Raw genomic sequence first — 116070 nt, 5'->3', positions numbered from 1 at the left:
GAAACAAAGAGGGGAAAAATAGAAGAAAAAAACCAAGTGGCAATCAAGACTAAAAGTTGACGCCCCCATCTTATTGTTCAATACAATACTAACCAGAAAACATTTTCAATTAATAAAATACACATAATTCAAAAGAGCGTATCAGAATGACCAAGGAGGAAACGCTTTACCTGACACTCTCATGACCTATCTTAAGCACTTAACCATGTATAATAACAATAATAATTTTAAGCGTCCCTTTATTTTAGCATAACAAACACAAATGTTAGGCTGATACAAGGGTTGTGTGCTCATAAGCGTAAAGCTAAATTTTCCTTTTCAAACTAATTATTATTGCATTAGATCAACCCAACTCCATCCGAGCAACCGATACAGAACACAATGGAAAGCCAAACGAAAAAGAAATTAATTGTTAATGTTGAATATGTTTGGTATGTTTACATTTAATTGTATACATTAAGAATAGGCACTGCTCACATTCCATGACGTTATAAACATCAGAAGAAAACTAAAAACTCAAAATGAAATTTGATTTAAGCATCAAATAGTGAACATTCTACTGCGTATGCATACTAGCTTTTGAGAAATACTCAGTCTCCTAAGAAATTAAAGCAATTCAGAGCACACAATAAAAAGATATAGGATATAGGATAATCACGTTAAAAGGAACAAGCTACCCTATCTTCACACAGAAAAAGGAAACAAATTATGAACTACTAGAGTAATGTTAAATGTTGCAGTTGGGGGGCGGCCTCTAGCTCACCCAGAAAGAGCATGCACCCCATGTAGGCGGAGTCCTTTGCTGCATGACATCCCTCATCTCTCTCCCCCTTTCCTGTCTATCCACTGTCACTATCTAATAAAGGGAAAAAGCCCCAAAAAATAATCTTTAAAAATAAAAAAATAATGTTGCAGTGGGAATAAATGATTTGATGATAAAAGAAGGCAAATTGGTTCTAGTTTTCTGCAATATTGGTTTTGTTTGCTTTATTACCTAAAAAGTACTAATTATAAAATGGTAATTTAAAAATATAAGGTTAAGGTGTTGCGGGTATTGAAACATCATAAATAAGACACTGAAGTGGATTTCATGGTAAAACTTGTTTGCCTCTGAGCACACAATCCTTTTTGCTAAGAAACAGTGACAGTAGAGAAAATGTAACAGCAACAGAGATGCACAGTTTAATCAGTTTGATTTCCTAAGTAATCTGACATAATAGCAGGAAATCAATGAAGTCAAAAAGAAAGAGTAAAAGCAACATATATCACGAAATACATTTGTTACACTTCCTTTGCATTTACAGTGATATTACATTAAGTTTCATGCCATTGAAAGCATGCTATGAAGCAACTAATGCATCCAGCTGTTTCCATTGAGTAATGTCTTTCAAATCATACAAATTAGAGAGGGCAGCTTCACATGAACAGTTCAAGTTTTGTGTAACAATAAATACAATAAAACACACTTAGTTTTGATTTGTGACATTCCACTTTGATTATCCATGTCTTAAAAACACTATCAACTAACACACAGTGTAATCCATAGCAAAACCTACCGTCAATACAATCTACAGGTACAGCAATGCCTTGTAGGATCCATTGAAATACTCATTATACATACACTACACTAAACACAGCTTGGGCTTTCATAAGAGCCTGGATCATGTGGGAGGGCACAAACACTAGTAACAGTTAACCTTGTCTACGATGCTGTTGTTACAAGCATGCTGATTAAATGTAGCTGAGACCACCATGCCTCAGTACTGAGACAATACAGAGATCTAAACAGAGGCCAGAGAAAAAGCTGTCACATCAGAAACCAAGAGGGGATTTTTTCCCACTGTGTTCCTAAACTGTTTGTCATCATCTTGCAGTTTCACCGAGTCAGTCGAGTAACTCATAGGCACCTCTCCTCATTAAACCCTGCATGATCTTGTTACTACACATACACAACACACTCACACACTGTATGCAAACAAATACATTCACACTGCACACAGCTCAGCCCCGTCTGCCCTTAGCCTGTATTGATTAGTCTCTGCTGTGCCTTTCATGAAGAGTTTTCTGGTTCTCATAAAGAACATGGAAACAGGCTCTGTTGCATTCTAGTGCAGATTTTACTAATACATCTCATGGTGTACCGTCTTATTTCCCTTCACTTGACACGCATTGCGATTCTCCTCATGTTGAAGCACTTTCCACGGTGAGGTTTTCTTTGATAAAAGGCAAAATATCATAGCAAAGCATAGTATACAATGTAAAGTTGTAACAAAAGCTAAGCAGTTTTTCCAAAAAGATTGCTTATTGACAATTTTCCCTTTATGTTATTCTTCCCTTACTCCAAAAGGCTTAGTCTACACATTATACTACATTATATCTACTCTAAAGGCACTTAAAAGACATACAAAAGAAATAATTAAGATTAAAGGTGTACAGATAATCAAGTAAGTTAATGAGAGACAATGGGATCTGTAGCAGGCAAGAGAAGGTTCAGAGTCATCACATCTTCCCATTTCCTCTGCGTGCTCTTGCCTGACCCTCACTTTGTGGTTCAGCCAGCACCCTCCACTGGTAATATCGGCCAATCAGATTTAAACTAAAAACAACCAGCTGCCTGGCTGATGCAGAGAAGAGGCCAGCGGGTTTTTTTCTCTGATTCTACCTGGGGTAGGACCAAATCTACAGCAATTCTACAAATGCCAACCGGCAGGAACAAGCGCTTAAAGGGTAGAGGATTTATGATAAAAACGCAACTGTAGCAAATTCTTAAAGTCTGGTTAACTCTCCAACATTACTGTCATAATCATCATCACATTTGTCTTTCTGGGAATTTTGGAGTGTATTTTGCTGGGCCGAGGATGAGATGATGAGCTGTTTGTTATTTGCAGAAGAAGGAGGTCCTTCTAGGTGAGACGTAGATTGCCTGGCATGAGAGGTCTCTGTAGAGGAATGTCTTTCATGGCTGTCCGCCTCTTTCCCATGGCTAAGCCCTGTGGTAGTAGAGGAACCAGCGCTGGCACTGGGTATGGTAGTATTGGTACTGCTTGCAGCCATACTGGTTGTGGGCACCATGCTGGCAATTTCATCAGTGGGCGAGCGGCCGATGCTACCATCCACCTGTACCCGGATCTCTGGTGAGACTGACAGTTGGTACTGAGGCACAGGACCACTGTCACTGCTCTTCGGGTAAAGGAAGGTCTTCATCTGACCTTTTCCTTTGACGTTAACTGTGCCCCGATAATCAAACTCATAATCCATGGCACTGAGCACACAGTAGCTCTCCTCGCTGACCTGGACACGACACTCCACACCTGTAGTATCCATGCGACTGGCGATGTTGACTGTGTCGCCCCAGATATCGTAGAGAAGTTTAGTGGTGCCAATCACCCCCGCTGTTAGAGGCCCATGATTGAATCCAATGCGAAGCTTGAAGCCAAAGCCCAGCATGTTCTTGTTGAAGTCGTCCACCACACACATCATTTCAAGGGCAAATTCGAAAAGAGCGCGGAGGTGGGCATGAGGATGTGCCGCATCTGCACACTGCTGCGCATTGAGTCCTGCTGCTGCCATGTACGTGGCACCGATGGTCTTGATCTTTTCCATATTTGAGAAGGCAGGCTTCCGTAACAGCTCATCAAAGTCTCCAATTAGCTCGTTGAGGACACGGTAGCACTCCTTGCCTCCTTCGTAGCTTTCCTCATAAAACTCACTGAAATTAACAATACTGGCAAATATTACACCCACATTGTCGTGGTTCTTGGAGTAGCTCTGGGTGACTTTCAGCTGCTCGGCCACATGGATGGGGATGATATTGCGAAGCAGCCAGTCGGCCTGGTCCCTCATGTTCTGGATCTTGATGCGGTGTTTATCAGCCTCCACGTTGCCATGGTAATGCAGGCGGTGACTGACTTCAAATTCACGGTTAAGAAACCAGATCAGGAGGAGGACTAGAAAAAAGGCCACGCAGGCCTCAGGCCCCAGCAGGTCCTGTGGGTCTGCTCTTTCAGACATGACCATGGAGCTGTTGCTGTTGCTGTTATTGCCCTGGCCATCCGACCTGGTGGAAAGAGAGGAAAAAGAAATGCAGGAAAACATTTAAACAGGAGGGTAGAATACATTTTTGGCTTCTCAAAATAAATTTGCATCTTCTATAGCTGAAAGAAAACACCATAACTACAGAAGCTTTTGGCATAAGTTGCTTGCACCTCACCAAAATTTCAACTCTGCATCATGCAGGCAACACACAAGAGTTGATTACCAGAAACTGTCTACCAAAAAGAAGTAAAGTGGCTGGTTGATACTGACAATGCTTACAATAATCATTGTACTTACCAAAAAACCAGACTTTTAGCCACACTGGAAGAAATAAAACATAAATGAATGCATCAAGTGCATGTACATATCCAGCACTATCCAACAAATACTTGTTCTCTTTTCTTGAAATTTCAATTAGTAGCCCAGTGGGTCAGTGTATCTTTTGGTCATTCAATTTTCATTTCATAAACAGGTATTAAAAAACAAAAATTGAATGGTTGTTTGATTTTCGTTTTAAAATACAAAATTTGAACATTGAAATATAAGGTGTTTTTTCCTTTTCATGGTCAAAAGGGGATGAGAGAAATTTAAAATATGCTTTGATTTTCATTTTCTATTTCATATAACAAAAAATAAAATCACTTGAAAACAGAAATGAAAAAAGGCCTGTTTTTTTATATTCTGAGACCGGATGTTGTCATTTCCAAGGCAACAGCGCCAGTGTACCAGTGTTGCTGTCACCACAGGCTAAAATTACTTTGGATTCCTACTCTGATGAGATTTTAGACATGGCGAAAAAAAGGCCTGTCATGTGCAGAAATCTCTGCGCATATCACAGGGAAGTGGGGGTGCAAGAGGATTTTCTGCAAGAAATGTGAGGAGATTTTGCACTGAAAATGGCTCAAACTTGATGTGACCATAGAACTGTATGGACTCATCTGACACCACGCTGAAGTTAGCTTCCGCTTCGCAGCGTCTGATTCTGCAGTTGAGGGAAACTTGTACCCCAACTTCCTGAGCAACTGATCCTCTGTTTTTTTGCACCGCTTTACATAATAAATATGGCTATGAAATACATCTTGAAATGAATAAATGAGGCAATATAAAGATATAAATTAGTCAATATAGTTCAAAAGCTTAAATACATATGTTTTACTTTTATTTATTTCAGTGATCTTTATTTTATATGTAACGACAAAACGCACCTAGCTAGCCTCCCTGGCATAGTGCATCAAACCATATCACTATCTGCCAAAGGAAATAAAACCTTAATACACCCATGAATAAAAACACGAGCTCAGCAGATTCGTCTGATACCCAGCTAATGTTAGCTAGTGCGGGTCACACTAGAGCCTCGCACACGGACCAGAATCAGTCAGCACTGGGGAACCGGGTCACAACCTATGGTCACAACGGGCTGATGGATAGCTGCTAGCTAGCTGCTACTTGAAGAAAACGGCAGCAGCTAATATTAGACCCAACACCGGAGACTTTTATGAGACTAGATCAGTTGAAAGAGTTTCTGTTGCAATTTGTGTGGGGTCATGTTGCATAATGCCAGTACTAAGAGACGGAGGCAGGGAGAGGGAAATAAATAAATGTGACATTTTGAAATAAAAGTCTGCTCAAGCATCATCAGAGTAGGGTTCCAAAGCATAGACTGTAAATATTAATATTAACAGTATACATGTTCCAAAGTCATTTTAGCCTGTGCTGAATCTCTGAATATGAAAAAACAGAAACTTTTTTTCGTTTCTATTTTCGAGTGATTTTATTTTTTGTTATATGAAATAGAAAATGAACATCAAAGCATATTTTTAAATATCTCTCATCCCCTTATGACCAGGAAAAGAAAAAAATTCAATTTTGTATTTTAAAACAAAAATCAAATAACCATTTGTTTTTTGTTTTTCAATACCTGTTTATGAAATGAAAATCGAATGACCAAAAGACACACTGACCCGAGTGTCATCACATTATCTCTACACCATTATTGAAAACACAATTCAATTGTATCACATTTTTCAAATCAGTTTTTTTTCTTTTCATTGTCTCTTTAGTATGTCATACCTGCAGGGGGAGCCGAAAAGCAATGCAAGCAGTGCTAGTCCCACCAAAGTCGCTAGAACTGAGCGCATCCAGTAGCTGAGTTGGCAGAAGTTAGAGTACTGAATGATAGCTATGATGCCAGCACAGCAGATGAACATGGTGAACTGGGGAAAATATGAGGCACAATGTCATTAGTCAAAAGAGCCCATAAGATTATCACATAAACTTTACTGACTTTAAGCTATATTTACATATTGTAGAACTGGATATGGACATTTTACGAGAATAGTAGCCCTACAGGTAAGGTGCTTTACTGATCAGAAGCAAAACTCAACTAGTAATTTGAATGAGAGAGAATAGATCTGCTATGAAGACAGCAATCAAACTAGCCTAGATATCTAGACGCACCCTAGCGGCAGCAAATTTAATTTGCAGCCAGGGGGGTCTAGGCTTGCGAGCTGGAAAAACCAAACTCTGGTCAGGCCAATCACATCGTGTATAGAGTCGGTGGGCGGGCTTATGGCTGCTGCTGCTGGGAACAGCGGTCTTCTGGAAGACTTGGAGTTAAGCTTTTCTTTGAGAAAAGAACAAAGAACGGCACTGAAGTAATTCTTAAAAAAGGAAGATGTGTTTGGAGTTTTGCCGACCGGATACGGCAAAGTTTAATCTATCAACTAGCTTCGCTACCTTCTTTGTTGCTCTGCCTGGTTGTTGTGCTATCCTATTGCGTGCAGACGGAATTTGAAAGACAACTGTTTATCCCGCCCCTCGGATTGAGCTCCGTCAATGGTGAGTACCCAGACCCAACATCTTGATGTGGGTCTGGCTTGTCAGGCTACAAATAACAATACTAGTTTTCAACACCCTAGTGATCCATTTCTAAACATAGAGAAAATATGAAACTTCAAATCCACCTGGATGGAGAGATGCATGTCACAGGTGACATGGGAGAAGACGGCCACAGTGGGCAGGGAAACCAGGACAGCTCCTATAAAGTGGCGCGCTATCCAGCCTGAAATCGCTCTCATCAGCAGCCGAGTGCAATTCAGCACACTGTCCAGGTAGAAAGCCATACTGGAGAGGAAAAACAATAAAAATGTGATTGATATAAAGATTATTAGAGATAATATTAATAAAGTGTTTATCTGATACCTGAGTGTCCTGTTTGACGCAAGCCTGATACCAACCTGAATGATAAACTGATTCCATACATAATTGTCATAAAGCTTCTCAGTACATGAACACAAAGCAGGAGTCAGTAAACAAAACCAGTTATTTTATAGATTAATGTGGATCTAATATCAGGGCACACACTTTGAGTGACAATTATGTAACATAATCCAAATGTATTTACTTATTTTACCACCCTGCCTGAGTTTCCCCTGGTAGACATAACATTTTTTATCCCGGGTTTCCCCCTTGTCCATCTTTCTCTCTCTGCTTTCCAACTGTCTGAATATATTTTCATTATACTAACAGTAGAGAAGCACACCGACCACTCTATTTTCCCATTAGAAAACAGAAAGCACATGCCCATCAACAATATAGCCACATTACAAGACACCACTATTTTACAAAATATACATCTTCTGGAAAACATATGCAAAAAAAAAAACTAAAGAAAAAAAACATTACCACGTTATAAAGTACTTCTATATTCTTTCTAAGATATTTGAAATAACACATTTCAAATAAAATGGATGCATCAACAGTAACTGAAAAAAACTACGAAATAGTCCGAACACAATTTCCTTTAACATAAAACTACTTTCCAATTGCAGTTGTCTCATGACTTCAAGCAGGTAAAGATAATCCAGTAAGCCTGCATGCAAACAACTAATTTTCAGTTTCTTTATCCTCTGTATCAGGGGTCTGAAAGCAGACAGTTTTCAGGCCTCCATTCTTTTAAATTAAGTAATGGACATTTTAGTGTCAGGTGTGACATGGAAAATCAGTGTAGTTTGTCATAGCTGAAGTGTTGACAAGTTGCACAATTAGGAGCAGCTTGCTAAACGTGAAGTGTGGAGCCAATTTGTGTGTTGGGATTGGCCTTTAAATTAAATTATTACTCTAAATTAAAATACCAACAAATTAAAACAGGAAAAAACATTTGCAGGGCCATAGGTAACAATACATTCTAAACATGTAGGGGGTCTTCTGACATTGTCTCACAGGCTGGATCTAGCCCATGGGCCCCTAGTTTTCAACCCATTCTCTATATTCAGTATCTCACCGTATAGCAAACAACAGAGCCACAGCCTCCAACAGGGTGGCTACAGCTGTCAGAATGAGTGCTGGCATGGACAAACTCTGCTGGGAGACAAGTGGTCGAAGAAAGCAGGCCAGTGAGAGAGCCAGGAACACTGAACAGCACAGCAGCATGTCCAGGAAAGAACTGAATGTTGGACTGGCGAACGTCTGCACCGCTGCTTGGGTTTCCACCTGGGAGGGAAAGAGAAAGGAAGGAAAAAAAACAGACTCTGACTCAGAATCTAGACTACACGATGTATCAACAGTTGCAGCTATAAGAGTAAAGATGCACTTCTAAGGTTACACCAGCAGAGAGCAGCACAAACTAATACAAAACTACTTTTAAGGTCCTGCAGTGATTTCTCTTTGCCGCAGTTAAGGTCTGGTCATAACGCATTGCTAACAGGCTTCCCAGACAAGACAGAGACTCGCAGAGAAACACAAACAGGCAGAAAGACATGCAGAAACACAGGTAGACGCTCACAGGTGGAGACAGCAGAAGTGGGATGACAAATCCCGGACAAAAAAAAAAATAAACAGACATACTCAAATGCATTTGCACTTATGAAACATTTGCAGGTATACAGGAACCATTATGTCATGCACATAAACAGCTCTCACACACACACACACACACACACACACACACACACACACACACACACACACACACACACCTCCTCCTGGTAGCTTATCCGGTAAGCAGACTCCAGGCTCCTTTCCAGGAAGGTGAGGCTCAGCTTGTTTATGGGAGGTCTGTAGAAATAGTCCTTCATAAGGCTGCACAGGCACAGAGGAAAGTCAGTAGAAATAATGTTCAGTTGGGATTTTATATGTTACAATCACATTGGCTGGAAAAATGGACAGTAACAGCTGAGATTGACTTCCTGATCAACTGTACATATGTCTAAATGTAACAGGGTTATTTAAAGGTTTGTTTAATGTATTTATCCTTAGGTCATTCTAACCTGTCCTCTTTAATAACATCCACAAAGTGAGCGTCACTTCTCTCCCTGAAGTTCTTGGAGCGTAGAGGAATGAGCGCGGAGTGGTCCATGCCCATGGTTCCTCCACTCCACGTCTTCTTCTCCTTCTCCTGCAGCATCTCACACAGTGACGTCTGGCTGTTGTTCAAGGCTTCCAGCTGCGGACTGAGCAGGCCGTTCAGAGTCTTGGGGCTGCGCCCTACAGAAATCGCTGGTGAACACTTCAGATTTGAAGAGTCCTAAGGTGGAAAGAGGGGAGAGAGAAGCCCTGAATTTCCAAAAAAAGAAGCTGTTATAATGGATCTTTGCTTTGGAAACAGGTCAGCAATAATGTGAAATAGTCTGAATATGAAATATAAATTTAGCGTGCTACAGTCACATCAATTTAAATGCCTGTGACTGTGGCACACTTTATCTGGGACTTATGGAGTTCTATTTCTTTGAACTATTTTTAAGTCCTCCTTTTGCTGCTTAGCCTGACTAAATGATGCCCCACTATTTGATGGAAAAATAACTGTAATAGTGTCAAACATGTATCATGTTAGATAAACAGTTCCAAGTATCATCTGTGTGGTTCAGGTAACAACAACAGACTAACCTTGCTGCTGTTGGTCTTGTGGTCATCATGGCAGCCATTGTGTACTGCTCCTTCTTCCAGAACCTGATCCTCCCCTGGTATCAGGACCACACTGCAGGATGTACAAGGAGACTGCAGGGAGGTTGAAAGGGGACAGTATGGAGGGAGATGCAGCATATGGGGGCAGGAAAGAAAAAAGAGAATTAATACAGATCAAGGAAAGCCTGTGAGCAAAGAAAACATTAAAGGATGACAGAGATCAAGATCAAAAGTGACAAATGACAAAAGAGAGATGACAAAAAACAAGCATCAGCGTTGAGGCAGCAAAAAAAACTGAATTTGTCATTTAAACACAAACTAAACTAGGGATGCTGTGACTGTGCAGCAGCAGTTTGGTGCAACTCTGTTGTTTTTAAATGTGCTTTATAAATAAATATATATTAGTATTGACTAAATGTTATTTATTTCAATGAAGACAATGCTAAGAGTGGCAGCAGACTGTGGCAGCAAACTCCCCAAAATCTCCACAGCGCTGTGGAGAAAAAAAAAACGCTCTGGGCCCTATTTTAATGATCTAAGCGCACTGCGTGAAGCGATTGGCGCAGGTGTGTTTAGGGCGTATCCAAATCCACTTTTGCTAGTTTGACGGCGGAAAAAAAGGGTCCGTGCGCCAGGCACATGGTTTAAAAGGGTTATACTTAGTGTCTTCATTAATTCATAGGTGTGTTCTGGGCGTAACATGCAATAAACCAATCAGAGTGTCATCGCCAATTCCCTTTAAAAGCCAGGCGAGTTTGTACCATGGCACATTGCTATTATGATGGCGGATTTGCACCATAATATTTGTATTTGTAATATTTTGCATGTTTGTGTGCTGCTGCGCTTCCCTGTGTGCGTGTAACAAGCATAGTGTGCGCACCCTGTGCATAAGCCTAGGCGCATTTTACTAATGCGCTGTTAAAATAACAATGAAATGCTGCGCTATTGACTTTAGACCAGGTTTTTGTTGGTCAATGGAGTGATCACTTCCCGCTGCCTCAAGATAGCAATACGCCAAGAAGAACACACCTCCCTGTAAGACCAGCACGCCCATGGGCGCACAGATGGGTGCAAGTGCATTTGCTATTTAAAACGACGCGGGCACAGGACGGTCTTAAAATAGCAAAGATAGGGCCCTCTGAGTTGTTTGCCTTTCTTTAAACCAATCACAATCGTCTTGGCCGGCGCTATGCTCCGGACGCAGCGGTGGTGACTCTGCAAAATAGTCTCGGGAAGGAACTTGTTTTGATGGAACATTTGCACCACACAAAAGAACACCACATACAATATTAACTGAAGTTAACTGTTAATACAATACAGTAACGTGAACTATTTAAATTAGCTGGTTACATGGTTGAATTTATCGCTGTCTGTACCTCGTCCATAGCGATCCCCACCAATCGGTCCCAAAACATCCAAGTTAAATAAATGCCGTAAACCTATTCTTTGTAAATCTTTACAATCATTCACCGAAAGAACCAAGCAGGCCTGCCTTATTGCACGATTCAAATTTTCTTAAAAAGTTGCAATTTTTAGAGTGTAGCTTGCTACGAATCAAACCGAGTATAAGAACGGCAACACAGAGAGAGCGGAACGTGAGGGACATCCGCCTGTGAGCCATTTTAGGAATTTATCCTCGAAATGTACTTCCATTGATCCAGACTACTGAGAAACTGAAAAGGAGAGTAAACAGGAAAGTGGAGGCATAGAGGGCTCAAGGTCTTTTTTTCATCTCACTCAGCCTGTTGAAACAGAATCGAAAGTGTGAGTGTGTGTATGAGAAAGAGATTTGTGTGGCTAAGGGGGACAGAGTGGATTAATATGTTCTGGATTGATGAGCAGATCATGATGATGGGTCAGTTATTATGTAGACTGCCCACTGGGGAGAACAGTGCTTTTCATTGCCTAATTAACAAGATCTCACTGTTTTGTTCTCAGATTTTTATTAATAAGGATTTAATGAGGACTGAGGTGCTACCCAATGGAGGCATGTGTGGGAGTTTAGTGCACCAAAAGTGAAAAGGGAAATCAACAAAGACACTCTAACCAGTGTTTGAACTATACCGTGGCCTTTGGAGAAGGGGGAGGTTCGTGTGCTTGCGACTTACAAAACATGAGTTGAATTTGTACCGCAGCGCCGCCACGCCTTGATGCTCATGACAAGAATAGCATGTATAGTTATCTTTATTGAAGTGAATTAGGTTTAAATCGCCGTCATGCATGAATGAATGAATGATTTTTTGCAATTTTACACATCGATAATCCACGATGATCACATTACACAAAACTGAAATTGCACGTCAAAATGACACAGTCAATATTTTTAGAGACCCCCCAAAATTTCACAAATCATGTTTTCAGGGGAGCCCATGTCTTATTAAGGGGAGCTGAGCTCCCCCTAGCTCCCCCATAGTTCGCACCCTGACTCTAACCACGCAGGGTGCCCAGGGTTAAAACCATGTAATTACATGGAACAATTCAGGTGTACGGTAACGGCAGGGGTGAAAGCCATTCTTTTACATGCCCTCCACTCAAGACAAAAGGAAGCTACTTGCATGCAAAAATAAAAATATTTATTAAAGCTTCTGATACACCCACATAAACAAAAGGACACAGAGGGTGAAAATATGAACATGAAAGAGGTTGTAGCAGAACATGCAGCTCAGTGTTCTTCCTCAGGCAGTATTGATGTGCAATGAGAAATGATCCCAGAAATTTAAGATAAGAAACTTGTCCACTACATTACATTAAATGTATATTTGCCTTCGGCATTCTGGCAACACAGTGTAAGACAGACAGTAAAGGGCAGCTAAAATACATAGAATACAAATACATTGTCAACAGCAGCAGTGCTCATGATCACCCTACTCCCATCCTAACAGACACAGCTCCTTGGTCATATGACATAAAGGTCAAGGAACCTGCCAGCCAACCAGGTGGCAAGGTGACAAGCAACCATAGCCATGTCATCAGCATATTATATGAGTGAGAGGTCATTGCTGTTGTATTTTATCTTATTTGTATATATGGAGAACAGGAGGGAATATACTTACTTCCTCAACAACATATTATGATGTTTCATATTATTTTCTCAGAAATAGTGTGCCCTCACCTTAGCACTGTCTGGAGGCAGGGTGCAGGCTGAAGGAGCTCCATCAGGTGTGTGCACCCTAGGAGTGGGGCACCGGGGATCTGCATGCTCAGGCCCTGCCAACCCCAACTGAGAGCAGCTACAGAGAGAGTGAGGCTCCACCTTCCTGCCAGAGATCAGGTAGGTCTTCAGGCCTGGAGAGACAGAAACAGAGAGGAAGGAGGATCAGCGGCCGCTGCGTCGAGGAGTAAACCTCTATATATGTGCGCCTGCTCTACCAACTGAGCTAACCCGGCCACACACAAGTCATTCTTGCTTCCATAAACATATACATGATGTGTGATGTGATCAGTGCAGGGTTTTGTATGTTTTTCCCTCACTCTTGAATCAGACAAATGAGCCAGAGAGAAGGGGGGAGAGCTAAAGAAACAAACAAGACACAAACAGTCAACTCTTCTTTCAAGCTCTACAGATCCAATTTGTCCACTGTCATTTCTTTTGCAACCTCCTCATTACAACTATTCCTCTGCTCCACCTCCATAGCCTGAGGAATTTTTTTGTATAGAAGCGCTGAAATCCTCCCATATATCATTCTTCATCTATTTTCTCTGTAATGAGATAATTACTCTTTCATATATGTGTCTGACAGGTGCATGTGCACATGCATCTCTGTCTGTATCATGCATGTGAGGTCCCCATGACCATGGCTAAATATTTGAACACCTGTGTCCTTCCACGTCTATCAACTTATCATTTCCATCAGTCCTACAAAGTATGTATGTGCGTGCGTGCGTGCGTGTGTGTTTGTGCAACCTGTAGCCAAAAGTTCACCCTACAAAACTGACCACTTTGCTCAAAACAATGACAAAACATGGCAATGTGGAGTTATGTCCTTTTAATTATCTAACTGCGTATAAACACAGGGCATTTCACTTGCTTTACAACATAAAGCATGAAGCATGTAGGATGCACTGTAATGCTTAAGCCTGCATATTTCACACTCTCAATAAGATTTCCTCTTTCCTTTCAACAGCCTTAGACCACTGAGTTAACAGGATGCTCCTAAAGGGCACATTTTAATCACCATACATATAGTCCACTTCCTCTTTTTGTTTGATTTTTGTTGCCAACAACTTTGTCGCTCTGACAGATACTGTACATGGACAGCGAGGTAGACAGCGAGATTGACAGCTGACAAACCTTTAGCACTTGGCACCCTAAAACATGGCGTTTCAGTCACCATTGAGACTAAGTGTTTGTGACTGAACTCCTCTTCATATTTCCCCCCATCTCTCTGCAGCACTGTGTTGTATCAAGCCACAAACACAATAACTATGTGGTATCTGTGTGTGTATGTTTGTGTTGTGTGTGTGTCAGCAGCATAGGTAAGTACCTGTGACCATGCGCTTAGCCACATAATTCAACTGCCAGTGAAGCTGCAGCTTTTGGCTCTGAGCATTGTCTGCCCTAAGTACTTCAGACAGGCCCGCCACTGCCTCTCCTCTGCGGACCCACTCTGGGGCTGCAATCTCTGACACACTCACACAGAGACCACACATGTGACACAAGCGTATACAGTCTCATTTGCAATGATACACATGCATACACACATTATATATATATACACATCATGTGTATCATTGCATATATATATATATATATATATATACACACACGTCAATATGGAACGTCAATATGGAATAGATTCCATTTTGACGTTTGACCCGGAGCCGTTCTAATCACCATTAGACTGTAAAATGAAGGAGGGAGACGAGAATGTGCTGCCTGGATCATTAATTGGAACATTTGTGTGTCAACATGTCTGTGCTTCTCTCTGATGACGATACAGGCAACACAAACACCGCTGAACGTGACGCTAGTTAACACTATACTCGACAGCAGCTAACGTTAGCCTACCGCTAGCTAGTAGCTGGATTAAACACGGTTAAAATGCTGACAGCTAACGCTAAACGGTGTAAAGTTTTGACTGTGTATTACTGTAAAGGATTAAACACTGGTTTGTAACAATCTGCAGCTGCCGTCGGAGAAACAACACAGACGGTGCGTTCAATGAAACTGGCCTCGTGGTGCATTTGAAGTTATTGTAAATGTCCATTTATTATTTGTCGTTCAACAGCAATTTACTAGTGAAATAAATTTTTGTTATTGTTATACATTATTATTAAATCATTTAATTTTGACCATATGGCCTTAGCAATAAACAAGCCGTTCTTTAATGTCACCGACAGGTGGTTAGTATCCTTTTTTCTTTTCTTTTTTTACTTTCTTAAAAAGTATCAGCTCAGGCACCGTTAATTATGTATGCGATTAATTTCGATTAATTAATCGCAGAGTATGTAATTAATTAGGATTACATTTTTTAATCGATTGACAGCCCTAATATATATACACATATACACAAATACCAAGTTAAGCAGCTAAAGAAGCAGACAAAAAATAAGAAAACATGCACATAAAGAGAGAAATTTAAACACAAGTGCAATTATGAGACACTCACAAAAAACACCCCCTCCAACAACCTACACACTCAGTCAAACACAGAGTGAGCGGAGGTGTAGATGGACGGCTTTGCTGCAGCTGGGTCGATAGCCAGGTGGATGAGCATTCAGGGACGGGAAATAAAGGCAGTAAACAGCAGTAACAAAGAACTAATTCTCTGCACCAGTGATGCAGAATAACAGCAAGAGGCGAGTAGGAAATGGTGAAGAGTTTTTGACTGCCTCTGCGGATGAGAATGTGTGAGTGTGACTGTGCGTCAAAGACAGATCTAAACAGACACACACACAACCCACACACACTGCGTTGACTGATTTCATTATTTTGCTAATCAAATCCTTCCCTGCCCACCAGTATACAGTGACTTCTGCTTCTCCTTGTGGGTCAACGGGGTTGCTTTTACCCCCTCCCTCTCAGTTTCTCTTTTCTTCTACTGTCTTTCCCTCAACAGTGTTTTCTCAAAGTACCACAGGTGTAAAGATATCTACTAAAAGTATATGAGTTACTGTATTATTTATTAATATATTAAGAGTCAGAATCAATGCAAATCCTATATCTGCTGTAAAAGCAATGGTGCCTGCTGAATAATAATAAAACTGTATAAGACGTTGGGTGGTTGGGGGGGGGGGATCACTGGACCATTCAGCCTCAATACTGTAAAAGCTTATTAAAGATAATGAAGTGTTTCAAGCTAAATAATATGCACAGCAACACATTAGAGAGAGAAAAAAGGTTAAAGGCAGAGAGCAGAGATTTTTTTTTTTATAGTGGATGAAACAATGACTATTAAAAAAACACACTTATAAAAGAAAATTACAAACAAGATGCCAGACATGAATAAAAAACTGGATAAGAGGTGGAACACAATAATTAAAAAAAATTGTCAAAACTCAAAAATAAAACTTTCAGAACTGACGTAAACAACAGCAACCTGATAGCTAAAGGAGATGACAGAAGATCAGCTGCCCTCTCCATTACTTCATGTTAGGCTTTGACTTGTCAAAATAAACGTGCTGCTGGCTTGATATTCAGATATTTCAGTTCTCCCCTTTTGTCAGACCAAAGAGAAACGTGGTTCATGCTGACAGACAGGAATCCATGGCCATCCCTTCCAGAGGTTTATGTGGATGTATGTTAGGTTGACCACATCTTTTCGTCAGACAGCTTGTTTCAGGGAATCACTTCACATGGCAGTCCTGAGTCCTGAGCAAGATAAATTGACTACAGAGGCTTGCAAAGGTGCACAGTATATTATCTGTTTGTAGGGGGGGGGGGGTTATATGAGTTCAAGTGTCTGCTATGTTTGTGCGCCTGTTGCTGGCCATTCTGGGACAGTCTCTCATCTTTACGATCCAACCTTGTGGCAGATGAAATTGCAGTAGAGATGCACCGATTACAATTTTCTAGGCCGATTCCGTTTTCCGATTTTCCATTGAGTTTGACCTGCCGATACCGATTTTAGCCGATTCCGATTTCATTTTTTCTAACCACTTTACAGCACACGCAAATATTTATTTTCTATCTTTTCTTTAATAGAACATTTTACATTTTGAATTTTTTGAACAGATAATCGATCGCTATAAAATAGAACTATATAAATTACTCCTGGTGTGGGAAATTCACACACATCTAAAGTGCAATGTTATGGAAGAACCATTTCCTTCTTTTCACATCCAACATCCAACTATGGAAATGTGATAATGTTAGCTTCTTGTCTCATCTGGGATCTGATAAACAGTAAATTCATCAAAGTCAGTGTGCCCAACGCTATTTTCCGATAAACTAGCGGTCATATATCACGTGACTCGTGTGAGTACGGGTTTCATGTTCCAGTTATTCAGCCTCAGAGGGGAGAGAGAGCGGCTGACTGTTCGCCTGAGATCAGTAGAGCAGACTGCGCTGCAGGGCTGTGTATAATTACGACTTTATGACATTTCATAAACAGCTGATGGAGCAGCGGTGTGCCACTGCTACATGCGTAGCGGAAACTCTGCGTGTGCACGTGTGATGCTGATGTTACGTGATGGTAATCATGCGGTGCCCGAGTGCATTTGACCGGCATAAAATCGGCATACGTCAGACTGACCGGCCGGTCGCCTGTCATGGCCGATCACGTGAAAATCAGCCAATTCCGGTCACCAGCCGGTCAATCGGTGCATCTCTAAATTGCAGCGTTGTCAGGCAGTAAATTGTGGCCCTGACATACTGGCCTGAAACTGGCTCCACTGTCCAATTCCACATGATCCAAAATCATTAGATTACAGCTGTGCTCTAAAGCCCTCGCGGCAGGGAAAAAGGTCTAGAAACTTGATGCTGCTTGTTTCTTTCCAGTGTGTGTCTGACTATCTCATGCAGTCTGTGCACATCTGTTTGATGATCTGTAATACAGGTACAGATACGTGTTTGCCTCTCTCCATCTCTGATGACCCTGGGCTAATTGAAGAGCATCATTAGTGAAAGCCTCTAGGCATTATGGAACTTAAAGTGTCCTGTCCTGTGCTATCAGCTGACAGGCAACAGTAGATAACCTTTCCCCATGAGAGCCCAGTCACATTATCTCCCTCTCCAAGCCCTTTTGTTCAGGACAGAGGAGAGTGACATGTGAAAAGCACTTTGCAACCAAATAACACCATCACCTCTACTCCTCCCTTTCTCTCGCCTCCTCATAGCACGTCCAAGCTCTTCTGGGACAATGGCCGTCCCTGAAACCCTCTTTGCATGATGCTAAGAGAAGCTCAGTGCAGATGTTGGGTGTGAATGCATGAATGCTAAAGGTACAGTAGCTATAGCCTAAATATTAAATATTCTTGTTGTTTATCTCAAAGCAACAACTTTGCTTTCCAATTCCATTTGCAACCCAAGTGGGACTGAATAACCAGTGCTGCTGTCTCAGGGAGGTTTACTAAAAGCAAAAGAACACAGAGGGCAACGGAGAGAGAAGGAGAGTTGGCAGATATGCTTGGATCAGCGCGCAAGCACACACACACACACACATACACACACACACACACACACACACACACACACACACAGTGCCCTATCTTCTACAGGTTTGCCTTCCAGGGCCAGGTATCAGAGCAGGAGGGCAATGGAGCAGGTGGTGTAGGGAAACTAGCACCGCTAGGCTGAGCAGATCTCCATGCCAGTTGGCACTGCCAGCCAGCAGCCCCAACCTTCTCCCTCCACTGGGTCCCTGTCCTGGAATATACTGTACATCCTGTCCCTATCGGGGGGAAGAAGGCAGGAGGAACAGAAGGAATCCTGTCCAGTATGGTTGTTTAGAGATGACTTCATTACTGCGGCATGGTTCGCAGAAAGGGAACAATTCAAGTAAGACTGGGATAAGAAAGAGGCTAGACTGAGTCTATTGGCGCTTTTACCTGCTAACAGGTACTTTTTTTAGTACCTCCTCAGTCGGGGTTCCAAGCGAGCTGAGGCGAGCCGAAAAGGTGACATGAAAGCGACAGACGGGGGTGTCCTGAACAAACCCGCTATTTTTAAACAGTTTAGACAGCTGTTTTTTTTTTGCTGCCTCCAGCTTCATTTGAAACAAAATGTGTCTTCTGGCAACACACACCTTCGACGTTCTGTCTGTGTGTCGCGTTTACTGCGGCGCCGCTTGTTTTACAGTTCTGCGGAGGCTCCGGCAGAGCTTTCGCCGTAGCCTAACTACACACACACATGGCTGGCTCGACGCACACACCAGCGCACAAGTATAAACATCAGGCCACTTTTACATAGGCTACGGCGAAAGCTCTGCGTGGAGCCTCCACAGAACTGTAAAACAAACTCAAGTGGCCTGATGTTTATACTTGTGCGCTGGTGTGTGCGTCGAGCCGTCATACGACCAGCCACGCTGAGGCGGTACTAAAATCTGCAATGGAAAACGGACGCACAGTGTGTCGAGTCGAGTCGAGGCGAGTAGAGTCGAGGCGAGTCGAGCAGGTACCATGTAATGGAAAAACGCCATGTGAGTTGTTTGGTAGTGGTGATGGAATGAAAGTTTTTATAAGTGCTGTTTATGAGTGAGCCCATTCAGACAGAAAACATGAACGAGACATGCATTTTTCATAAGGAATCACCAAGAGACTCACACTGTCATTTCTGACAGTAAAGGAGAAGCAGAGTCCGTGCGTGACTCCCGAGCCGAGGACGGATAGGAGCGGGGGGAGGGCTAGGTTTTTATTTTTGTTTTTACAGCTGAACACTTCTGCTGAGCCCAGGTTACTTCTGAGGCATTAAAGGGCATGTAAGAAGAATGAGCAGAATTATTCACAATGTTAAATTAGGGCAGAGTGTTTCCTCTGTCAGACAATGTCAAGCACAGACATCTGTCTTCTGAATAATATAGAGAGGATGTTTCACACTTTGCTCAATTTACTACATACATAAACAAGCACGATGAGCTAAATGTTGATTCTTTTAAATATAGGATATGGGTTAACAAGTGCACTAGGTTTGTATCCAACAGCACACTTTATCAAAGCCCAGCAATATGTTTTATTAAAGAAGAACTGTAAAATAACAGCGGTTTGTCATATCTATATAATATCTATGATATCTCCGGTTGAAAAAGGTCATTGTCAGCTAAGTTGCAAATCAATGAGCAGGACTGCTTTTTATTTGGTTTAAAAGATTTTTGCATCAATACCTTTTTTTGGAGTGTATTTAATGCACTGTATTAGCCAAAAAAGTAATTCCCATCTGGTTATTTTGGCTATAAATGAATTCAAAATTGAATTTCCAGAAAATATCATAAGATAATCATGAGCCACATTGATGGTGCAACATAGAATTACCATAATTATAAGATTTATTCATATTTATAGCCAGTGTATCCAGATTCTTTGGTGACCTTATTACCTTGTTGTTACTTTTTTTAAACTACAAAGTAATTGTTTTTCTTTTCCATTGTTACATTTTTGTTTGAGTATATTAGTAGAAAAAAGTAGTGGTTTCCCAACCTACAGTAAGGGCCGACAAAGCAAAAAGACTTAAAACTCCTTTTCTTGTATATTGTATATACTATATATATTTGGTTGAATTGGTCAGAAGTGGTGGACATGTAGTCGCAAGTATGATTTTTTAAAAATTGTTGCACAAGCAAAAAAGATTGGGAATCACAATAGGACAAAAAAGTAACAAAGTAAACTTGTTAAACCATATTATGCTGCTGGAGTGGGTAAGGCTATCAAACTATCAAAGTGTTATAGACTGGATACTAAAGATAACTAAAGCTGTGCCTACTTTGTACACGTCAAACTCACTGAAGCGCAGCTAAACCAATACAGTTATCACAAACACTCAGAGACCCCAGATAACCCACAGTAAGCTCTTGGTATGAGTTATATAAGCCACAAAAATCAACAGCAAGTCTTGCACACCACCTGGGCTTTCTCAGCACATTAGCTTTCCAGTTTTGGGACCAAAACCCATCTCTTAACTGGGAATTAGGTTAGAGCACATCTCTGTTTACAGACAAATACACTGTCCAGGCACAACAAGCCATACTGTAGTCTCTCTTCCTGTTGCAATCAACCAAATCTGTCAATATCCTTCCCTGCTTTGTCTCCCTCAATGCTGTAAACAGGGGTGGCACTAAAACAAAAGTTCCATATTTGGGCGGTGTTTTTATCCCTGGCCTCAATCTGGCCCCATCAAAGAGGCTCACTCAAAACCACAATAGAAACACTTGACAACTCTCCACAGTCTTTAACTCTCGCTTGGCTGTGTCTGTCACGTATGCTCTGCACTCGTTTTGTATTCTGAATCTTCGATCCTTCCATCCTTGACAGTCCCAGGCTGCCATGGTCTGCTGGCAGTACAAAGATACAGTTGACAACTCTCCAAAATCTTTAAACCCCCCTTACCCCCTTTGCTCAGTGGCCTATATTCTCCCCCGTTTCGTCAATCACACTGTAACTCACTGTCTATCTTTCTCTCACCCTCACTCTCTCTCTGCCCCAAATCCAACTATCCTCCCTGTTCTTTCATGTCCAAGCCGATGTCTGTTTGCCTCGTCACCACATAGGCGTTAAGGGCTTTTCTCTGCGAAGAATTGCCACAGCTGACATCCCAAAAGCTCAAACTCACTTTCCATCGCGTCTTTTTTACACCATTGTCCTCTCCTCTGTCAAACCCATTCATCCATGCATGCTCCTCTGAATGCTAATGCCCCCACCCTCTTCTCATCTCTCTGATAATGGTGACCATATTGGCTCTTTATGCTATTCAGCACATCTGTCCAGTAAACTTGTTTCCTGCTCGATCTGTTCCAAAGATGACTACTGCATCAGGAAAGGTCAGGACCCACCAAACTCCAGGTTAAGAAAACCTTTTGTTTTAGCTTTGTGACCATGCATTTTTCAGATACAGTGAGTTTTTAAATGGTTTATTCAGCTTAAGGCATACTTTTCTCTACCCATAAAGGAACACTTCCAGCCTCTCATCGTCTTCTCTTACTGACCCTTTGCAAACACGTCACACGACCATGTGACGGCGCCATGACGGACGGCGGAAGCAAACAGTAGTGGACGAGCGGAAAGTTTCATAGTTTCAATCAGTTTGAAATACATAACCCTAAGTAAACTGTATTTATGGGTTTATATGGCTTCTTCTATTGAACAACAAGTTGTCGTGCCGTTATCGGTCGAGGTAGGGCATCTGGTAGGTGCTCACATAGAGCAGTATTTGGAGAAGTTGGAGATAGCAGGATTGGATACCGACCCTTAATTCGTTCTCCCTCCGTTTTCATGGACCTCATTAAATCACCGAGTCTGCCCGACTTCAGTCCACACGTTCTGTAACACTATGTGGTAAACAAAGTATCCCCATATACTGGTGCTGATCTCAAAGCTTTTAAAAGTCTGGATGCTAACCAGTTATTTGTAGCTGGCTGGGTTACAGGTACGCGATGCTACGCTAACGGCGGGGGGAGGTACCTCATAATGGCAAAGATAAGACATCAATCTAGGGTTTATTTTGTATTAACATCTATTCTTTACTTAAGTAAAGATTTATATAACACGTAGCTAGGGTTGGGTACCGAAATCCGGTTCCACTATGGATCCGGTTCCTACGCAAACGGTACTATTCGGACCGGATTAGAACGCAAATTTCGGTTCCCTATTTCGGTTCCGACTGAAATATTTTCCCACCGTCGCTCTGGACAACGGCAGACTCTTTTTTCTTTATCCCTTTTCACCGAGTGGTGCACGTGCCCGCTCGCGGTGTGAAGCGCGTGTCCGCACTATTCTCACATGCACTCTACAATCACTGCTGATAGACGGCTTTTTGTACACGCTCCAAAACGGACATAAAAACATCACACTTTCTCTGTAGTCTACCGTTAGCTAGCTACCGTTAATGTAGGCTACTTTTAAAATGGCATATTTTCCCCTCTGGGCTCACCAAAACGGACATAAAAGCATATTAACCATTCACTGACTGCACGTCATCGCTAGTAATCATATTACACTTGCGCTGCTAGTCTATCGTTCAGGACAAGACCCTGTAGCCTGGTGGTGGGGGAAGCAGGACAGCCTCCCCAAATTGTCTGCCCTTTCAAACTCATACCTGTGTGTACAGGCCTCTTTGACACCATCTGAGAGAGTTTTCTCCTGTGCAGGACATGCCATAAGTCAGGAGAGGTGTCTTATCTTGCCAGAGAAGGCAAATATGGTCATTTTTCTGCAAAAGAAAAGCTAAAGTTTGAAGCTGGTTGGCATACCAACTCAACAACATTTATTTTGTTGTTACTTGTTAATAGTGTAACTGTTATTTGTTAAATTATTGTAGTTATGTGTTAGGTGACTTAGGTTTACTTATATATTTAAGTATTTTAAAACGCTAATATATTGTTCAATTTAAATAATTTTCAATTTTAAAAAAACTCCATAAAAAAAAGCCTTTCTTTTATGTCATTTTTCAGTTTTTCAAGAATCGGTTTAGGAATTGGAATCGTTTTAAAAGTACCAGTTCAGCATCGGAATCGTAAAAATCCAAACGGTACCCAACCCTACACGTAGCCCATGTTTTTAGAGGACATGGTCGGTCATGGCTACCCACATATCGTTGTTCACTGGGTGTGCCATTGCAACTTCCTAGCTAATGGATGCCTGAACGCATCCCAGCTCTGGGAAGTGCAGTCATTAATTATCTATCACACGTTAATCCATGCAGTAAATCACGGAGTGTCTATGATCAGTAGTAACCACACATAATTGTAACATCTAGCCATCTTCTTATCTGTCATTATATTCGCTGTGTAGCCTATGTTTAGATTTGACCGGTGGATATTACGACGCGATGGGCAGCAGCTAGCGAGCAGTCCAAAGCTAGCTGCAGCTAGCTCGTCAGCTAGCCGGGGTAGGAGCTCCACAGACCCGCATTTAACTTGTTTTTGAAGCTAGTTTCCGTGCCATGTCATCTTTAATTTAACCAATATTTTTTGTATGTGTTAAGTTAAATGATCAAGGGAACGGCTTTCTTTTTTGGATATGTAGCTAGGTCAGTGAATAACCGATGTTAGCTAATTATGCGAGTCATCATCGGGTTGGACCTGTTAGCAGGACAGCTGGTTAGCACGGCTGCTAGCTGGTTAAGGATAATTTTATTTATCACTCATTTAAAACAGAAAGGCAATACATACACATGCTTGTGTTGGTGAGGATTACTCTGCATGCTTGTGTTGGTGAGGATTACTCTGCAGATTGTGAATGTGAGAACACAAACACGAACGAAAACGTACGAGTTTAGCTTGCCGTCCATCTACAGCATAGCTCTTCCGCCGTCCGTCATGGCGTTCATAATTCGCGCAAGTGGAGCGTGACGTCACGTGCAAAGGGTCAATACCACAGACTTTGCTTACTCAACATTTTGAGTAATGGCATCTTCACTGGGGGTTGATGAAGAAAATGTGCCGGATCTTCTACTGAGCATTGCGCTCCACCCTGAGGACTCTTTATCTAAAACAAGGCAAAGATACAGCAGGATTATATGAGTTTGCTAACTACAAGCTCAGCTTCCACCACAGAAAAATATGAATCACATTCTGCTTGTTAGCAGAATTGACAGGTTCAATAAATCTCACAGACAAACAAAGAAAGGAGGGCCGGAAACAATTTCATATGCAGCCTTCTAGGATAAGCATTGCTGTAATGTTTGTTGATGAAGGTGTCATTTACAAAACAGTGAAGGCAGCACTCTGACTCAACAGAATGAGACTGCAGCAAGATGATGATGGTAGAAAAACAGAAAAAAAACAGGGAACAGGAAGGCAGAAAGGACAAATGACACAAAGAGAGACAGATTACAAATGACACACATTCACACACACACACACACACACACACACACACACACACACACACACACACACACACACACACAAAGTCAATTGGCCTTTAGGAGTGACAGCATGGGGGATTCCTGGGGCTACAAAGTACGTGGATGGAGGAGCAGCTGACAGCTGGAGGGAACACAGAAGGGATGTCTCCCAATGAAGCCAACGGAGGGAGCTGAGCCTGAGGCAGGGAGCTCAGGTCACAGGAGAGAGGAACCAGCCACACCTGCTATACACTGAAGCCTGGCTGATATTACCTTGTGGCAGATATATCGGTATTGAAATATGTAAGCCGATAAGTAACATGAAATTCCCATAGATAAATGACAGATAATGCAAGATGTTTTTGAGTTAATTTGGAAATTGTGTCACTAGTACATAGTATTACAACAGAGGACAAGTTTATTTTTCAACTTCAAAATGTCCCACTCGGTACAGTGTCTTGGTCACAATTCTTTAAACACTAATTTAAGGGCTCCTCTAACCAATAAGCAAAACCCCAAAAGACAACTTGCTTTTTATCTGACAGACATGTCATGGTATGATGGAGAAAAGCAAGCAAAACCTCAAATGTAACCAACAAATTGTATGTTTAATTCAGTCATCCCAGTTTTTATAATTAATCATTTAAAACAACCATCATCCAAGTTTCTGTTAATTGACTAATTAATTGGCTAATTGTTTGAGCTCTACTACACACTAACACACACTTCCTCAAAACAAAATGCTATATCATTTAAAATAATAAGGGGCAAGGTGGATTGCTGAAGATTAAAGGTTAATGGCTATAGATAAGTATATACAGTACAGAAAAGATAATAGAGTGAACAGGAGCAGAGAGAAGGCAGGGTACAGAGGAAGAAAAGAAGGGTCAGAAGTGAGCCAAAGCAAATTACTTAATATAAAAGTATCTTACTATACCGTATAAAAACCAAAGAAACACAGGAAGCAGGTGTGAGAGACAAGCATTTTAAAACAGAGGCTTCCTCATTCTTAAAGCTGGCCTGAGACGCTCGATGGTGTTTTAAGCCCCCAAAGTCTCCTTCCAGGCAGCGCTGCAACCATTGACTTCAAGGCACCTAACCCTAACCCTAACCATTGCCTAATCCTAGTGCCTTCCTGGCAGTGCTGCCTGGAAGGAGACGTTGGGGGCTTAAAACACCGTTAAACCACAACACTCTAAAATTCATTCCATAGCCTGCACTGCTAATAATAAAATACTACACAAACATGCACAGTCAATCTGTGCGGGCTGAGTACAGTAGCAGGCTTCAGTGCAGACTGGCTCCCCCTCATTCATAATTCACACAGCAATTTATCACACACACACTCCTGCTGTGCACACTAACGAGTCACTACAGCCCACTCACATGGTAGAGGGTGCGGCTGCATGTGTGGGTGTTTGCATTTAGTGTACTAAATGCAAAGAAAAGAAAGTGAGTCTGTGTGTGTGTGTGTGTGTGTGTGTGTGTGTGTGTGTATGTGTGTGAGGGAGGTTATTGTGTGTGTCACCTTAAGACTGAGCTCCTTCTGTCCATATCAGTAAAGGCTAGTGTGTGTTAGAAAGAGTGCTGGCATTTTCTGTATTTTTTCCTTGATCACAAAGGAAAAAAGCTTAGGATGCATCAATGAGTCATGATAGCAATTTATCACTTGACCATCTGCACGGCTGCAAGGAGAACAAGCTTAGCCCCATGCACAGCTTGACTCACACTGCACAAGTACAGCTCTAAGTATCAAAAATACAGTGAGATGTGGCCGGGTTAGCTCAGTTGGTAGAACAGGCGCACAAGTACAGAGGTTTACTCCTCAACGCAGTGGCCGCGGGTTCGACGCCGACCTGCGGACATTTGCTGCATGTCATTCCCCCTCTCTCTCCCCTTTCATGTCTTCATCTGTCCTGTGAAAATAATGGCCTAAAACTACCCCAAAAAATACAGCAAGATAGCAACATCAGGAGGACAAACAGAGATGGTTTCACATACATCTCTTACACTTTTTCAAGGTTAACACATGTATCTTGGTGAGTCAGATTGTTTTTATCTGCGTTTGTGTCCTTTAGAGCTGCAGTGGCAAAGAGAGGCTGCACGTGTTTGGCTTATTCTTGCTGGGATCACACAAAAATAGGCTTTCACTTGGTTTTTACCTTAATATAAAAGCCAGAGCTTCAGCTGAATAAAGTCAAATTTGGCCCCTTTCTCCCAGTCAGAGAAGTCCTTCCATCTAAAAAGAGCCTCCAGTTACCAGCTGACCCACACCCCTTTCAATAGCTTGTTGCCATGGCAATTAGACAGGTCCAGGGTGCAGAGCTGGGGTAAGTGTGTGTGTGTGTGTGTGTGTGTGTGTGTGTGTGTGTGTGTGTGTGTGTGTGCAGATGGCAAACCTCCTTTTCCCTTGTGTTGTGCTGAGGCAGGTGTTATGACTGTGAGGCAGGTGGAGCCACACAATAGCCCTAAACAGGATGAACCTTCAGGGGCAACTCCATCCATCTTTCTGTCTCACTCTGTGTATCTGTTCCTTTTTTCTCTTTATACAGCCTTTCTTGCACACCCTTTGCTCTTGTTTTCTTTGTATTTGCTTTTCATTTTTTTTCTCAGTTTGCAGGAGGGGAAGTTATGTTTGCATGAAGATATACAATACAAGCAGATCTTCTCAGCACATTTGCACGTGACAACTCCTGTATGGGTATGATAACATTGCTATGTGCAATGAAGGAGAAAGAGCAGCAAGAAGATTATTTTACAAACTCTGGCTGCGTTGAAGCCACAATATACTAAAGCATATCACAATGGCATGATATCACTGACACTGTAAAGAAGATTTTTTTTGTTCCCTAAGGTAATGAAAAGAGTCAACAAGCCCCTTCTATTGAGAAGCCTAGTAATATTGTATATGAAAATACTACAGCAGCTGAAAACATGGAGTCAAAGTACATTACCCTCCCATTTCTCCCTCCCAGACAGGGGCGGATCTACCGGGGTGGCATAGGGTGGCAAGTGCCACCCTAAAAGAAAGCCTTGCCACCCCTGCTGCCACCCCAGTTGGCAGCAATGAATTAAAAGTTATGGCCAATTTGACAATTTATGAGCGCAAATCTCCAATACTGATTCAACGTCTGTCAAGGAAAACATTGTAAAATTACTTTTAATCTTATAGAAATGAAGAGGAAAGGTAGCATATGTAGTTTTTTCTCACCAAAGAGAAAGGCGAGAGAAATAGAAAATGAACAACTGAGCAAGGTAGACGGAGAAGATGAGGTGGAAGGAGAGAGAAAAGAGGTGAAAGGAGAGAGAGAAGAGGTGAAAGGAGAGAGAGAAGATGAAGACGAGGTGGAGAGAAAAGGGCAACAGAAAGGTGACAGAGATAGAGTACAAGGCCAAGGCGACCGGGGACAGGAGGAGGTGGGAGAACACCACAGCGGTGAAGATATGGAGGGAGAGCATCACCAAGATGTGGAGGGAGAAAGTGAGAGTCAAGATACCGTGCAGGGCTCAGACAGTGAAAGGGAAAGCAGAGTGCCTGACGAGCTCCAGTCAAGCTGCTCCACATGGTATGGAAACTGTTGCTGCATATATACTAAGTTACATATGAATAAGAACAACATCAAATAAATATAAAAATTCATGTTTGCTTAAATATGAATAATTAGGGAAAGTTGTCAGTGTGAAAGTGTGATGAGATGGGGAAATGAGTTTTTATATTTTGTGTAGAATGTATTTTAGATCTATTGCTCAGATTAAATAAAAAAAAAAATAAACAAATTAACCTAAAATACTCTCCCAGGCTACAATGTTAGTGTGTGTTAACACAGTCTGATGGTTAGAACTAATCAATGACAGTTCCTAATCTTGTACAAATGCTACCTGCAACGCTGCCTCTCTGACAGTCCAAAACTGTTTGCTTCCCCTCTCATCACCTGTGTCTTACCTTAATGCCTTTCCTGTGATAATGCCCCTTACTTCTATCATACTTCTGTCTCCTATTAAGTGAGATCTCATCGTATGGTCACTTATTCCTAATATGAACTGTTTCAAATGAAACCTCAAATGCCAGATATTGATTGCATGAGATTAAGTTTGTCTGTCTGAGTATGTAAATGGCAGCCTGTGCCCTTTTGTAGTGTGTACAGACTATTTCTCATCAAACTGTGATAAAATTCAGTATATATAAGTCTGCCATATGTTGCCACCCCTCAAAAATTCCTGCCCCCCTCTCGCCACCCCATAATATTTTTCTAGATCCGCCCCTGCTCCCAGATGCCCCGGGGGGATAAATTATTTGTGTTAAAAGAGTGTAAAGGCTGTGGCCGGGTTGGATCAGTGGGTAGAGCAGGTGCACATATACTGAGAGGCTTATGCCTCAACGCAGAGGTCCAGGGTTTGAGTCCGACCTGTGTCGATTTCCTGCATGTCTTCCCCCTCTCTCTCCCCTTTCTCATCTAGCTGTCCTATCGATTAAAGGCAGAAAAGCCCAAAAAATAATCTTTAAAAAAAAAAAAAAGAGTATAAAGGCTTTGACAGGTTTTGGGTAAGCCTCTATTCTCTTTTCTAACACAGAACTACAAAATTAAATGTTGATGATATATCAGCTTGATATATTTACATAAAAGAAAATTGTTCATTACAAATCAGACTATAATTTAGTAAAAATATTGCATTTTCTTTCTTTGTCAAATAAAAAAAAAAAAAATCAGGGAATTAAGAAGTCTTAATTAAAAATCCATTAAGAAGTCACCTGATCATTAAACTTTATCAGCACCGCCATTGATATTGATTTGCGCGCTTACTTTACTAAATTAAAAAGAAGCCCCTGAGCAAAGTAAAACAGCGTGTGCTAGACAACACATTGTGTAGCATGTTGTACTCCACATGCTACAGGCGTCAGTGATTGTTCTACAGGCTTGGCCGTGTCAGCTGCTCGCATGTGTTGCTCTATCAGACCGACAGGGGTGGCGCTGATATCAGGCTCTCTCATCAACCTCGCCCAGGGTCATCTCTGGCACAGTAGATAGAGACGGGACACTTCACCATTGAGCCAATAGGACAGCTGTCCCCTATAGGGGGACTAAGAGGGACTAAGAGGTTACACAGGGTCTGCTTACACTTGTCAGGATTAAAGGCCCTGACACACCAAAGCGACCATCGGCAGTACAGGCTGTCGCCCTAGTTTGTGCGGTGTGTCCCACACCGTCGCCACGCGTCAGCCTTTTTTTCGGTGGCTGTCGGCCATATAGCCAATTCATCTGATTGGCTGTTCAGCTTGAAAACAAGAGTGAGGAAAACAAACGACTGTGAGAGGCACATGCAAGGCTCCTTTCATTTTTCATCCCATCTGATTGATCCAATACACATACAAGCTGTCAAAACTGGTCAAAAATGACGTTTGAATGTTCCATCTAAAAATAAATAAATAACTATTTTTGCACATTATGTCCATAAGATGGCAAACCTACAATATATACTAACTACTTGTGTAGGTTTATTTATTCCAACAATAACATGTCTTTTAAAAGAGCTCTATTCTCTACATACCTACACATTACAAAATATACCGAGATATTTAATATAAAGAGCGTAATAGACCTCTCTCTCTAGGATACGCAGATGTTTACAGGAAAAGTTCCAACATTATCAGTTCAATAGAAAGCTCAACAGGCCACAGAGGTGAGATTATTTGCAGCCTTTTAAAAAAATATCCTATCTGCTTTTCTGCTCTTGATCCAGAAACTCATTACACCCCCTGAGTACAAATCTATTGCTTGCCGGGTCGAAGCAGCAAGCAATACCTGTGTTGTGCAGTCCTCCTGAACGAGCACAGGTAGTCCGATCCTGCTGAGTAACAGTCTGACACAGCAGATAACCTGCTAATCACTACATCGTAGACCTTCAATAACCTTGCCACAACGACCCCATGTTTCCAGAGCATGACAAGGGATCCTGAAGCTCTGCAGACTTGCTTAGTATATAAGGCCAACAATGAGAAATGATGAGACTGCGTTGCTGCAAGCTAGGCAATGCCATGCTGTGCTGAACCATAATACGCAGTACAAGCCGAAACTGTACACTGCAGTGTGATGTATTTATGCCATTACGCTCTTGGCTGTAATCTACCATGCAGAGCCAAGGTGTTCTAGGCAGGGCTCGGTCCCTGCAATTCAATATAGCAGCTTAGAGTCCCCCTGGCAGTTTGTTCCCCCTGGCAGCCTCTGAAGAGCCACGTTCGCCTCCAAGACTTCAGATGAAAGGGCACCTACAGAACGCAGTATGCTGTGTAATAGCAATCCTGGGATCTACTTACCACTGGTTTTATAAACCATCCTAACAGCTGCCACCACAACCTAACCATACTCTAGCTCGATGTCTGCCCCTCCTTTACCCCCTCCTTGTAGTAAGCCACTATCAACCCCCCTGTCTTTCTACAGTAGGCTGAATGCTGTGTGTGCATACTGATTTGGACTCAAGGGTCTAGACTAAAATTATGTCAGGTATTTCATTTGTTGGCAGGGGAGAAGACATCTGTGTACTATGGTGAAAAAAGCCAAACCGTTTAACTTTTTGTCAAGTACAGCAGTGTGTAGATTGACAGCACATACACACGTGCGCACGCACACTCACACGGACACGCACACACATACACCATTTTAGGTGTGAAATACAGAGGCTTAGATGGGTAAAGCCTCCCTTTCTCTGCTTGTGATTCACACTAGCGCTTAATACTGAGGTCTAGTTACATGGAGGCTTAATAGTAGTGGTGGTTAGACAACACTGCTGCAGTTCTGCTCTTTAGTGCCACCACGCATTGGCCCAAAACCGAGTCTCAGATGGCAGAACTGGACCAGTTAAGGGCAGTTACTTTCCCTGTCTAGTTCTCTCTCCCCTTCATTTGTCCATCTCTGCATATTAAAGTGAAACCTCGAAACCAGCCTCATTTATCGTTTAAGGTCACAAGTAGCACCCATTGTAATTAATTCTCCACTGAGCCTCGGGCAAATACTGTAGACTTTGCTGACTGGCAGTACATCCCTATGGAAAGGGGGTAGGGGAAGGGAGGGTGTGTGCATGCAAGTCTCACAAAAGCACAAATGGCTCTACCAATAACCAATACCTGCTGCAGAGCATAAGTAATAAGGCCAGTGCCAATACGTGTGTATTCATCACAAGGAACATTTGTAGCTAAATTGTGCTCTGTGCTCAAATCAATCCTAATGTAGCTAATCAGTTATCACTCTGAAGACTTAAAGGTGGACAAGGAATGGGGACAAATCCATATTGTGGACCAAGTACAAATGATCTTATGTTTTAGAGCCAGCACAATCCATGGCTTTGGTTGATTTTCTTCGATATCCACATGACATCAAAACCTCTCTTGTTGCCTCATCATAAATAAACACAGCCATAACAGCCACATTATAGACAATCAATATCATTTGCTGTGATATAAACGGCTGGCTTGCAGGCAGCTGGTGTGTTCGGGGTAACACCAGGCCAGTGTGGGAAGATGTGATGATGGAGGACTACCAACATTAATAACGTCAGCCAAGGAGATTACCCAGTCTTGCTTTATTAGAAATCTCTCACAGGGCAAACAGAGGAGGGAGCCGGTCGGGAAGGGATACACTGTACGGAGCAGCCCAGCGCTTCACTCAGCAGCTAAGTTAGAAAAGGTTATGCTCACAAATTTCAAATGGAATCCGAGAACATGCCTTACCTTGAGGCGGCTCTCAGAACCCAGTACATAATGAGTATTAGTGGAAAAGGCTGTCCAATTATATCAAAGAGCTGTCAGAAGCTAAAGTTAATGAAAATGTTTTTTAGATCATCAAAGTGGAGCAAATAGTGTTCATTTGGGTTATTTCTCATGTTTTTTTCACTCATCTAAACAGATTTACAGCAACATCCTTGAGGATTCACAGTAGGAGAGAGGGAAGATGCATATAAAACAGGAAGACTCTCAAACAAAAACAGGCATTTACATTTTTTTGTCCACTTGGGTTCAGCAGAAACAAAAAGGGAACACAGTGATGACATACTGTCAATTTCAAGATGATGTGGCGAACTTATTAGCAAGCAGTTGCACATTAACACATCCAGCATTTATGGAGCAACATTAGCATACATTTAGAGTCATGTTTGTGAATGTTAGTCCAATATTTACTCTCTTTTGGTTCTGTTCAGTCTCTACTAACTCCTGAGGAAGATATCTAGCTCTTCAGCTGCTAAAGTATCCACTGTGTTTACCAGCTAGTCGTTAACTGTGTCTGTCCGCTGTTTGGTGCTTAGCAGGTGGTTGTTTGGAGCTTTTTTCACTGAAAACAGCTTCCTGCTGCGGCCGAAAACATTATGAGAGCGGTGAGAGTGAGCGAAAACAGTTAAGTTGCAGCCGAACAGATAAACAATGAGCTGAAACTGACTGTAAAGCTCCGTAAAGCTGAGGGAGCTGCAGATTCTTCTCGGCAGGTTTATCACTACAAGCTTTCCCTCTTACATTGTTTATACATTGTCATTTGATAAATTGTTATTATTAAAATATAAATTATAGCTGATTTAATGTAAGCCACTAAGCCACTGAAGCAGTCTGGGGGTTGTAGTCAAAGATGCTTGAAGCACCTGTTGTTAATTGGTCTGTTACAGATTAAGGCAAGAACTGGTAATGACTCTAATAACTAATAACTATTTTCTCCAATCTTATTACAACATCAGCACACAAACAATTTAATTTCCCCTGGAAACAAAGGCTGCTTGAAAGAGGGAAGAACCATATCTGGCTCTCTCTGGATAGTATTCTGCAGGTGCCATCATTCTGCATTAAGCACAAAAGGAAGGACATAGACAGGTACTTTCCAGGGAAACGGAGCCAAATATAGCTCCCATTTCCAGAAAGGAAAAACGCACAACAACGTCCGACCTCACGTGCAACCCCTTATAGATAAATACAAACATAAGTGCTGTACAGCTGTTCACTGTTCAGATCATTTCAAGTTTATCCATCAAACAAGCTGTGTTGTGGTTTAAGATAGGGCTGCATCTAATTCATTATTCTGTTAATTATTTGCTTGATTAATGATTTAATCCTCAGTAAAATGTCAGAATCTAGAGCTGAATTTAATTGATAGTCAACTGGCAGAAAAATCAATCTGTAACTATTTTGAAAATCAATTCATAATTCTTAAGCAAAACTTAACTACAAAAACAGTATGTGGGTTTGTTGTTTTTCTACATCCTTATATGATTGTTAACTGAAAATCTTTGGGCTTTGGACTGTTAGTTGTACAAAACTTAATGTTTTGAAGACATCGCCCTGGGCTTGATCAAACTGTTTTTCAGTATTTTCTGACATTTTATAAAGGAGTCAGTTAATTTAGAAAACTATCAGCAGATCGATAAGGAAAGATAAGTTGCTGATATTTTTTGCTATTCTGAATGCCAACTAGTGCTGAAATAATCAATTAGTTAACCATCAGACAATTAATCAACAAGTTTGATATTGATAAAATCTTTAAAATTATCTATCAAGCAAAAATGCCAAACATTCACTGGGCTTCTCAAAAGTGAGGCTTTGCTGTTTTTCTCCGTCCTCCTCTGAAGACATCACCATTGGCTCTGGGAAACTGCTACGCTGTTTTCTGACATTCTACAGAACAATTAATACATTAATCAGAAAAATTATTAATTCAGATTAAATGGTAATGCAAATAATCATTAGTCAGAGTCTCAAAACCATCTACAATGGTGTCAAACTGTGTTTTTAGGTAACCTCGAACACCAAGCTATCAACCAGTGGAATGTAAACCAAGTCGAACATCTCCATTTGTTAAAACCAGGGCTGAAGAGCCAACAGGACACAGCTGCAACACTCAACTGACCACACGTGGCTGTACCCCATGTGAACCACTGCTACAATGAGCCACAAATAGCTTATAATTACAGAGGGAAGCTATAAATAAGGAAGTATAAACATGTGCAGTGCACCTACAGGACGAGACAAACAACTTGACGCTAAAGCCTCAGCATGTAGTTATAGTGGAACTGGGAAAACAGACGTACACAGAAAACTATTTGTGAAACATCACACTGACTCAAATAGGATTTAAGAATATAAAGAAGACAGCTGCACAGCAATTAGTGCCTTGGTCAGAGCAATTTACTTCTGATTCAAGCAACAGGGACCAGCCCCAGCCAGGATCCATGCCTGGCTGCTATAGACCCAAGTGATTAACACAGACTGAGCCAGACGGTGGAGGGAATTTTACAGCACTGGAACACATTTCTCTTCTGACAGCCAGTGCTCTCACTGGTACAGCAGATCTAAAGGGAGAGGATAAATCTTAAAAGGAAACTCAATACATGATGGAGGCAAGAAAGAAGTCGAGGAGAAAGAGAAGGAGAGGTGGGGTGATAACGCTGTGGGTAACACATTTATCCTCACAATAAAAAAAGAAAGGACAAGAGCAAGAATGGTAGTCACTCATCAATCCTAACAGATGAAGGGAAAATGCAGGCCCATGAATCACTCCTGCAGGCTGGTAAACTAGAGGTGCTTTTGCTCCATCTTGTTCCTCGACAGGCCACAACACTGATTTCCAGGCCAAAATAATGGAAAACTGTGCAGTCCCGCAGGTATCACATTTTTTGATAGGTTGTGCACTAACTAACATACTACTTATGTGAACACCTGAATTGCTAATTTGTATGAATTACCAGTTCATACTAATCCATGCCTAAAAATGATCTGTACAAAATCAGACATGCAGCCTCCAGGAAGCACAATCAGCATCTATTGAAACAAAAATAAACCTGAAATGCTAATTCAAAAGGGCAAATGAACACCATCTGCACTACCTTAATCAGACACTGTCACTTTACTTACACTGGCTGATAATGGATCAGCGAGCCTTGAATGATAAGCGCCATTAAGCCAACATTTAGTTACACTAGGGCGATTTGCATGTATCAAATGAAAGCTGCAGTCAAGCAGTTTAGAGGCAAGAAAAAGAGAGGACAAGATAGAGGGGTTAATATAAAGCTGCAGGCAAATTTCTATTAGAGAAGCCAACAGTCGCATTAAGTTGTAAAGCAATCCCTGGGGTTCAGAGTGAGGGTAAGAGAACAGGACACATTGAGGACATCTGGAAGATAATGTAATTGAAAAAGAACGAAGTGTGGGCAGAGACAGGGTGGAGGGGAGGATGAGAAAGAAGATGGCATCTGGCTGTGATACAGTCAGGTAATACCAATGCCACAGAGGGCACGTAACAGACTCAAACCCTTGCCAGCCCATCTGTGCCAATTACCTAATGCTAAAACCCAGTGTCAACCTTGACCAATGCAAATGCTCCCCTTGCCACAATTCATATCCACCTGGAGGGTGAACTGCAGATATGCTGGCATAAGTAGACACATTTCCTCTGGGGATGGCAGAGAGGCATTACAGGACATTCATTTACGCACTTAAAAATGCCTTGAAAGGTTTGTGGGCTCATGGGGGAATAATTGCAGCGATAAGTCTTACTGTTGCAGCCAATTTGTAGCAACTGCTGCTGACCTGGAGTTTTATTATTCTGGTTAGGAATTCAACAATCAAAGTCTAACTTTTTCATACTGCAAGCTTACATAAAAAAATGAAATAACGCTGGAAAAAGCAGCAACATGTATTCAACTCGCTACATCTCTACTTGGCATTGTCTCATTTACGCCATACTTTCAGAGCACCTACCTTTGAGCTGGTCAGCCACCACACTCTGTCCTATTCTCTCAATGACCTGTCCATCTTCATGCTGGTAGCGGTCATCCAGGAAGTTGGCAGTGGCCTGTGATAGGTGGACCTTCCCAGCGACTCCCAGCTGCTCCATCAGGTTGGCCAGGTTGACGTCGTTTGACCAAACATCAAACTTGAAGCGTTTCATGCCCAGGATACCACACAGTACAGTGCCAGTGTGGACACCCACCCTCATGTTGACCATCTCTCTCTTCTCCTGGCAGAACTGTTCAATAGCCTGAATCATGCCCAGGCCCATCTCCACGCAGCAATAGGCGTGGTCTGGTCTGGGTTCAGGACAACCAGCCACACAGTAGTAACAGTCTCCTAGAGTACTGATCTTTTCACAGCCAGTGAGCTCACAAAGTCGATCAAAACGTCCAAATAAGTCATTTAGAAGCCCAACGAGGGCATGAGCAGATTTGTTAGCAGACATTTTTGTGAAACCCACAATGTCTGCAAAGAGGATGCTGACGGGCTCCATCCGTTTCATGTTGAATGGCCTGAAGATGATCTGGCCACGAGGGATGGAGGTTTTCTTGCATTTATTGTTTTTAGGGCTGGAGATGACAGCTGCTGCACCGCTGGTAGAGTATCGTTTAACAGAATTATCACCCATCTCCTCGTCACCCTGTTTCATCAGGTCATCAGCCACGATTCTGGGCATGACAGAGTGGATCATTCGCTCCTTCAAGGCTTTCTCCACCTCCAGATCTTTGCCATGCATGATAGCTTGTCCCACTTTAAGAAAGGTGCTGCGTGATCGCACCTCAGACATGATGAATAGGTGGATGCCAATGGCGTGGGCACAGAGGTGGAGCAGAGCTTTGGCTGGGCCAAGCCAACATAACATATCCCACTCTGACTGAGAGGCTAAGCTCCAGTTATCACCTGCCTGCATCAGGTGCAGCCAGCCCAAACTCTCAAAAAAGACAGAGTAGAGAAACCCGAGCAGGACAGAAGCATAGAGGCGAACATGGAGAACGCTGTATAGCAACAGAAGAACCTCGATACAGAGAGAGAAGGTGCCTACAGGAGAAAGACAAGGGGACCAGGTGCTACCTCCCAGAAGCTTGTCATGGGACAGGTTAAACGTGGGTCCCATGCCACTGAAGTCTTCTACCTCCAGCGCAGGTGTGGGAGTCTCCGGGTCCCTGAAGCTTGATGTCTGGATCTGGGGGGCCAGGGTTAGGGTGAAGGTTACAAGGATAAGCAGCAGAGATGCTTGGTTGTAGCAGCGAGAGTAGAGCTTAGTAAAAGTTAAGAGAAAGAGAAGGAGGCAGAAAAGGAGGAAGGATGCGGTGGGAAGGAGAAAGGCAGTCCTGTCACAGCGGGAAGGATTGACAGCAAAGTACAATCCCCAGAGGAGGGCAGAGGCAACCAGGTAAAAGAGCACATAGCGGAAGCGCCGCTGGGTCTGAGGGAAACACCGTTCTCTACAGGCCTCCTCCAGGATCGAAGAGTCAAACTTTGGGTCCCAGAAATGACCAGCAGATCTTTCAAAAAGCTGAGGCATCTTCTTCTGTGTGCGAAAGCTCTTGCCCACCGTCCTCCTAGCTCCGGACTCTCCGGAGCTGCAGCTGGAGGAAATGCTGTACTTGCAGTGCTTGGATCCCCCAATGAAGCCTCCCCCGATTGAACCCAACGGCCCGCCTCCATGCTTGTGTTTGACACTACTGCCAATCCTCACTGAGACGCCTCCATCTCCACTTGAGTCACAGCTCACTTCTGTGTTTTGAGGCAGCAGTTGTTGATGTTGGGGGGATGCCATGTTGCTTTTTAATCTAAATCAGAAAATACAAAGACTAATGCAGAAGGGACAGTTTTTTTAAAAGATAAAATTGATAAAGAAGTAAGGCAAAGTATAGGGCCACAGTTAACAACTAGGGCAATGATTGTTCTCTCAAAAGTGAAAAAGGAGAGCACAAACAAAAACCTTTTCAGAGGAAATTCCACTTCGTTAGCTGTGTAGTGGCTGTAGAAACACCAGCAGACCTTCCAAAGATTCTGAATAGTTGATTATTGCCCCTCTTGACGTCAATCCCTGAGAATTCCTCTACGTTCTCGTCTGTTTTGACGCACTTGAGACTGCAAGGTTCACTCGCTGCTTGCTCGGTTCCTGTCCAAACCCACTCAGCTGCCTACACACTGTTTCACTCATCGGAAAAGTATTTGGGGGGAAATTCAGAGAATTACAAAAATAATGTTCATAAGGGGAAAACTTATGAGAGAGAAGTGAAGACAAATGTTTAAAAGGGTTCTCGAGAAGTTGTGAAGTGTGGAATATCAAAACCACTCAAAATGTGTTGTTTTCATCAAGAGCCAGCTGCAGTCAATATACTTTCATTACTAGTGCATGTCCATTCCCGATCTCCACTAAGCTTCCCCACTCAGTTCCAGCTTTTAAGTTTAAGGCGCAGCTCAATTCAATTCCATATAATGAGAACGTGAGCGCAAAAACGGCTCAGCGCTTTTATTTATACCCACATGCTCCTTGCTGCAGGGCCTAATCGCGACTATTTCCGTGGACGGAGCCCCGTCCTTTCCTGACTTTCTACTCGGGAGTCCACCGCTGCGTCTCCAAACCCACAGGAGATCGTGTGCACGGAGGTTATGCAGGAGACAAATGCGTGAGACGTTGTGCGCAGAAAATATTTTAAAAAAAAATATATGTTTTATTGCAAGTCCAAACACGCTCCTCCGTGGCTATACAACATCCAGCCTTGGATTGGCATTGCTTATATCAACAGTGAGATCAAATGCCGCCAATTCATGGAAATTGTCCAGATATTCTGACCATGCCGGTTCCTGGCAGTATAGGCAATATTCTGTCACCCGGACAGCTGAGAAAACGCAGCCTTGAGCAGACTACATAAAGTAGGATCGTCCAGTCCTTCCTTTACTCTGAAGTAGCCCAAACTTTGACTACGGCAGCTCGGACCCCCTCTAAATGGCAGACGACGAAAGCCCGGAGGGTACTCGGGCTAATTAAAAGGTCTCCACCTGTGCTCCACGCACCCTACACCAAGTGTCCCACAGGTCAAAGCTGAGTGCTGCCTTGACCCAGCCACTTTAATTGAATCGCATGGGCTACACAGGAGAATATATTTGCACCTCCAAATAATTAAATCCAAGACAAATGTAACAGCTTAGGGCTCCTGCATCGCTCAGCCTCTCCATTCCCTGCATTGTCCAGTGAGATGAGATTGTCTCGTTATCTGACCATTATCTGTTCGCTGCAGCAGCGTCGAGACCTGCATGACATGTTGTGTGCGCTATCCAGGCGCGGTGGGCAACGCAGTGGCTGCAGCCGCCACCATCTTCTGTGCGCTGACAGCCGTCGAGCAGTGAGTGAGTAGTGTATGTACTTGTGTGTGTATGAGTATGTATGCCTATACGCGTGTTAGTGTAAAGTACGCCAAAACAAAATAGAGATGATTTCCGCTATGTTCTTTCAAAGTAAAACCCTATGTGCATTTAATGGCTTAATAAACACTAAAACGTTGGCCTACTTTAATGGCATAACATTTATTGGAAACTAAAGAAGGCTGGGGAATGATCATCTAGGTATTATTAGTATTATTCGAATTTGTAGTCTACATTGCCAAACTGGAAAACTCCCAACTAACCCTTGCCCTATTTTGTGTCTCTCCTAAAATTGTCATTCTTACATTTGGGGCTTGTTTTTGATGATTACACAGTTGAGGGAAGCTTCTGATTTTCTTAAGCTAAACCCTGCAAGTCGTTAAGGAACGCATAGCACTGTTATGAAGTAATTCCAAGATTCCTTAAATTATATTTCTACCCAGCTGGAGGAAAATATCCCACCTGCTGCACAAGCAGCTCTACACAACCTAACCCCCACCTATCTCTCTGACCTCCTCCAGGAGTATGCATCCTCCCACTCCCTGCGCTCATGCTTAGCTGGTCTTCTGACCATCCCCACTTTACCCCTCAGCACCATGGGTGCTAGGGCTTTTAGCTGCAATGCTCCCAGGTTATGGAACTCGCTGCCTCCAGCCCTCCACACATTTGACAGTCTGACACCATCACAATGTTCAAAACTCACCTGCTCAAACTGGCCTACTCACTCTACCCACCCTCTATGTCCGATTACCTCTAGCCCCATACACTATGTTTCCTGATTTGTGATTGTCTGTGGTGGTGTCGTTTCATGTTTCACTGTTTTTAAGAATATTTTGGGGGCTTTTATGTCGGGTTTTTAGGTCGGATTTGAACCCAGGCCGCTGTCAAGGATTCAGCCTACATGTGGCGCACACTCTACTGGGTGAGCTAGAGGTTGCCCCATGTTTCACTGTTTTTACCTGTGCGTTACCTGTATGGTTACTGTTTTTAATTCCCTGTAAGGCGACAAAAATAAAATGTATTATTATAATTTAGAGTATGGCACCTCTCCAATGGCTCAAATGGTGCTAAACATCAATCTAAATTTTGGAGGCCAAATTAAAAGCCAGACTGTATGTTGCTACCAGACATCTGTGTATTTACTTTCCTCAATTTGTGGCACATATGCCTCTAAAGGCTCTAAAATGTGAGGCTTAACCCAAAAAGTGATTTTTAAAAAGAATTATTTTGAAAATATATTTATGTGCTTCCGTTTTGGTGGTTACCGTTGACTTGACGCTGCTGTGTTGGCGAGCAGAGAGGAAAGGGGCTGCTATTTATGGGAGGGGAGGGCGGGAGGGGTACAGTCGATGTACGTGCACGCACTTGGTAGAAAGAAAAAGACTGAAAGCACGTATTTTAGAGAAGGGTGGGTACGTCTTTTTTGACCGCAATGAGCACAACCCCTACCTTCAGTTAAACGATTCTTGGAATCCTTAGAATAAACTCTGCTTTATTTTATATTTATTACATTTGATACATTTTATAACATCTGCCTTGGTAAGACAGTTCTTTCGAAGAGTTCTCATTAGAGGCAAAAGGAAATGGAATATAATTACATTTTATTGAGGGAGACAAAGTACCCTAAATACAAGGTCACTAAACTACTCTAGACGCTCAAATGTAGGAATATTGTAATGTCGTGGATATAGACTAGTTGCAGCCCTACTATGGACGCCTTTTTTGCAATCCACCTGCAGGTAGGGGACCTTTAGATCAGAGTGTGATTTACAATGCTGATAAAACCTGCTTGCTTAGAACTGGCACGTTTCAAAGCTCAACATTTACTCTGCCATTACAAAAGTCTAAAGAAAAGTGTAAAAAGATGAATAATTTACACTGAACAATACAGTATTCAAAGTGTGCATGTGTATGTGGTTGTGCACTGTACGTGTATGCTATGTGTGTATTATATATGATCTATGTATTTGTTGATGCAAACATGTAGCCTATGTCTGTTTTGTGTGTGCCTAAAAACTTAAATATGTCCTTTACAATAAAAATGAATTCATAAAGGGCTGTTTTTAAAACAACTTTAAAGTAGGATTTCGTGCAGGCCATTGTGTATAAAAGGATATTTTAAAAATACACACCTCCCTATTTCCAGTCGTGACAAACTGTTGGAGCATTGCAGCTACTTGTTTAAGTCTCCCTGATTAAGGATTGATAGTTTTATCAAAATAACCACAGACTTTTACTACCTATTCAATCAGAAATCTTTATTCTTGATAGTTGGGCCAAGATTAATTTAAATTTTATACCAAAACAAAAAAGTCAATTAACAACTACTTTAATAGGACACACATCCATTCCAGATCTAATGCACAGGTAAATTAAGATAACTGATGCAGAAATATAGCAAAAGCACAACCACACAACGTCATTAGCCCAAGCTATCACTCTATCACTATACCGTTACCATGATGAGTCTGTAACTTTTTACACTTTTACACAGCACTCTCTAGTGGGCATCTTCTGGATCTGCAGTGTAAACATACTAAACACATCCAGTGGAGCACTCAAATAAACAGGGAAAATTAAGCAAATGTGTGCGTTTGTTAGTTTCTTTTTCTTTTTCATGATGCTACAGATTTTAGTTGTAAAACACTTCACAATGGGGTTAGTGAGGGAGTAGCTACACATTGGGAACTGGAATTGCATTTGTCCATGAGTTAACTTTTTGGAAGTCTAGTTACTACTATAATTATGTATCATTCGATGATTTAGGACTCTGTTATTAAAGCAGTAGTTTGACATGTTGGTAAATTGATACCACTTTAATGTCTGTACAGCACTGTGAATATGTTGTTACAGGCTGTAGCCTAGCAAGCTGGAGCAAGCAGATGGTTAGCTTAGCCTAAGACTGGTAACTGGAGGGAAGATAGCCTTGAACAAAGGTAAAACAAGTCCGCCTACCTGCACTTCCGGAACCCCATATTAACACACTATATTTAACGTTATGTCGTTTGCTCAATCCTTACAAAAACCGCAACGTTGCAGTTTTTAGGAGAGTTTATGTTCCAGTGCTCGGACTATTTCTTAGCTAGGCACAGTAACGTTAACTCCCTTGAGTGTCCGCTGGTTGCCTAGCAACCCATGATACAATGAATATATAAAAGGTTTCTTGCAAGCATCCAGGAAGTTACTGCGCACAGACAAGAAATAGGGTGTCGAATAAGTGTATTTCCCAAAATGTCAAACTATTTAAAGCAATTTCACCACGCAATACTCATGGTAAATTCATTGAGGTAGGCTAACATAAGAATCTGCAGCTACGACATGTATCACTGCAAAACCGTTGTGGGTGTGAAGGTTAGGGTCTTCCGTCTTTCCACAGAGGTCAGGGGTCAACTCATGAGTCCTCCACTTTACCTTTACCTCCAGCCTGCTTTTTGCAAGCTAGGAAATTGCCTATCACAGAAATCCACTATCACAATCTTGTAGTGGTAGTTTGTAAAATTGTATAGCAGGGGTGTCACATATAGCCTATGCCCATTTGGAAAGTTTACACAGAAAAATCAATATATAGCTTTCTATCCTGCAGAAGAAATGGCTAAAGACAGCTATAATCCAAACACATCCTTCATGTGTTTTCTAATGGTCATTCAGCTAAAAATGCTGGGAAGCTTATTGTTCAAGAAAAAACAATCATAACACAGTATTGAACTTCTGCCAAAGAATGTATAGACGCAAACAGAAACAGTAAGAACAGTTAAGAAGTGAAGCAGAATGAACCCATACCGCTCTGAAGACTCTGACCCTTGAACCCTGACCTCTGCTTCCATCACAGTGCTCATTTCACAGGTTGTCAACAACCAGGACTGATGAGCGTATAAAATGAATAGAAAAAAATGCCTTACTTGTTGCATGGCAGGGTTGGTTCAGGTTTCAGTTACTTAAACGTTATGTTAGCAGGAAATGCATGCATCTGTTAAATATGATCTAACATGCAATGTAATGTTAATCTATGTCAAAAACAAAGGTTTGGATGAGAAACACAAAGGCTACTTCAAAATCAGCTTCTGAAGCTTATGGAATAGACTTTCTGCAATGCAATTCTCAAGATTTTACAACACAAATTTTCAACTCCTGTTTCCACTTTTTCCCATTTTATTCACATACAAGGGAGCTGGGTTTTGACTGTTTTCAGTCTCAGATTTTCAATTTTTATTTGATCTTACTTTTTTTTAAATTTTATTTTTGTGTTTCTTCACATCATTACGTCCCCATCCCCAAAATCCCAGACAAACACTAACAAAACTTAGTGATCAGTGGCATGTTTTCATTTCTTTAGCACTTGTGTCCTTAAGCTGCCTTATCATACAATGACCCTTCCCTCCCTCTATCTGCCTCATTCCCACAGTCCCTAAATGCACCTCCACATATTCTCCTGAGGAAAAAAACAAACACTAATCTCCTCTGTCTCTTCAATAATACAGGCATTCTGACAAAAATCAGGGTTGGCTTGGCCTTCTCTTCTTACTTCCCCCACTCAAGTTATTTTGTTTTCCTCAGTTCTTCCGGTAGCGATTCTTTGGCTTCTCACCACAGCCAGTAGCCTCACAGGAGGACAGGCCAGGCTGCTTGCCAGAGTTAATGCTGCTCAGAAGGGCGGGCAGCTCATTGGTGATTGCCCTCTCAATCTTATCCAACAGACAACCTCCCATGTAGGAGCACTGAGCCGTCAGGGGCTTGAAGTTGGTGACCGGGTTGACTCCAAAGAAGTCACGGTAAGCATCGCGATTGGGCAGGTCAAACTTGCTGACGTTGGTCTTGGCTAGGATGGATTTGAAAATATAGAACTTGTCTGGGTCGTCCACAATCTCCTTGAAGACTAGTTCAGGGTCACTGAAGAAGCTCATCTTCTCTTTAAAGGTCTGGACATAGCGGTCTACCAGCAGGCCATGGATGCGCACACGGATGCCATGTTGGCGGATGAAGGCAATTTTGTTCTCCATGCGGTTTTCAATCACCTGGTTCAGATCTTCCAGGAGGGAGATCTCCTCTCGCTTGAAGAGCTCCCGGCTGGTATCAGGTGCATAGTCATATGGCCAGAAAGAACTGACGTAGACACGGGGGGGTTCAGTGACATTGATGAGGGGTGCTAAGCTCCAAAAGAGTGCTCCATAGACTCTCATTAAGTCCTGGGTGGCCAGGTTGTCAGCCTTGTTTAGGATGATGCGGATCTGGGATTCGCGACCCTTCAACTGCCGGAAGAGCATCTCCAGCTCAAGGCCAACGTCCAGCTTGGTGGGGTCAAACACCACGAAGATCAGGTCAGCACGATCAATGAACCACTGGCAAACATCATTGAAGGGATAGCCTGGCCAGAAGAAGAGAATACGTAAACCACTAGATACTGAGTTGCAGCCAGCTGCTTTGAATTTAAATTGTGGAATGTAAAAACCTGCAAACTGAAGGTAAAACTATCTGTTTTACCTCTCTCCTGTTGCTTCCGGTTCTCAATGATTCCTGGTGTGTCCACAAAAGTCACACGTTCCAGCAGCTTGTGGGGCATCTCAATACCGACCAGCTTTTCAAGGAAGTTTTGTCCAAACTTCTCCAAAGGAGAGAAGGACCGAGAGCTGTCTGCTGCCATAACAATACCCTCAACAGAGCGGATCTTCTCTCCGTGCATAATTACAGTGAACTCAGAGGTAGTAGGCTCAGCTCCTGAAGACAAATTCATGGAAAACAAGAGGGAGAGATTGGCAAGAATAGTATCAAGAAGAGTAACGGATTGGGAGACATGTTAAAAAAAGAAAATCTGAGTAGATCTAAGCAGAGATTAGAGAGATGTGTATACACATTTAAAGGTTAAACCTGCAATAACTGATTTTTGTGATGTTTGTCGTTGTGGACACAACATTGATGTATCATCACCTTTTAAGTTCATGGTAAACTTTTAAGCAAACAATTGCATATTCATCCAGCAGTTATTTATTGAAATTTATTGAAAACATTTCTGGTACAGGTTATAAAATCCTCTATTCCAGACTCTAGCAACACAAAACAAATATATATATTCACATTTTAAAATCTTATTTTCATAAAACACATTAATTTCATAATTGAAGTTTTCTAACAATTCATAAATAAGCTTACAAGCTTTATAATTACATTACATTACACCTTATGACAGGCAAAATGCATCCAACCTATTCTTGAAAGAATTAATTGAAGGGAAACGCATAACTTCTTCTGGAAGCTCATTCCAAGATTTTACCACACGGAGTGTGAAAAAATGATTTCTCTTTTCAGACAGGCATGTTCTAGGGTAAAGTTTTAAAGAATTGCCTCGTGTCTCATACCTATTGCTCCAAAACTGAAAGATAGGCTCAACTGTTACATCATATATTCCCTGTACAAGCTTATACACCTGAATCATATCACCTCTGTATCTCCTAAATATGAGAGTCGAGTTATGGGACAACAGCATTCATTTGGAGTCATGTTTCTGGTCACATAATGAACTAATGAACGTAAGTTCAATATTCACTCTCGTTTAGCTCTGTTTTTGGCCTCTACAAACTCCTGAGGGAAATATCTGTCTCTTTAGCTATGTTCACCAGTTGCGAACTGTGTCTGTCTGCTGTTTGGTGACGGGCAGCTAGTGTTTACTGGGTTTTTAGAGATTCTTTTCGTGAAATCAACACTATGAGAGCTGTGAGAGTGAACCGAAACAGTAAAGTTGTGGGCCGGACAGCTAAACAACAAGCTGAAACCCGCTATAAAGCTCTGTAAGAGGAGGGAAGCTGCAGATTCAGGACTTAACTCTCAGTTTGTTCAACACTATGAGTGATCCCTTTCACATTGTTACATTTGATACATTGTTATATAAAATATTGATTATAGCCACTTTAAATAAATTGACCAGTATTAAATTGCCAGAAATCACAGCTGAGCCTTCTTAAAATGTCATGGATCTAATTCATGAAACCTCCACAATAACATTCTTGCACTTACACACTCAGTCCTGTAACATTTTGATAAGGCAGCTGCCTCTCTAATGGTCCTGTAGATCTATGATGCCATTTTAGGGTTACTTCGTCCTTATTGGATTATAGTACAAATGATTACAACATTAGAAATTATTTATTGAGTAAACCATACCTGTGTAGAGCTGATAGGGGCTGTCGTGCATGCCTAGGAGGTAATTGATCATTGAGGACTTTCCTACACTCCAGGGTCCCAGGAACAGCACCATGGGCTTGGAGGTAATCTCTCCATCTGTTGGGCAAGGAGAGACAACAGTGGTTCAAATATCAGCAGTATGGCTAAATGATGACAAAGAACCTCTCAAGTTCATCCCAAATTTTATTTGAAAAATTAAGAGATAACCAGTTATGCCGGGTTTTTATTTTTGGCTGATAAGAAATGGTTTGAGAACTTTGAGCTGTTCAGTGTTGAACCTGAACCTGTTGTCATGTTGCCAGAAGAAGCCCATGTTTGCTACAGTCTCTATTTCCTTTTGTGCCACATAAAAGGATAGTTTAACCAAAACAACAATCTATCCAAAATGTATCCTCGGGTTGTTTTTGGGATGAACTATACTTGAAGTCTGAGAGACACCAATAAGCATGTCAGGATAGCATTGCCACTCACAAAATGCTGCAGCCATATCTCAGTGACACATCAAAGCAGCGCCATTACTCTGACTTAAGACTAAACAGGGCAAGTTTTCAGAGCAAGCTGTATGTCTCATAACAAGCTGCCATGTGTGTTGTGAGTGAACATGGTGTAGGGCTGGTAGGGCGCAGGAAAGTTCTGTTATAGCCTACTGATCCAAAGCTCAATGAATTCAAAAGAAGATGAGGATACAAAATATCAAAAAGAAAAAAGGAAAAAAAAATTATCAAAAAAGAAACAAAGAAAGAAAATCTAAATAACCACCTCTGATTCTAATGGCTTTTAAAATAATTTAAAAATAAGGAACAAAGTTTGACAAAAAGTCAATTCACTCCTAGCCAAACACTGACCATCATCTCCTCTTAAACCTGTGTGTCCTTTGCTAAAGCCAGAACTGCACATGCAACCCCCTCCATATTTTACAGTTTACACCCTGCCTTAACACTAATCTCTCAAAGTTGTGCCACAACTTGAGAGATTTATTTACATGTCTTCCCTTTTAATTCTTTAATAGGGAGTTGGAGTTTTGATTGAGATTTTGAATGAGTAAATCAAGAAAGAATAAATCAATTTTGATTCACATAGGGTATAAATGAGGCTGCCCTGCTCTGTATGGGTTGAACCTTTCACCTATGGATCACTTTGACCACACCCCAATCTGTAATGTTACATTGGGTGTCACCCAAAGTGAAACATGCTTTAAATCTTTGACCCACAGAGAGCAGTGCAGTATTTCTATTAGTCTTAGTGACTCACACATTTATGAGGACAAATGAAGGGGGGTAAGGAAGGGGCTGAGCACTTCAGGCAGTGCCATGCACAGGTAAGCCCCGCCTTCACCCACCTGTGGCTGAGTTCCCCAGGGTTCGTCCGGGGTAGGCTGTTAGATGAGGGGAGCGGAGGGGATGGGGATAGGGGAAAGGGGAGGGTAGAGTACAGAGAAGTGAAGGGAACAGGAGGTGGAGGAAAGTGAGGAGTGAGGGTGTGAGGTCTCTAGAAGCAACATGGAGGGGTAGAGTAACAATGTGCATGGATGGGTTGGAATCTAGTCCCATATTTGACCTAATGTGTCAAACATGTCCGTCTACAAATGGATGGTGTGCCTTTGTGGCCAGTGAATGTTTTTTTTTTTTTTTACTCTCTTCTACAAAATCTAAAAAGCCACAAGAGGGCGAGCTTTCTTTCATTGTGGGAAAGTAGAATTTGTTCTTGGCAGTTCAGTGTGCAGCCTAGAGTGTTGAGCTTACTGAGAAGAAACAGTGCACTGTCATTTAAAAATCAAACAAGGACAATACAAAAAGTATTGGGGGGGAAGAAATATATCATGAATGGAGTGATTTAGACAAAATACTATAACTTTTATCTGGACCAATAATGTTTTAGAAAAACAACTGATTGCAGTGTGGACTTAAAACGAAATATGCATACATATTTTGTTATTATTTCTGACCTTGAAAGGTATTCATGCTTATAAAATAGCACAAAGTTCATACCTCTCATATAAAAGTGAGTCTGAGAGCCCAAAGAGAGATAATAACATACGATAAAATTACCAAGAATTGAACAAAATAAAGGACCTGTCTGCTATGTTTTGTTTGATGGTGTGAGGATGATGTGTGTGTGTGTGTGTGTGTGTGTATGTGTGTGTGTGTGTGTGTGTGTGTGTGTGTGTGTGTGTGTGTGTGTGTGCACAAACAAGTCAACAAATCAGTCACCAAAGCAACCCAAACAGAAAAACCCACACATCAGAACAAAAGTGCAGACATAGCCGAAGCCTCAGTGATACCTGAGATCTCGTGCTGCCTCAGCTCATTGTACTTGTAGGCCTGCTCCATCGGCTTGATGGATGTGTGGTAGATCTTCCGCAACCTCTCTATAGCCGCTGGATGACAAGAATAGAGAGAGGAAAGGATGATAAGTAAATATGTTAGAAAAAAATATTTAAAAAGAGGCGGGGGGGAGACTCAGACTTCAAGGGGTCCTGACCCCCAGGTTCAAAGCAACTGGTACATGCTTCTGTTTAGTATCCTACACACTGTAACAACCAACCACCTTCCTTGATTATGTGTTGCATAAATAATGGACATTTGCTGAAAGGAAATCAGGTATAGAGATTTAAAGGATATTAACGTATTCAACAGCTTTACATGCTTTTTTGAACCAACTTCAATTTGTCAGATACAGTATCTTTACAAAACACACGTCTATTGAATCTTTGATCCTCACCTGCATAGTCTCCGGCTTTTTCCTCAGTTGCAAGCCGCAGCGTTTCGTCGATGTGAGATCTGTCCCTGAGGACGGAGATGAAATCTTTTTCTTCTTCTTCTTCTGTAAAGACAACATTAACAAAATGTTACTTGGTTCAATTCCTCAGTGTATGTCTTTAATGATCTGATAACATGGATAATGGCAGTGGACCCAGGTGGCCAGATTTGGTGCAAACCAATCCAGTGATAGTTTCATTATGAAGCTCAGACTGTGGCCTAATGGCAGCCAGTGATAATGTTCAACAAAGCTGAGCTACAGAGGCCAATGGTGCTGCTATTTCTGGATCCTCGTCAATCAACACATTTTGCGTCTCAATATGTATCACCTCTGCTGCGAATATAAGTGTGACACACGGATAATTGATAATAAGCAGTGGGTGACTGTTTTGCATTGGATGCCAACTTCAGACATAGAAAATATTTGAGCTGTCATGTTGACTTTATCAGCAGCCACATGCAAACTAAATGCCTCGTCCACATAGTCTTTTCTGCTGTCTTCATTTTCATTTACCTCTTTGTCTTATCTTTGTAAATACAAAACCCTACTGCATGATAGCACCCATAAAATGTTTGCACCTGGCAAGAATGATGACTAGCTATGCATAAATAACTGACACTTGTTGGTGATAAGAGTGTGGCAGACATCTTTTACGACGTCCATTTCCTGCTGTTTGATACATGTACGGAGGCCACAGGGAAATTCAATCATCCATTGAGAACAAGACATAACTTCACCCTGTGTGTGCACTACAAATCTATCCGTTTTTATGTCATATTGTGCAAAAAAAAGCATGAGATAATCTTGTAGCTTTCATGAATTTGTGGAACTATAAAGAGGAACAAAGTCTTTCATCCTTTCAATTTTTGTTAGGTTCTCTATGCAAGAAATGGGTGGCTTTCCTTCAACGTGCATACATTACATTTGGTGATTTCTTTCCAAAGTGGCTTACATTTTTAGACCCCACAATGTGTATGCGTGTGGTATTTCGATGATTCATTTCACCCCCCTTTGTGTGTGTGTGTGTGTGTGTGTGTGTGTGTGTGTGTGTCTGTGTGTCTGTGTGTGTGTGTGTGTGTGTGTGTGTGTGTGTGTGTGTGTGTGTGTGTGTGTGTGTGTATGTGAGAGGGAGAGAATCCGAAAGAACATATTCGCTCACCGGTGTATGTCATGTCCACTTTCAAACATATCAGATCGCTTAGATTACAGCTGTTAGTAAAATTAGCTCTTAATTTAGAAAGCAAATGTTGAAACTAAACGACATTTGTTTTGCATCACCATGGGCTTTATAGCAACAGCAAAGATAAAGGATGCCGAGAGAGAGAGAGAGAGAGCGAGAGAGAGAGAGAGAGAGAGACAGAGAGAGAGAGACAGAGACAGAGTGAGGGACTTCCCCAGTTTCATTACAGACTGGGAGGAGAACTCAGAGCTGAGCTGAGTGTTCCCATCAGTAATATACATGATGAGACAATGATGTGCAATCCTGTGTCTTTTCTCTTCTATATTTACCCACCTATCACAGACTTATCACACTGTGAGGCCTGTCCTTGTGTGTCCAGGCCTCAGAACAAGCCTTTCTGTGACGCCTCCCACACAATCCTGCTTCAGACAAACCTGCTACGGCTATGAGCTATATATAGGAGGAGTGGGGAAGTCTTCCTGGTTCACACTTCCATGTCCCTGGAGGGTTATGGGTCTGTGTGTCCCAGCTAGCAGACACTCCCTTAATAGCGTTGTTAGGGAATTTTAAAGGTATTTACAGCATGTTATTGGAATATTAAAGCTGATAGTAGCAGCTGTAAGGATGATTAACTGGAGCCATTCAATTGTAAATCAGACTGTGTAAAACACCTGTGTTAATTTCGTTGACGAAGACTATGACGAAAAATATTCGTCAACGAACCTTTTTCACGGACGAAAACTAAATAAAAAGTCAGATATGATGACGAAGACTGTGATGAAATATAACTGACACTTTAGTCAACAAATGAGACGAAAATGTTAGGGAGAGACGAATGGAGAAGAGATCCAATCAGAACCACTCTTTTTTGTGGGACAAGTTGGGAAGAAATCCAATCAGAGCGAATCTTTGAGGGTAGGTTGATTTATGCGGAAGCAGCAGAGCCATTCTAAAAAGCCGCAGCATATGCAGGCGCAACAGCTAAACAAACACAGCAGCAGTTACACAGGAGGACGAGTTTGCAGAACTTTGCACAGTTTCGAGGACGTTTTCACAACAGTAAGGTTGTTTACATTATACTTAGTTGTGTTTAGTTGCACAGTCTTAGTTACACAGCTTTGGCTGATTTCAGTTGACTTCGCTCGTTAGAAACGCGCTAACGTTTTGCAGTGCACCCGGTCTGAGGGCAATGACATGTCTCATGAACAACAGAAATGTCAGAGCTAGGTCTAGGACGAACCGTTAAATCTGTGTCTGTATTGCATATTCAAACCTTAATACCATTCCATAACAGACTGATGGATACTTCAACTGACCAAAAATTCTGGAGAAACATTTAGTCAACTAAATCCACTGTAGATTTAGCCGACTAAAATCTGCTAATATTTGGTCTACTAAAACTAGACTAAGACTAAAAGACTTAAGACTAGACTAAGACTAAAACTCTTATGATATTTAGTCGACTAAAACTAGACTAAGACTAAAAGATTTTGCTGTGTTATTCAAAAGACTAAGACTAAGACTAAATCAGAATTTGCTGTCAAAATTAACACTGTAAAACACATGGCATAATCTGAATATTGATCTTGTTATATAAACACATCATCTGGATACTTCCTGTCAGCACAGGCCAGTTAAATTTAGTTTACTGGCACAGGAAACATATTAACATAGTTCAAAATCAATCCTTGACTTGATAACAAGTTTGGTTGATATAACCTCCTCAGATGCATATCCCTCCCTGAAAAAAAAAAACATCTAAAAATTACAAACTAATACTAAATAATGTTCAGATGAAAAGACCTGCATGGAGGATTAGAAAGCATGAAAAGATGCCGCTGTTGCCTAGGGCACGACCCTCTGAGCTCTCTCCCAGCTGGATGGCAAATGCCCAGGTCATGCCTGCAATACTCATCACCAATCAAAAACTGACTGGTGTGACGCAAAAGCACTTGATGGGGGAAGGTGAAATATTTTTTTTGCAGACATCTTAGACGTTGATCATTTTATGTGACAGTCTAAAGTCATATACAGTAAACAACCATATACTCTCCATTACCCCTCTATCAGCAACTTCACCAAAGTCCATTCAAATACTTCTTAATTGTAATCATGTGTACTGCATGTTTCGATGAGATGTTGACAAATTGGTTTTCTGGGGTCATAACCAAACAATGTACAATGAGAAGGTTTTCTCCACTTTGATAGATTCAATGCTAATATTTGAGAGATTTTTATGTTTACAAATGGCATAATCAAAGTGACTATTTTGCCAAATATTTGCTTGACGTATGCCACCCATTAACATGTGCGTATGTATCTTCATTTTAAAAGGACTACACAATAACATGGTAACCTCATTGCTGACATTCTGCACATTTCAGCGGCAGTGGTGTCATGGCATGTAAAGCCACCGGCCATGTAGTCAATGACTTCTACTGTTTCTGGCCAAGAGTCAGAATGGCATGTTGCTTTGGCCAAAACTGTAATTGACAAGTATCATCTGAAGGCCTGTTTGTTTACAAGCCTGAAGCTAAATTTATTTTGTTATTATTAATGACACAAGGGTATTTAAAGTAGAAATATATTCACATTAATAACATGAACTGGGGTCAATAAAGGTGTCTGACGTCTGAGGCAGAGAAAGAAAAGTGTCTCCATTCATGAATCAAATGATCTGAAAGCATATCACACCACAGAAAGCAAAAAAAGATCATTTTAGTACAGTATGTGCACAGGTAAACAATAATGTAAAGACCATAAAAGACCCCCCCCCACAATTACATATGGCTCAGGCTATAACTGAGACAGTTGGTCTTTTGCAGTGTAGCAGCAGTGACACACGCTGCTGGTTAGGAACAACGCAGCACCGCTGATTCTCCCCGAGTCAACTTGCTAAAAATAAGCCTGTGTAATGTTGCTCCCAGCATGGTGCATGGACAAGAGAAACTAAAAGGTTAGCAGCCAAAATAAAAGGAGGGCATGCTACTGCAATCCCTAAAAAGATTCAGTCTCTGATCTATACTTGTCACTACGTATTTAAATGTGTAAAAGGCTACGTGGTTAGTAATTCCCAACGAGTATTTTCAAGGAGGTACAGTAGGATGTGTTGCTAAAAAAAGAGGATGTATATACAGTATATATATATATATATATATATATATATATATATATATATATATATATAGCAAATTGAGTCAAAGAGAAAACATTGCAAAAGCCAGAATTTAAATCATCTGAACAAGCACTGGGTAAAGATTTGGCACAAGATGGGATAAGTTATACAAAGAAGAGTTTTTTGTTTGTTTGAGAGATGTCAGCTTTCAGAGAACACTGAGGATGATTGAACTTTTGAGGAACATGTCCCATCTCTTCACTGTAACAGGCCTGTCCCTTCAGCACACAAAGCTTACTCAAGATTCTGTAACTTGACTCATCACTCAGAAGAGTCGTGTCTTTTAACACAAGCCTCTTGAGTGGGCCTTAACTGCTGTGAATGTGTTAACACCTCCCAATCCAGTCAATCCCTGATGGAAGCCCTGGCACAGAGGTCTGCAAAGATCATAGAGGCAGTGTTGCCCGCGGAGGGCGGGCCTTGCATCAGTGCTCAAAATTAACCCTGCAGGCGCCAGGGGAATTGAACCCTGGACATCTGCAACCAGGACCATGTGTCCTCACTGAGCCCGTTGCCACACAACCCTCCCTCAGTTTGGAGAAACATTCTGGTGGCATCAGCACATCCAGAAGGAATGCTGGTGATTTAAGCCTACCACGGCCTCAGCAGCTGGGTGAGTCATGCCTCAACTACAGATCCTTGTGTGGAGGCTATTCAATCATCAGATGGAATGTCAATCAACAAAACTTCTGTGCAAATATGTTGCTCAAGTTTAAAGACCCCCTTTACTTTTGCCAGATATTTGACTATAAATATTGATAGATATATAAACACATTTCCATGTTACTCTGCTAAGGGGAGAAGGCTTTGTACTTCCCTGAAATATGTACAGTATAATAAGTTGTTCATGTGACAGCATTGTTTGTGACATCACTAATTGTGGAGCCAATCGCTATCCAATGTGCAAATACAGAGCTAGTTAAAATGAAATGGAGAGTGGCCGGGTTGGCTCGGTGGGTGGAGCGGGCGCGCGTGTGCATGGAGGTTTGTGCCTCGACGCGGAGGTCCGGGGTTCGGGTCAGACCTGTGGCGGTTTCCTGCATGTCTTCCCCCGCTCTCTCCCCTTTCTCACCTAGCTGTCCTGTCCATTAAAGGCAGAAAAGCCCCAACAAAAAAAAATCTTTAAAATGAAATGGAGACAAATTAAAAAAGAATATATCTTGAGCACTGTCAACTAATCCAGACAATCATAAGCACATACCTCTGCAAGTGCTAGAAATGACATACTGAACTAAACAAAATGCATTTTTAATGTGGTCAAAAATTACAACCAGGGATTACTCTAATAAGCATTCTGTTTTTATGTGGACATGAATGTGTGGGTGCTAGTATGTATTTGCACAAGGACATGTGCATAGTATATTTACACTGTATATATTAGGTATCTGTGTATGTGTTAACCCCCTGGATCATGTTCTACTTGCATCAGAGTGGAGGTAAATTGAATTATGAAAATGATGAGGGTGACAGGCCTGGAACCCCCAGTCAGAGGATTTATCCTGAGCAAGGGGGGATTTAGGCAACCTAAACTGAAGGCCAGGGGGCTCCACTGGAAAGATCCATGAAGAGGCTTCGGTTTCATTCAAATTTAAACACAGTGGACAATTTTTACATAAGGACTGATTTGTAAAATACCAAAGGACATAAATAGCATTAATGTGACAAACGCGCCAATTTTCTTGCACACGTTAGAAGGACATTGCATATACATTTCACCAAAAAACGAAGCTCAATGTATGCTAAATAAACCTAATCCATACAAATGCACATGATTCTTCCTTTAGCAAGGGTCAGAGGTGTGAGAGCAGTCAGCAGAGCTTGTGCAGGGCGTCGTGAGAAAATGCCACCGATTGCAACAGGTGGCACAGCTTGTGGAGCTAGTACTACACCGTAGTCAAAAATAGACCCACAATGGTTCAAAAGATGGACAGAGGAGGGAGCGGAATGGCTGGTTCCTATTTTAGTCAGTGTGGAGACTCAGAGACATCCACATCCCTTAGAGTTAATTGTGTAATGTAACCAAATAAGAGCTACTGTACCCGGACCGCCAGGACTGCTCATGTAAGTTTCAAAGACAGTACTGATACGTAGCAAACAAAACACATGATGGTTTTCTTTGCATCTCAGGCATTTTACACAACAAATGCAGTTCAAATATAATTAATTACTTCTAGATTACTTTCACACTATGTCCTGTAAATGTATGTATTTCAAAACAGAACGTTTTTACGTGCAAAGGCAGACTACTTTCTACATCCAAATGTTGGTGTATTTTGTTTTAAAAGGGTGATAGAATTCTCTGTACAGCCTGCATTTACAACCGTGGTTCATTTTCAATATCCTTGAAAAACTTCCAAACTTTCTTCTTTGTAATTCCCTTTAAAATACACAGAGCAGCGTGCAGCTAAACTAGTGTCTGAGATGTACGCTGGCTAAATTTTGGGGCGTGACAAAGGTACAGACCAGAGCCAAATAAGGTACAGCCACCGAGTTCACGTCAACTATTAGCTTCATTGGGATTTGCCCGTTTTCAGCAGCAGTTTCAAATTGTGAGATTTGCATAGGAAAGGGTTGTCAATGGGACTTTGAGGTTCTCTGTATGCCCATTTCACCCACCAAACTGTCGTTATTCAACTATGACAAGATAAACTTGGTTTTGCATTCTATCACCCCTTTAACGGTAAAAAAACAAATAAACCAAAAAACATGACCTAAGGGTTGCCACCGGCCCTTACAGACAATCTTACGTGAGCCACATCCAGATTGTAACTCTACTAAGGGGTCACTGACAGCTAGACATGTAGTTGAGTTACAGGCTTAAAGGAAGGCGCACTGGCAAAGGCACTTCACCCTGAGGTGTTGATCTGAAGCCTCTCTCCCTGCTCTCCTGTTCGAAAGCCAGGAGAGGACATCAGGTGCCCTTGGGACTGGGGGGCTTGACTTAAGGAGGGGTGTGTTGTTAGGCATTGAGTTTGACTGGTGTGTCCCTTCTTCTACTACTACCAACGTAGGGATGTCCCAGACATGCCACATACCATCAGAGGGGATCACGTGGGGAAAGTGTGCCTTTAAATTTCCATGTGCCCCCTCTGCAAAGTGAGGAGGCCAAATATGTTTTTACTGTATCAAGGTTACCACTCAAGTATAAACACACTGGTGTGAAGAACTAATCAAGCTCTCAAAGAGGTAATATAGACTGTGATATGTCTATAAAAGTCAGCTCTCTGAGTGTTGAATTTTAGCAAAATGCTGTAACTACATTTCCACTAATTACTTTTATTTTATATTGTATTAGCAGCTTTCTTAAACTGCTCTTACACTCAAACACCACATTTGACATCGGACACTGAACATGGCTTCAATCCTCATTTGGTCAGTCAGCGCCATTCACACAAGACCTGGTTAGTGTAGGGTTTCTGGCAATCCTATAATAACCCAATAGTTACTCTAGCAACCTATGTTTACTCCTATATGACAAGTCATGGAGTCAGGTTGGCCATTTAAAAGTATGTTGACCCATTTACACAAACAAAAAAAACACAGGTTTTCTCTGCTCCTTTCTTTCGTCGTGAAAGATGGAAGCTATTTAACACCGGCAGGTAAATGACTGTAAAGGAAATATTATAGCAGAGTCAGATGAGTACTCCAGGCCTGGCAGATCGAACAGGCCTTACTACACCTGAAGCTTTGTTCACACTGCTACACCAGAGCCTAAATATTCCTAACCATACACAGAGGAATACAAAGCTATATTTTACCAAAATTATTCTTTCTATCATGTCTACAATTTCCAAAGCCATGGTGTCCTTGCTTTACATCAAAATGTGGACAATTTTATTGATGTAATCAACTGGCTTCAGTCTTTAAATTTGTTTAAGACTGATGCGGGACAAAAATGAGTGTAAGACATCAACAACATCAAGATTACCTTGTCTTGTGTAGGCCCTGCTGCTGCTGTCAGCAGCTGTATTTCTTACAAAATATACACAAAATCTACAAAAATATGGTGTTAGGATATAACATTAATGTCTTTGCTTTTTGGACTAGAAAATCTGCACAGCCCAGGGCTGTTAGACAACCCATGATGAGATGATAGCATTTTTTTTTTTTACATTCCTTTTGAAAGAGATTACCCTTTTATGCTCGTCTCTGCAATGTTAGCTACTTAAATGGAGTTCCTGACATTGTTTGAACTAATCAATAACACAAATAATTGCACACTGAGCAGCAAGGAGTTCATGATTCTCATAATTGTCCATAACCTGCAGATATTGGAATCAAAACTCCTGTGTGCTCTGCAGCAACAACAACAAAAAATCAATAAATAGTATGTACATTCAGTAGACAGAGGCCAGCAAAAGATGCATTGACCTGCTGAAGGGGTCTATGAAGGCATGAATTGCAGCCAAAGCCTGGCCCCTCCTGCCTGGAGAATGCATGTCCCTATAAGGCCAACTGCTGGGAATAAATTGCGATTGTGACAGTGCAGAGTGACAGCAGCTGCGCAGTGTATCTAAAGGGAAGCATGGGCTGGGAGGGGTGAGGTGTCAGGAGGGAAGGGGAGTCGAGCGGAGGGAGGGAGGAACTGTAGTGAACAGTGTTGGGTTTCAGGAGGCCTTCCAATCTTAGACCCCTGACAGCAGACTGGAATATGGAGGCCTGGACCCGGGCTGTGGAGCTGAACACCACCCAAGGACGGACAAGGGTGACGGACAAGGGTAACACCAAACGCTCCAGTCCAGACCCAGTAACCAGTCCGCATTTTTAGAATGGGTAATCTGGGAGAAGTTGTTGACACTCAACTCCAGAGGTGCCATGTAATCACATTTATTGTGAGATTGTCACGACCCCTGTAGTTTATGATGCTATGGATTATTATCACAGGAAATGTTGCCCCCTATAGGTGTCTCAAGTCTGGAGTAACTCTTCTGAACCAAGTTGTGGAAAATAAAGTTCAAGATTGAAGCAAAGAGATCACATCAATGAATGCAGAGGTATGTGACAAAAAGCTCAGTGTCCATTCAAGCTTCTGGGTGGCTGTCCTCTCCTTGGTAAGACTTTCCATCAGCTGGTGCCATGCGTTAGGACAGCTGACATGCTGTCAGTCCACAGGAGAGGCTGAACTCTAGCTTGAATGCTCTTCCTTGTAAAGTCACCAAAATGAATGAGAAGACATTTGTTCATACATTAAAAGTGTTAGGGATTAGAGTGTTGTGGTTGTTTTGGATTTGAATGATTAAAAAGATGACAAAGAGCCACTTAAATCTGTTTTTGTACTGGGTGCCAACAGTTTAATTATAAACTGAGACAGATTTGAAATAGTCCTGCTTGGTGGCAAAGAAAGAACGGGCTGTCTATCCTCAGCTGGTGTCTCTATGACTGTCACTGAAGCAAGTGCCATTCCTGCTCAAACTGCCCCCACAATGGACACAGGAACTGTACCAACTACTTTTGACAATCTACTTTTAACAGTCTGAATCACAGCATCTGAATCTCTGAAGGGTCACAGTATGAACACGCTAACAGAGCAGTCATTAAACATTCATTAAACAAGACTCTAAACTTACACAGCATCACTATTTCATCCATCAGCAGCATTTGTATACAAGCATATCTCCTGCCCACAATGCACCACCCGACATAAAATACAAGGAATCCACCAGATGTTTAAGCAAAATGCTTACTAAAAGTCTTACCTGCTGTGGCCTGCAAATGCAGCAGGGAGAGGAAACAGCAGATCAAGACTGCACCCTTCATGATGGCTGCCAGGAGAACTCTGATAGTCACACAGACTATATATACTGTGCCAAGGCAGGAAGGTTAAAGGGCATGCAGAGAAAAGAGGCGGGACACAGAGAGGACCAGTTGGTGGAGGGGCTGAGATCTGTGTGTTGGAGGTGTTGCAGGAGTCATAGCATGCCAAAGGGACTCTACGTGTACAAGCAGCTGACTCTCCTTTTTAGTGAGGTCGCAGCTTGATCCTTAGATTTTTGTACCAAGACCTGGCTCAATGTTTTAGTGCTGAATCACAAAACTTCTCCCTAATGATAATTTTGCAAATTTGTGTTTGACTGGAAATAGGTATATGTTAACACTTCTAAGAATAGGACATTTTACTGTGACATAAAAGGCAAACTGGTTGGAAATCAGAAGTCTGGTGAGGGACTAGTATTAAAGGAAAAGTTCAACATTTTGGGAAAGATGAGAAGATTGATACCACATGGTAGATAATACTTTGTATTGATCTTCTCATCTAACTCTCAGCAAGAAAGTGATTTAGTGTATTGAATGTTAAACTTTTGGAGATTAACTTTGCCTTGAATACTAGTCCCCATAAATAAGACTCCTTTTAAATATGCTATTATATATTCTATTTAATACACTTCCAGTCTCTGAAACACACATTTTGTAAAATGATCACTGAAACATAGAGCCAGGTCTTGGTGCATTGATGGCAAGGCCCAAGCTGTTGTGTTCTTGTATTTGGTCATGTTCTTGTATTTGGTCGTGTTTTCTGTATTTGCAGCGTGTCTGTATTTGGTCGTGTTTTCTCACTTTGCAGCATATTATTTTTTCTAATTCCTGCGCAAGTGCTGTCAAGATATTTTGTCCATTTGCATGTGTTTTCTTAAGATGCAGTGCGTTGAGCTTTCAGGGCCAGTTACTTCAGACAAACAGACTAAAAAGGAACATTACCTTCCTCTAAATTAATGATGAATAAATAAATCAAGAATCACATCTTCAACAATGAGCTGCCATGGTTGCTTTGCCTAACAAAGACTGATAATCAAATGACTGTACCAACTTTACAGCCCTGACTCCTCAAACCAGTTGCAGTGACCATACCAATTATCGTGGTAAGGAAGACTTAATGCTCACTAAGACTGTGTGTGTGACAGAGAGAGGGATGAGAGATGAAGAGAGGGTATGTCTGGAACATATAGACCCCCGAGTCAACCTAGAATCCCTAACACAGCTAAACACTAGGCGGATTACTGCTTTATCACACTCTAGCAGACACACTGTGCTTAACATAATCTCACAATTCCTTGGGAACATCTCAACTGTAAATTAATCCCCAAATATGGCAGGAGTTTCTTACTCAAGCATGTCCAACTCAAATGACTTGGGGAGCATGTCCAAACAATACAGCATGCTCAAAACTGCCTTAATCCTGAGAAATTTCACTGGTGGTGGGATGTGGCATGATGATTTGTTTATGAGAAAATATGTGCTTTTATGAATTCTAGTTAACATTAATTCTTTATTAAGGCTCTGGCATCAGTCGCAGTCTTTTTTCCAAGTGTGCCTTTAAAATGTTGGCTACGGCTTTGATGTTGCTATCACTGGCAATGGAAAATAACAGCATAACAGTAGCTATAGTGTTTAATGCCTACAGGGTTTTCTAGTGTTTATTAAAAGACACATTTAAGGTAGTCCTGTAGCAGTTATTAATAGCAGTTATAAATGCAGACACAAATTGCTCTGTAACCTATAGGGTTGTAGTTTGAGCAATGATGTTAACTGTACACAGGTTGTCTGCAAGGTATGTACAGTACAGTGTACCACTTTTCCCATTAACACAAACAGTGGAGCTTTGGATGTGTCTAAATGCCCTATTAAGAACTACTCTTACTTGACATGATGCTACCTTAATACCTCACGTAATTGTGCTATTTGGTCCATATCCCACAACTGAATTTCACATGAGTGCCAGTACACTGTCAACTGTTGTGGTTTTAGACACTTTCTGTCAAGCCACTAGATACTAAAATTTAGGAATGACTGAGCCTCTGTGGACAGAAAAAACAAAGATACTTCTGAATGAATGTGTGAGGGTGTGAACAAGAAGCCTGGAATGAGTGAATGAGCATGTCAGAGGATGATGGGAAGAGATGCCACCTACTGTCCCTAGCGTACAGTTTAACTGTCACAGGGAAGGTGGTCAATCTTAATTTAGCAATGAGTTGTTAAGCAAGAGAGGGGGAGGGGGGCTTCAAACTCCCAGCCACCAATCAGGAATAGACACTTGTGCATCAACTGTACAGCTTGAGTGAAGGCCAACCAGAACTGGAGAGGAGACAGATTCAGCTGGTCATGTCATTATTTGTGCTATAATAGTCTCGAATTGCCAGACCTTTCTCCACAGCGCTGCAAAGGAGGGTCTGGCTAGTCCACACAGCATTCCAGGATGGGAGGAAAACATGCTCTGGTTTATTGGCATTTCTTTAAACCAATCACAATCGTCATGGGCAGCGCTAAGCACCAGGCAGAGCCATGGTGCCGCAGCAAAATAGCCTCGGGAAGGAACTTGTTTTGGTGGCATGTGTAAATTTAAAAGTTGTTTTAGTTGTGCAACAGAAATCTCAGATTGGATAGTCTATCCAATCTATATATATATATATATATATATATATATATATCATCTATCCATCTATCTAGTCTAGCTAGCTGTCTCAATTTACCCTGCAGAAATCTGAGGAGCAGTTAACCATAGTCCTCATAAATCCACCGGAGTTTAAAGGAACACGGCGACTTATTGGGACTTTAGCTTATTCACAGTAACCCCCAGAGTTAGACAAGTCGATACGTACCCTTCTCATCTCTATGCATGTTGTAACTCTGACGCCCCCAGCGCTAGCTAAGCCTAGCACAGATCCTGGAGGTAACCGGTTCCAACTAGCCTACTGCTCCGAATAAGTGACAAAATAACGGCAACATGTTCCTATTTACATGTTGTGATTTGTATAGTCACAGGGTGTACAAATAACTAGGTCATATGAGACACAGCCGTCTCCTAACTGTATACAAACTGGGAACTATATTCTCAGAAAGGTGAAGCACTGCTACTTCTGCTACTTGGGCGGAGTGATTTGCTAGCAGCACCTGAAGCCCTGTGGTGAGGAGCAGAGAGTTCGCCTGGAGTTCACTCAGAGTTGAAGTAATAGAGTCAACAATTACTAGATAGTAAAAGCATAGTGACCTTGTTATTTGTACACCTTGTGACTATACAAATCACAACATGTAAACAGGAACATGTTGGCGTTATTTTGTCACTTATTCGGAGCAGTAGGCTAGTTGGAACCGGTTACCTCCAGGATCTGTGCTAGGCTTAGCTAGCGCTGGGGGTGTCAGACAGAGTTACAACACGCACAGAGATGAGAAGGGTATGTATCGACTTGTTTAACTCTGGGGGTTACAGTGAATAAGCTAAAGTCCCAAAAAGTCGGCGTGTTCCTTTAAAATTCCAACACAAAGAAAGCGGAAGGTAATGGACATCCGGCCGAAAAGAGTGAAATCCGGCGGAATTTCCGGCGGCAATGGAGCAATCCCGAAAGTGGAACGTCGTATATATATATATAGACTAGTACATAACTGTTCCTACCTCAGAACAGTCAAAACCTCCGAAAAGTAAATATTCAGAGTGAAACACAAATTTTTAAAAAGCAAAAACTGAAAAAAAGGACACACACAGCCAATGCGTAAAAAACAAAGTACAAACTTTATTATTCTGTCTTTACAAAGGCACAAGCCTCTTTATCCCCAAAACATTTCTCTTAAAAACAAAACAAAGACAAAAAATAGCTTCTTGACGACCATATGCACCGAAAGGTTAACAAAAAAAAAGGTTACAGGAACAAAAGGAGAGGGAGAGGAGGGAGCGGCGAAATGTAAAGGACACAAGAAATAATGGCAATAGATAAACAAAGATGGCATAAAGGATTTTGCAAAAAACAACAAAAAAGATGAGAGGGGCAAACAGGACAAGATGTAGGAGGTCTGGACATGGAGGAAAAGGGGGATACACAGCTGTGCGGCTTTTATTCATATCCTAAAGAGCTTCAGCTGAGGAGATGCCCCTTTATACAAAAGAAAGAGGCAGACTCCAGTATAGTACAGTAAGTGCTTTGTAATTTTGACCCCATTTAATGATCCCCAGGCCCACCCCACTCATCTGACAAGCTGATATGTCAATGTAACATTTCGTAACACACAGAACAGAGTGTAAAACACAGATGGAAATAGAACAGCTCTGGGTTTCAGCAGAAAACTATCAAATGCAGATACTCAGAGTAAAAAGCAGAGCTTTCAAAACACATTTTCCATATCCAGGAATCCCCTGCCTATAGTGATAAGTACTAGGAAAATGTCCCATGATTTAATTTGACAGATGCGTCACTCATTTTCAGTGCAGCTGACATCAATATTTCTTTAAAGGGCAATTCCATGACATAATCATGATAGATGTGGTGCGTTCAATTGAACACATTATCTGTCCAGCAGTTCAAAGCTCCATCTATGCATTAATGCAGGGGATTCTAATAATGAGTTTGTCATTAAATGCAATTATAAAATAGCAGTGATGTGTCAAAAGCACTAAATGCAAATGTAGTCTCTAAATAGACCAGGTTTCACTTTTGAAAAGTAACCAGACAGGAAAAATTAGTAACATTTTAATGGAATGTCAACATTTCAATGTGGAATTTTTTACCCCACACATCTGGCTTTTATGCACACGAAGGGGCCAATGGTTGCAAATACATTTAGAATATTTTAGGAATAACAAATATCAGGAGTGCTTGAATGTAATTGGTATACCAGCAACCTGTTCCATGTTTGTGGCAAACATAATCAAACAAAGCATAAGTGAAATAGACAAAATAACTGTGAGTATATATTCTAACACACCCTGGGTGTTTACAAGCCTGTTTGGAAAGCTGAGGGGAAAACCAGAGGGATTCCAGTGGCCACCAAACGGCGCAGATTAAGTGTTAAGGTACGTCTCTCAGACCCCGGGGGCTCTGTTAAGGTTGGCTTCACAGTGCCTCCCTGCACCCACGGGCTATTAGTAAGGCAAGCTGCTGCCTCTTTCAGCTACATGTCTTAATGTCTGTTAACCAACAGTTCCAGGCAAAACATATGATCAGAGCAGAAACGTGTAAATAGCATGGTACACTAGACAAAGAGCACGCAAGAGGACAAATAATCTATGCAAGTAAATGCATAGAGCATGTGTGGTCAACCCAGTCACCTCTATGGCACATTCAAACAATTTTACCGGGCATGTTCCTCGTATTTAAAGTATTATCTGCTTTGATAGATGTCTCAACATTTGGACAAGAAACAACAATGTTAAGGGCTAAATAAACAAGCCCTAAATTTGAGCTAACAAGTGATTGTATGTCAGCCATATTTGTATGTGTGAGTGTTGTGCGCACATACACACAAGCCTTTATTTCAAGGTAAAAGCGGTGCTGTTACAGACTGCCAGAGTCTGTGACACCGTTGAGCCCTGCTGATTCAAAACGCTAAATGGGACACACACACCAGTGGAAATCACTCGAGTGCCCTCAGATTAGCTTATTTAACAAGCCAGGTGCTTTTAAATTCAAGAGGGGATCGTGTCAATAAATGTCAAAGCACTGATATTATTTTGTCAGGCCATGAGTAAAAAGAACATGGCAATACATATGTGAACTTACTGGGAACCCAGCCCAGTAAAAATGGCAACAAACAAAACAAAAAGAATAGAGCTGAGAACCAGTAAGCACACTCTCCTCCCGAGCTTCGCTTCATTTCCTGTGAGCACCAGTCAGCCATGAAAACTGCTTTTAAATTCCTCTCTGTTGTGGTGTTTTAGGAGGTTTAAAGGATGTTCATCTTAAACGAAAATGCACTGCTGTTTAGTGGCGATGACGCCACACTGCTGGCTTCTTTGACTCCTGTTTCGTGGATCAGTCCCATTGCTTCAGGGCCGAATAAAAGAGAACAGTCCTGGTGATAATGGTGAGGTTTAGCAGACATTCTGACGGAGCATTTATGGATCAGTCGGTGAAGTAGCCACTCTAATAACCTCTCTATAAACTAATGAACAGACAAGAGTTTGTGTGTGTGGATAGCAGGGGGCTAAAGATAAGCAGAGAAAAAGACACAAGAGAGACTGCATGTATGAGTGTGTGTGTATAAGTGTAAACCTATTTGGGCTGCCTATCAAAGTACAACATGGAAGAGTGTACTGAAAAGAAACAAAAAACGAGTGCTTCAATCTGTCTACCAGCCCTATTAATGTCCACTAAACAAGAGTGCTGTGGGTTTGAAGCCTCCTGTAGCCCTGGTCTGCTTGGGCCTTTTGTGTGTAAGTGTGTGCGCGTATGTAAGTGTACGGCGTGTGAGACTTCGAGGATGAACTCAGGGCAGTGAACAGTCGTCGGGCCCGTCGCTGTTTGAGGCTGTGTCTGAGCCCGCAGCGTCGGAGGGGACACGCCCTGAAGTGACGATGACCGCCCTCCGCTGCTCTTCCTCGCCAACACAACCCTTTCCCTGGGTGCCCTCGATGTGCTGGATTGCCTGGAGAAAGAGGATTAAGCGATGTCAGTGACGACAGCACCCTCTGGTGTTCAAATCTGAAAACCTTTCCAACAATGGTTCACAAGTCTGCTTCTGTCTCCCGTCTTACTTGAACGATGGTGTCCAGGTTGTGTCGAGATGTGGACACTGCATTGATAACTGATGTCGGGCCCATGGTTACAACGGTGACATGATGGGGCTGGGGGGGCTGGGGAGGCTGGAAAGGCGCAGGGACGATGACTGTGGCATGGTGTGTAGGTGCAGGCGGGGTAGCCAGGGCCAACACCTGGTAGAAAGGAGCAGTTATTACTCTTATGTCACCACTACACTGTGATAACATAAAGTAATGTTAAATTAAGAGTACACTTCAGGTATCATGAAAAAACAGCAGAAACTACCACAAATATGACATGACATGTAAAATATATAATAAATACATAATGAATACAAACTAACACAGTGCACATACAGAGGCACTATTACACATAATTGGGAATACAGATGGGCAGCTTATTGAATATTAACCAGGCCAGATGTTAGGAATCTCTCATCAAACTAAATTTTCTCCTGTCCTTATGTTTGGGATTTGTCTCACTGTCTGTTTTGAGGTGCTTCTAGAAACCAAACTTATTGGGGAGTTAGTTAGTTTTTTCCTGAAATGGTGCAAGTAAGAGGTGCTCAGATTTCTCATGAGCGTGCCACTTACAGTTGGTGCTTTAGATCAACCTGAGCTTGACAAAAAGGGAGCACACAAGCCCAGAGTTGTACAAAAACAAGCTCCCCTTAACTTGAAATAAACCAGATCTGTCAGGCCACCCAATCTGCCAACTGTACAACTCGCAATTTAAATGTTTATTAAAAGCTGCTTGTGTTTCTCTTATTTTATATCCCAGTATCAAATTGTACAAGTTAATTCTTGACCTTTGAAATGTTTTTAAACAAAAAAATCTTAACTCAAGGTCCACTTATTAGCTTTTACCAGCACTTTCGACCACATCTTAAAGTCTGAGGTTAGTGATGCTCTGACTTATAACATCCCATAACCATGAGATGCAGTTAAAAGCTCTGGACAAGGTTAGTAAGTGGACTTTTTGTTGACTTGTTTTTGAGGGAAGCTTTGATGCATATATAATTCCTTTATTTCTGTTTCAATAATTCAGCAAAGTTAAAATAAGATATTAAAGCAGATCAAGCTTTTACTTGTCATGGAACCACGATCGTAGCAAAAAAAGAAAGATATATTTTGAGTAACAGTTCATTTATTTTTTTTTTTGGTTACTGGGGTAATTTTGTCAATTCATATTGATATTGATCTGAGGTCATATGGCTCAGATCTGCTCGGGGAGTCACAAAGTGCCACATGATGACTAATGCAGAGGGTATCAATCATCTTTCACTACCAGCGCCCAGCTGCCACAAGTAGTGGATGGGCAGACAGCACACGCCAATTGATTTGGCATCATGTTCAGTTAGGGTCTGCCTGCAGAAACAGGACACTGGGGCTGTCAGGGCAGGAGACAGGCACAGCAGAACGATGTGTGAGCTGCTCATTTAACACACTGTAAATGTGTCTCAGCTGCTGACAGCTCTAACTCTGGACATGGAAGAGACATTTACAAAACACAGAGATTAGTTAAAGTGTGTGTGTAAGGGTTTTAAAATGCTTCAACATCGACTCAAAGAAATCTATACATTTTACAGCTACTCACAGAAAGGAGGGGGGGAATTTGGTGCCAAGTCTGATAAATTTAGGGTAAAGAGCCAAATATAAACACTGGTTTTCAAAATATACTGGAGCTGAAAATGGTTCATCTGCGTATGAAATTCAAAATCGTAGTGTACATTATTATTTAAAAAACCTCTCACAGAATCTCACACAGAATTAATGAAGTGATAAAATGGACCAAACTAAATATTTTTTTCGCTAATTTCAACCAAGGAAATTACTTCAATATCACTCATGAATTGAGACATGATCACGTTTGTTAAAACACTCAAGCAGCCACAAATCTTTGATCACATTTGGTTCTTTGTTCTGCTGTTCCATAGACAAGATAAGATCCAATGACATATATTCAATGACAAAACCTAAGGTGTAGAAACAACCATATGTCTAATTTAGTTCTAAAAAGATCATTTGTGTTGTGACCATGAAATGTGTACTATGGATTTTGTACATTAGACTTAGGGAAGTTTACAAAAAGTACAATTTATCGGCATAATTCTCAAAAGGATTCCACTGTTGTGAGTCAGACTCATATGCAAATGTTTCCAACCTGTGGGCTGTGGGCTGGAGTAAGGTCCCTCTCCAGCTGTTTGTGCTGCTGCAGACGGACAAGGCTCTGTGTTTGAGTCTGGTGCTCCTGGACCTGCTGGGTGAACACCTTCAGTTTCTCTGGGTACAACTGGGCATCCAGGGAACGCATCTGACACACAGAGACAAGGATAAAAGTGGGAGTTAGCAACTCATAACTATGTTAGTCCCTGCATTTGTCTAGACAAAGACTTTCGAGTGTCTGAAATTGTGTTACATGTTGTGATCGTTCCTATTACCTGATCTTCCAGCAACATCCTGACCGAGCGCTCTTTCTCCAGCTGCTGCCTTAACTCAATCATCTCCCTCCTCAAGTCCTCAGTCTTCTCCTCCTCCAGAATGTCTGGTGAGCCAATCCCTTCATCTTTCTCCTCCGCACGCCGTCTCTTAGGGGAGGAACCACTTAACTCCTAGGGAGAGCAAACAGAAATTGGATATCTGTTTTAGATGATACTGACAGACGGAGAATCCTAGTAAAGCCTTTTCAGGTTTGGCACGGTGATGCTTTACTTGTATGATTCGTTTGAGCTGACTGTTCTGCTGCAATAGCCGCGTCTTCTCCTGCTCCAAAGTGAAAATGTACTCCGCTGTCTGTTGCAGGATGGCAGCCTGGGGAAAAGAGAAGGAAGAATGTTACAGGTCTGTTATGAAGGCGAGTTCAGCCCCTTACAGCTACTGTACATCTAACTCATCACCTAATTCAAACATCTCTTGTGACCCACCTTACTGAGCTTCTCCCCATCGCTGTGTGGGATGAGCGTTTTAAGTGACTGGAATCCAGAATTGATGCTCTGCATACGCCGACGCTCGTTGCTGTTAGCAATCTCTCTGCGAATTCGCCTTTCTTGGTCCCGGGCTGTTTCTGGGGTCAGAGGAATGTTGGCCAGACTAGGGGGAGGATAAAGGGAGGACAGCAGTTAGTTTGATATAAAAATAAAACATACATTTTAAGCAACATCTCCCTTACATGGTGCAGATTATCAAGTCAAACATTTAATAACACAAAACCACAACATTAGCAATAATACACTAATACGCTAGTACCAAATACTAACTTGTTAAGTCTCTGCAAATTATAGTGTGGTGTAGACCTACTCTATCTGTAACGTGTCCTAAAATAAGTTATATTATGATTTGACACTATAAAATAAAACTGAATTGAATAGAGTAACATCTAGTATCAGGTCAGTCTACTTCTATTTGACCCATCTAGGTTAATGGCAACAACAAGCTTAATTTTTGTTTTGATATTCTTTTTTGGAAACCCAAATGATCTCAATGTGCCTTTTTCCACTCTCACTTGTGATAGTGAAATGGATGGACGTTAAATTGTTGTTTCCAACAAAGCTAAGTATATGGGCATACAGTATTCCTGTGATCACAATCCTGTCTAATGTCGTGACCTCATCTGTTGAGGCTATGTTGAGATTTTAGCATTTCTGCCTTCACTCTTTGATTATGAGAGACTGACTGTCAACATTTTATTGGAACTACTTTATACCTGAGAAAAAAAACTGTGAGGTCTGTGGAATATATTTGAAAAACACCTTGCTGTTGGGTTTTTAATTCACCTCCATTGTAAGGTGGTTGTAGCAGAATGAAACTATCTGCATGGCTAAACACAAAGTGTAGTAAGTGATAAAATGTGTAGTTTTATGTTTTGGATGAATGGATCCTTTAACATCACATTAGCACCAAACAGAATGGACCAAGAAATGCACAATACATTCCTATTTTTACACAGGTATTTAGAGTGCATTTGTATTTTAAGTCCATCAATAATTACTTTCACGTGTGGACATTAACACCATACATGTTGCAATCCAGGGTTAAATGTAGTGGGGCATCAATCTAGGGTTAAATGTAGTGGGGCACCGCAGGGATTAATCAAACTATTCTTTAACCCTATAACAAGGAGTTCAATTCCATTTTCCCTGCATGCTATAGTGTCTTTTAGCAGATACAGAATGGGATTGCTCTTCTAACCTTATGCCATTTTAACAGGTTTTAAAGTGACACATTGATTAATATGTATGCTATGCAATCCAAAGTTATGATTTTGAAAGGTTTTAGTGTGTGAGAATATTTCCTGGCATTGAAGCAGTACTTACATTTCACAAGACACCTTACAAGCACCACACATGGTAAAAAGGCATCTTTAAGTAGCACCATTGCTGATGACTTCAGTTGAGATGTAATTAGAGCAGCACTGAGCCTGTTAATAGTTCTACCCCAAAGCTTTGGTGAAAAGACACAATATGCCATATGCTGTAATTCAGATGAGAAGAAATTCAAAGCGAACTTCCTCTAACATCCTCTGTATCGAGCTCAGTATCTCTGGGACCCTCTCTGGCCAAGCTCTTATCTGTACTGACTCAGCTGCCTCAGTGCAAACACTGGGAACAATTGTGCAGACACAGATGAGAAAATGTGTGTGTGTGTGTGTGTGTGTGTGTCACACACAGTCCCACAAGTACCAACACTGCAGTGGTGCATCCAGCAAACACATCCACTGCCAAAACGTGACCAACTGGGCCTGGACTTCACCATATCACACAAACACTAGCGATGTGGAGTAAGGTCTGGCAATGCGAGACACAAACACAAACCAAAACAGAGGAACAGACTGACTCCCAATTAGAGTGGATTAAAGCTTAAAGCAGGAGTTTAAGTGCCAGGCAATGCACAAACATTAGATGGCTGTGCTGCTTTTCTTGTCTTTAATCATAGTTAATTAAATTTCTTTAGGTTTTGGACTGTTGGTCAAACAACGCAAGATATCCTGAGACATCACCTTAGACTCTAGGAAATAGTGATGGGCATTTTCCCACTATTTTCTGACATTTCATAGAGCAAATAATATACATATTAATCAATAGTGAAAATAATCAGTTGTGGGGCTGCAACTAAAGTGCCAGCATTTTAATTTGATTGTATTAGTCATAATAGTAACACAACTGGAAATACAGTAATATATGTTTTTAATTGTAAGACATGCAAGTACTTATAATTGAATTATAAAGGCACACAGTGAGTGTGCTCATGACGCCAACAATGTATGTCTCTTTTTCATTCATTTTAAGTCTAATTAGCATTTATATCATTGGGTTAAATTGATTTCCCTCGTTGTGTAGCAATTGTACGCAGACTCACAATGAGGAATAAATAAATAAATAAATAAACAAACAGGACTACATCTCCCATACTGCCCGCGTCACTACCAACAGCCAGCAGCAACAGCAGCAGATCCCTCCGCCTCCCTCTTCAAACAGAGCTGCGGACGTATCGAAGGGCCTTCCGCAACATACACACCCCCTTATTAATAACACCACTTTTAATTTTCCTGCCTCCCCGCGAACGCCAAATGTTCCTTTACCTGTAACACCGAAGGGGATGTATTTGTATAAGGCCAACTAAACCCCCTTCCTCATAACAATGCCCGACATCAGCTCTGTGCTCCAAGCAGACTTTTCGTGTCCTCCGCCATTATAACAATGCGGCAGGCAGCATGGCAAAGGTGCGGGATGAAAAGACGCAGTGGAGGCGACTCGATAGCGCGAACAAGACGCACGGAACCACCAGTGAAACTATCGTCACGTCGAATTGGGGCGATTTTGACAGCAGTTGTACAGTTTCACGATAAAAGTAAACGAAAACAGGGCGTCAAACAGGAAACAAACGCCAGACCCCTCATCAGTTTTAGCACAAGCCACAAGCATGGCCGCACTACCCACAATAACTTCGGATCGCTCTGAGCGAAATCGGCAACCTGCACGATTGTGTGCGACAAAACTAGAGCCTTTCACACTGAATGACACTCGCTCGTATAACCTTTCCCATTCTTACGCATATCACAGCACCTTTAGGTGTTACTGGGGGTAATTTGAGGATAAATAGAGCATGGTGCTCTGGAGCGGAGTAGCAGCGTGGTGTGCACAGAACCACGTGGTTTATGTTTGTTAGCCACAAAATACATCAAAATATGTGAAATAACATCCCGGGGAGGATGCTGCGGTCTGAGACAGCCCCCACTTGTTCAGACGCAATATAACTTAACGTTTGATGATAATTAATGCCCGCAGCCCCCGTGAGTGGGTCGTGTACACAATAACAGATCACATCAAGCATGTTGCCACATTGCCGTCTACTCCAAACAGATGACTTAAAATAATAACAATAATACACGCAGCGTGCTGGATGAAGCGCATGTATACACACCTGCAAAGACCTCCAATCACTTCTTTCTCCGTTTTCCTGAAATGTTGCAAGGAGGGCACCTTCTGAGCTGGTACCATGAAATACTCCATGCTCGCCTCTCGCCAGTTTGCCCCCCCCCCCACACTCCTAAAAAAACAGCAAACAGTCTCCGCAGAATAGAAAAAAAAAATATGACGTTAGAGAGCAGAAATCCCGTGATCCGAGGCGGGTTAAATCCTCAGAGAAGATATGAATCCCTCGTCTGTGTAGTGTAGTAGTTTCAGGCTGCTGAGAGTTGTAATGTTACTCGACTTCCAGCTGATGGGGTTCCCTCGTTGTGTGTGGCGCTCGTCCTCTCTCTCTCTCTTTCTCTTTCTCTTTCTCTCTCTCTCTCTCTCTTTCTCCCTCCCCTCTGCTTTCTCTCTCTCTGCATGACCATGTGTGTGTGTGTGCGCGCGTGCGTGCGTATGTGTGTGTGTGTGTCTATGCAGCTGATCGGATAGCTTACAAGGCGGGAAACAGCTGGTAGGAGTCACACTGCAATACCAAAAGCCTCCTTCCGCAGAGACGAGGGACTGCATGTAAACAAAGGACTATTTTGCATAGAAATAAGACGACAAGAAAACGCACACGTAGGGGTGAAGGGGATTGTATATCATATGTCTTTAATAGCAATTACAGCGAAACATTAGCAGCTAATTTGTGATTAAATGTGCGGTAGGCCTACAGTGTTAAAGCAATCCAAGAATCATCCAGTCGGTTATTATCATATCAAAAATAATTTCCCCTCATATGACAATATTTCAATTTAATCAACAGGCCTACTACTTTTTACACACATTTAGCATTCCTGAAAGGACGTTAACAGGTACCAGCATATAGGCTATATGATTCATTTTACAACATTTAAAGCAATAACCTAAATGTAGATTGCACCTTGACACTGATAAAGTAAATAAAGAGCGGGACTACTAGGGGCGGATACTCCAACAGCTGCGATGAGCGAACAAGAGGGATCAGCTGACGAGTTGGCAGAGCTGCACAGCAACAGCGCACCAGGGAGGGCTTTTAGGGACAGGCTGCTGGCTGACACGCAACACGGCTGAACGTGTATGTTGTTCACCATTTTGGGTGTAACGGTACATGTAGTTACAGTAGGATAATATACAGATAATCTAATAAAAGCTGCGACGCCCACACAGCGACAAAATGGGAGAAACGTGTTGTTTTTGCACCCAGAAACATGAAAAGCTCCAGCTGCATCCTTGTGGAGGCACCTGATGGTGTTTTATTAATTAGTCTACCTTGCTGGTCCAGCTGTAAGTAGCTCATGTGTGTAGCTATATAATCATTTATTTAACGCTGGTTCTCACGCAGCTGTTTAAATGACCTTCATGCTCGCAAGAAACCATGGCAGTGATTTCTAAGTGAAAATAGAGGACGCTTTTAAAAATGTATTTTAAAAAGTATTATTTAACTTACAAATGTATTTTTGCTGATAAAAAAATTGCTGTTACAATGGCCACATAGCTTATATAGGCCTATAGCCTATGTGTGTGTAGCCCTACAGTTTTCAAAACTTAAATAGATTTCAACCAATCAAAACAAATTGTTATACTTCAATTTAATGAACATGATTGTTTAGTCCATTAATTACAAGTTGTAATATCAATTCATTGATATAGTCTTACTTTGGTACCAATTTCGACCTAGAGAGAAAGTAAAATCCAGGATACAATATATAATAAAATCCAGGACACACTATATTATGTTGTACATAACATGCACCACAATGTATAGCCTATGCCCCATGCAATAGTTGCAAAATGTATCAATAATGCACTCAAATATTTAAAACCCTTAATGGACATGAAACTTAAACTAGCCAACCGAATTATTGGGGGCCACTGTCACTGCATGTCATTTTCCATGGAATTCACCATTGATTCCAAAACAAATAGGCTACACAAAAATAAAAAAAACTTCAGCTGTTCTGAAATATTGCTTTTGAGTATCCTACATTAAGAAATCTGGAGTTTTACAGCATGAAAATTAATGTATGGATTATTATTTTAGAAATATTAAATGTTTGGAGAATTATGGCTTTCCTTATAATGGAAATATAAGGCTTGGTAAATCAATTCATAGGAATGAATAAAATCTCTGAGGGCTTCTGGGCTAATTAAATCTTCTCCCAGTTTGCTTTAGACCCTCTAGTGGTGGCATGGTGAAAAGGCAAAAGGGCTTCTGGTGCACAGATTTACACCCCAGCATCACTGAAACACTGGATGCCACAGGGTGGACAAAACCTAAAATCTGTATGGAACACCACCTTAGTCACATGGAAGTTGCCTTGAAATGTATAAACATGGTGGTGATGGTTGCTTTTGAGGTTGTCAGATGTGTGTTGCGTCTCCTGATTGGTATTTATTTAGAAATGAACTTACTTGGGTGGATGCCTTTGTAATAGTCAGCTACAGTAGTCACTACATCAATCATACATGCAGTGGTGGAATGTAACTAAGTACATTTATTCAAGTACATAAGTACAATTTTGAGGTACTTGTACTTTACTTGAGTATTACCAAATTATTCCACTTTCTACTTCTACTCGACTACGTTTTGGAAGCCAATATTGTACTTTTGAATCCACTACATTTATCTGATAATATTAGTTAGGCCTACTAGTTACTTTTTACTATTATTTACTATTAAGATTATTAATATAGAATATCAACTATAACAATATATCAACTAATAGATTATGATGTATTATTATAGATTAAGCTGCCCAGCAGTATATAAAGTAATCAAAATGAGCTCCACCTTTACCAGCTGCAACATGAAAGTGATGAACACATAAATGCATCAATAATTAACCTAATAATATATTCTGAAATGGGCTGCTGCATAATGAGTACTTTTACTTTCTGTACTTTATTTTGATGCTAATACTTTTGTTAATTTAGAAGTGATCTGAGTACTTCTTCCACCACTGCATATAAGTTACAACATTAAAATCATGATGACATGTGCCAAACAGGAAATGTCAACAGGATTGTATTTCATTGCACACTAGATTTCTAGAGGTTATTCTTAATTTCTACATGAGATAAGAGACTTTTTTGAGTGAATATGTTCAACAAGATATTTTTGAACAACAAACAAACTCTATACTCAAAAATTGAATCAAAACCCCTGAACATCGCAACGACAATTTAACATTCTGAGTTCACCATATTATGTGGTATATCATAATGTATATTATTGTGTGATTAAAACTCTAAACTTGTACACTGAAAACGTGAGCGTAATAGGCCACAGCTATAATATAACGTATACTGTAACTGGCTGTCTGTGAGTCAGAATGTATCAATTATGTAACACCGTTTTCACTGTTTTCACAGATGTCTACTAAACTCTGGAGAAGAAAACAACAGACAGTGAAATAGAGGGGTGTTACCCTTCATGAAGGCCTGTTGATGTGGGGGAGATGAGGCGGAGAGATGGCCATGAGGACAGAGAGAGAGGGAGAGTTTGGAGAGGAGCCGGGGACTGCCCATGGTGGATGGGCGGAGCAGTAAGCATGCGCTGAGCTGGCAGACTCTGGGCTGGTCCTGACGGGCTGGCTGGGCTCCGGGCGGCTCTCTGTGCGCTTCAGACGGTCTTGGGGGAGACTACCACCAACACTCAGCGTCTCCTCGAGTACCTCAGAGAATAAAAAGAATTGAAAAGCAGAAGAGACACGAGGATAACTGCGAGAAAACAAAGCAAACAGCTTCACCCCGGCATCTGGAAAAGCACCGAGGAAGAAGGAGACGATCCTCCCCCTCTACCCCACACCTCTCCGCCAACCCGCCCTATCCACCCTACCCACCACTCCGTGCCATCCCTCTGGTCTGAACTGCCCCTCCAGTCCCACCCCGTCAGGAGAACCTCGACCACCCAAAGGAAACCCCCACTTGACCAGCGTTGCCATTAAGCGACGCGCTTTGAATTTAGGAAGAAATCATCTATGCGTTTTTGATGCACAACACAGCCAGTGGTCTTCATTTTTTTCCCCACAGCGGGAACAGTTAAGGTTACGGATTTGGGTGTTTACACTTTTTGACGGGTTTCCAGTGGCATGATAACATGCAGAATATATCATCCCACGGCAACAGACAAGGCTGTCATTCCATAGATTAGTCTTTATTTAAACAACCAGCTGTCACATACGCTGCGTTTGAGCTTATGTTTGATTTTTCTCATGCTTACAAAGATCCCGACAATGGTCTTGGAACGGACCGCCTCTCCAGACACCTAGACATTTTTTTCAAGACGTATCAGCTCTATATTTCGTGTTTATTGAAAAAGAAGCGACAAATTGACGAGGAGTCATTTGACACCGACGCCGCTTGAGCCATAGGACTTTGCGTGCGAAGTTTGGACCGGGAAGAGGGGGGCCAAGTCGGAGATATCTCGCCCATATCCACGGCATTTTCCCTTTAAGGTAAGCCAGGAGCGACCCTTTCGTGCATGTCAGTCCTGTATGTTGGGTCTGTTGTCATGTGTTTCCACTTTGGTCTGAGTGCGGTGCTACAGTTTAAAAAAATGCACGAGTTCAAACAGGGTAGTGACCTATTTTCAGAGACTCTCCAGCGGTGCGCCCATATCCTGCAGCCTGGACTACACACTGTCATATTAAAGGACGGTAGTGGCGAACGTGCCTTTACCGGCGTTTGTGCCATTTACGCACTGTGTCAGTATTTCAACATGGGAGCGACCTTTTTCCGCCTGTCTGCATCCTCTATTTTAAACTAGCATCCCCCTCATCAACCCTGAGACATTTTTAGAGCAGTATCACAAATCCTGCCCTATATAGGGGCGTACATCACAGCTCAGCCAGCTGTTGTGCAAGATGCAGGCTTGTCCTGAGCTCTGTGATGTTCTGTCACAACATCTGATAAAGAGTTCAACGTCTACAGACTGCTGACATTCACTTAAAACAGTAATGTATTGGTAAATAAAACTGTGACCACCACATGAGGTAAAGACCCATGAAAAAAATCATGTTAATTCTCAGATTTACTTTGTATTTTCCTCGTGAAAGACAAAATGTTATGCTATTAATTCATGTCATTAAGTTCCTGGTCTCAACAGCAAATACATTTCTACATGACTGTAGCCTACCATGAGTTATTTATGCTAATCTCTTTTCAGTGTGGTTCACACACTAGGTAATGTTAGTTGAAGCCAAGCATGTAGTGCAGAGGGCAAGCATGAGCACAGGCAGAGAGGCCTAGATAAAGAGCTATTTTCCTCCAATTAAGCAATTCCACTGTCCCTAAGCCTAATTGTGTGCACACTGGGACTGGGTTTGGGATGGACCTTCTCCCCATTGGCTGCCTCCCATTGGCCCATTGTTCTAGAAGACACCAGGGGAAAGAGCCAAGCCCTGCCAAGGCAGACCTAACAAGCCCCATGTTGGAGTGGAATAAGGCCTGATCATTAAAAAGCATTAGGCCACAATGCAGATCGAGGCACACTCAGGGGGCTGCAGTTGCATTTTGGATCAGAGTAGGATGGCTGTATATTTCCAAGGTGACTGTGAGGGACTGTATGAACAATATCATGTGTGGGTGGGTGCATAAGAGGAACTGTCAGACAGATATTATATGAGACTGGAGGAGGTCAGGCTATGGGCCCACTGGACCTCCCTCAAAGTATGTGGGGAAGAGGAGCAGCGGAAGAGGCCGCGCAGGCTTTGTGCAGAGCGAGGACTTTGAATCCCTCTCCTCCCTCCCTCTTCCAGGCCCCTGCTATTTAATCCATAACCCCTCTCTGAACTGTGAGCACAGGTGCTCCTCACATCCACAGCCTGCTCGCTGCATTGTTTATCCAATCAGCTGATGATCAGTTCAGCTGCAGGTCAACCATAACATTCATCTGACAGAAAGACTGGGTCCAGACGGAGAGGCATCTATCACCACCAGCACACTGGTTGTTCAAGCGATACCTCTCTTACACAGCACTTAGTCACTGCCACCATAAAGCCAGATGTCCGCTGGGGTCCAGCTGTGCATCCCTGTAGTGGCATTCCACACTCTCAGGATGTTTGTGTAGGCAGCCTTTTTTGCTGTACATTTTCTTATCCTGATTGCATGCTTGGCCAGATGTACTGTAGATACGTGGACAGCTGCTGGGTGCAACAGCTTGCACAGAGCTTTGGTCAGAGTTCGTCACCAACTTGCTTCATCTGCTGCAATTAGTAACACAAGAAGATATAAAGGCTTTCCACCTTGCCAGTCTCTAAAATCAAATCACGAGTGTACAGTAGTTACCTCCCCAATTTTCCCGTGCCTTAAGATTTTGCCCTACACCACAACTGTGTGACATCATACCCTTGAGGTCCCAAACCGTGTGAGGGTAAGGCAGCTGCTTTATGGTGGAAAAGGTGGACCCTAATGGCATATTCCTGCATCAGGGAACAACCACAAGGCATGTGATAGAGGGATGGTGGGAACCCACAGTGCACTTGTACTTAAACCAGGCTAATAAAAGTATACCGCATCTGATGTAAAAAGAAGCACGTTCAGTTGATTCTTACATTGCGAGTATGGTATCACAAATAAACTCTCATCTGAAATCCAAGGTAGGTTTTGTTTTTCACAGTGTTGTCGGCCTTTTGTAAGGCGACTTAAATAATGTTTTCCAATGGAGGAAAAAAAATTCTGAGGAGGACGAGGACTGCTACCAGTAATTAGGTGGAATGTAAGTGGTACAAACTACAGTGAGAGAGCCAGTGTGAGTGTTTGAATTGATATCACAGTGGGGTTTCATAGCTACTGAGGATTACTGTCAAGCTGAATGGCAACTCAGCAGCAGGGGAGGGAGGATTATAGTGGTCAGTGAATGAGGCAGCATGCAGTGAAAACAAGGCACCTGACACACACTTGCATTTATCTTCACAGGGCTTAGAGACACTTTATTTTAGATCCCCATGACAGATATGTCCTTTCTGTGGTTACACTGCTCTACAATCCGATTTCTAATCAAACAATTTCTGATTCATCCATTATGGTGCTCAACATATGAAATATGACTAACATTGAGTTATGTCATGTTGAATGGAGTTGCACATCCCAGCTCTTGACCTTTGATTGGGCTGAAAATGTCAGAGGAGATGCATGATGTAGACAGATGAAGCAATGTGTCCCTTCAGTGAAATGAGCTAGAGAGAGGATGTGGTGTATGATATGGTATCCATGGTCAGATTTGGATAAAGTCTTTTAACATACCATAGAAAATTATAATAACTTGTATGTGTCGCAATGTTCATGTCAACATGAATGATATGTTTTTCAGTGTACATTCTTCTGCCACAATATCAACATATTACTATCATTCTGGTTCACAATCCACCTACTTTTACTAAGATTATTACTAACTTTATCTCCATATATAATAATAATAATAATGTTTGGGAAATTATTGGTTATTTTGCAGCTAATATTGGCTGTATGGTAAAGCAGTGGATTTCATATGAGCCAAAAGGCTGAAGTCATCAATATCACTCATTAAAATCTAAATAGAAACAGAGCTGATTCAATGGCTGACCTAAAGGTAAACTTGATAATGACAGCGAATGACTCTTTTATATCATTACAGCTCTGTGCTTTTTTCCCCACAAAATACTTTATCACTAATCATTGCCATATGTGCAGAATTGAAAGTGACACACTCATACTTTGGAGTGCTGCAGTGTGATTTGTCTATGTGGGATGACAGCCAGACTCCAGGATACCATACATTAAGAATAGACCGAGCGGATACAGAGCTTGACTCACAGTAACTTGCAAACTTAAGGAGACCAGTGCATACCGCTTTGCTCCGTGGCTGGCTGGGCTCGCGGAGCGTGCATTTTTCTTCAGTTAAACTGTAACCACTAATCACCTCACGGCCTCACTGTTTCCTCCTGGAGCAGACCATTCCTGGGTCCCCAGGGTGGGTTAAAATGCCCCCTCTGGGAATGTATGGTTTACTCCTTATAAAATCACCTGTGTGGGACATCCCAAACGAGCACAGCACTCTTGCTCTTTCTGTGAGGATCTGCCACGGGGAAGTTTAGGGGTCAGTTCCTCTGTTACAAGTCTGCAGCCCTGCATTTCCAAAATAAACACAGACAACTCAGTGCCTTACTCCAGCTACCCCACCCTACCTCTTCTCATTCTCTTTAATGCTCCTTCTGCGCTCCCTGCTCAGTGTTTCTATCGTGAGAGAATTTCAACTCGCAGAGCTCTTCAGACAATATGCAGACTATGTCTGGGGCAGGGCACACTTGATGAGGAAAAGTTAAAGAAATAATACAGGAGTAACGCCAAGACTTGAAAGAATAACAGCAATGTAAAGGAGCTGTCAGAGAAAGGGTGAAGGGAATAGACTAGAGCAAAGCCTGTTTTTATAAATTCCATTTTGGTTTTCCACCAACATACTTTAATATTTAACTTATAGGTAATAGTAAACTTGGATATAGTTGGAGTTTTAGATATCTAGGAGCTCAGTTCAAGGAGCTGTGAGTTGTACAGTAATATGCTCACAGCAATGCAGTTTAAGTGGAGACACAGCTGGTTTGTATTATTATTTACGTGCTTGGCCAACACCCTGGATTCTCCAGTATACCCTCAATAGCACTACAGCAGTTCAGTATGACCAAGGTATGTATGTGTTTGCTTGTTTGAAGAGAAAAGAAAGGGAGAAGTCGGACAAAAGGGGCTCTGCCTGTAAGTACGGTTGAGGAATAACTTACTGAGAAGGGAGAGATGGTGTTTTTAAAGGAGATGAGGGAGAGACGGTTGAGGCATTTCTGAGGCTCAAATAAGGCTCTCAAGTCTGGGCCTGGGCCCGGCTCCCTGTCTGGGCATATCCAATCCTGTCAGCTAGCTTCCAGACTTTGCCCCCCTCACCCCCTCCTTCCCTCCATCCCCGACTCCCTGGGACTCCATCTCCTCCTTTTTTACTCTGCTCCCTCTTTTCCTTCGTCCCTTCGCATTTTTGTCTCCCACTTTCCATGAGCCCCCAGCTTCATAAGTGACGCTTACATTACATAAGACCTTCTCCATCTTATACATGCAGTAAATGAGAGAGAGGGAGAGGGAGAAAAAAAAAGTTTGGCCTGTAAGTGTTTACCTTCTCTGTGGTGTTGTGGAGAAGTTGCCAGCACTTATTTAATTCATATGTACCGTGGCTGTTTTTCTTATGAGGGGAGCCTTATGGAAATGTTTTAAGTTTAGGGTTACATTTTGTGAAATAAAGACTTATTCTGACCTCAGATACCTTCTTATCAAATAGCGTCACTGCTTTTATTTGGTTGCACAAGTTTTAATAATTGACTTCCGGTGGCCATCTTGAATAACGATCACTAACTTAACACAGCTCGTCTCTCTCTTTTACTGCGTCCGATTGCTTTTAAATGCACTTGCTGATTGTTTGCTCAGCTCTCAATAAATGACGCTGTCACTCATGGTGAGCTTGGCTATTTCTTAATTGATTCTAAATGTCAGTATTGATTCAGGACAGAAGAAGTGTGTAAGAGCACAGATAAAGCCTTGACCTTCAACACTAATTAAGATCCTCTCTTAGGCTCATTCTTTCCAACGCTGCCGATATACTGTACGATTGCGTTTGTCCACACATTTATCAGCCTTTGCTGTTCAGAGTGTTTCGCCAAATCAAAAGAGGAAACAGCTCCAGATATTTCTGAAGCTTGTTTCCAACAGATCGCACACATGCCAACACATTTAAATCAAGAGTTTGGTGCTACTCCATTTTACAGCATTATGCTCAACTCTGTCTGTCGCCATCTCACTCGCCCTCCATCTGTCCCTTTGCATCTGTCTCTCTGCTCTCCTTTTCTGTTCCTCTCCCTTGGATGGAGCTGCAAACTATAAAAGCTGTAGGGTGGAGCCTGTCACTTAGTTGAGCTAGAACACAGAAATACAGAAAGAAAAGGAGAGGGAGGGAGAAAAGAGAGGAGAGAAAAGACTGTCATATTGACCTTGTCTTAATGCCAGCCATGGTGGAAGAGGACATGGGTAGGAGGGTTACAAAGAGAAAACAGGCCACTAATGTGAGAAGGGAGACTTAACTTAACTTGGCACTTCCTCACAAGGAAAAGACAACACTGGCTTTGTGTGTACATTATATATATACAGTATGTGAGATCATGGCGAGGGAGGTAGAAGGGCTGAAATGAAGGTATAGCAGACAGTATGGGGGGCACACCCAAATTTAAAGAAGCAGGAGCTCCTTGATCGCCCTGCAGATTGTGTTTGCCCTCAACGCACACACGCACAAACACACATCACATCACTTTGTCTGCTAATTGCTCTCTGCTGTTTTGTATTTCTCCCTCTTCCTGTTTTCTTCCCCATTCAATATACTTTGGTTTTAGAAGCTTAGCCCGTGCCCTCCCCCTTCTCTCTGTACATAACACTCCCTGTCCAAAACACATCTGGCTCTCCTCTGTTCAACATGGCTGGTGCACAGGTGTCACCAATCCCTCTCCAGGGACAGGGAGTGGCCAGAAATTCTGGGGCAAAGAAGTACAAAAGTTACAACATCGTAGACTGACAGGCCTCAGCAACACCACAGAGCGATAAAGAGAGCAACCACCACCCCACCCCACGTGTTGCCCCCAGCCTCCCGGAGGCCGTGTTGCATAAAGCTGTTGTTGGGATCATATTACTTTGGCTATTGAATAAGAAGACTTGCTTCCCAGGGAGTTCACTGCTTACCGTTGGCTCATTGAGTTGCAAGCAAATTAAAGTGGCTGGGGTCACTGTGTAAAGACGAAAGGGGTTTGTTTCGCATGCGTGTGGTGCCATAACATTCCCGTCCAGGAAATGACTGTAAGACAGGCACACCCCTCCCAAAGCTGTACCACAGCACTCTGAACTGGTCTGAACTCCACAACACAGCCAGCATGCTGTGCTCTAGTGTGTGTGTGTGTGTGTGTGTGTGTGTGTGTGTGTATGTGTGTGTGTGTGTGTGTGTGTGTGTGTGTGTGTGTGTGTGTGCATAATCTGTATGGCTGTACATAAGGGGCTGTGCAGTTAGTGTGTTTATGTGTGCATATACTTAATGTTTCCATACCTCTTTCCCTGATCCTTAAACTTGTCATTGGAAGGATAGACCACATTGGCCCAGCAACTGGTGCTGAAATATACCCTGGGTTTGCTGCTTATCGTACCACAGTTTCCATATGCATGTCACCCCTATTAATCTGCCCTCAGCTTGCTGTTAACTGTGTGGGAGAGAGGGGGAGAGAAAGAAAGAGAGATTTCTGGACTTCCTCCCAATCCCTCCTACCCAATGGCTTAGAACTGGTGCTGGGTTTTCACCAGTGAGGGAATATAACAGACATCTCCTGTTGAGTTCAACCGCAGCTGCTTTGTATATTCAGTTATGCTTTGAATGGAAGCTTGAAGTTGTGCGGGTTATTCAGTGATATAGTTTTGGGGTGCATATCTGTGTGCCTTGTTTTTGGCTGAAGCCATTTCTTGAGAGGCTTAAAAACCCTGCCCTGAGATTTAGGGTGTGTCCTTTTGTTTGTGTATGTGCTGAGGGAGCCTGGTATTTTAAAGATTTAGGCAGGTGCCAGCGCTTTGCATTCCTAACCTGACCTTGTGCTCATTTCTGCTGCCTTTAGGGGAGGTCTGCCTCTAAGCTGGCAAACCAGGGGTACATGTGTGTGTGTGGCATGTGCAAGGCAAGGCAAGGCAATTCTATTTGTATAGCACAGTTCAGCAGCAATGTAATTCAAAGTGCTTTACATAAAACATTAAAACACAGTCAAAAATTAATACAATTTGATAACAAAATGAAAGCAGTTAATACAAAAATAAAAACAATAAATACAAAATTAAAAACAATTAAAAGTAGATTAAATACAAGAGTAAATTCACAATGGAGTGCAATGAATTAACAAAAGGCAGTGTTAAAAAGAAAAGTCTTCAGCCTTGATTTAAAAGAGCTGAGATTAGGTGCCGACCTACAGTTTACCGGAAGTTTGTTCCAGTTATGTGGACCATAGAAACTGAACGCAGCTTCTCCCTTTTTTGATCCAACTCTGGGGATGGCAAGCAGACCTGTCCCTGATGATCTTAAAGATCTCTGCGGCTCAAAGTTTAGTAGCAGATTCGAAAGGTAAATTGGTCCTAAACCGTTTGATTTATAAACTAGCAGGAGTATTTTGAAATCTATTATTTGGTGCACATGAAGCCAGTGTAAGGACTTCAGAACTTGTATGTACTTGTAAATGTATACATGCACATCTGCACATAAGCTTAGCAAGTTTCAGCATTTAAATGCTATATCCTTCCCTTCCATCTAAGTGCACTGTGTTTGATAAGATCACTCTTTGCATGCATGCATCTCTACAGGGCTTAGCATATCCATTATACAGTATACCCACAGTGGTAACACATGTCATGTACACTGCCCCATCAAGGAAATATGGAGAAAAGGAAGTTTTTGTTTGGGAAAAGTATAGACCTGTTAAAATGCCACCTCTGACAATGTTACACCTCCACAAACATTACTTGAATTTCATACTGCCAGTCTAACTGTTAGAATTATGCTAATGTTGGTGTGAGTCAGCTGGATTGACAGGATTTAGTGTGGGAGTAGCAAAGAACCATCACTTCCGAAACACAGACCCTATCTAACAAACCTAGCAAAATGGACACAGCTGGTTAGTGGGCTGATGAGAGGGCAACGAGCTGGGATGTTGTGCTGCTTGATCCTGCAGAATCAAATCCATTCATTTTCCAGAAAACAAGAGTCAAAATAACCCCCTCACCACATGCACATAAAACAAAAACATGTTTACCCCAAGTTTAGTTGTGAAAATGCACAAACTGTAAAAGAGAGCTGTTAACTTTTATCACTGTACTTTTTCCTCTGTCACCCACCACCAACTCTAACAGCCTCAGACTGTTTTTCCTCCCTCTGTCATTGGCTTCATTTCTTTCTTTTTTTTCACCCCCCCAACCACACCACCTCTCCTGTTGCTTTCCTACTGAGCGTGTTGTAGTGACGCCCCTGCTTTGGCTGGCGAGCCAACTCCAGACCCTGTGATTGCGCTCAGGAGTTGGAGGATTGCATCACTGCCTGTGGGGAGAGGCCACAGGAATGGACTGAAAATGGGGGGAGAGAACAGTAGAGAGAGAGAAAGAGACATGAGAGGGGTTGATGAAGGAGAGGAAGAGGAGAGAGCGATGACAGACGATGGGGATATAGCCTGAGGAAGTGAGGAGGAAGTCGAGAGGGAAAAGCGCTGAGGGAGATCATGCAAGTTTTTGTTTATATGGAATGGCAGAGCAAAGATGAGAGAGGAGTGAGGAGCTGGAGAAAATGCATTCAGTGGACTGCAGGAGGTAGAGACGCCCAGCAGAGTTAATGGGAGGTCAAAGTAATCCAAGGTGGGGATGTCGATCAAATCTCCTGAGTGCAAAGACAAACACATACTTCTCTCCTCTTCTTCTCTTCTCCTCTTCTCCTCTCACGGATAGTGGGAGGCCTCCTGCTGCGTTCATTGGTTCCCCGCTGCCCTTTTTATCCACTATCTTGTGAAATGTCCCACGTTATTGTAAGATTACTCACCGCTCTTCAAAGCTATACAGTACCATCATGCGAAGTGCCTTAAAGCAGCCATATTATGCTCATTTTCAGGTTCATAATTGTATTTTAAGGTTGTACCAGAATAGTTTTAATTTTCAAAAAACACCATATTTTTGTTGTACTGCAGTGCTCTCTCTCACTGCTGCAGATCCTCTTTTCAGCTGGTCTCTGTTTTAGCTACAGAGTGAGACCTCTTTTCTTCTTCTTCTTCTTCTGTACTATCTTTGATTGCACTGCACATTCCCAGTAGCTCAGATGTAGATCATGTCAGCTAGCTAGCTCCATAGACAGTAAAAGAAAGGCTGTTTCTACAACTTCGGTCAGTTACAAGGCAGGATTAGCTGGGAGACTTCAAAATGAGGGCGCACATGTAAGTAGTTCTTTTGTAGATTATGGTGAACTTGTGTGTGTTGTAGCAGTGCTTTGCTACTGAGAACGAGGTAGCATGCTAGCGTTAGTATGCTAGCGTTAGCATTAGCGTTAGCATGCTAACGCTACGAGCTAATGGTTGCGGTTAGCCTGCTCGTTTCGGCTTGTGACGTCACAAGCCGTGCCGATTTTGAACAGCTCACCCAGAGACTGAAGGCAGGACACATTCAGAAACTGTATCTCACTCTAAACAGCATGGATGGATTTTTTTCAAAGTTTGTATGTGTGTGGAAGCACCAGAGACACAACATAACACCCCAAATCCCAGAAAAAGTGATTTTTTCATAATATGGGCACTTTAAGCGCAAGTGTTGGTAAGGTTTACTGCTTGAACACTCTGAGTCATGGTCCCCTAGAGGGTTAGCTGTTTAGCACTGATTGCTATCCTGATGCTACAGTATAGATTAAAACAGTTTCAGTTGTGGCCGGGTTGGCTCAGTGGGTAGAGCAGGCACACATAAACATAGAGGTTTAGGCCTCGCCACAGAGGTCCAGGGTTCGAATCTGACCTGTGATGATTTCCTGCATTTCTTCCCTCTCTTTCTCACCTAGCTGTCCTATTCATTAAAGGCGGAAAAGCCCAAGAAAATAATCTTTAAAAAAAAACAGTTTCAGTTGATGAAAAACATATGTATCTGATTTTAAATGGGAGTAGGTGGGTAAAAAACCAACCAGGGACTCAAAACATATGTTGCTACACGTGGCCCCTCAATCACATACTGTTCCTGTCATACAGCAGCTACTAGGGAGTCTAATAAATTGACTGTGGCTTGGGGGAAGTTTCCAAGCCTCATGCCAATGTGCAGCTTCTCTCTCCCCCTATACCTGCCTCTTTTCTTTTCATTTGTTCTGTCAAAATTAGTTGGGTTGCTTGCTTTTATTGCAGAAAAGATTTTCTAATGATATTTGCGCACTGTCCCCTTCAAAAAAAATTACAGGATGAAAAACAAATCTCAAGAGTTTTGCATGTCCAAAGTCAAATTCTTATTCGCAAATGCAAGTATCATTATATTCATCTGATAATGCATGCTTCCCCTTGAAATTCAGTCCATCCTCACCCCACCAAGACTCGAGTCAGGTCACTGTGTCGTGTGATAATCCCGGATTGAGCAGGTCATAAGGCTTAATGACACAATGTGAAATCTCAGTCAGATGGGTGTTTATTGATCATTCATGGCCTAATCTCACTATATGCTATATGGCAGACTAAGTAGAATTGCTGTTCTGTTGTCAGGTCTGTCTGGATGCTATTAAGATAGAAAGTCTGGTGGTAGTGTTTTCTCTCAAATACAAATGATGTACCACTCACAATCTCCCTCTAATGTTTATATCACTCTGCTCTGCCATTAATATCTAATCTCTGACCAGTAGTGTATTCTTTATAGTGTTTTGCATAAAGGTAGGGTTTAAAACTTATGTTTTTATTTGCCAGTATGCATGTAGGTCAATAACGTTACTACATAATACATTCCCTATATGTTGCAGTAGGGCTGCACCTACTGATTATTTTCATTATTAACTCATCAGACAATTGTTGTCTCAATTAATCGATTTGTGGTCTATGAAATGTCAGAAAATTGTCAAAAATGTCCGTTACAATTCCCCAGAGCCTAAGGTGACAACTTAAATGTCTTGTTTTGTCCAACAGTCCAAAAGCTAAAGAGAAGCTAGAACCATTACATGTAAGGCATTTTTGCTTGATACATAACTTAAACTATTAATTGATTATGAATATAGTCAGTTTTTTGTGTGGATTAACTAATCAATGAATCCACTAGTTGTTTCAGATCTAGCTGCATGACATCGCAATTCTTTATTCTGATATTGAACCATGCTGTCTTCTGCAACTTGTTTATTTTTCTAACTTAGTATTTAGAGTTTTTGAAAATCCTAATTGAGTAAAGATGTACAAACCAATTCCAATTTACCTGTCCCATAATTCATAGTCTCGCTTTGCCAGACCCTCCTCCAAAGCACGCTAGAGGAGTCTGGCTACTCCACACAGCATTCGGGGATGGGAGGAAAACGTGCTCTGGTTTATTGGCATTTCTTTAAACCGGAGAAAAGCCGCGGTGCCGCTGCAAAAGAGGCTCGGAAGGAACTTGTTTTGGTGGAACGTGTATGTTTAAAAGTTGTTTTAGTCATGAAACAGAAAACTCAGATTGGACAGATAGTCTAGCTAGCTGTCAGGATTTACCCTGCAGAGATCTGAGAAAATGTTAACCATAGTCCTCATAAATCGACCGGAGTTTAAAATGCCAACACAAAGGAAGCCCAAGGCAACGGATATCCAGCCTAAATGAGTGAAATCTGGCGGATTTTCCGGCGGCAACGGAGCAATCCAGGAAGTGGAACGTCAAGGATATAGACTTCATAATTCATAACCAAAAGTTTGCAAATCATGGAAAGCTGATGTCAGACTATTCATACCAAAGTTTGCATCCTAACAGAAATGTTAATGTTCAACCACAGACAGATATTGCTTTAAGTGTGTGCTCCTCCTTACTCATGAAACAGTCCCCTTTGACAACAAACTGCAAGTGTGACCCGCCCTCCTCCCTCCCTCCTGGCACCTTCCCTCCCTGCCTTCCCTCTGCCTGGAATTCTTCAGTGTCTGAACGCTCTGGCTGGAGGCCATCGGTAGCTCACTGAGAAGCTTCCTGTTGCACTCTCTCCCTCCTTCAATCCATCTATTCCTCCCTTATTTCTTTCCTCCTTCCCTAACTCGCTCCTTTCTCCCCTGTCTCATGTGTCGTCTCAGAGTTTTCCCTTCCTCTCCTCCTTTGCTTATCACTTGCTTTTGCATGCTCACACTGTTTTTATATATTCTTATTCTCTTTTTAAAAACCCTAAAAGATCAAATGGCAAAGTTGTGCTTATTTCTCCGTGGGTTAAAGCATGTGAACACACATGTCACTCTGTCTCTGTATTGCAGCTGTTGTGACTCCAGTGCTCCAACAACTTGTCTTTTTCCTCCCCTTCCCCAGTGGCTCCACGCTTGCTGCTATTACATAATCCTGTGTACCATCCTGTGTGCTTTTTTTGCAACAGGGGTAAGAAGAAGGGGGAGAGGTTTACATTGACAGTAAGAGAAAACTCACTAAGTGAAACTTGAATTTATCTTTTTTTACATGTATCTTGTAGAAATTATGTGAGTAGAGGAAATAATCTGGCAATTAATGCACAATTTAGGCCAGGTAGGGATTACAGTAGGTGAGAGAAGAATGAGAAGTGGAAGAGAAAAACAAACTGAAAGAGGAAGCAGAGCACGTAAGGGAAAAACAAAAGCAGAGAATAGAGGGATAAAAAGAAAAAGAAAGAGGGAATGAGAGGCCCAGAGGAGGAGGAGGAGTGGAAAATGAGGTTTCCTGTCTGAGGAGGCGGCTGGCTGAGGAGGACAGATGCAAGAAAAAAAAGAATTTCTCAGCTCTGTGTGTTTGTGTGTTGAGTGATCCATCAGGGGTGGAAGGGTGGAGGGCGTATGCGGGGGCTGAGGCTCGAATGTGTATGTGTCAGCGGAGGTGGGGTCACTTGCGGCTATTACCTCAAGAAACGTCAGCAATGACAGAAGTGGGAGCAGAGGAGGGACCACTTTTGGGCCTGTTTTCTTGTGTCTTCAAATCAGTAACAAACATACTGCATCATATCTGGATATTAACCTGTCTCACCTTGTCTTTTTCATTGTTCGTGATAATGTGTAGAACCTTGTCTGACTAATCTTGCCTGACTTTGATATGTAAATCTAAAGAAAAATTGTAAATAGGAATTGCTTTACTTTGAAGTGTACAAACGCTATGATCACTTACGTGCCAAGTTGTTTATTCCTCCTTGGCCCCAGTTACAGATGTAAAACCCAAATGTCAGGGGTCAGAGTTCCCACCACACCCACGCCTCAATCTGTCACCTTTGACCCTTTCCTCCCCACCTGGTGGATGGAAAAAAGCAGCAGGTCTAGACATGACTAATGCTGCAACTGCAGGTCTTTACACATCACTGCTAAACCCCAGAATTACAAAACCTAATGTAAACATATTTAAGAAACAGAGTTGTTTACCTTCAGTTCATGAAATGTGGTCACTACAATGTTAGAGTACAGCTAGAGTTTTAAAATGATAGCAGGTATTGCTTTGGGGGATCGATTGTATTAATTTGGTCACCTATATCCTTTGAATCAAGTTCCAGCCCTGAAATTGAGAAGAGCTAATGATTGATCGGGCTACAAGTCCACAATATCTACTATAACTATAGTTACAGTATATTAATCCTAGAATATCATAGAAAACTTTTGAAAGTACTTGAATTGAGTTTATTTTTGTTACACATATTGATATTTGAGTAACTCTATTTTTTAACATAAACATATTACATAAATATTTTTTATTGAACAAACTTTTTTTTATTGAACTTTCCTGCACATGGTCTGGGAGTGTGAACAGGTGCATGAGTTTTGGAATAAAACAACATCAATAATATCTGATGTGATAGGATGTCGAATTCCTACTGACCCGATTGTTTTGTTACTTAATGATGACTCTAAATTAAACCTGCTTGGGAGACAGAAGAAAATCAATCGCGACCAAGAAAATGATAGCTCAGCGCTGGCTCCCCCCCCCCCACTCGCTTTGTATAAAACAGTGGTTGGCGTATTTTCTGGACATAATTATGCTTGAGCTCTCTACAGCAAGGATTAACAAAGCCAAATCATCGACTATAGACCTATGGAAAAACGCAGCAGCACAAGTATCAGTCCTAATGACCTCAGCACCACAAGAATCAGAGGAGAGCGACTAGGCAAGGTGTGATTTCTGTTTTTGTTTTTGTTTATTTGTTTGTTTTTGTTTTCCTCGAGACCGCAGAGGGTGGGGGGGTGGGAGAGGGTTGTTGTTCTTGTTCAATTGTGTTTGTCTGTTCTGTATGTTTAAAAATGTAAAACCAATAAAAAATTGATCTTAAAAAAAATTAATATTTTTTATATGGACCCTTTAAATATGGCTATTAAAGAATAATGGCCAACCTATACATTGAGCAGGACATTTAACAGTTAAATATAAGTTAAAATAAACAAACTTTACTGCAAATTCTTGATTCTTGTTGAGTATTCTCTCCTATATATTCCAATGGCTTTTTGGCTGATAGGTGGGTTTACTGTAAACCGCCAGGAAAAGGGTACCCTCCACTACACCACTGGTCACAAGGGCATGCCAGGTAACACGTGATGGCCTATTGACAGCACAAACAAAGGTTTATCAATTGTGCACTATGTTGGCCTGAGAGTTGTTAGTTAGTACCTCCCCATAAACATGTGGATGAATACTTACTCTTTATAAGTAAGTAGTGTCTAAGTCTCTATAACTCTCTCTTATGGTGCTGCGGTGAAGGCTTGTTTCCTCAGACATGTCAGTATAAGGAAATAAAATGGTAAACCGTGCAATAGTATTGAGATTTCTTTTTGGTATTTTTGCTGCTATCTGAGTTTATTAACTAACTAAATTGTATTCATTTAGTGATGACTGGGTATCAGGTATCAATCACTAATTTCAAGATATCCACAGCCTTAAAAAAGGATATTTGGCGCCTGGGTAACTCACCTGGTAGAGCGGGCGCCCATATAGAGAGGCTCAGTCCTCGACGCAGTAGCCGCGGGTTCGATTCCGACCTGTGGCCCTTTGCTGCATGTCATTCCTCCTCTCTCTCCCCTTTCATGTCAAAGCTGTCCTGTCACAAATAAAGGCCTAAAATGCAAAAAAAATAATCTTAAAAACAAAACAAAAAAAAAGCATATCAAGATATGCAGGAATTGCTTCTTCCTGCAAGTAAAGTTTTACCGCAGCATGATTGTTTAGTGTTTTTAAAAAGCATGTTAAACCAACCTTCACATCAATACCATATGTTGTTAGACATTCCTACCATGTACTTTCTCTCTCTCTCTCTGCGTTCTGTGTTTTTGTGTGTGAAAATGAAAAAGAGAGAGCAAAGCGCCCCGGGGAGAGATGGCTTACCTCCTGCAGACCACCTCCCAGGGTCACAGCAGGAGGCAGATTAAGTTACAGCCGACCTCAGAGGGGGCCACACAAAACATGCACACACACACACACACACACACAGTCTCTCAGATTCTCTCACTCTCTGAAACCCTCAGCAAATAAAATATTACACAATACGATTTCATACCCTGTAACATAATCATCTTATACTGCACAGCTTTCATACTCTCTGATGCTTTGTGTTGGCTCTCGTTTTTGCACCATTAGATGGAGCAGACTGAGCCGATACACGATCCTCCTCATATCAGATCAGGCTAAAGATCAATCGGTCAGAGCAGGGTGAAAGGTCAGCTCTGATCAGTGTGAGCCCAGCCTCGGAGTATGGAGGTGTTGAAACACATAGCCCTCCTTTGACCTGATGCCCCCCCCTGTGCTACCTCACCCATCGGCCAACTCCCACACCCTCCAACCTCGACCCATGTTCACCTCCGAACGCACACACACCGCATCAAAGGGTGGTTTGCAGTGGGTGGATGTGGGACTCGGGTGGAAAAGGATTATACAGGGGAATAGGTGACGGGGGTTGCTTATGAGGACACACACAAACCTCTCTTTCAGGACTCCTTTTCCTCCACCACTTCCTCCTCCCTTCATCCTCACCCTCGTATATCCTCGCTGTGGCCCCTTCGGTCATCCCTCCTCTCCTCTCTCTCTCTCTCTGCTTGTTTACTCTGCTAGAGAGAGAGAGAGAGAGGGCCCAGAGAAGGGACAATGCCGCCTTTCAGAGAGACTGTCGACCCCACGGCTGAGCAAGGAAGTCTGCATGGGGGCCAGCCAACACCCCTTCCACAAACTTCACAGCCATCCGCCACTGAGCTTTACACACACACACACACACACACTCACACACACACTTGCATATTAAGCCAACACCATACTCCTTCCTTCACTGTATCGTTCTTTCTCTCTGTCGCCCTTTCTCTTTGTCTCACATTTCCCACAAACCCCCTCTCAGTGACCGTGGCTATTTGGAGGATGTAGTCGAGATCCCGTAACTTCAGTCCAAGATCCACACGCTGTGAGTCACTTCCCAGCCAGTCTCTACAATTTCTCCACCAAGAAATATTCACGAGGGTGGGCTGAGGTGAAATCCAGCTTTGGGGACTGATTCACCAGAAGCTTCACTGGCCTGACTCCACTGGGAGCACATTAGCGCGGTATGGACTGCCTTGTGTGCAGCGGGTATTGTAGATATCTTATGACCTGTTGCGTTACTCTGAAGTTCAAGAGAGCTTGTTTGTCATGTCTGTTTCTTTGCAACGCACACACAGAGAGTGCAGACCAGTGTGAGCTTATATGCAAGTCCATCAAAATTAAAACATGCAACTCTTTTTCACCATGCTTTGTTCACCGACGTTTTTAGCTACATTGCCTTTATCCTGGTGGTGTGTCTGAGGCTGTTTCCAGTTGTGACTAATAAATCACTATAGATACCGTGTATACAAATCAACATTATTTACATCCCTTTCTGAGAAAATGAAGTTACTCTAAATGAATACAAACATTACGGGAGAAATATAAATGGCCATAAATAACACACACATATATATATATATATATATACAGTATATATGTTAGGGATGCACCAAATCCAGGTTTCGGATTCGGCCGAATATTGGGCTTTTTGACAGGGTTCGGTTTCTGCCAAACCTTAGAATTTTTTTCCACCGAACCGAACCCTACGCTTGCACTACGCGCGCTACGCTGGTTGACGTAATGACGCCGCCGTTGATTACGGGAAGGTGTTGACGTACGTGGACCGCTCAATGCAGTAGGCTGTGAGAAAGTGAAAATGGAACTCATGAGCAGAAAAAAGTGTAGTTTGGCAGTACTTTCAGTCAAAAGAATGCGATTCAAGTCGAGCTACATGTTCAGTTTGCAATGCCGATTTGTCTCGTGGTGGCAAGGACCCTAAACAATACACAACATCGCCGCTGTGAAAACATTTGTGTATGAAACATCCGAAAGAATTCGAGTTGTGCATGAAGGAATCTACAGACAGCAGCCAAAATGCAGCAACTTCAGGTACGGCAAAGGAAGGACAGTCACAGCTAAAAACTTGTGTTAACCAGACGTTGTTTACTTCATTAATGTGTTTACTGTGTTAATGGACTGAGGATGGGAGTAGGATTCGATATTCGGTTTCGGATTCGGCAGAATCTTAACCAGTGGATTCGGTATTCGGCCAAACCCCTAAAATCTGGATTCGGTGCATCCCTAATATATATATATTCAGAATATTCTTTAGTAAATGCAATCTTTCATATTTACCCATTAATGGGTAAAAAGGTTGACTACCCATTTTTAATGGCAACAGATTACAGTTCCACTTCATTAGTTAACATTTATGGATAGCCCAAACTAATTTCAAAGCCAATCTGTTTTTGACCTTAACACATCCATCCATGAACTAAATTTCAAATTGTTCTAGTGGCTTTAAGTTGAATATTATTTAACCCTCTCTAGCTTAAATTGCCCAATTTAAAAACGTTGGTACATGTAGTGATGAACTAAATCTTAAAATGTACATTTTTCCTTTTAATTCATGCTCAACACCCTCTATAAAATGAAATAATTGTACTAATGGTCAATGTTATTTTTCTTGTAAAATGTATTAGAAGAAGTGTTAATATGCTGTATGGCCGCAATTAACGATTACATTCTTCATCATTTAATCCAGGGATTATTTTCTAGATTAATCCATTAATTGTTTGGCCTATAAAATGTCCAAAAATAGACAAAGAAAGTTTGGAAATCTGCACATTTTGCTTGAAAATTAAGGGGATTGTGGACTAGTGGATAAATTGATTTACCTTTTTATTTTTGTTGAAGTGAACAGGTCAGTTAGAAAGATAACGTAACCTTGGAAATAACTGAAATACTTTTCAATAACATACATACTTACTTGGAATTAAAAGGAACAAATATTTGAAACACTAATAAATTACTTACTAAAATGAATGCTCTATTGCAGCATACTGCTAATTTAATCTGCTATTTCTCCTTTTACAACAAGCTGAATGGTACCAACAATGCTCTTTATTATATAAGGGAAATTACACATTTTTAATAAATTGGCTACACAGTCCATTACGGCGGTTTAGTAATGGTTTGTACGTGGAGCCGCTGCCTGAGAAGAGCTTTTGTGTGTGGAGACCCCTGTAGTGTCTCTCTGCTAGTCTCACAGTGAGAGCTGTAGTATCACATGATTTGAGGTGCCAAAGTGATTTATATTCCAGAGTTATATGGATCCAAAAGTTTCATATCTGTTTCTCATCCGGTTTAATAGTGTGGATTATAGCACTGATGGGAGGCCAGTTTTCTGTTTGTCTCCACAGTTGATAGGACTCGGAGTAGGATTTATAGAAAGGTTAAGATGATTCTTGGTCTGTGCCTCGGGGTAAGGGCTTTCACTTGATTAAAGTGGATGACAGGCAATTTTCGGCTACTTTAGCTAAACAATAAAGCCAAAAGTCTTGGCAGGCTGTGTGGTAGAAGTTACAGTAAATTAGTCATACCCACCCAATTCAGAGAGAGAGAAACAGAGATGTGGTAATAACTGCAGCTCGTTCTACATGAGGATCATATCCACTCTGACAGATCTAAAGATGTTTATTTTCACAGCTAATGGCAGTGTTTGCCCACATAACATAACTATATGGTTAAAATGATCATTAGAACAACTGCCAGTAATACTTTTTTATCGTTACACAATTGTCCTGGGTTTAACTGCTGGAAACAATCCATGTATTATGTGTCAGGGTATAATGGATCGAGGATGATGGAGACATTGTAAAGAAAGGACACATACCCCCATGAGCCCGTGTAAACTCAAGTGGGCCTAGCTGTTTCATGTCAAAATTATAAAGGATATGTTCACATTTTTTCTTTTTTGTAGGTACGACTGCTCTACTGGACTAACTTTTTTGGTACCAGTTATTTTTTCCCTTTCCACTGCAGATAGTACCCCTCGGACGGGATTTTTAGCTGATTGGCATAGCGATAACGCATCAAACTGCTGTGACATTATCTTCAACGCGACGTTAGCTAAATCCTTTCATCGGCAACCAAACAGAGGATCATTTGCACTTTGTCAATTCTACGGCATAGTGTACAGCATAGTTTTACGGGCTGCCATTAAAAAAATAAATAATCTGGGTTGAGTGAATAAATGAAAATTGCAGTAGCTATTAACGGTAGCTTGGCTATTGGGTTGTGCCTGTGTTGCGCTAGGGACGGTTATATCTGACCAATCAGTGGTCTGCAGTGTTTTAACTTTTCCTTCTAGTATCGGCTCAGCTCGCTTGGAACCTTGACCAAGATGGTACTAAAAAAGGTATCAGGTACATCCACAACTTTTGCTAATGGAAAACCAAAAAAGAGCGAGTCGAGTCGAGCCGTACCATGCAGTGAGAAAGCGGCATAAGAGTATGAAAGAGTTATTGTTTGCTCTAATCAATCCTCCTCTCTATACTGAGATCCCTTCTTAGAGCAATACCAATGTAATTTTGAAACCTGAAGTCAAGATCAAGATGGACCGGTGGGTCATGTGCTTGCAAGTATGGTCTATAATCAGATAAAATCCATCCAAGGCATTTTTTCCTAATATGTTTCTCTATGTGCACGTGAGCATCAACACAGAAAGATCTCACTGATAATGCCATAATGCTGCTCTGTGTGCATGTTCAAACAGTATGTTCTTCTGTTTGAATCAGTACGTGGTTGTGTATCATCATCCTCTTACCTATGGCTGATTGAGTCTTTACACCCCCTCTGGCTGCGTGTACGAGTGTGTGTGCGTGAGCTGGTGGCCATCCCTGGTTGGGCTGGTGAACCTGGTAACCTCTCTGCTCCATGCCTCCCAGACACAAGGGCTTCTCATGTGGCCCCTGGCCAGTCGCTCTCAAAGCCCACCATTCACTAACAACCGCGGCTTCTGTGAGTGTGTGTCGGCATGTGTGTGTGAGGGAGAGGGAGGAAGAAGAGGGTGAATTTTTTGAAATTACAGTGTGATTAATTACTTCTCCCTGCTACTGTATGTGCATGTGTAGATGGAAAATGCTTTGAGGAGATTTTAGTGTGTGTGTGTGTGTGTGTGTGTGTGTGTGTGTGTGTGTGCATGTGCATGTGTTTATGTGAGTGTGTTTGTGTGTGTGTGTGTGTGTGTGTGTGTGTGTGTGAGCCTGATGACAAGGAGCAGTGAACCCTAACACACTGAATTGAGAGTTTGGCTTTAAACCAGCAGTACTGTACTAGCACCATGCTGGATGAAGAGGAATAGACTCCGCATTTGTTGACATTTAAGTTAAAAGGATCTGGCTTGTGTAAATGTCTATACTTATATGATTTCTTCTGGAGGTTTTGCTGAATATTATTAACCTTTTATGATTGTTGTTGATGCCCCAAATATGATTTAAACTCAATTAATTTGACTAATGGGGTTCATCTAGGTTATTTGGTTGTGTAGGTATTTGCTAAATTCTTTGCATGGTACAACACAGTGATGCTGGGTCAGTCTGGTGGCAGAGGACGACTACAACTAGAACTCAAAATAACAGCTAGATAAACCCTCAGGCTGGGTCCAGAGGTCAGTGTGTTTAGAGGAGGGAGGAAGTGGATGGAGTAGGTGCAGCTGGACTTGAAGGCCCGGGGGGTTGCCGGTGGATCTCAAAGGTCCATGGGGTCTGAAGTTGCACACTATGGGGGCCGGAGGGGGGGTGATGTGACAGGGTGCAAGGGCCAGTGACTGGCCGAGGGGTGGGGTTAAGCAGGGCTGGCGGTGAGGGTGACCATCTGGATTGGATTGTAGAAATTCCTCAGGAAGAGTGTGTGAGTAAAGGTCAGCATGGAAGAAGAGGAGGGGCTCACTCAGATCTCTATGTGTGTGTGTGTGTGTGTGTGTGTGTTTGTTTTTCTTTGGCTTGCTCAGTGTTTCAGTTTACGATTGTGGTCAGTTTACCATTGTTGGAGAGTATTTCTTACCCTGTGTGATTGTGGAATGTGAGATACTTTCAACAACACTCACGTGGGAAATATTGCCTGTGTGAGAGTCTGTCACTGTCTCACATCGGAATGCAGCAATTGTATGTGTGGTTATATGAAAACCAAGCTATCCTTCATTGGCCTCACTCGGCCTAACTCTGCCTGTTTGTGCAGGTGGGAGGTCGGCGGGTTGTGGTCATGCTGTCCCTGGACGAGCCCCTGGACCTGAAGCTCCCTCGGCGGGCTAATGGACGGGACAGAGGGGCGCGCTCTCCCCCCCTCTCTCCGCTGCACCCCAAGCGAACCCGCCAGCTCCGCATGGCAGATGATGGCACCGCAGTCATAGAGCCCGCCTCACCAGCATCTCCGCACACAGGTAGGTAACAACAAAACAAGTCTTTAGCCATGATAGCAGCTCTGTTAGGCTGTCTTTAGGCACAGTGGTGGTCCGAGCAGGCTAACGTACTCACAGTTACAATGATAACATGTTGCATGAAGCACATTGTTTAGGTCATCTTAACAGGTGTGTGTATGTTTTCTCAGGTGTGCAGGTGGTCCCTCATGATCGGATAGACACCCCCACCCCCACCCCCCCTGCAGTGGACCTGAGCATGTCTCCCTCCTCCCGCCACACCCCCAGCTCTCCAGAAATGACCAACGGCAACTACATCCCTTCAGGGGTGGGTATGACTTAAACACACACACACACACACACACACACACACACACACACACACACATACACACCTACATGCCAGTACAGGTGTCCCACTTTATTTATTTATTTGATTTTGCACTCCACTATCTCTATTGTTTCCCCTCTCTTCGTTCCTCTGAGTTGTTGAAAGAATAAACACTGGCTTTCAATGCAGTAGTGAGTGGCCAACACTTTCCTGTCTACAGCGGCTAGTGACTCAGCCTGCTGGGGTCAGCAAGTCAGGAACAACATCGGGTTGTGTCATACTCTCGATAAGGGTATCAGGCTATGCAAGGGTTGGTAGGCTTGTATGTGCTTGTGAGAGAGAGGGGGTAGCTCTTATCAAACATCTCTTGTGCCCCCAACAAGTGCCTCTGTCTGCACAACTTGCACTCAGTGACCCCACTGGTATGTGCCTGTGTGTATGCATGTGTGTGTGTGTGTGTGTGTGTGTGTGTGTGTGTACATGTGTAATCAAATTTAAGACAAGGTACAGCCATGCATACCTCATGCCGCCTAATTCAATTCCCTCTCAATTGAATTGCACGCCGTTACACACAATCTACACTTTACTTATCCCCAGTGGACACAGATAGGACGCTTTCTGCCCCCCCCCCCCACCCCACTTTCTCTCATACGACACACACACACACACACACACACACACACACACACACACACACACACACACACACATATACACACACAAAAAGAGCTTCTTATAAAAATACAGCTGCACACACTCATACTCACATGTTCTCTTCCCTACAGCGTCTCGCAAATCAGCTCACATAGTTTTGCATGCAGGGGCAGAGCTCAGTGCAGGGAATTTGTGAATTTGTCTCATTTCATGAAAATTGGCACATATATATTTCGGACAAAGCTGAAGATAACAAACATAGGATTGTGATCCATTTGTACCCTAATTCTCTCTGTGCTTCTCTAATCTCAGATTTATGTGTCCCTTATATTTATTTCCTCTGTGTTTTCTGTGTTTGTGTGTGTGTGTGTGTGTGTGTGTGTGTGTGTTTAGCCCCAGCAATTATTTCATGCCGAGCTCAAGGATGTTAGGAGGGATTAGTAGCATGCAGTGGGTGACTACAAGAGAAAAAGTGGAGTGGATTTTTGAAAAAAGAGATGAAGATCGGCAGTTCTTTACTCCACTGACCAAGAAATTCTTTAGTCTTTGTCAATTTTCTCAGTGAGGCCATCAGTGCCTGTTTGTGCCATCAAGTTGATGGTCTATTCTTTTATTACTATGCCATGTAGACAGTGCTATCACAGCATCGGAGCTCATACCACCGGTTACACAGGCAGTTTTGGCCTTATAATGCACCCACCATTTTATTTTCTTGGTTTATATATTTTATACTATTTTTCTCAGGCCAGCTGTATTTTCTTGAAGCACATCACATTACACATTAACTAAAGCTACACTTACATGCTTCTTTCTTATGTGTGCAGTGGATTGATAACCTTGTTGCATTTTTTTTTCTTTTCTTCTGTTTAACAGAATTCTCACATCTCACAGGCTTTTCAGTTTTTCATGCCAATCGGAGCTGGGGCGGGACTTCACCTGCCATCCTCCATGTTCATTGGCCAGATGAGCGACAAGAGAGCCTCTCCTGACCTCTCAGCGGATGAACAACTGGCCTGCCATTGGAAGAAGGTAAGACAACCCATTGTATGATCCTGTTGTAGCCAAACTAGGATCAGCTCATAATAGCTTTATCATCACAATTCATTTGAAATGCTGAATATTTTTCACTCCCCTAGTGCCATCTGCTCTTTGACTCCCTACAAGACCTGGTGGACCATGTCAACGACTTCCATGTGAAGCCTGAGAAGGATTCTGGGTACTGCTGCCATTGGGAGGGCTGTGCTCGCAAAGGGAGGGGTTTTAATGCTCGGTAAGAAAATCATACAATTTGGGTAATTTAGAGAGTAGTTTAAAGTGTACATTTCAGGGGAGAATTCAAGAGGAACTTATTTTTTGTGTGGCTGCAGGTACAAGATGCTCATCCATATCCGCACTCACACTAACGAGAAGCCCCATCGCTGTCCCACCTGCAACAAGAGCTTCTCACGCCTGGAGAACCTCAAGATACACAACCGGTCACACACAGGTCAGTGGAAGAGCCATACACAGTATGTCAAAGCTAAAATCAATATGCTTTTTGTAAAGTCAAATTGTAAGATTTGGTGAATGAATTCTCAACATCTGGATAATTTCTCTTTACTGCAGGTGAAAAGCCCTACATTTGTCCTTACGAGGGTTGTAACAAGCGCTACTCCAACTCGAGCGACCGTTTTAAGCACACACGCACACACTATGTGGACAAACCCTACTACTGCAAGATGGTGGGCTGCCTGAAGCGCTACACAGACCCCAGCTCTCTCCGCAAGCACATCAAGGCCCACGGCCACTTTGTGGCTCAGGAGCAGGGCTCTCCAGGTGGGGTGGGCTCCCTGCTGAGAGGGAGTCAAAGTGGAGTGCTTTCTGGCGAAGGGGGGAAGGATTCTGCGCTGTCCTACGTGAGTGCAGCCCACATTATTATCCCAGGGGCAGCGGCTGCTCTCATGGGAGGCCATGCTCTGCAGGGTCTGGGTGGTGCCCTACCTGTGTCCCCCCTCAGTCCTCGGCCCCTGGACCTTAGCACACTCGGTTGCTCCGGCTCACCTCCAGGTAGCCTGGGAGGTACACCCATCCTGTCCTTCAATGGCTCACCGCTGGGCCTGGCCAAGTCCCATCTGCTCTCCCAGGCATTCCCCTCCTCAGCCCTGGGCCTCCCAATGATGCCTGTGCTGGGGGCCTCGTCTGAGCGCAGGGCCCACAGCCAACAGGCCAAGAAGGGCCGGGGGGAGGAGGCCGAGAACGAGGTGACTGGGAGGGTCCTGAACCTCTCCACGGGATCCCATGATCCCCTGTCCTGGGTGGTCATCCCCTCAGGCACCGTGGTGCTCAAACCAGCTGTGGTCAACTGATACACACACACATACACACACATTCCAGAAGAGCTCAGGGGGTTGGGATGGGAGGGTGAACGCCATAATGAGGGTACGGGCGGTCAAAGGTGATAGGGATTGGCTCGCACAATCAAATCCAAGCAATGCATTTCAGAAAGAGGTTGAAAGAGGAGGAAACTATATAGAAAAACTCTTTAAACCCTCAATCAACAAAACAATAGATACACTACACCTCACAAGAAATAAGTATACAACGCAAGCCTCTTGTATTGATGGGAAACTAAACTTGGGGCCCAAGAACTCTGTTTAGGAACATGTATGGCTCTGCATTTCTATCACAAGGCCTGACAATGGGCTACTCTCTTAATTTTTTATTTTATACTTTATTCATTCCTGTTTCCTGAATGTGACAGTCTTAGTGATCTGTGTACAAACGTCCTGATTCATTTATAAGTATTTATATGACTGCACTTCATTGACAGTGTGCCTCCAGCTTAGCAGTGAGATAGATACACCATGAAACTGAATGACGCACTCACAGTTAGGCAAACGTGCACGTATTAGGACAATTCACAGTTGATTTTAAAGTTATGACCTGTTTTTTACAGGCTGCTGTGATTAATAGGATTCAGACAGGCTTGCCAAACCAAAGCAAGCAGCTCTGAGACAGTTCAATTAAACACAGCACTTAATAGTGTCAACTGGTTATAGTATTGAAACCTCAAAACTGCTGCTAACCTCTCAGCTCCCCCAGTGTAACATAAACTGGGAGAGAGCACTTTTGACAATCTGTCCCTAATTTGGGGAGGACCAACATGGACCAGCCTAGTCCACCAGAATGTGTGCCAGGCGTGCAGACTAGGGGCTTTTAAGGCACAGAGCAAACTGAGGACTTAACACAGACAAATGGTGTTGCATCACCTGACAATGACCAATCATCACTTCCTCTTTTACTCAAGTGAAATTTAAGGCACCAGTGTGTCTGGCTCCCCCCTCTGGTAGGACACAATATACAACATCCTGCTTTCCATTTACAGAACTCTCACTGTTTTTACTTCTGGATTTTCCAGCTGCTTTCCCGTAATTGAATCAACAAGGCCAGTTTGTGTATGAAAGGGCCACTGTGGTGATAAACACTAGTGTCTTGTTTTTTTAAAAGTGACCCGACCCAAAACCAGCTGTGAAAAACAGGTGGTCGTCCAATCGAAGCCTAACTTAGCCTTGTCGGTTGAAGTTTTGTCCCAAGTTCAACAAGTCTCATGCTGTGCCAAAAATACCTGGAGAGGGGAAAGAGGGATGCACGTATTGTGCCACAGAGGGGGGTGTGATGCACTCAATGCCACATACAGCTGGACTGAATAGGAAGCCACACTCTTGCAAACTGCCTCATTTTACTCTGTCCAAAGGGGCAAAGAAAAAGACACGTTTGACGTCTGGGAAAACTTTTCTCATGGTTCGATTAAGCAGTCAACACGCACTTACCACACACTATATTCCTTACATGTTTTATAAAATGTTACTGCCAAGTCATGGTTTGCTCTTATTCCCTTTTTCTGCAAGGGTCAATTTTGCTGTGGGGCCGTTCCAGCCAGGCTTGTGTTGCTCAGTGTTAATGCATGTATGATGTTGACTGTTGTCTCCACAGTGGAGAGGGAGGGGAGCAGGAGAGGATTGTCACAACACAAGGAACATTCCCTCAAGAGACTGTCACACGCTACCCTCCTCTCTCTTTTTACTCTATCTCTGCTTTCGTTGGTGGTCTTACTTTTCCATCGCCCAGTCTTAGAAATAATCAGTTGTTGCCGTTTTATATTGTTGTCATTCTTTTGTTTTTGCAGTTGTTCAGACGAGACATTTTTTCTGATGTTGAAGTTGCTTCTTGTGTTCTGCGAAGGCTGCTCTGCACTCAGCTTTCTGCTGTCAAGGATGGGTCTTTTTAGGGGTAGAGGAGAAGATGAGAGGGAGAAGTTTGGGGGTCCTTCTAGGGAAATGGTTCCCAACCTGAGGGTTAAGGATGAATCTGAAGGGTCACGTGATTCTTAGAATGATATAAGAAAGAGGATATTTTTCCATTGACACAAAATTTGGTTAATTTTTTCCCAACTTTTCTCTAACTGTGGTTCAATGAATGGCATGGATGGTCTGTCCACCCTGTTGGTCCAGACTGAAATATCTCAACAACTATTGAATGGACTGCCATGTTTCCCAAAGGAAGAATCCTTTTGACCTTGCTGATCCAATCATAGTGCCGCCATGAGGTTGTTATTTGAAGTTTTACGTTTAAGTTTGAATAACTATTAGATATATTGGATTAATTGTAATATCTTACGTGATCCCTTAATTATCTTACGTGATCCCTTAACTTTCCATCTAGCGCCATCTTCAGATCCGAATTTCAGTTTGTCCAACACTTCAGTTTATGACAGAATATCTGCAAAACTAATGACATTGACAGCCTCAGCTGTACTTTGTGTTTAGTGCTAATAAGCAAATTTCAGAATGCTAATATGCTCAACTCAGACAGTGAACCAGTTAACTATTATCTATGTCCAAATCGAGGCCATAAACTGTGATTAGGGGTCTTAAATTCAGATGATGTTGCTTTATTTTAAGGGGTCACAAGCCAAAAAGGTTGGAGACCACTGCTCTAGGGGGAATATATACTGTATATATACAGTACCAGTCAAAGGTTTAGACACACTTTCCCATACACTTAAATGAGAAAGTGTGTCCAAACATTTGACTGGTAGTGTGTGTGTGTGTGTATGTGTGTGTGTGTGTGTATATATATATATATATATATATATATATATATATACATTTTTTTTTTCTTTCTTTTTTTCTACCAAATGATATCACATTCCTTCATGACAATCACATTGGTGAGGGATCATTTAGAGAGGGTGTAGGCATAAGTTAGCCTACATGTCTATATTAAGTGTCCTAACCAAATTATCTTCGGGCCTAAATTCCATTTGCAAACTCTGCTTACTTTGTTTTGACTTTTAATTTCCACTGCCAGACAAAGGGAAACCATAGAGAAATAATATCTGAAATGGCAGGCAGCTCTGGGAAAGCGTGAGAGCACAGAGAGACAGGATTGGCTGAATGAATGGACAAGAGAAAGGGAGATATGAGGGGAGAGGCTGTGTGCCAGCATAGGAAAAGAGGATAGCTGTGCTGTGCAGCCGCCCTCCATCTGGCCACCTACCCAGCAAACGGCCCTCTCAGCTCTGAAGTCACGGGCTGTGCTGTGCCCAATGTGGCAGAGACTCACAGGCATACCAGCATGCAGAAAATTAGGCCACTGAACTCTGTCTGCCCTCTGTTGTTTTTTCTTTTTTTTTTTTTTTTTTTATAGATTAAACCCAAAAGGCTCAACTCCCCCACCTCCCGGCCACAAAGCATTTTACCAGATGGGGAAAACAGCCTAACAGGCCGTATTCACAGTAAACAAAAACAAATATAACCCTCCCTGTCTGAGGATGTGCTTTGCGTCGGGCCTCCCACAGGCCTGCGAAGATTCACAGCAGAGATGAACTGCATGCCTGTGTTTCTGCCACAGTAATTTTTAGTCATTATTATCTCACACACACACCCCTCCCCCCCTCATCTTTCTCTCTCTCACACACACACACACACACAGTCTCTGGGTTTAGGCTGGGCATTGAAGTGAATCTCTCATTGTGAGTGGACAATCCTGGCATGTGATGTCATCAGAAACAGGTGTTAAGTAGGCTAGACATGGTTCCCCTGGCAACAGCGAAACCCAGAGATGCAGCGGCTCTTCTCCCTGTCTGTCTGTCTCTCCTCTGCAGGTCGAAGCCAGGGACAGAAAGAGGCAGCAGAAAGCTGAATAATATGACACGGATCCACACAGGGTCCACATCTTTTCAATATCAAATAAGCTGTATGATCCATTAACCCTTTGAGCTCAGTCTGTAATAAACTGCACTTTTGTTCCCCTCATAGCGTGTTTAGATATGGAGATGCTGCCACATGCCTCATCAGTTGTTTTGGGAACCAAGAATAATTGTAAAAATCATCCTCAGTCACTTAAATGTCGGAATTTGACGTCTTTTTTTGTTTTGACAGTATAAAAGCGGTACTTGCTCCTGGAGATTTTAAAGTTACCCTCACTTACTGCTATGAAAAATTTGCGTTAGCTAAAGAAGTCATAATGTCATTGTAAAGGGGTGACATTGACTGAAGTGCCACAGTGTTGCACAAAGGGTTAATGATAAGACTAAGGCCATGCAAGGCCTGTTCCAAGTTATGTTTTTTGCACATTTGTGAGATATTGTGAGTATATTAATTTTTTCAAGTGCCTTTTTATTATAGGTAAGATACAGAAGTTAAACACTATATGAAAAAGGTTATATGAAAATATATTTTTTCCTGGCATCATGTTCTGTGGTTGAACATGCAGAGTTTTAGAGTTGTAAAAGTCTCCCAATTGGTACAACATAGCGGTGTTCTCCTGTTTTAGAGGGATTTTATTACGATATTGATAATAATGTCAATGAAAAGAAAATTGTTTAATAAAGTTGTATTTGATACAACTTGTGTATTCATTTCTGTTCCAAATATACAATAAAATTACATATTGTGGAAATGTACATGTATATACATAATAATCAAGAAATCGTCCAGGTAAATGTGATTCTGCACCATTAGACCAATGTGCACACTTGATGCTGCCATCACACTTCACCTGAATAAGAACAATAATATTACCCTGATTAATAGTCAACAAGCTGCAGTTTCACTCACTGTATTCAAATCTACAGTAGCTTAAACTGTGACATAAATGAAAGCATTTTTGTATGGATTTAGATCATACTAAACCATATATAACAGTATACATATGGTCCATCTTTAAAAAAAAAAAAAAAAAAAAGCCCATATTATATTGTTTGTGGTTCCCTGTCCTAAGATCACATCCATTGCCCACAACATGCCACAAATTTGAGAGTAGAGAAAAGGGCTTTTATTGGGTTATAATTTACAGAGGATGGGGAGAGGAAAGAAAGGGCGAGCATCATTTCATACTTCATGTTTCCGTATTCTGCTGTGACTGCTTGCTTTGTTGTTGTGTCTGAATACTTAGTTCCTCATCTAGACGCTCTTTAGCCCGCACCACCTGCAGACAAACAATAATAATAATGACTGAGTAAGAGAAGACACTTAAAATAACCAAATTACAGCATGGTTTACTCAGCGAGATAAAATCAGTAACATTTCAAACACGACACAGTTCAGAGTTGATTCCTCCTACACACAGAGATTCTCATGAGTCATAACTTGAAATGTAACACAGAAACAAAGAGGAACAAGGAAAACTGATCATTGCATTAAAGAAAGAAAAGCTCTCTTGGAATCTGATAATCATGATAGCCGACTTGTTAAAAATACTTATATACTTATATATATATATATATTTATCAGTTTAAGTGTACGCTATATTTAGAATATTTTCACTGCTTTACCTTGACGTCAGACAGCCTTTTCTGATGGGAACGGAAATTTACGAGATGGATTTAAGAAGATAACGGCTTCAGTTCCCCATCGGAAAGGGCAGTCTGACAGCATGGTAAAGCAGTGAAAATAGTCTAAGTATAGCGTACATTTTAAGTGATATTGATTTTTTTTTTGGTGGGCCTTATTTTTAGGTGGCTTAAATATGTTTTGCTCCTGCCCCGTCCACAGCAGTACATTGCTTAGCTTCAGTGCCGTTCTCCTACGTGCTTCTCCAAACTGGGGGTGTGCCACCAGTCATCTACACTGACTATGGAAAAGTACCTTGAATTACTTTAGTGGGCAATAAAGTCATATTCTGTTGTCTTCTAAATGATAAATTGCCTTAACTGTCCACTCTACCACACATTTGAAAATCATTGTGTAGCATCCTAAAATACAGAATACTTACTTTTGATTGTAGGTAAAATGAACCGCCAACTGTCTTGTCATTGACTTTAAAAAGGTGCTCATAGTTCTGGAAGAGATTCAGACCAACAGCTTAGACACTCATTGACACATTTTCTGATCATTGTTTCAGCTGGCAAACACTACATTATAAAAATGTCTCTGCAGCTCAGTACCAACACTGTCTTTTAAAAACCTCTAGACAAAAAGTGTGTTTTTACCTTCTGAATCTCCTCAGGGGTGAGTGTGGAGACATTGAGGATTTGCTGCGCCTCTTGCAGGCTCATCCCAGTAATGCTAGAGGCTGCAGCAGAGTGCTGACCTGCACTGCTCCGGGCTTTCGCTGCTGCTTGACTGGCTGTGAGAGAAAACACAACACAGCTACTAACAACTTAATTTCATTAGACAACCTAAATGAATGTCAAAGCAAAATGTACATAAAGGTCCCATATTACGCAAATTTTTAGGTTCATACTTGTATTTTGGGTTTCTTCTAGAAAATGTTTACATACTTGAATGTTCAAAAACACATTATCGTTCTCATACGGTCTGTCTATATATACCTGTGTTTACCCTCTGTCTGAAACGCACTGTTTTAGTGGCTGTCTCTTTAAGCCCCCATCCCGAAAAATCTAGGCTTCTCTGATCAGTCAGCGTTTCCAGGTCTTCCGCATCTGCCCTATTGGCGTCTCTGCACCGTCATTGCAGCCGGGGAATGACTGTAACGGCACTGTAGGGGCACTTTATACTATAGTTGTGACATCCAGTTTGATTATGCAAAATGTGGTTTAGCAAACATTAAATTACCATACCATGATGAGCATTGGTATCGGACAATAAGATGTCAGAAAGGACTGAAAAAACGCCCACCAGTTTCCCGGAATCTGGGTTTTTTAGTCTTCAAATTACTCGTTATCTCCACACAACACTCAAAACGTAATATATTCGATTTACAATAATGTCAAACAGAGAAAATAAATATTTGTCATTTTGGCATTGCTACACAATTAACAAAACCTTTGTCTGTCAATTGGCTGATTGATGAATCATCAATTTGTCTCAGCAATCATTTTTCATACCGCGTTTAAAATTATTAATTATAGTAGTATTAGATTATATCATACCTGCAAATTCTTGCTGTAAAGCACGAGCAAATGCACGCCCCACCACCTGTGCTCCCATCACAATGATCTGTGCAAGATATCTAGCCTGCAGAGGAAATGAAACGCAACTTCATGTATGCAAAGATCAATCACAAAAAGCACTTAGCAGACGTGTAACTTCACATTGACAATCGTGGGAACCAAACGAGAGATTTAAGGTCAGTCAGTCCTCATTTTGACAAGTGACTTTACACAGTCCGAAATCAGTCCAAAGACAATTTAGCTGATGTCATGTTGAGGTAAGAAGTCTGCAGGTGCTGATATAAGCACCTTCATTACAGCTGGAAACACTGTGACAGCGTCTTCATACGCACCCCTGTCCTGCTTGGACATGTACAAACTTACATTTTGGTACTTTAGTTTCTGCCTAAATCAAGTTAACAATGTTCCAGTGAAGATGAGGCAGCTACCTTATGTAACGTTAACGTTAACTGTGTTGGAGAAAAGTGCGACAGACACACAGCTGCTACACAACGTCTCATGTTCGTGCTAATGCTACGTAGCATCAGCTGACTGACTAACGTTAGTTATGGGAATACACACGACCAATACAATTTGTAGTCTTACCATTTTATATTATACAGGTCTCTTGGACAGTGTGCGGCTTCTATTTTCACACATGTACCCCAACGAAGGTTAGATAAAGGTCAAAGTTCAAGGAAGCATCGACATTACAGAATTCAAGATAAACCAGGTAAACAGCGACATTTTTAATACTGTCATCTTCTGGCAGGGAGGTCAAACTGCAGCTTCTTATTCTACTAACGCTGTACCAGCCACACTGCAGAAACAAAACCATTTATATCATATGAAGGTAGTGGGATAAGAAAATATATAATGGCAACTAGTCTGTAATGAATTGGGTGCTGGAATAGGAACCATAAATATCTGTATTTTCCCAATGAAGACTGTTAGGTATAGCTTCTGACTATTAGTGAACATGTGTGTTAATCTAATAGTTTAACTTTATTTTGAAAGTATCACCAAAAGTCATGTCATTTTCAAAAATGTATGTATTATATATTTTTTTTACTGCTTCATATATTTTATTTTAATATATTTAAAAAAACAAAACATGTATTTATCATTTACTGTTTTTTTTTTTAATGGCTGTTGTTTTATTGCTTCCTATTTTTAATATATTTAATTTTATTGTATTTTATATATTTTTATATTTACTAGTAAGATTTAAATTAGATTAATTTAAGCCAAATATAAATGTATTCATTTTTGTATTTATTGTATGCACTTATTTATTGTGCCCACAGTCTACACGAAAGAGCTCAGAAATCACTTCATCCATTCCCACATATCTATTACTTTATACAGTCTATGATCTTTTCATTATGATTGTCATGTCGACTTAATCACAAAAGGACAAGTAGTAATGGGTTCAAAAAGGTTTATTGCAAGACAATATTGACAAAGAATTAAACTATTCGTTAAGTACGACAGACGAAAAACAACAATGCTTTACTCACTGTATAAAACGGAAGTTCTTTTTTTAACCCAACTTAATCCAGTACAACTATTACTAGGTATGGCATTTGAGAATCACAAGCACATACAGTGTACATGACACAAACACCAACGACACCTGCAGTTTACCTGTACGACATGATGTGCACAACCATGCACGGCTGAATAGCTGGTTCCTTTCAGTCCATCAGAGGTTGTTAACAAATGGTGGGTTCAAGCCTGGATTACTGACAATATTGCTGTAGCCCTGCTTGTAAATTGCAGGATACCTGTTTTGGCGTAAGTTGTTAATACTGTACTGTTATTGTCTTATTAACACCATGACTACTTACTACTAGTAGACATTAGATAAGAAAATTATCTGAGGAATATCCCCAAACAGTCTGAAAACCAACAAATATCACGATTAAAAGTTGCCCAGCAAAAAAGAAAAGAAAGAAAGGAAAGAAGAGTATACAAAGGCCCCTCTAAAAACTCCAAATAGGAGGTTGTTTGGCTTTACATGCACAACAACATCCCAATTTAACTGACCTTTAACCCCTACTTATAAGACAATCGAATAGCAAAACATTCAATCAAATTTAACTTGTACAAATACAGTAACGCAATATTGTTAAAATGGCATTTTATTCTATAATTGGCTAACAAAAGACAAAGTGAACTTAATGTTGTTGTCATAAGAAATTCCAGTTCATGGTCAAACATGAACACTGGTGACCCTGTTGCATCCTCAGTGTGGTTTTTGCTGCTGAAGGCTTGAACATGTTACAGTGATCATGTGTGTGTTTTACCTGATCAAACTTTACAGATTCATAATGATCACTTTTTCAATGAGATAATTAACAACATTACATCTATCAAAGACACATTGTGACTGAGTGTGCTCATATGACTGGCCAGTAGAAAAAGCAAGCAGTGGTCTACAGCGGAGGTAAAAGTGCACACACAGAAAAAAATTGTTGTATGCATACGGTACACACCCTGGTATCTTGATATCAGAAAATAACAGACTGGGCACAAGAGGAAGGCATTATTATTATTTTTTTTATATCAGGACACCCAAGAGTGTATTATCATGCTTAAACCATGGTCACATACCAAAGACAAAAAGAAAAGCTGTGCTAAAATACCCATCCATTAAAAATGTCCTGTTCGATCTGTTATAACTGATAATGTAACATAAAGCAGAAGTATTCTTGCTATGATTGCCTGCTGTTTAATTCACCTTGCACTGACTTAGAATGGTGATTTCCCAGAAATGATTGAGGTATCCTGGTGTATGATTTAAATGGACTCTTTTCTGAAATTTACTGTTGTATCACCCTGTATGGTGGAACTTCTTTTGACATATCATGTATAGTGTGACATAATTCTTTGTCTACATTAACAATAACAAAGACATTACTATGTCAGATTTATCCCAGAAGGATTTCTGAAATATTTAAGAATTACAGCTGAACATGATTTTCATATCAAATTTCATGCAGTTGGATTATGATATTTTTTCCCCCATATCATTTATATTTTCACATTGTACAATATTCTTTGTGCTGAGATGTCAGCTGATCAAGCTCAGAAGACATGTGGGTGGCACCATCACACACACACAAATGGCAACTTGACAGTAGATCTGTTCTCTCCTCTTTGCTGTTGGCACCATGATTGAACCACAGGCAAGATGGCGTCCCCTTTAGTCATCCTGGATGACACAACAGACACAGTTAGCAAAAATGGATTAGAGACTTGTAATACATTAGCTTTCCTTTAATAACTCATCGGTCTCAGTATTTGATGTTAAGCTATCGGGGTTCATATGTTGTATTTTTCTTAATATATTATAATGTTGTCAATAAACCAAAACCAGAAGCCAAAGTATAAAAACACTGGTACTAATTGTGGGATATTCATTTTAGCCACCCAGATATAAATGTCCATATTTATCAGTCATAAAGGTTTTTAATTTCCCGAAGAAACCCAGCTTCAATTAGTCTTTAGACATTTGAAGTTATGACCTGGTGCTAGAAACAAGGTAGACACGCGATAGGTCCCTTGTCAAATAAAAACAAACATAACCATAAAACACTGCATCCTCATAGATTACGAATCAACACAATCTTGAGCAAAACGGACTATTATGAGAATCACATTAGTAGCTTTTCCTGCAAATTTGCACAGCGGTTCATTATATATTATACATAATGTAACTGGTACTGTGGTAGCAGACTGTGTAAAGTGCAGCTTAAATCATGAACACGATGTCTGTCATTAAAGTCGAGACTTTAGAGCTGTTTCCATCTTATTCACTCACCCACTCATCCTCGTCGACCCCCTCGAAGGACTCTTGTGGCAGCGGGTCGTCCATGTTCCCCAACTTAGCCACCATGGCACTGAGCAGCTGGGCCACACAAACACACATTCAGTGTTAAAACACATCAGAAAGCACAGGTACTTTTATTCAGCCACTACTACATGTACGTGGGGATTTTGACGTGCAGAATATGCATAATAGATGACTGACATACTAGATGCAGCTCATCCTCACCTCCTCTTTCTTCTGTTCATCAGTCTTCTCCTCCAGGTAAACAGATGAGGGCAGGTATTTTCTAACTGGAGCCTCTTTAGGGGCCTCACTCACTGATATAAAAAACACACAGTGTCAAAATCAGAAACATACCAGTACATAGCCAATACTGACAACTAAACTAAACTACTACTACTACTACAACTAAAAGTAAGCATCTTCATCTCGGTAGAAAGCTATGTTAGACCAGTGGTTCTTAACCTTTTCGAGTCGCGACCCCCCAATATAATGAAGTTGGTGTTCGCGACCCCCCCGCCCCTTGACAATGAGAGCTGCAAACCAGTGTAAACAGCTGTTTCTATGCACCTGCCCCTGCTGATTTTGAGTGATGCTTGTGAATGCTTTGATTTATACATGTAAAGTAATACTTTGCTTTAATGACAGTTTAGTTTTAGCAGCTAGCACCTAACCTTGTCCAATGAGCTCCAGGCTCTGTGGATGTTTGATGTGTTTGTGACTTGTTCTCTCCCCCGACCCACCTTCAGACCCTTTTCTGTGTTCCAGGTACCAAACTCACACAGTAATGTAAAAAACATTCCCCTGTCTAGAATATGTTATTTCATTTTTTTTCTCCCCAACTATCTGGCGACCCCCAGAAGTTTTCTTGCGACCCCCAGGTTGAGAACCACTGTTTTAGACAACATCACATAGTGTGTATACATATGGTTTGTGTCAGCACCTGGCGTCATGTCTTTAGGCTTTAGGCTGATCTTTTTGTGTTGGCCGTTGGAGCCGGACAGCCAGGCAGAGGCAGTCAGTGCTGGTTCCCAACAGACTGCGGTGTCTGTGTACACATCATCCTGGAAAAACTCTTTCTGGAGAGACAGAGCCACACACATAGAGTTACTTATACTTTCTATAGCTAAAGCAATAGCCATTTATTAGAAATATCCACCAGGAAGTAAGGTATGCAGTATTAAGCCCACTAGGTGGTGTAGTTGGCTCACCTTGACCCGTGGCACTCTGAAGGCCACTGGCTCGATGGTTGTCTTGGTGAGCAATAGTCCTACAGCTATCTCCACATCACGCACATTGCACTCGGTCTTGGGCAGAAAGGCCAAGCCCTGCAAACAGGAAACAATTAGGAAGTGTCAGCAAATAAACAATGCATACAGCATCACAAACATGGTACAGCTTTAAGAATGATATTGTAACCACTCTGGTTGTCCATGTACAGTATGCAGATGCATGGTGACTGGCAGATCAATTGTAATACGACAAAAATAAATTAACATAAGAGGGAGTTCAGCTCAGTACCTTGTGTGGCTCAGGAGAGTTAAAACTGCTGCACTCAATAAAATATGGATCTTGAGGAAACATCTCATAAATGTGCACTCTGGTATCGCCCTGGAAAACAAATTAAACACACAAGTTACATCTAATTATTGTTCTCAGTTTTGAATTTCAAATGTACCTTCTACTGTATGCAACTATATTTAGTTTTTTTTAATTTTATTTGCTTACTTTTGCAGTGAGGATGACCACACTGGTGTCGGGGTCGTAGAAAGGGATGAGTGTAGAGGGGGAGATGTCTATAGAGGTGCTGGCTATGGCTCCAGAGGACAGGGAGTCAGCAGAGTACAGGTAGAGTACTCTCTCACTGCGACTGCACAAGGACGACAAGAAAGAGTCAGTGGTGAACTTTTCTTGACTGACCCACTGATGCTCTAAAAGCACTGAATTGTGATGCCTTTAAACACGATTTATCACTTATCTGAACTGTTAAAATAAATAAAATAATGGTTTGCCTTTAGTGCCTGAGCCTCACATTATAAGTCTGTTTTGTTAGAGCTGTCATCTGAACACTGACAACTATACAAAATATATATTTTTGCCTGCTTTATTATGCTTTAACAAAAAAAGTATTCGCCATGTTCAGTACCTGTCAAATCCTGACACCAACAGGTACTTGCCCTCACACACCCACACCGCACGAGCTCCCCTCTGGCCCTCAGGACCTGGGCCCTCCTAAAAAAGAAATGTAAGA

General features: G+C 41.8%; 6 protein-coding genes and 1 long non-coding RNA gene across 14 annotated transcripts in view; 2 read left to right on the top strand and 5 right to left on the bottom strand.

Annotated features, from left to right (window-relative positions):
- Positions 1-1159: 1159 nt before the first annotated feature.
- On the bottom strand, positions 1160-40026 carry LOC116059342 (adenylate cyclase type 9). Of its 3 annotated transcripts, XR_004896137.1 has the most exons (11): positions 36600-40026; positions 13049-13221; positions 9919-10029; positions 9303-9559; positions 9012-9114; positions 8318-8526; positions 6999-7158; positions 6106-6248; positions 4333-4356; positions 2672-4057; positions 1160-2624 (listed from the first exon to the last, which is right to left on the bottom strand). XR_004896137.1 is itself a non-coding variant. In XM_031312360.2 (10 exons), the coding sequence occupies exons 1-10, from the start codon at positions 38410-38412 to the stop codon at positions 2767-2769; spliced, it is 4284 nt and encodes a 1427-aa protein (XP_031168220.2). In that variant the 5' UTR covers positions 38413-40026; the 3' UTR covers positions 1160-2766. The 3 variants fall into 3 exon arrangements, 2 of the variants coding, with proteins under 2 accessions (XP_031168220.2, XP_035852384.1); XM_031312360.2 differs by having other exon boundaries at positions 1160-4057; XM_035996491.1 differs by lacking the exon at positions 4333-4356 and having other exon boundaries at positions 1160-4057.
- Positions 39905-41218, top strand: LOC118494073. Its single transcript, XR_004896138.1, has 2 exons — positions 39905-39988; positions 40529-41218. It is a non-coding gene; the product is annotated as an uncharacterized LOC118494073 (long non-coding RNA).
- A 1400-nt stretch (positions 41219-42618) lies between these two features.
- srl (sarcalumenin) lies at positions 42619-60143 on the bottom strand. 4 transcript variants are annotated; one of them, XM_031312780.2, is made up of 7 exons: positions 59992-60143; positions 49902-50003; positions 49462-49557; positions 48520-48555; positions 47160-47276; positions 45486-45719; positions 42619-45369 (listed from the first exon to the last, which is right to left on the bottom strand). In XM_031312780.2, the coding sequence occupies exons 1-7, from the start codon at positions 60050-60052 to the stop codon at positions 44558-44560; spliced, it is 1458 nt and encodes a 485-aa protein (XP_031168640.1). In that variant the 5' UTR covers positions 60053-60143; the 3' UTR covers positions 42619-44557. The 4 variants fall into 4 exon arrangements, with proteins under 4 accessions (XP_031168640.1, XP_035852385.1, XP_031168641.1 ...); XM_035996492.1 differs by having other exon boundaries at positions 49902-50006; positions 59992-60075; XM_031312781.2 differs by lacking the exon at positions 48520-48555.
- Positions 60144-63770: 3627 nt separating this feature from the next.
- On the bottom strand, positions 63771-73569 carry tfap4 (transcription factor AP-4 (activating enhancer binding protein 4)). Its single transcript, XM_031312365.2, has 7 exons — positions 73176-73569; positions 69680-69845; positions 69468-69566; positions 69197-69367; positions 68920-69069; positions 66753-66929; positions 63771-66643 (listed from the first exon to the last, which is right to left on the bottom strand). The coding sequence occupies exons 1-7, from the start codon at positions 73262-73264 to the stop codon at positions 66485-66487; spliced, it is 1011 nt and encodes a 336-aa protein (XP_031168225.1). The 5' UTR covers positions 73265-73569; the 3' UTR covers positions 63771-66484.
- A 3096-nt stretch (positions 73570-76665) lies between these two features.
- On the top strand, positions 76666-104117 carry glis2b (GLIS family zinc finger 2b). 2 transcript variants are annotated; one of them, XM_031312363.2, is made up of 7 exons: positions 76666-77646; positions 99446-99647; positions 99815-99951; positions 101482-101637; positions 101745-101878; positions 101976-102094; positions 102214-104117. In XM_031312363.2, the coding sequence occupies exons 2-7, from the start codon at positions 99470-99472 to the stop codon at positions 102951-102953; spliced, it is 1464 nt and encodes a 487-aa protein (XP_031168223.1). In that variant the 5' UTR covers positions 76666-77646; positions 99446-99469; the 3' UTR covers positions 102954-104117. The 2 variants fall into 2 exon arrangements, with proteins under 2 accessions (XP_031168223.1, XP_035852769.1); XM_035996876.1 differs by lacking the exon at positions 76666-77646 and adding an exon at positions 99325-99332.
- A 3785-nt stretch (positions 104118-107902) lies between these two features.
- On the bottom strand, positions 107903-110778 carry pam16 (presequence translocase associated motor 16). The gene is made up of 5 exons (XM_031312427.2): positions 110591-110778; positions 109985-110069; positions 109082-109218; positions 108865-108930; positions 107903-108078 (listed from the first exon to the last, which is right to left on the bottom strand). The coding sequence occupies exons 1-5, from the start codon at positions 110591-110593 to the stop codon at positions 107989-107991; spliced, it is 381 nt and encodes a 126-aa protein (XP_031168287.1). The 5' UTR covers positions 110594-110778; the 3' UTR covers positions 107903-107988.
- A 633-nt stretch (positions 110779-111411) lies between these two features.
- The window catches only part of coro7 (coronin 7), a 116748-nt gene continuing 112089 nt past the window's right edge, over positions 111412-116070 (bottom strand). For both annotated transcript variants that reach the window (XM_031312417.2, XM_035996875.1), the window contains 8 exons: positions 115966-116051; positions 115548-115689; positions 115341-115430; positions 115031-115147; positions 114763-114898; positions 114045-114136; positions 113811-113897; positions 111412-113201 (listed from right to left, as the gene is read on the bottom strand). In XM_031312417.2, the coding sequence (XP_031168277.1) occupies positions 113193-113201; positions 113811-113897; positions 114045-114136; positions 114763-114898; positions 115031-115147; positions 115341-115430; positions 115548-115689; positions 115966-116051 (759 nt within the window). In that variant the 3' untranslated portion in view covers positions 111412-113192. The remainder of the gene's footprint in view (positions 113202-113810; positions 113898-114044; positions 114137-114762; positions 114899-115030; positions 115148-115340; positions 115431-115547; positions 115690-115965; positions 116052-116070) is intronic.

This window comes from Sander lucioperca, chromosome 21, assembly GCF_008315115.2.
Source record: "Sander lucioperca isolate FBNREF2018 chromosome 21, SLUC_FBN_1.2, whole genome shotgun sequence".
In the NCBI taxonomy this organism is placed as follows: Eukaryota; Metazoa; Chordata; class Actinopteri; order Perciformes; family Percidae; genus Sander; species Sander lucioperca.
Note: the sequence above shows the minus strand (reverse complement) of the source record. Positions and strands in the feature narration are given on the sequence as shown.

Excerpts from the sequence above, each read along its gene's own strand:
- glis2b (XM_031312363.2), top strand. The coding sequence starts at position 99,470 with ATGCTGTCCCTGGACGAGCCCCTGGACCTGAAGCTCCCTCGGCGGGCT. Across the intron at positions 101,638-101,744 it reads TGGCCTGCCATTGGAAGAAG|TGCCATCTGCTCTTTGACTC; the intron begins GTAAGACAACCC and ends TCACTCCCCTAG. Across the intron at positions 102,095-102,213 it reads ACACAACCGGTCACACACAG|GTGAAAAGCCCTACATTTGT; the intron begins GTCAGTGGAAGA and ends TCTTTACTGCAG.
- LOC116059342 (XM_031312360.2), bottom strand. The coding sequence starts at position 38,412 with ATGGCATCCCCCCAACATCAACAACTGCTGCCTCAAAACACAGAAGTG. Across the intron at positions 9,115-9,302 it reads GATGTTATTAAAGAGGACAG|CCTTATGAAGGACTATTTCT; the intron begins GTTAGAATGACC and ends GTGCCTGTGCAG. Across the intron at positions 6,249-6,998 it reads ACATGCATCTCTCCATCCAG|TTCACCATGTTCATCTGCTG; the intron begins GTGGATTTGAAG and ends TATTTTCCCCAG.
- tfap4 (XM_031312365.2), bottom strand. The coding sequence starts at position 73,264 with ATGGAGTATTTCATGGTACCAGCTCAGAAGGTGCCCTCCTTGCAACAT. Across the intron at positions 69,846-73,175 it reads GTGATTGGAGGTCTTTGCAG|TCTGGCCAACATTCCTCTGA; the intron begins GTGTGTATACAT and ends TCCTCCCCCTAG. Across the intron at positions 69,070-69,196 it reads GGATGTTGCTGGAAGATCAG|ATGCGTTCCCTGGATGCCCA; the intron begins GTAATAGGAACG and ends TCTGTGTGTCAG.
- srl (XM_035996492.1), bottom strand. The coding sequence starts at position 60,052 with ATGAAGGGTGCAGTCTTGATCTGCTGTTTCCTCTCCCTGCTGCATTTG. Across the intron at positions 50,007-59,991 it reads GCATTTGCAGGCCACAGCAG|CAGAAGAAGAAGAAGAAAAA; the intron begins GTAAGACTTTTA and ends ATGTTGTCTTTA. Across the intron at positions 45,720-47,159 it reads CCCCTATCAGCTCTACACAG|GAGCTGAGCCTACTACCTCT; the intron begins GTATGGTTTACT and ends ATTTGTCTTCAG.
- pam16 (XM_031312427.2), bottom strand. Across the intron at positions 109,219-109,984 it reads TTTACAGCAAGAATTTGCAG|CCAGTCAAGCAGCAGCGAAA; the intron begins GTATGATATAAT and ends TTTCTCTCACAG. Across the intron at positions 108,079-108,864 it reads CATTTTACCTACAATCAAAA|GTGGTGCGGGCTAAAGAGCG; the intron begins GTAAGTATTCTG and ends GTTTGTCTGCAG.